Source organism: Xenopus laevis, chromosome 4L (assembly GCF_017654675.1).
Source record: "Xenopus laevis strain J_2021 chromosome 4L, Xenopus_laevis_v10.1, whole genome shotgun sequence".
Classification (NCBI taxonomy): domain Eukaryota; kingdom Metazoa; phylum Chordata; class Amphibia; order Anura; family Pipidae; genus Xenopus; species Xenopus laevis.
Window position 1 is genome coordinate 140,302,346 of NC_054377.1, and position 144,179 is coordinate 140,446,524.

The 144,179-nt window shown below is 40.0% G+C and overlaps 2 protein-coding genes across 2 annotated transcripts; both read right to left on the reverse strand.

Moving 5' to 3' along the window:
• Positions 1-410: 410 nt before the first annotated feature.
• On the reverse strand, positions 411-58,632 carry LOC108714709 (interleukin-17 receptor C). Its single transcript, XM_018259163.2, has 19 exons — positions 57,679-58,632; positions 41,786-41,807; positions 39,166-39,321; positions 38,741-38,869; positions 37,683-37,810; positions 35,653-35,764; positions 35,466-35,510; positions 34,320-34,444; positions 32,534-32,593; positions 29,260-29,317; positions 26,785-26,975; positions 25,488-25,544; positions 23,962-24,013; positions 20,353-20,477; positions 16,456-16,524; positions 11,846-11,897; positions 8,712-8,807; positions 2,861-2,896; positions 411-1,641 (listed from the first exon to the last, which is right to left on the reverse strand). Exons 1-19 carry the CDS (start codon positions 57,754-57,756, stop codon positions 938-940), a joined length of 2,295 nt encoding a protein of 764 aa, XP_018114652.1. The 5' UTR covers positions 57,757-58,632; the 3' UTR covers positions 411-937.
• An 18,847-nt stretch (positions 58,633-77,479) lies between these two features.
• LOC108714710 (interleukin-17 receptor E) lies at positions 77,480-110,512 on the reverse strand. The gene is made up of 16 exons (XM_018259164.2): positions 110,051-110,512; positions 96,031-96,046; positions 93,329-93,490; positions 90,357-90,466; positions 89,678-89,801; positions 89,091-89,227; positions 88,023-88,085; positions 87,068-87,134; positions 86,522-86,709; positions 85,188-85,235; positions 84,164-84,215; positions 81,142-81,284; positions 80,539-80,601; positions 80,115-80,166; positions 79,765-79,872; positions 77,480-79,005 (listed from the first exon to the last, which is right to left on the reverse strand). The coding sequence occupies exons 1-16, from the start codon at positions 110,177-110,179 to the stop codon at positions 78,371-78,373; spliced, it is 2,097 nt and encodes a 698-aa protein (XP_018114653.1). The 5' UTR covers positions 110,180-110,512; the 3' UTR covers positions 77,480-78,370.
• Between the last annotated feature and the right edge of the window lie 33,667 nt (positions 110,513-144,179).

Consider the following 144,179-nt stretch of genomic DNA (forward strand, 5'->3'; position numbering starts at 1 on the left):
ATAAAAAGATAAATAACTCAAAAAAAAATAAATAATAAAACATGAAAACCAATTGCAAATTGTCTCAGAATATCCCTCTCTACATCATACTAAGGGGCAGATTTATCAAGGGTCGAAGTGAAAATTCAAAGTAAAAATTTTTTAATTTTGAGCTATTTTTGTGTACTTCGACTATCAAATAGGCAAAAACTCGATTTGAATTTGAAAAAAATGTGACTATTCTAATATCTCTTTAAAACTTCGACTTCGACCATTCGCCATCTAAAACCTGCCAAAAAGCTTTGAAAAGTCAAAGTTTTTTGGGTCAAATCCTTCAATTCGAATTCTAATGCGCTAAAACTTTGATTCAGACTATTCGAATACAGCCTATTCACCGAACTTCGAATTTGTTTTCAAAAAATTTTCACTGGTCTTTTTTTATTTGAATTTCGAAGTTACCGGAGTTTAAAAAAACTCCCATTACTTCAAAATTCGACCCTTGATAAATCAGCCCCTAAATATTTATTTAAAGGTGAAGAACCCTTTTAAAGAGGGCTGTGTTGGTCCTGTGATGCAGTTCTTTCCTTACAGGCTTGCATGAGTCCATACTATGATCTGTTTATGGCCCCAATGGGTGGCAATATATATAAATCTGTGCAGAACATCACTGAATTGTCATAAATGATACTACAGTTCTGTTGCTGAACCTGCCTGACCCGAGGAACTCAGTACAGGGGTTTCTATGGGCATATACAAAAATACGGTGTCATTTAATAGGAAAACTACACAGTATTTTCCCTAAATACACGAAAATTAAATTGTACTTTAAAATGAGTTTCCTCTTTAAAGAAACAAGCCTTCATAGTACCTATATACATGTAATCCAAACACCCCCAGGTGTCTTTTTAAAACCCAAAGTCCCACACCATCCCTTGTTTCTGGTGGAACAGTCCAGGGATTAGTAGACATGCTGTCCCAGTCGGCACTCTGGAAGCCTTTCAAGGTTAAGCGGATGCATCTCCACCGATAAACTTCCATTGGGAGTAAATGGCATGGACATCTCACTGGCAGAATGTTCTGATATGAAAGGTGAATGGCTATTATGTTGCCACTCATTTAGGGGTCCCTTCAGGTTCCTACTGAGCTGGTGAAGCTGTTTTTTGCTAAGTTTCTTTTTGTTATTCCCCGCAAGCTCCTTCAGCAAATTCATCAGCTGTGAAGGCAAACTTAAAACAGGGACTGAGTGGAAGATCTGAGGGACGTCACTAGGCAGGAGATCAAAGCTTGCCACCACGTAGTGTCCACGGGCAATCCCTTCTTTGAAATCCGGATACACACAGTTTAATATGGAGCCAAATGTGCCGTAGGGGTCCTGGCCCAATCTATGATGGCCATTCGCATCCCTCCAATCATGAAATATCCGTTTGCCTCCTTCAGAGAACAGCAGAATAATGATGCCGTTTTCCTTATAGATAAGGGATTTCTTCTGGTGGAACCATGAAATGGCACCCACTTCACACATGTGGACCCGGTCCCATTGATCCAGTGTGACTGTCAGACTCAGGTTTTGTAAGGACGTTGCTAGAGTGTGGATCAGACTTCCATAGGCAGGGTGATCCGGTGAGTAAAGGATAAGTACATTCCTCTTCTGGAACACAGCATCTGAATTTGAGAGAGAGAAATTATACTAATCAGTAAGGTGTTGGGTGGTAGACAAGCTGCTGCTTTTGGATTTCAGCAAGTCATCTATTGCATGTTGGGGATTTTGGGAGCTGTAGTTTTGCAATAGTAGGGGTGCCAAAGGTTGCCAATTTCATCATCTTAACATCATCTTAACCCAGAACCTAGTTTATTGGTCATCCTAACAGTTTCTTTCCTTCTCTATCTCTCTTTATTTATCCGTTATGCAGAAATCAGTTATCCGGAAAGCTCCAAATTAGGTCCCATCATTAGACACCATTATCTCGTCTGTGATGAAAATTGCTGGAACAGGAGCCACAATATTTCACAACTTTCATGCCCTTCTGGCAGCTAAAAACCACTGGGGGTGTTTGTCAGTGACCCTTGCAAATGGCAGTGGGTCCTATGAAGACGGAGACCAATGACAGAACCAGAGAAAGTTGGTGCAGCTGCTTAACACCAATTGAAGCTGCGCCCTTTGAGGTTTATTTATCAAAGAGTGAAGTTAGAGATCACCACAGTCCTCTGGAGTGAAATTCCGCCTCTCTCCGTTCATTTCTATGGGATTTTGAAAGGCGTATTTATCAAAGGATGAACTTTCACTTTCACCCATTTTAAAAATCCCATAGAAATGGATGGAAAGAGACAGTATTTCACTGTAGCGGACTGGGCGATCTCTAACTTCACTCTTTGATAAATATACCCCTCTAATGACTTCATTACTTGCTGTTCTCCAATGTTTGTGTCAAATGGATTAAATTGGTTCAAAACCTCTGATTTGGCCAATTCTCTATATAATTATTTGCACCTATGCACTTTTTGTCCTATTTTGGCAAAGTCTGGTTGATAATAATGCATTTGTGGATGTATCTGTACAGAAAAACTACAGTCATTGTAATTCTTGGTCTACTCTGGCTGATAAGTTGTAATATTGGTTGAATCTTGGTGCAATGGAGTAAGGTGACATTGTCGGACCCCTATGCAAGATCATTTTAGGACTGGCATTTCAACTACACAGAGCCCCAAACAGACCCACCAGCCCACTTAATAGTCACTGTCTATGGCATCTTACAGCAGCCCCTCTGGCATTTGCCAGAACCCACAGACCTATCCGGGTCTGCATTCCCCCCTTTTTCACGTACAGTAGGTATAACATTGAATTGCTTTATACAACTGCATTTGGAATCTCACATTTACTCACCAAGAGGCTTCTCAGTCACCATCTTCTTCAACCACTCTGTTTAGAAAAAAATATTTAAAAAATTAAATTTCAGTGATAAAAAAAGCTGGATTTGGCATAAAGGACTGCAACAGCATTCATTTTTTTACTTGTCCACTAGAAATATTACCAGGTGACTTTTTTTAACTTTTGTTTTATTTCTCCAAGTCACATGATATAAGGGGTCCCCAACCTTTTTTACTCATGAGCCACATTCAAAAGTAAAGGGAGTTGGGAAACAACACTAGCATGAGAAATGTTCCTGGGGTGCCAAATAAGGACTGTGATTGGCCATTTGTAGGCCTTAAGTGGACCGCCAGCCTACAGGAGACTCTTTTTGGCAGTACATCTGGTTTTCATACAACCAAAACTTGTCTCCAAGCCTGTCATTTAAAATTAAAGGGGATCTGTCACCCATTATTATTTAAAATCCTATTGTATCACATTAGTCAAGCAAAATGAACTTTAATTACCCTTTATAAATTATTTGAATCTTGTTTCCTTCAGTCTGGGAATTCAAAATGATGGCAAACAGGCAGCAGCTATTTTGTGGACACTGTTTTTAAGGAAAGCCTTGCATCATCTCAGAATCTTGTTTGTGCACCAGAATGTGGGACCTGATAATACAGAATGGGGGCCCTGTCTACACAATTAAATGGTAAAGAGAATGGGGGAATGTGGAGAGAGCGTTAACATCTAGGAAGTGCTGAATGGAAAGTTAAAGTTATTGTCTGCCCAGGGCATAGAGGAGGGGCAGACAATATTTGATTGACAGCTGAGATTTTGAAATGAGCTTACAATCGCTATGAATGCTTTAATAAAAAATAAAAATTGGATTTCTTGTTTAATTTGAAAAGGACTTTAATTATACAGATTTTTGTGTCTGGGTGACAGGTCCACTTTAAGCACCTGCTTTGAGGCCACTGGGAGCAACATCCAAGGAGTTGGCGAGTAACTTGTTGCTCACAAGCCACTGTTTGGGGATCATTGATATACAGGGTCCATTCTTGCAATAATAAGATAGAGACCTAATATAGGAATGGCATATGTCTACAGAGAAAATAAAAAGGGACTTGTGGGAATTGACCTAGTCTGGGCCCACTAGGGAATCTGGTGCTCTAGGAATGCAGCCTTGAGCAGACCATGATCTTCCTTGTACTTCCTACATGGGATCCTTTGTGTTATAATTCTATAACAAAAAGCCAGAACAGTGGTGTGGCCTATCAATTCAGGGGTTTCATATTACCCCACTGGTAACAAACAAACCAGGGCCTTCAGTTGAACCCAATGGACATGTTGTTTTGTTTTAAGACAATGACCACTGAAATGAATTTTGCTTCTTAGCCAGTATAAGGATCCATATCTCACCATAACCAAAATCTGAAATGCAACATGGGTTCAGGCAGCTATGTCTGGAATCATTCATGCACCAACCCATTAAGGACTGGGACAATTAGCAAATATTTGCTCCCATGAGTATATAGTGATGAGATCTCCCTTACAGAGAAGCTGAACATGATACAGGTATGTAGAACGTAACCTTCCCAAACAAGAGAGAAGAGAAGGGTCTAAAGCAGTGATCCCCAACCAGCAGCTTGTGAGCAACATCTTTTTCTCCTTATTTATTAATACACTTTCCTGAAAATATTGTTTGCGGGAAAAAAAAAAAAAAGAAAAAATGGTGAAAAAAACAAATCATACTAATTTTTCTGATGTTTTTTCAGATTTTTGGCCAAAGATCACACAATCTACGGATTATTGCATGAAACCCAGCGCAGATCAAAAATGTTCTGTTTTCCATCCTTGGGGTATAATAAATACCGAAAAATTCTCGTTTCTCTTTTCCCGCTAAAAATTTGGATTTCATACTAAGAAAACACAAATTTTTCGGGTTTTTGGCATTCGGAGTTTAGTAAATAACCTCCCAAGAATGCACCCCTGTCACTGGGTTAATCAAAGTTAATTTGCTGCTTTATCCTATTCCTGCATTTTGCTGCTTACGGTGCTTTGTGATGATACTATATCAGTGTTTCTATGTTGACTTGGGCAATTGCAACTGCCAAGTGGTACCTTTATCTGCAAACTGGAGCAATGCATGAATAGGCCCCACTGAGTCTTTCGTCATGTTCCCATATGGATGCCCGCAAACAGCAATGTATTAAAAATAGCCTGTGTTTTATCCCTGTGGGCCTACAGCCATATTGATAACCAGCGCCTAGTTTATCATTCAGTGACGTCTATTTGATCACACCGATGGGGGAACTCCAAAGTCTATTTATTCAAAGATTACCTTAAAGTCAGGCTGTTTGCCACCCATATGCTTCTTTAGCCAGACCGGTGAACTGCATTTTTTTTTGCATGAGCCCCTGAAGAAGGTTTATAGGGACTGAAATGCGTTGGTTTTTTTTATGTGTTGCTATTATTAAAGGAAAACTATACCCCCCAAACAATGTAGGTCTCTATAAAAAGATATTGCATAAAACAGCTCATATGTAAAATCCTGCTTCATGTAAATAAACCATTTTCATAATAATATACTTTTCTAGTAGTAGGTGCCATTGGGTAATCATAAATAGAAAATTGCCATTTTAAAAAATAAGGGCCGCCCCCTGGGATCGTAGGATTCACTGTACTCACAAATATACCAACAAACCATACATGTTAGGTCACATGAGCCAATTAACAGACAGAGTTGTGTCTTTTGCTTCCACACTTCTTCCTGTTACAGTTAGAGTTGAAGTATTTCTGGTCAGGTGATCTCTGAGGCAGCACAGACACCATCACGAAATGGTGGCTCAAGGCAAGAGATGTAAAAGGCCAATATTTACTTAAATATATATTCCAGTTTGGTAAGATTCTTTAATATGCCACTTAATATGATATGAACTATCTGTTGCTTAAGTGTTCATTTTGGGGGTATAGTTTTCCTTTAATAAATTGTGATTTTCCAAGAAGTGCCCTGATTTTTGTATATGTTGCATATGTCGATTTGATCACACAGGCATTCCGAAGTGTATGTATTCTAATATTAGGGGCATATTTATCACGGGTCGAATTTCGAAGTAATGGGAGTTTTTTTGAACTCCCATAACTTCGAAATTCGAATTAAAAAAGACCAATCGAAATTCATCAAAAAATATACTTTTTTTGGCGAATAGGTCCGTTTTTGATCAAATTCCAATCATAGGAATCGAAGTAACAGCACATTCAATCGTATTCGATTGAAAATTTTTCAATTTTTCAAAGTCCACCAATTGACTCGAAATAGGTTCTAGGAGGTCCCCCATAGACTAAAACAGCAATTCGGCAGGTTTTAGATGGTGAATGGTCGAAGTTGAATTTTTAAAGAGAGAGAGTACATGATAAATTTTGAATTTTCTAATCTTTTTCAAATTCTAATCGAATTTGGACTATTCCCTAGTCGATGTACACCAAAATTAGCTTGAAATTCAAATTTTTTTAATTCGATTTTTCACTTCGACCTTTGGTAAATCTGCCCCTTACATTAGAGTCAGATTGTTTGCTGCCCACGTGATTCTATAGCCAGGTCGGTATTGTTGTAGGTGAAAGCATGTTTTGTTTTTTTTGTAACTGCCATATACCGGTACACAGATCGTGTCGGACTGGCCCACTGGGACACCAGGAAAACTCCCGGTGGGCCCAGGTGTCAGTGGCCTGCTTCTAAAAATTTGGCTTATTTCATGGCCATTCCTTATTTCTATGATAATAAAGAGGCTAAATAGATGGAATAATAGGTTATAGTATGTAAAGAAAAGAGAATAGGAGAATAGAGGTTGATTGAGGAGAAGAAGAAAATAATACTTAAAATGGGCCCCTAGTCTAAAGGTTTTTGGGTGGGCCCCTGGTCTAAGGGATTTGGTGAGCCCCTGGTATCCCAGTCCAACACTGTACAGAGACACAGTCTGTCTAGGACTGACACCAGGCACAGCCAGGCTTTATTTAAACCAAGGCAGGGACACACTGGGAGGCACATTTATCAAAGGTCGAATTTTGAATTCATGCGAGTTTTTTTTTAAACTCGAAAATTCGACTAGTCGAAATTTATTAGTAAAATCGAATTAATAAAACTCTAACTAATTTAAACGAACAGAAAACTCAAATCGAATCTGAATTGAATTTGATCAAACTTGATTCGGGTTTTTCTCCAAAAAAAAACTAGAATGTTGGGATCCAAACTGATCCCTGGACCTCCCCCATTAACTTAAACAGCAATTCGGCAGTTTTTAGGTGGTGAATAATCAAATTCGAATTCTTAAAGGGCCAGAGTATGATAAATATCGAAAATCAAATTCGAATTTTATAAAAAAACTCGAATCGAATTTAGATAACCTTGAGAGTTTTGACCATAAAAAAATTGGAAAATTCTAATTTTCAATTTAATGCTTGATAAATCTGCCCCTTAAGATGGCCATAGACGCACAGATAATATCGTACGAATGAATTTTCGGACGATATGTTCGTGTATGGTGGGAAACGAGCTGAACAATATCGGCAGAAGACTTGGATATCGGTCGATCGCTCTGGACGGAAACTTTTGATCGGGAGCCTTTGAAGGAACCCAAACATTGGCCATTGTTAGTGCTGAATTGTCAGATACAGGTAGAATTCTATTGTTTCTATATGTATGTCTGATGAGTCAGTTCTACACGTGTGTATTGAAACCAACGATCTTTCTTGGAGAGATCTTTTCCAAGAAAGATCGTAATTGTTACGTCTATCGCCACCTTTACTGTGGAATTGTCACCAGATCTGAACGGAGATTCAAAATAGACCCTGACATTTCTAGTTCAGAGAGTCGCAAACAGCCCTCCCACCAGCCCAATAAACAGAGACTGGTATCTTACAGCAGCCCCTCTGGCATTTGCCAGAACTCACAGATTGCCGGACATGGCTGTGACATTATTATGTGACATCATATACACTCACAAGCTTATGGGGCAGATCTTACATGAGTTTAGTCCTATTTACAATACCCACTAGTCCAGGGGTCAGCAACCTTGACTATCAAAAGATCCATTTTGCCCCCTCTTCCACTAAAGAAAAATAGTCTGGAGCCACAAAACATAAAACAGCTTATAAACTTTTAAAAGTTTAACCTTTTTTAAATTTTAACTGTAACAACAATAGAATACAACAAACAGAAGTGCAGTGTATATGTGTAGGCCTACTTTGAAATAAATTAAACACTGAATAGCCCTATTAAATGCTAGTGTTCATCTGTTTAATGTAAATTCTGTTTCTGAAGCTCGATGCTGATCTTCCCTCTCTTGTCTTGAGTGTGTGACTGCTATATAGCCCTGAAATGTTGCATTTCTGCAAATAAACACGCAAGGGGATCTCCCTGCTTGAACCTGCTGTGAATGCCAGTGTATTCTTGTAATTGATTGCTTGGAAGGGTGCGATCCCTCCAACACCGGGCACCAGACATCTAACTTTGAAGGCCAGGGTGTGCAAGTGGGCCATATTATTCAATGACTGCGGTAAGTCTTACTGCGACACGGTCTTGCCTGTCACTCCTGGGACATCTACACAGCCCTGGCACCTGAAGTGGCTTCCTGAGTGTGTGACCGAAGTAAGCTAACCGTTAGCACACTCAAGAAGCCGCCAGCAGGTGCGAGGGCTGTATAGAAGACGTAACAGGCAAAGCCAAAAGACCGAGCCACAGCAATCAGGATAAGAGCCACATGAGGCTCCGGAGCCGTGGGTTGCCTACCCCTGCACTAGACTCATTTTCCACAGGAAGATCTGCTACATGTTGGGAAATTCCTGACACTACTATAAAGGCAAAGGTGCAGGAGGGTCAATAACTTACTTTTCGCTCTCTCTCTTTTCAGTAACAGGACAAAGAGGACACAGCACAGTAGCGTGAGGCACAGAATCCAGGCCAGGTTCCATCTCTTTCTCATATCTGCAGAGAAAGGAGAGAATTGTCAAATGCTGTCATTTTAGATATTAGAATGTCATTATTCAATAGGGAACTCCGTGTTCCATAATTGCTCCCAATATGTTTGTTAAGGTATGGGATCCGTTACGGAAACCCTTCTCCCCTAGTCTCCATTTTATCCAAATGATCAAAATTTTTAAAAATGATTTCCTTTTTCTCTGTAATAATAAAACAGTAGCTTGTACTTGATCCCAACTAAGATATAATTATCCCTTATTGGGTTTATTTAATGTTTAAATGATTTTATAGTAGCTGTAAGGTATGAAGATCCAAATTACGGAAAGATCTGTTATACGGAAAAAAACAGGTCCCGAGCATTCTGGATAACAGGTCCCATACCTGTATCTGGCATTTGGATGGCTACACCCTGTTGGGCACAAAACGCCACATTCTGTGGGTTCCGCAACAGCAGCACGATAAGGAAACTAAGCTGGAATGTCTAATTATTTCTTTAATTACAGCTGAACCGCTGGATGGTTATTCTAAAAGAGGGTTGTTCCCAAAGATATAATGAAGTATAACTGGAGTAAGGACGGTGAACCCAGAAGTTCACCTAATTGATAAAAGATTCTAATAAATAGGAATGCACCAAATCCAGGATTCTGCCTTTTTCAGCAGGATTCGGAATCGGCCGAATCCTTCTGTCTGGCCGAACTGAATCCTAATTTGGGACGGGAGGGAAATCGCATGACTTTTTGTCACAAAACCAGGAAGTAAAAATGTTTCCCCCTTCCAACCCCCTATTTACATATGCAAATTAGGATTTGGATTCAGTTTGGTATTCGGACAAATCTTTTGCAAAGGATTAGGGGGTTTGGCTGAATCCAAAATAGTGGATTCGGTGCATCCCTACTAATAAGTCACTCATTATATAAAATGATCTTAGTGAAGTATTCATTCTGCAAGAGGCCATACAAACTAAATCAGAAGAACCACATCTAATACTCAGATTTTCTGATCATTGGTCTCTTTATTTGGCACAAAAACTAGGCACAAATCAAAAATTTTGGAGCTGTTACAAATGTAATTATTATTGGGCAGCTTTAGTGGCTCTGTATCATCATGTGAGGTTTGGTTTTATGTTGATCTGGTTATTTAAAGGAACAGTAAAACCAAAAATGTAAAAGTGTTTTAAAGCAATGACAATATAATGTAGTGTTGCTCTGCACTGGTTAAACTGGTGTGTTTGCTTCAGAAACTGTACTATAGTTTATATAACAAGCTGCTGTGTAGCCATGGGGACAGCCATTCAAGCACAGGATACACAGTAGATAACAGATAAGTACTACTATAGTTTATATAAACAAGCTGCTGTGTAGCCATGGGGGCAGCCATTCAAGCACAGGATACACAGTAGATAACAGATAAGTACTACTATAGTTTATATAAACAAGCTGCTGTGTAGCCATGGGGACAGCCATTCAAGCACAGGATACACAGTAGATAACGGATAAGTACTACTATAGTTTATATAAACAAGCTGCTGTGTAGCCATGGGGGCAGCCATTCAAGCACAGGATACACAGTAGATAACGGATAAGTACTACTATAGTTTATATATACAAGCTGCTGTGTAGCCATGGGGGAAGCCATTCAAGCACAGGATACACAGTAGATAACAGATAAGTACTACTATAGTTTATATAAACAAGCTGCTGTGTAGCCATGGGGGCAGCCATTCAAGCGCAGGATATACAGAAGATAACAGATACGTTCTGGAGAATCCCATTGTATACTACAGAGCTTATCTGCTATCTGCTGTGTATCCTGTGCTTTTTCTCCTTTTTCAGCTTTGAATGGTTGCCCCCATGCCTACATAGCAACTTGTTTATATAGACTATAGTAGTGTTTCTGAAGCAACACACCAGTTTTACTTGTGCAGGGCAACAGTACATTATATATTCATAACTGGAAAACACTTTCATTATTTGGTGTTACTGTTCCTTTAATATTACTTTATTGGTTTATTGGCTCATTATCCTTATATATGTAGTTATCGTGCTTATCTTTAAATAATTGTTATACACTTTGTTATGAATGTGGAATTAAATCAACATCCTGTGCTGTTTGTGAATCTTTTGGCAAAAATTCTACCCATGTGACTTGTGTTGTTACTTCTGCCCTGATAAGTGAATTCCTAAGAAGTATGACTAAAACATAAATAAATATTTTAAACTATCAGGAAATCAGAATCTTGTGACCCTCAATGGCAGCTGTAGTTTTTGGGGGGGGGGGGTGCAGGGAGTTGAAGTCTGTACATATTGAGGCTGGCTTATGTTAGAACATGTCATACTTTTTTCTTATTAACATTCAGCATCTTTTTCTTGGCACAAATCTTCAATGTGTTTCTAAAAAAAGTCCTGAATTTCCCAGCACAGAAGGGACAGGCATTTCCCATAAGAACTGATGTCAGGAAGGAGGGAGAAAAATGAAAGGGAAAGTAATGAGTGCAAAAGTCACTGTGACATGTAATGAAAGCACTTATTCCAATCACCTTTGTGTCCCACCTTTCTAAGTCAACAATGGGGGCCAAAAATAATTCACACCTACTGACTTGGTTTGTAAGAGATTGTACTTCAATAACATTCATCAAATTGAAGTTCATTAAAAGAGTGGATAGAAATGAATGTAGAGAGTTGCGGTATTTCACTCTGCGGACTGTGGTGATCTCTAACTTCACTCTTTCATAAATATACCCCTTTAATATTATATAAACTATCTGTTGCTTAAGTATTCGTTTTGGGGGTATAGTTTTCCTTTAAGTCTATAACACCTGCCTATTCAGGTCCTCTACTACTCACCTTCAAGACTTTCAATCACACAAAGCCTGGTTGTTAGGGTAATTTGGACCCTATCAACTAGATGAATACTAAAATTTCGAACTGAAGAGCTGCTGAGCAAAATGATACATGACTCAAAACCCACAAATATAAAAATAAGACCAATTGCATATAGATTCAGAATTAGCTGAAAGCCAATGTTTACAGTAACAATATTCTTACATTTATCCAATGAGCAGACATAGGCCGCCTCTTTGCTGTCCCTTCTCCAGACCTGGAAACAAGAAGAGCATCTCTATGAGTAATGTTACTGTTAAAGCACTGTGTATCTTGTCGGCGCTATACTCAACAGGTTCATTGCTCAGAGTTATTTTAGATGTGTTTTAGGGTCATGGCACACGCTCAGATTCAGGGAGATTAGTCGCCCAGCGACAAATCTCCTCTTCTTCTGGGCGACTAATCTCCCTGAACTGCCTTCCCGTTGGCTCGAATGTAAATCGCTGGTGGGATGGCACTCGGAGTGCTACGTTTTCCGAAGTTGCCTTAAGAGAAAACGTCAGGCGACTTCGGAAAACAAAGTGCTCTGAGTGCCATCCTGCCGGCGATTTACATAGCTGGCGGGAAGGCAGTTCGGGGAGATTAGTCGCCCCAAAGAAGAGGAGATTTGTCGCCGGGCGACTAATCTCCCCGAATCTGAGTGTGTGCCCTAACCCTAACAGTAAGATACAGGTTATAGTGTGTATTCAAACATAAATGTAGTCCTTTAATATAACTAGTATTATTCTGGGTTCTTACTACTTCCTATACCATTTGGCACTGTTGTGAGGGTGGGTCCTAGAGGTCAAGTTCTCTGGTGGACCTGAAATAAATTGTGCAAATGAATTAGACCCATGTTTAGTGTCTAGAGCATCACCCAAATCTCACACTGTTGCCCTACAAGAAGGAGCAGCACAGGACAGAAAGAACTTGCATGGCAGTGGTCATTTTTTAATGGACTTTTTTGCTTTAAATGAACAGTTCAGTGTGAAAATAAAAACTGGGTAAACAGACAGGGTGTGCAAAATAAAAAATGTATCTAATATAGTTAGTTAGCCAAAATGTAATGTATAAAGACTGGAGTGACTGGATGTCTAACAGAACACTACTTTTCAGCTCTCTAACTCTGAGTTAGTCAGTGACTTGGAGGGAGGCCAATTGATCCTCCGCATTCAGCTCAGATTCAAAAGCAACAGATATGACCCATGTGGCCCCCCCTCAAGTCTCTGATTGGTTACTGTCTGGTAACCAATCAGTGGAAACCAAGAGAGCTGAAAAGCAGGAAGTAGTGTTCTGGCTATTATGTTACACATCCAGTCACTCCAGCCTTTATACATTACATTTTTGGCTAACTAACTATATTAGAAATATTTTCTATTTTGCATAGCCTATCTATTTGCCCCATTTTTATTTTCACACTGAACAATTCCTTTAAGACCCCTTTTGAGATGCAACATTTGGTCTGACCCCCCCACCATGACTCATAAACAGGTTACAGAATGTGATCTTACAGTGCTAAGTAACACTGTAGTGAATTATTTAAATTCTGACCAACATCATAGTATTAACAATGAATAAACTTTCACAGATTGGATTACCCCACTGACCCTGCTCTAAAGCTGACCATATACTTTTACTTACATATACATATACATATAAATTCGATTCAAATTTGCAAAAAATTTGAAAATTCTAATATCGAAATTTATCATGTACTGTCTCTTTAAAAATTTGACTTCGGCCATTCACCATCTAAAACCTGATGAATTGCTGTTTTAGCCTATGGGGGACCTCCTAGGACCTATTTGGAGGACTTTTAAAAATCTAAGCTTTTTGGGGGAAAAACTTCGAATCGAATTCGATCCTTCGATTCGAACAATTAAATTCGGCCAAATACGGACCTATTCAACCCAAATAAAACCTTCAACTTAATTTCGGTTGGTCTTTTTGAATTCGAATTTCGACCCTTGATAAATATGCCCCGTATTCTCTATAGAACTAGCAAGTATGTCCAAAAGCCAGTGCTATAGATTGGCCATCACAGGGGTAAATATCATATGCAGTGAATCATTTTGATTTGACTTTGATTTCCCTAAAATATCAGCATCATAGGCAGATTTTTATATAAGGTTTTGGGAGGCTAAGCCTCTGGATCAGCTAACAGATCTGTACTTTCACTAATGGTGGCCATATCGCCAAACGAGCGGATCTCTCCCCGATATGCTCACCTCGAGGTGGGCAATATCGGGCTGATCCGATCGTGGGCCCTAGGGCCCAATGATCGAACCCTAAATATTTGTAACGGGCGGTCGGATTGCGGGACCGCATCACCGAAAAGATGTCCCATCCGATCGAGATCTTCGATCAGGGAAGCCCGTCGGGGGGCCCAATACACAGGCCAATAAGATGCCAACTCGGTCTGTCGGCAGCTTTTATTGGCCCGTGTATGGCACACATTTTGAGTTGATGGCTGAATGCAAGCCTTTTTTTTTCAACCTGATCTACTATTGTTACTGTATTAGTCTGACACTACAGTAAAAAGGCTGCTACTGGTTTTTGCATGGGGACCAAAATGTATCTGCATTATACTTTCTGTAAGTAAGATCTCCCATAAATTACACATTTAGCATATCCCTTGTGTTTTATGCAAAAGTAGACCAAAAACACAATTTATTGGCACTGGGATTCATCCATGTCAAGTGAAAAATGACTTAGTACATAACTACGCAGCCTGTGTGACGGTCAGTTAGTAGCATCAGTTAGGGTAGGGACACACTGGGCGATTTGGGGAGATTTAGTCGCCTGGCGACTAATCGCCGCGACTTTCCACGACCAATCTTCCCGGAATGCCTCCCCTCGCTCTGCGCCTGGCTAAAATGAAAAATCGCCGGCGCTAATCACACGCGGCGATTCGTTTTCCGAAGTCGCCCGAAGTTTCCTCGTGAGGCAACTTCGGGCGATTTCGGAAAACGAATCGCCGTGTGTGATTAGCGCCGGCGACTTTTCATTTTATCCAGGCGCAGAGTGAGGGGAGGCATTCGGGGAAGATTGGTCGTGGAAAGTCGCTGCGATTAGTCGCCAGGCGACTAAATCTCCCCAAATCGCCCAGTGTGTCCCTACCCTTATGGGACAGATTTCAGATTGTTGTGCCTTTTTTTAATCTTCCCATTGTGCTCAAACAGATTATGTCAGTGGATATTACAATATGGGGCTGAATCAGAAAATCACTGGTTTTGTAACATTGTTTTATACTACCCAAACCAAAAAATCACCCTCCGGCTATGATTCAGCATTCTGTTCCTGGGAAAATCCTCTCTAGTGCAGCTTTAAAATATTAGAAAATGACTAATGTTACTCAGCACATTACTGTAAATCCACTGAGCAACACTGTAAAACATCTGGCAGGAAACAGAACTCACTGTTGCACCGATTGTTTTCATTTGGGCTGCACTAAATACTATTTTTCCCATTGGAATCCAAAATTAACTAACGTATTCCTAATATACCCAACAAATAATTAGCAGATCCCTGAGCTTGATTCCTGGATTCATATAAATGAAACACTGCTTTGTACACTTGGGTTCCCAGGTGATCCAAGGCTACAACACCTAGACGACCATTTATCAAAGTCTAAATTTATCTCATTATTTTCTGAAAATACTCCGACAAAATCCACTCGGGTTTTTTCCCCCTTATTTTGCAATCATTTTACCAAATACTTCATGTGCAGGAAAAAACGCAAAAAAAAAAGTGAATCGCACAAACTTTTCAGATTTTCCACCTGAAAACTCAGATTTTTTCCAGAAAACCATGAAATCTTTGGATTATTGCACAAAACTCAGCGCAGTTTGAGATATGTTCGGGCAAATTCACTAACCTCCGAAAATTCGCCAGCGACGGCTTCGCTCACATTGCCACTCTTCGCCAGGCATAGATTCGCCAGGACAACGCTAATTCACTAAAATCCGAAATTGCGTCCAGGGTGCCGCTGGCGAAAGTTAAGCTAGCGTTACTGTGGCAAGCAAAGCGAAGTTGCACTAGCGTTGCCTAATTTGCATACACGGGAAGTTAAAGTTGAATGGACGTATTTGTTGCAGCCAATACATTACACTACACAAGCCCAGGGAAACCTTAATAAAATAGAGGTGTTATAATGCCCTACACATGAGCCCACTGTATAGTTTATGTGCCATAGGTTAGGTTAAATGTAGGGGGGAAGCCGGGTACCCCAGAAAAATTTTTACGATCTTTTGTAGCCTATCACCCTGAAAAATGAAAAGTCGCCAGCGCTTTTTTGGGACTTTTGGGAAAAATTTTGGAACAATTTTTTGAGGAAGTCCTATCTACTCTATTGCACTTCGCCTGGTCTGAGGTAGCGAAGGCAAGTCTGGCGCAAGAGGTAACGTTCAGTAAAATCCACATCTTAGTGAATTTGCGTAGATACGTCCATTCGCCAGAGCGCAACTTCGCCAGAAGTAAGGGAGCGAAGTACCGCTGGAGTCTATCTCCTTACTCCTGCACCCGTTAGTAAATCGTAACGAAATGACGTCACGCTGGCGAATTTTCACTAACGTTAGTTGCTTCGCCCTTTAGTAAATCTGCCCCATTGACTTATATGCAAACTCGCCAGGTCTGAGATGCCAGATTTTCATATTCATACTTTTCCCAAAAAAATCTAGGTTTTCTTTCCACTAAAAATTTTGAACTCGTAGTAAAAAACACAAACTTTTCGGGTTTTTGGCATTCGGACTTTGATAAGTTTCTTATTCCCCTTAAGATTCAGCTCTGCGACTCACCAGCTCACACTCTCCAGACTTGAACTCCTGCAGTATTTTCATCTCAAAGGACGTCACCCCATGCAGCTCCTGGAAAGAGTTAAACACAGGCTTGGCATACGGCAGGGACATTAATGAATAACTGTATTATAGAAAGCTTAATGCAATATCTGTTTTAATACATTAATCTAATCTTCCATTTGGGCAAATGTTTAACATATACTCTTTTTTTTGTTTTATTGAGGTTTTTATTTGCGTCACAGCAAACGTATGATAAAAGACATGTCATAACAATAACAGATAAGGGTTTATAAGGTAGTAGTATCTGCGTCTCCACTCCCAGAAAATATAATAAATGCCCTTGATCCGATAGGTAGACCAGTGCCAGATTAATCAAGGTGCTCTAATTAATGGACTGCGTCCTGTCCTCAGACATGTACCAGGTATTAAATGTAAATACATTGCCCATAGTGGTGTAGCCCGTCTATTAACTCATAGCTTCATTTTACAGCACAAAGTTACGTCCTCCCAGAAGTTTTTGATCAGGGGCAAGCACTTCAGGCAGGCATCAGAATCTGATCTTCTGTCGTTGCTCCTCATCGCTGGGGAAAAATAACCCCTATGTAGTATTTTAAAATAATGGAACTGGCTGGAAGTGAGTAGTGATAGGTTTATTAAGGGGTGGTTTACCTTTAAGTTAACTTTTAATATGTTATAGAATGGCTAATTCTAAGCAACTTTTCAATTGCCCTTCATTTTTTCTTTTTTATGGTTTTTTAATTATTTGCTTTTTTCACTGGCCCCATGTAAAAAACAAATGCTCTGTAAGGCTACACATGTATTGTTGTTGCTACTTTTTATAACTCGTCTTTCTATTCAGACTCTCTCCTATTACTATTCCAGTCTCTTAGTCAAATCAGTGCATAGTTGCTATGGTAATCTGGACCCTAGCAACCAGGCTGCTGACATTGCAAACTGGAGAGCTGCTGGATAAAAAGCTTAATAACTCAAAAACCACAAATAATAAAAAAAAACTAGCAAATTGTCTCTCTACAGAATACTAAGGGGTATATTTATCAATGAGTGAAGTTAGAGATCCCCGCAGTCCTCTAAAGTGAAATTCCACCACTCTCCATTCATTTCTATAGGATTTAAAAAAAAATATTTATCAATGGGTGAAAGTGAAAGTGAAAGTTCACCCTTTGAAAAATACGCCTTTCAAAATCCCATATAAATGAATGGAGAGTGGCATAAATTTCACTCTAGCAGACCGTGGCGATCTTAAGGGTAGAGATACACGGTCAGATTTTGGGAGATTAGTCGCCCAGCGACAAATCTCCTCTTCTTCGGGGCGACTAATCTCCCCGAACTGCCTTCCCGCCGGCTAGAATGTAAATCGCCAGCGGGATGGCACTCGGATCGCTTCATCTTCCGAAGTCGCCGAAGTTCGGGGAGATTAGTTGCTCCGAAGAAAAGGAGATTTGTCGCCGGGCGACTAACCTCCCCAAATCTAACCATGTGTCTCTGCCCTTAACTTTACTCTTTGATAAATGTACCCCTATAAGTTAACTAAAAGGTGAAAAGTCATTTTTCTTTTGTAAGTTCCGGAATTCAGCTAAGCCATTTTCCCATACTCCTCTCGAATTCTTTGTCGGTTAGAAGGGGTTTTACTGCGTCCAATAAGATTATTGGATTAGTAGCATCTTGTGGGAGAGTGGTTTGCATCACCGTATGGGTGTAATGTCTAACCAACAAACATAAAAAAGTTCCCATGATATGCTGCAATATTTCCCCCTCAATCAGAGCAAGTATAAAGAGTGTTTGGGATATATCAAATGCCTCACTTGTGTTACGCCCCTGTCTGCGCAAACAAAGAAAGTTCTTCCTGTATAATTATATACAAGTGTGGGATCCGTTATCCAGAAACCCATTATCCAGAAAGTTCAGAATTACGGAAAGAACATCTCCCATAGACTCCATAATAATCAAAATTCCAATTTTTTTTTAAATGATTCCCCTTTTCTCTGTAATAATAAAACAGTACCTTGTAATTGATCCAAATATATAATATATCTAAAATATCTATCTATCTATCTATCTATCTATCTATCTATCTATCTATCTATATATATATATATATATATATAGATTGATATATATATAAAGATTATCGGCACTCACCATTCACATGATCATTTGCTGGGTGCTAACCAAAAGTAATTGTAGCAGTCCATGAAAGCACTCACAGCAGTCGGCATCAAGCGTGTATCATATACCATGCACTAATAAATGACTTTTTGATACACGCTTGATGGCGACTGCTGTGAGTGCTTTCATGGACTGCTATATATATATATATATATATATATATATATATATATATATATATATATATATATATATATATATATAATCCTTATTGGAGGCAAAACCAGCCTATTGGGTTAATTTGATGTTTAAATGATTTCCTAGTAGACTTAAGGTATTAAGATCTAAACTACGGAAAGATCCATTACCCAGAAAACCCCAGGTCCCGACATAACAGGTCCCATACCTGTACATTACTTTTTTCCTTTTACAGTAGAATAAATCCTCGAGTTTTGATAAATCTGCCCTTTAACGTCACCTACATTAAGGTAAATCTGCTGTTGTACTCATTTTGCCTTTGGCACTAGAAGGGCACGTCCTTTGCTTATCTCTTTTGTTCTGTATTTCTTAAAATAGTTTCTTCCTCGCAAAGTGCATTAAAGTGCATTAAAGTGCATTAAAGCATGAAGTCGATATTCTTTATGATTCACTAGTACATCAGGGAAATAAATTGACCTTATTTTCCCTCCCAGTTCAAAGTGGAATAATGAGCTTTGTATAAGTATTTTCTTCCTATATGTACTGCTCAGCTTATTAAGGTGACCATACACAGCCAGTTCTGCTCAGATTTGGTCCCAATTTGGACACCCATGTGGGGCCTATGGAGACCCATTGGACGAGAACGAAATAAATGCACTGATGTGCTTCTTGTCCTACAGGATTTTTAAACCTATTCAGTTGATTTATGGCTGATTTTCAACCAGATTTCAGTTAGGACGATATCTAGAACAATAGTCAGCAGCTTCTATTGACCTGTTTATGGCCACATAAATCATCCCAAATTATGGTATAAGAATAAAAGAAACAGTGTATAGGTATGGGACCTGTTATCCATAATTTAAGTTCCATACTTAAAGTCTACTAGAAAATCATATAAACATTAAATAAACCCAATAGGCTGGTTTTGCTTCCAATAAGGACTAATTACATTGGGGGTTATTTATAAACACTGGGCAAATTTGCACCTGGGCAGTAACCAGTGGCAACCAATCAGATGATTGCTTTGATTGCTCACCCTGCATCACTGATTGGTTGCTATGGGTTACTGCCCAGGTGCAAATTTGCCAAGTATTTATAAATGACCCCCATCTTACAAGGTACTGTTTTATTATTACAGAGAAAAATAATTTTTAAAAATGTGGTTTATTTGGATGACATGGAGTCTATGGGAGATGGCCTTTCTGTAATTCAGAGCTTTCTGGATAAAGGTTTTCCAGATAACCGGAAAACCATTGCAGAGTACCTGTAAGGTTTCCCTTTTATTATTGTTCTCTCTTTTTAGGCCCTCTGCTGTGTATCTTCATTTTTGACTTTGACATTGCTGTCTGGTTTCTAGGGTAATTTCATCCTAGCCATCAGATAGCAGTTGAAATGTCAAGCCTGATAGGGAACATGGGTTAGTAATAACTGGTAAGGGTGGAGAAAGAGACCAAATGCTGTGCTATAAATGTTATATGATTAAAACATAAAGTGCATTCTCCCACTGACAAATACCACTGATGATTTCATGTAACTCAGAGCCTGACGCAGTTGTGCAATATAATGACATACCTCGTGTTTTGTGTTGTTCAAAGCAAGACACGTATTCCTCCACGCAAGGCAGAGAGGTGACTCTGTGTATGAGCTGTTTGAGGCCACTATAAGGAAATTGTTGTTGCCTATGGAGCGATGAGAATCTGACAAAATATAAGAAATAAAATAGCAATTTAATTTCTTTCGCACTGAAGGAAGTGCTTTATTTTAGCTCTAATCAAGTTTATCAGTTACACAATAGTGGGGAAATAAAGGCTTTATAAATATGAAGAAGGAAAGCCGTTTCACACTTGGGGGTGCCAAATGTTAGGCATCCCCAAGTGAATGTATTTACAGGCCCAGATTTGTGGAAAGGCCACCTAGGCCCGGGCTTAGGGTGGTAGGACTTTAGGGGGCCGGCATGCTGTCCAACCACACCCACATTGGTTCAAAAACACTGGGGATGCGCTGGATATAGAATTATTTTTTTAATTTCCCATGCGCCAATCCCCCATTGCTCCAGTCCAGATGATGCAAAATTTGCATGAATAAAGGGGATAGGACAGGGGCGACAAACGCCAGTGGGCCTAGGGGCACCCACTACGTGAATCCACCCCTGTGTATTGACTTACCTGAAACCCCGGGCTGGTGCTCCTATCAGCAACTGCACCGGCCTGGGGTTATACCAGCGAGCACCATGGAGCGATCCTCTTCTGTCTTCTTCATTCTTCTCACGGCTGCGCATGTGCAGTAGAGCGGAAAGCTGAACTTTAACTAAAAAGTCGGCTATTTTGTTCAGTTGCGCATGCGTCTGCCCTGGAAAATTTGAAGAAAGAAGAAGCTGGAAGTGGATCGCTCCGTGGTGCTCACTGGTATAACCCCGGGCCGGTGCAGTTTTCTGCCGATAGGAGAACCAGCCCGGGGTTTCAGGTAAGTCAATACAATCACTTGGGGGTGCCTAACATTTGGCACCCCAAGTGCTGCAAGTTGGGTTGCCAACTGGCTGGTATTTTACTGGCCTAGCCAGTAAAACACCCGCTGGGGCCGGTATTACAAATTTGTAATACTAGCAATGTAGCTGCCGGTAATTTGTAATACCATTTACAAAAGCCTTTGCCCGCCGGTGAAAACGTACATTTTATTCGGCTTTGGGTGATGTGGCCCAGCCCCTTTTGTGGCACTACCGCCGTGGCTCCGCCCCTTGATTCCGCCCATTTTTGCAGCACGATCCGCCCCTTAATTCCCGCCCCCACCACTGGCCGGTAATTTTTTTTTTAAAGGGTCTCAACCCTAGCTGCAAGTCTTTCCTTCTCCTTTAATAAGGGCCTTGATTGCCTCTACACCCTCCCCCTGAAAACTGCAATGTCTGTTTATGTCTTTTATGGGAGTAAAATGGCCTAGAATGTGCCCTGATCTAGAACGTTATGTCCTGTAAGATGATCCATTAAGAGTTGCTAGTTACCCATTCTACACTGTGAAGAGCTATGAAGCAGAAATGTATCCTCATCCCCCCTGTCTAGTAGAGAATAATCAGGATTCACATACACAATTAAATCATCTCTATGTGAAGTCACTTCAGTATATTTGTGTGTCCTGTTGTGTCCCTCGCCCATCAAAAGATACACAGTCCAACAAACATTCTGACTGTGGATCTTTGGAACATTCCTCAGGCATTATGTCAAATTTTAAACAACATTCACCTATTAATGGCTTTGTGACCAGAGTTACATTTACTTCAGCATTGAATTCAGCCCAGTGGCACTTTCATTTTTTAACGCAAATGTATAGTTTATATATACACATATATATAAACCTGGTGACCTGTATCCCGTCTTATTTTTGACACACCTTTAGTAATCAACAGCCACCAATCAGGTCTTTGATTTCAAACAGCAGACAAGTTCTACTTGGTGATTGGTTGCTATGGGATAGTAGAACTGGTGTTAAACTTTAACAGGGTAATATAGTAAATAGTTAATATAGTAACCCATAACAACCAATAAAATGGCTTACTTTTTAAAGGGGCTGTTCACCTTTAAAGGAGAAGGAAAGGTTAAAACTAAGTAAGCCTTATCAGAAAGAACCATCTAAATATACCAGTAATGCTGCTCTGAGTCCTCTGTCAAAAAAAACACTGCATTTCTTTCCTTCTATTGTGTACACATGCTGGGCCCGGGGGGGGGTTCACAAAACTAAAATAATTAACCCAGAAGTGGCGGTTGACAAATTTGTAAAATGTCGTACGAACGGCAAATTCACAAAGCCAGAGGTCACTGTCTCTGAATGTCTCGTAAGGGCGACAATTTTCTAAAATGTCGTATATTTTTTCGTCGGACAGACAACATTTTACCGAGCGTTTTTAAAAGACAATTTGACTGACATTTTCATTTTGGAGAGTCTAATGTGTCTGAGAAATTGTCGGTAAAACAAATGAGTTCATGAGCAATAAAAATATAAGGAAAAGTGGCTCTGAAAAAACCACACTCACTTTTAATAACACTATTTAAAAAGTGTTTTACGCGTTGGAAAATTGGCGGGTAAATGCTCTGTGAATTTGTCGGCTGTTACTGCGACACTTTCTTCGACATTTTTTCATTCCTGACACTTTTGTGAATTGCCCCCATGGACTTCTGTATCAGACTTCCTGCCTTCAGCTTAAACCTCCTTGTCCTGGGCGTGAGCATGCTCAGTTTGCTCCTCTCCCCCCTATGCTGTAATCTGAGCCCAGAGCTATAAGTGCGCAGGGAGAGACTCAGGCAGGAAGTGATGTCACAGCAAGCTAATACTGCAGCTGCTATCCTAAACAAAAAGAGAGCTTCTAGAACTTTTTACTCAGGTATGTTAAATCATTCTACAGAATAAATGAAATTCTAGCTTGAAATATTACAGCTAATCTATTGGCAATAAAATGCCTCTGTAACTTTCCTTCTCCTTTGAACTAAGTTTTAGTATGATATAGAGAGTGATATTCTGAGATAATTTGCAATTGGTTTTCATTTATTGCTATGTGTACTTTAGTTATTTATATTTTTATTCAGCAGCTCTCCAGTTTTCAATTGCAGCAATCTGGTTTCTAGGGTCCATATTACCCTAGCAATCATGCACTGATTTGAATAAGAGACTGGAATATACATAGGAGAGGGCCTGTATGGAAAGATGAGCGATAAAAAGTACCAATAATACATTTGTAGCCTTAAGGGCAATTGAAAAGGTGCTTAGAATTAGCCATTCTATAACATACTAAAAATTAACTGAGGTGAACCACCCCTTTAAAATGAATTTTAGTGCAGTGAAGTCTGGAGTAATAGGAGTTGTTAAAATTTAGAACAACGAAAAGCCGCTGGTTATCCTCCCTTCTGATGTTAAAATGCATAGGTTTTGATACATACATAATGAATTTCAAGACCAGTGTTTTAATGTTGTAAACAGCGACAGATCTCTCTCCAGGGCGCCCCAAGGCCTCTGGGTCCTAGCACCCGATATAGGCGCGCACCATACCCCCTCCCCGTGCAAGTGCGCGTCATAGCGCTGGAAAATGATGCGTTCCCCATACACTTTAGGATGCAGCTGGGTGGCACAAATCCGGGCCTGGTTGTAAAGCAAAAATGTCAGTCTTTTCCCTCTGGATCAAATAACTTAATAACTTACCCTTAACATTCTCTGTGCAGTTTGTGAGCCAGATTTTATCCTTATATTTAACCTGTAGGAAAAAAAGTTTCAGTTTAGAATTTTAAGGTCTACATTTCAGGATGGGACAATGGAGATGATAAAGGGGTTGTCCCCGAAACGTTGCATGCCGCACTAAATAAATTTAAAGCAAGGGTTTCACCCTGCTAGCATTACTTGAGTGCCAGTGATTTTTTTTCCGATGACCAAATAGAAACCAGACAAAAAAAAATCCTATAAGCCAAGCACTTAAAACAACATACGGGTATGGGATCCGTTATCTGGAAACCCAGAACAGAAAGGCTGTCTCCCATAGACATTAACATTCATAAACAGTAGCTTGTACTTGATCCCAACTAAGATATAATTAATCCTTATTGGAAGCAAAACCAACCTATTGGGGTTATTTAATATTTACATGATTTTCCAGTAGACTTAGATAAATATCCAAATTCCGGAAACCCCAGGTCCTGAGCATTTTGGATAAGGGGTCCTAGACCTGTATTATTTAATTGGCAGCTGGTAACATATTAAAAGTTATAACTATTCAATTTAAAGGAGAACAAACACCATTTTACAATTGGGTTTCCAAAACTTAGGTAGCCCCAAGTGACTACTTTTACTTACCTGACACCCTGGGCCGGTGCTCCTATCAGCAGAAAACCGCACTGGTTCTTATAGTGAGCACCACAAAGAAAAAAACTCTTCCTGCTTCTTTGGGTTTTTTTCCCAGGGCAGATGCATGTGCAGTAGAGCAAAATAACCGTATTTTTCGTTAAAGTTCAGCTTTTCGCTCTACTGCACATGCACAGCTGCGAGAAGACCAGAAGAAGCAGGAAGAGGATTGCTCTATGGTGCTCGCTGGAAGAACTCCAGGCCGGTGAAGCTTTCTGCTGATAGGAGAGGGGGTGTCAGGTAAGTAAAAGTAGTCACTTGGGGGTGTGTAACTTTTGGCACCCCAAGGGTAAAATGGTATTCGTTCTCCTTTAAAGAAGAAGGAAAAACCTAATTAATAGGGGGTGCCAAAAATGTTAGCACTGAAAACTGCACCGGCACTGGGAAGTATTGCAGTAGTGCACGTCGCTATCTTCTTCTTGGTTCCTCTATACAACCTGTTCTGTCATGTGCACGTGCGTATCAGAAAGAAAAGCCAAACTTAGAATGAAAAAGCCAGCTTTTCACTCTATAGTGCATGTGCACCCAGCCCAGGGCTACAAGGAGGTTTCAAGAACAGGAGGAAGATTAGGAGATGGTGCCCAGACATACCCCTGACCTTGCAGTTTTCTTAGGTACAGGTATAGGACCTGTTATCCAAAATGCTTGGGACCTGGGGTTTTTCTGGATAATGGATCTTTCCATAATTTGGATCTTCATACCTTAAGTCTACTAGAAAATCATGTAAACATTAAATAAACCTAATAGGCTGGTTTTGTTCCAATAAGGATTAATTATATGTTATTTTGGATCAAGTACAAGCTACAGTGTGCAAATTCAATGAATATTCATACCTGGACACAAATGGAATGCTGAACAGAATGTAGACCTTTGGCTTCTTCAGTGGTGGGCTGAAATGGAAATGATATAAGGAAGGTGTATCAATTGTTTATATATTGAATAAAGTACCCCCTCTTGTAAAATATAAGGATATTATAAGTTACCGAGGAGTTTCATGACCATATAAAAATACGAGGCCGAATGGGTGTTTAAGCCTATGGGGGACCTCCTACAACTAATTTGGAGTCATTTGGTGGACTCCTGAAAATCAAACTTTTTTTTTTTAAAACTTGAATTTGATTGAATTCGACCAAATTTGATTCGAGTTTACAGGTTGATTTTATTCACCCCAGTATAAAAAAAAAAAACGTTTTTTTTTTAAAGAAATTTTGATTGGTCATTTATTTCCGAATTTTTTAGAAACTCCCATCCTTTGATAAATATGCCCCATAGTAACCAATCTGTAGAATAATGAATACAAATAAGTGATTCGTTTTTATATATGAGTGACATATGGTTTTTTTATAGTCATTAAAAACTTTTGTTATGTAAATGCTATACGAGGGCTTGTTCACCTTTCAGTACATTTTTAGTATGATGTAGAGAGTGATATTCTCAGACAATTTGCAATTAGTTTTCATTTTTTATTATATGTGGTTTTTGAGTTATTTAGCTTTTTATTCAGCAGCTCTCCAGTTTGCAATTTCAGCAATCCAGTTGCTATGGTACAAACTACCCTAGTAATCATGCACTGATATGAATATGAGACTATAATATTAATATTAATCTTTGGCCTTGAATTCAGGCCACATTCCCTCCAGAATTCACACTAGGGGGCATATTTATCAAGGGTCGAATTTCAAAATTGAAAAAACCAAAAGACCAACCGAAATTAAGGTTTTTTTGGTCGAATAGGTCAGTTTTTGATCGAATAAGTCCGTATTCGGCCGAATTCGAATTGTTCAAATCCTAGGAATAGTGCATTCGCTCAAATTCGATGTGATTTTTCAAAGTCCACCAATTGACTCCAAATTGGTTGCAGAAGTTCCCCATAGGCTAAAACAGCAATTCGGCAGGTTTTAGATGGCGAATGGTCGAAGACGAATTTTTAAAGAGACAGTGCATGATAAATTTTATGCAAATTCAAAATTTAATTTGGACTATTCTCTAGTCGAAGTACACAAAAATAGCTTGAAATTCTAATTTTTTCAATTTGAAAATTCACCTCAACCTTTGATAAATCTGCCCCCAGGAGTACACAAATGCAATGAATTGGTTTGTCCCCCCCCCCCTCCCTGATGCATCTAGTACCTGTGCCCTAATATTTGTCTGAGTTTCAGAGCCTGGAATTTCATGGCAGTCATCTTGGTGTCCATTCCTCCAGCACAGTGAAATCTCAACCATCACGGGGCACCACACCTCCAGTGTATACAACAATTTGGAATTTACTAGGTTTAAGGTGAGGTTACTGTTCTTCCATATATTATCTTCATATTGAGATGCTAGGGGAGAAACAAGGGAAATATGTGATTATTGAAAAGGTGGCGCAGACAGAAAGTGGATCCTAAAACTCAAGAATCAGCCCCAAGCTCGGAGGACTAAAACTTAACTAAGAAGTAGGGTATATACAGTAAATGTTGTACATTATGTTTTGGGGTTTAATAACAACCCCAGCGACTGCAGCCCTTTAGCAGTTGTCGCTCTGTATCTCCAAAGATGCCCCAGTAGCTCCCCATCTTTTTTTCTGCTGATTCACTGCACGTGATCTGTGCTGCTGTCACTTACTGAGCTTAGGGACCCACTCACATTATACTGTAAGTATATATATATATATATATATATCTATATATATATATATATATATATATATATATATATATATATATATATATATATATATATATAACAAGAAGGATTGGTGCACTCAGAATACCTGGTTAAAGCCTCGGTGCAGGAACATGAAGTCATGAATACAAATAAACAAAAGGAGTCCACACTCAAAGGTCTTGTGAAGAAAAAAAAGTGAATTTAATCAACGTTTCGGCTCTTAAACGTGAGCCGTCTTCCTGAAGACGGCTCACGTTTAAGTGCCGAAACGTTGATATATATAACATAATATATATATATATATATATATATATATATATATATATATATATATATATATATATATATATATATATATATATATATATATATATAACATAATATTCAAGAGAACCAGTTCTCTTTTATTTCCGTTGCATCAGTATCCAACGTTTCGGTCCCCGCTGGGACCTTTCTCAAGGAGAAATACACTTCTGGTTTCTATGGTAATTAATGGGATCCCTGTTTTTGGCACCATTTTCTGCACAGGGGGAGTGTTTTTAAGGATTTGCACTGCTTATACTCTTGTTTGTTTTTTTTCCTTGAGGAAGATCACAAAGATCAAAACGTTGGAATTTGTTTTGCTATTAAAATCTATTAAAATCAATTATTAAGCTTGTTGAGTATGGTATGTTTTTGTCTCTCTCTCTCTCTCTCTCTCTCTCTCTCTCTCTCTCTCCTGTGTATATATATATATATATATATATATATATATATATATATATCTTTCTCTCTCTCTGCCTATCTCTCCGTCAGTCTATCATCTATCTATCTCTCTCTGTCTCTGTCTCTTTCTATTTATCTATCCATCCAAGGGCGTAACAACAGCGCATTGGCCCCCCCGCCAGAAAAATATTTGAGGGGCCCGGTACATATAGTGTCTGCAGTCTGTGCATCCGCCTCAAACCCCCCCCCACCACAGTTTGTGTGGTCACGGAGACATGAGCATGCCTATTTTTAAGAGAAGAAAGCGGTAGGGAGGTAGATTTCAAGACTATAGAGGAAACAGACCCTGAGGTTCAGGCCCCCCTTTTCTCCGGGCCCCCTGCGGGGTCTGCTTCCTCTATATCTATCTATCATCTATCTGTCTGTCTATCTATCATTGATCTATTATCTATCTATCATCTATCTATCTATCTATCTATCTACTTATCATCTATCTATCTATCTATCTATCTATCTACTTATCATCTATCTATCTATCTATCTATCTATCTATCATCAATCTATATCTATCTACAGTATCTATCTATCTATCTATCTATCTACTTATCATCTATCTATCTATCTATCTACTTATCATCTATCTATCTATCTATCTATCTATCTATCTATCATCAATCTATATCTATCTACAGTATCTATCTATCTATCTATCTATCTATCTATCTATCTATCTACTTATCATCTATCTATCTATCTATCTATCTATCTATCTATCTATCTATCTATCTATCTATCTATCTATCTATCTATAGGAAGGCCACCAACCCCACAGAGATTATTAAGGGGAAGGGGAACCTGTGACAAGAAAATGGAGACTGAAACCTCTGCCAATAAGCTAGAGAGGGAACTACACAAAATATCCAAATCATCCTCTCTGGTTAAAAGCAGGCAATTATTTTAGTTGAGAGTCAACCACCAGATCCAGCTGAAAATCAGGGGTAAAGGTAAGAAAGGTGAGTAAAAGATAGACATTATGTTAACCTTTAAAAATTTGTAGCAAATGTAATAGTTGAATATATTTTCTGTTACTCAGTGATCATGGATCCTAAATAGTCTTTACAACCCTACGTTTACAGAAATGGCACAAGAGGATTTTGATAATCACAATGCTCATACAATACATCACCCCTGCAACCAAACTGGACAAATGCACTGCACTGATTTACATACACACACACATATACATGTATGTACCGTTTTCAAATGGACATATTTTTTTTTGTAATGCATCACTGCTATCGTCCCACGACACCTAGGAGAAAGAAACTGAAAATTACGTTTCCATTTACTTGTGTTGGTTCCAGCTTGTTGTCCCACATACCAAATACAATAATAATAATAATAATCAGAATGCAGACAGGAATGTTGCCCTTCAAGTCATGAACCAGCCATGGATAATTCACTTCCTGGGCCTTTCCCAGACAAGAGTAATGCTAGCCAAACCACAATCGACAACTGAATGCAAAGTAATGGGTTCTCTTGTGATTTTGGTTAAACTGTCATTTACAGTAGCTGCATTAAATTTGTGCCTATTAAAGGGATTGTTCACCTTCCAACACTTTTTTCAGTTGGTTTCAGATAGTTCATCAGAAATAAAGACTTTTTCCAATTACTTTCTATTTTCTATGTGTGACTGTTTTTCTAATATTGAAGTGTCATTTTTCACCTTCTAAAGCACTTCTGGGAGAAGGGTCGCCGACCCTGTATACTGTTCTAAATTGATACATTTAGTTGATACATTTCTTATTTTTGTTCCTGCTGAGCAGAATCCCTGAGTTTCATTAAAGGCAGCTGTTAGAATTGATACAATAGTTGCTCATATCCCACAGATGCTGCTGAGAAATGTATCAACTAATGGAGCAAATTGTAACAGTTTAAAATCTGCACCTGAATTACTGAGCTGCCAGACTGAAACACCAGAGACACGAACATTCAACTTTAAACTTAGAGTTGGGAAAAACAGTAAAAAATAAAAAATGGGAAGTAATTGAAAAAAGTCTGTATTTTTGGAGAAAAATCTGAAAACAACTCAACTGAATAAGTGTTCGAAAGGTGAACAACCCTTTAAAGGAACAGTTCAGTATAAAAACAACAACTGGGTAAATAGATAGGCTGTGCAAAATAAAAAATGTTTCTAATATAGTTAGTTAGCCAAAAATGTAATGTATAAAGGCTGGAGTGATTTGATGTATAACAAATCAGTCAGAACACTACTTCCTGCTTTTCAGCTCTCTTGGTTTACACTGACTGGTTACCCTAGCTACCAGGCAGTAACCAATCAGAGACTTGAGGGGGGGCCACATGGGTCATATCTGTTGCCTTTGAATCTGAGCTGAATGCTGAGGATCAATTACAAACTCACTGAACAGAAATGTACCATGTGGCCCCCCTTCAAGTCGCTGACTAACTCAGAGTTATAGAGCTGAAAAGCAGGAAGTTGGATTCTGGCTGTTTTATTAGATATCTGTTCACTCCAGCCTTAATATATTACATTTTTGGCTAACTAACTATATTAGAAACATTTTTTATTTTGCACAGACTATCTATTTACACAGTTTTTATTTTCACACTGAACTGTTCCTTTAATGGAGTTCTTCACCTTTGAGTTAATTTAATATGCAGTAGAGAGTGATATTCTGAGACAATTTGCAATTGGTTTTCTTTTTTTATTATTTGTGTTTTTGAGTTATTTAGCTTTTTATTCAGCAGCTCTCCAGTTTGCAATTTCACCTTTAAGGTAACTGTTAGTATGTTATAGAATGGCCAATTCTAAGCAACTTCTCAATTGGTTTTCATTATTAACTTTTCATAGTTTTATAGTTATGTGCCTTTTTCTTCTGACTCTTGGCAGCTTCCAAATGGGCGTCACTGACCCAATCTAAAAAACAAATGCTCTGTAAGGCTACACATTAATTGTTATTGCTACTTTTTATTACTCATCTTTCTGTTCAGGCCTCTCCTATTCATATTCTAGTCTCTTATTCAAATCAATGCATGGTTGCTAGGGTATTTGGGACCAGATTGCTTAAAATGCAAATTGAAGAGCTGCTGTTTAAAAAGCCAATAACTAAAAAACCACAAATGATAAAAAATGAAAACCAATTGCAAATTGTCTCATAATATAATGTATAAAGGCTGGAGTGACTGGATGTGTAACATAATAGCCAGAACACTACTTCCTGCTTTGCAGCTTTCGTGGTTTCTACTGATTGGTTACCAGGCAGTAACCAATCAGTGACTTGAAGGGGGGGGGGCTTTTGAATCTGAGCTGAATGCTGAGGATCAATTGCAAACTCACTGAACAGTTATGCCCCTGTGGCCCCCCTTAAAGTCACTGACTAACTCAGAGTTAGAGAGCTGAAAAGCAGGAAGCAGTGTTCTGTTCTGTTATGTTACACATCCAGTCACTCCAGCCTTTATACATTACATTTTTGTCTAACTAACTATATTAGAAACATTTTTTATTTTGCACAGTTTTTTTTTTTTTACACTGAACTGTTCCTTTACGGCCAACGGCATACAAAGTGACAGGGCAGTTCATTTTCTGCAAGAGGTGCAAGACAAATTATGGCCTCGGCCACACAGCAGTTTTAGCACTGCATGGATGTACTGTATATACATATATATATGTATGTATTTATGTACAGTTATGGGATCCATTATCCGGAAACCCATTATCCAGAAAGCTCCGAATTACTGGAGGGCCATCTCCCATAGACTCCATTTATCCAAATAATCCAAATTTTTTTTAAATGATTTCCCTTTTCTCTGTAATAATAAAACAGTAGCTTGTACTTGATCCCAAATAAGTTATAATTTATCCTTATTGGAAGCAAAAACAGTCTATTGGGGTTATTTAATGTTTATAAGATTTTCTAGTAGACTTAAAGGAAAACTATACCCCCAAAATGAACACTTAAGCAACAGATAGTTTATATCAAATTAAGTGGCATATTAAAGAATCTTATCAAACTGGAATATATATTTAAGTAAATATTGCCCTTTTACATCTCTTGCCTTGAGCCACCATTTTTTGATGGTCTGTGTGTTGCCTCAGAGATCACCTGACCAGAAATACTTCAACTCTAACTGTAACAGGAAGAAGTGTGGAAGCAAAAGACACAACTCTGTCTGTTAATTGGCTCATGTGACCTAAGAAGTCGTACCATCCCAAGGGGCGGCCCTTATTTTTTAAAATGGCAATTTTCTATTTATGATTACCCAATGGCACATACTACTGAAAAAATACATTATTATTAAACTGGTTTATTTACTGTTTTATGCAATATATTTTTATAGAGACCTACATTGTTTGGGGGGTATAGCTTTCCTTTAAAGTATAAATAATCCAAATTATGGAAAGATCTATATTACAGAAAAATCCAGGTCCAGAGCATTCTGGATAACAGGTCCCATACCTGCATATGCATTCATCTAATTCACATGAAGCATTATTAAGGCTACATACTTTAAAACACATGCAGGGCACAACATCTTCATGTCGAACAACGAAACGCTCGTCTCCATTCTGGAATACAAAAGGGGAAACAGTAGATTTCTCATGTGAGTGCACTGTTTCTGTTGGAATTAATAGTTGCGGTTAATACTGTGGATATGAGATATGCTGACCTCTGGGAGATGATATATAAAGACAAGCAATAACAGAATTGCACCATAAAAACTAGCTATTTGGCAAAGATTTACCACAATTAGTTTAATAATCAGTGCTAGTCCTGGTTGAAGGTATTGTGACTAGAGATGGCCAAACATGGGATGATCTGTTCAGTTGGTAAGATCAGGGCCTGATTTGTGGGAAGGCCATATGGACCTGGGCCTGGGGCAGCAAAGATTTAGAGGCAGCATGTCGCCCACTTTCCGTAGTGCACCAGGGAACGGTGCCATGTTTAAAATCTCTGTTTCTGGTGCAGCTCCTGTGTCTTCATGTAGAGTGATTATTGGCTCTTTCTTTCATACGAGCGTGCACCTGCTTCTGGCAGAGGAGAGGGGCGTCAGGCTGGGTATGTGATCGCAAAAAAGGAGGATTGTGAGAGCACTCCAAGGCAGGGCCGGAACTAGGGGTAGGCAGAGTAAGCACGTGCCTAGGGCCCAAAGCTGAGGGGGCGCCAGGCACGTACCTGCTCTGTCGCCTACCCCGTGTCCGGTCCCGTCTGCCGCTGGTGGCTTGCGCATAAATGCTCTTCTGCGCATGCGCACAAATTTCGTGCATGCGCAGTCAAGCGCGCACAGAGCCGGCACCGTGGCCTGCCAGGTTGCCTAGGGCGCCTGGCCGGGTTGGCCCGGCTCTGATCCAAGGCTTAGTAAAGACATATTTAAATACAATGGAAGTGCTACTGATCTGGCCAAATTAAATCAAACAGTGAAAAAGAAGGGGGATTGATCAATGCACATTATCTGGTCCCCTGTCTCATAAGTAATTCAGTATAAATGCAAGTGCATGTGTTTACAAAAACAGGGCATTTTAGTTACAAAGTTACGATCATCAAATTGGTAAGCCATCATACCATGTCAAGGTAAACCCCATATTGTGGTCCTTAATTATTTTCCTCCAGTCATAGTATTCAAAGTCTGGTCATAGTATTCAAAGGTTGGGTATGTGATCGCTCATCTGGGGGCCTATAACTTAGAAATCCGGCCCTGGGTAAAGTGGCACAACCAATATACTGTATATATGCCTTATGTTGCCATTCAATTGTTTAGTTGAATTAGGCTGATCCCAGGCTAACTTTTGAATTACAAGGGAAGCCCCCACTGATCCACCAGGAGAGGACCACATCCACGTGATGATGTAATCCTCACCCAATGAGATTTTCCAGCTTTCCAAATTGATACCAGACCAACCCCCATCAAATGTCAGTTAGGAATGCAGTTGTTTTGACCTCAAGTACAGGATAATAAGCAGTGGTGTTACTAGATGTTACTGGGCCCCACAGCAAAATCAATTTAGGGCCCCAAAACATGGGTACGTTGACCTATTCTAATAGTTATATTACTGGACACTCTACATTGTCTGCGTCCTTTGTAGTTACTCCCCTGCCAATGAGATGCCAACTCCGACAAGAGCAGTAATTTTCGGGGTGTGTATGGCCAGCTCTATTCACAGTGTCTCAGTACACTTTTCTGAAAGCTTTGGAAATGTCCAGTCTAGTCAGGTTATAAACAAAATGCATGGACCTTCTAAAACGTTTTAGGGTGACCCTATAGGTAGGCTATTATATCATGGAAGCAAAACTGACCAAAATGTGTTGATTCCTCAAATGATGTTTATAAATGGTATCCAACTTGAAGATGTCGTTTCTAGAGCCATTAATTATCCCTACAGATGTATTTGTCTCTCCATGGACGATATTCAAAAGTGGCACTAGAAACATGAAGAAAATACCAAAGTTCAGTGCAGGCAAACATTAACTGAAAAAGTACTGGTGTGATTGTTAAGCAAAGGGAAAATCATGTAATAATATGCCATCTACAATTTAATTAAAAGGGTTGTTCATATTTGACATAACTTTTTTATGATGTAGACAATTTGCAATTGGTGCTCATTCTTCATAATTTGTGATTTTTGAGTTTTATTCTGCAGTTCTCCAGAGAGGTAAGGGAAGGGAGTTACCTTAGTGCACTGCCGTGACATGCTTTGCTGAACCCTTAGGGGCAAATTCACTAAGCGCCGAAGCGCCTAACGCTAGCGTCAATTCGCTAGTGTTACTTCGCACCCTTACGCCTGGCGAATTATCGCTACGGACGTAACTACGCAAATTCACTAACGCGCGCAGTGTACTGAACGCTACCTTTTACGCTAGACTTCCTTCGACACCTCACACCAGGCGAAGCGCAATAGAGTAGATAGGGATTGCTTCAAAAAAAGTTCAAATTTTTTCTAAGTCCCAAAAAACGCTGGCGTTTTTTCTATATTATGGGTGATAGGCTGAAAAAGATCGAATTTTTTTTTGGGGCTCCCCTCCTTCCCCCCTACATTTCCTAACTCATGGCAACTTAACTATACAGTGGGCACATGTGTAGGGCAAAAAAAAAATTTTATTTGATGTTTTGAAGGTTTCCCAGGCATTTTTAGTGATTCTACGTATTCCTCCATTGAAATTTGAATTTGGCGCCATATGCAAATTAACCATCGCTAGCACAACTTCGCTTCGCTTAGCGAATCAACGCTAGCGCAACTTCGCAACCTTACGCTACCCCTGTGCGCAACTTCGGATTTTAGTGAATTTGCGGAGCGCTGGCAAAACTACGCCTGGCGAAGTGTGGCGAAGTGCGGCGAAGTTACGCCTGGCTCAACTACGGATCTTAGTGAATTTGCCCCTTAGAATCTTGTTTTTAATGGCACAGACACACACACATTACTATTGGAAGGGACACAAACCTACCTTTGCAGATCGGCACTTTATTTGGATCTTCCAGATCTAAGCACCCTGTAGAGGAAATACAATGAAATTAATGAAAATATTCACAACTACCCCACCATGTCCAGGGGAAAGTCACTAGTCACATGCTGACCCCACGTGAATATGAACATACTTCATTCGTTACATACTAATAGAACAGATCTCATACCTGGAACAGAATGGTTGATTTTCAGTATATCATGGTACCTGGGCACAGAGCATGCCAATATATTCAAGTCTTCACTTAGGTCTCCTTTTAAGCAGCTGTACTTGAGTTTTCCCTGGGGAGAGGTAAGAAGAAGTTAGCTGGTAGATTGTGTTTCTGCAAGAAAGCAATACCAGATGTTTCATTCATTAGGATGGGGCTCGTTTATGAAATGATTATTATCATTAGCACATATTTATAAAGCACCAACATATTTTGCAGTGCTGTCCAATGTATAAAAAAACATATCGACGAGAGAGAGAATAAAATTCTTTATATGCAGATTCCCCCAGAAGCCCCCTGACTTGGATGGATTCGGTTCTCAAACTAGCCTTGGTCACTAGTACCCTGGCCCTGAGGCAGAGCCACCTAATTTGCTCTAAGAGCAGTTCTTTGTATTTCTGTGCTAAAATGGCACAAATATGCAAAGCCTCTCCTTAGATCACCATTGTGGATAAGTTATCACTTGTTGCTTCTGATTGGGCACAACCAGGTCCGGACTGAGAATTAAAATAGGCCCTGGCATTTCAGGTACACAGAGGCCCAAACAACCCCCACCAGCCCACTAAATACTGTCTTTCTATTGCACCTTATTGCAGCCCCTCTGGCATTTGCCAGAACCCACAGATTGCCAGTCCGAGCCTGGGCACAACCTTTGGTTATAATTAAAGGGTCCTGTCTACTTCATGTAGCAGCTCCAAGCTGGCCTTGTCCCTTACAGGATTTACTATTTAGCTGATTACTTGCAGCAGGCTAAAAAATACTGTCTTTTTTATCTATGGGGCAAGCCACATGAGCGACTCACTCCAGCAGGACACTTCCAATAGGAAAAAACAGACACAAGTCACTTGTGAAGCATGATCATTAAACATAAAAAGCTAGAGCAGAGGAGTAGGTGTTCCCTTTCCCTGGTGCTCTACTTGTATATGGGAAGGTTATAAGGTACAATATAGAGGGAATTTGCCTGTGGCCTTAGGCAGGAAAATGCTAATACAATTACAAAAATTATATAAACACTGTTTTACTTTGTATACAGTATGTAAGCAATATTCAACCTGGGGGCCTATGTCTGTTTTTAATCCAACCAGGCTTCTTCCCTTATTCCTGTATTTCTATAATTCTTGTTCTGTTTCACTTTTGCACCTTTCCCTAATTCTCTTTTTATTCTGTTCTCTCCTATTGAAATGTGGTTCCGTATTCTGCCGCTGATTAACTGAAGAGAACAAGAAGGGATTTGTGTTTCTATCTCATGCCTGCAGCTGTCAAACAACCGTGATTTTAGATTAGAGCTGATATTTCTTAAAATCATTTACAGTTCAAGCAAAACAACTATCCCGTACAGATTCTTAGTAACATAATAAGTTAGGTTGAAAAAAAGGCACACGTCCATCAAGTTCAACCTTTTAAGTCTGTATATAACCTGCTTAACTGCCAGTTGATCCATAGGAAGGCAAAAAAAACCAAAAAAATTTGAAGCCTCTCCAGTTTGCCTCAAAGGGGGACAAAATTCCTTCCTGACTCCAAGATGGCAATTGACCCAGTCCCCGGATCAACTTGTAGAAATAAACTAGGGTTGCTGCCTGTTTGGTTTTGACCCTAACAGTTTGGTTTTTTTTAGGGCTGTTTGGGTCACAACCACCTATCATGTCTGATGTCAAAACCCCACCCACTTGAGGAGCAGACATGCCACCAAATGTCATATTCCCGCCCCCATATTTCACTGCTCCTCCCTTGAGTCCATAATCTCACCCCCTTTGTCCGGTTTTTGCAGAAGTCAAACATGGTAACCCTAACATAAACATATGAAGGAAAAATTTGCTCTGGTCTGGTAACATATGCACCTGCATCCAATTGGCTGTCAGCTTTGACTGGTCTAGAACATATTTGATTGGCTGCTCTAGGCTACTTGACTGATGCAAATTTTCCCTTTGTACCTATATAAATAGCCATAATGTCCTTCTAGTTTAGTGATATGGCAGAGACTGGATACCTACCACTTGCACAGTGCCTGTACGCGGACTGGGAGGTATAGAAGATATGGGCATGCGTACAGCCACCATGATGCAGGAACGGCTATGGGGTCCGTTCTGGGATATGTAGAAGATGGCACAGATGGATGAATCTGTTTCCAAAAAAATAAAAAATATTCATGAAGATACATTTAAAGGGCTTTTAATTAACAATTAAATTTTTTAAAAGAATCTTTTTCACTGGCCATGTACATAAAAAATAGCTAATTTTCTCAAGGCCCAATATGGACAAACATTTAACCCCTCAGGGCAATGATCAGAACCCATAAAGGTTCCCCTGATCTGTGGTTTGATTTAAGGCTTTGTTGTCAGGATTTTCAGCCCTGTCTAATCAATATCTGAAGAAGGCCTTATAGCTTAACAGTTGGAAAGGAGATTGTTTTGGGCCTTGGTCTGGCAAGTTTGGGCACCTGTCCTCACCAAACATTAGTGCATATACAAACAAAATAGAGAAATGATCTACAACTGCCTCCAACTCCTGTTGATTCTCCTGAAGATTCTACGCAATATATTGGTAATATTAATAATGTTAAAGGGGTGGTTCACCTTTACATTAACTTTCGTATGTTATAGAATGATTAATTCTAAGCAACATTTCAATTGGCCTTTATTTTTTTTTATAGTTTTTGAACTATTTGCCTTCTTCTTCTGACTCTTTCCAGTTTTCAAATGGGGGTCATTGACCCCATCTAAAAACAAATGCTCTTTAAAGCTACAAATGTATTGTCATTGCTACTTTTTATTATTCGTCTTTTTATTCAGGCCTCTCCTATTCATTGTTTTGCCTTCTAACGGGTGTCATTCTGCACACGTCCAACGATTAGAAGCAAGGAATACTTCCAATTGTTGGACATGTGCAGCATGAAAACCAGTTAGCATACAATCATACTTGCCAACTGTCAGCTTCCACAGGTAGTCTAATGCCTTTGGTTGCCATGCATTTATCACTCTCTACATCATACTAAAAGTCAATTTATAGGTGAACAACCCCTTTTACACTCAGCACTTCCACCAGCACATACCATTATTATGAAATCTGTGGTCTGAATAGTCACTTGAAGCTTCTTCTTCTTCTTCATCGTCATCTTCCATCTCCGCCTCTTCATCATAATAGTCATTACAGTCTTCAATTTCCAGTTTTCCCATTCCCTCTAGAGTTGATTAGGGGTAAAGTGAATTGAAAGAGCTAGAAATTCATCATATCAGTTCTACAAACATTTACTTTTATATTTATTACAAATGACTCTTCTTGGTCACTCTGCTGCACACTGTTGTAAGGATTCAGGAGTAGAGATGTTTATTTATGTACTACAAGGGGCATACTTATTCAAACCAGTGCCTGGCAGGTGCTGTAGCTGTGCCGTATAGTGAAATTCTTACTTGGTGCTAGTGGCAATCACTAGAATAGTCTATAGTTGAGTCAATTAATCATAATTGTGTAAATTACCTGTTAAATAGGTAAGTGATATCTCCAGTTCCACCACCACACAAAGAACACAGTTGTTCTCAGACATGCATTTAAGCTCTGTCTTGGAAGTCATGCGTGTAGGAATCAAGACAGGAGAATGGGCTTCATACAAATCGCCGGGGAGGCAAAACATATCTGTGCCGAGAAAAATGAGTGGATGAGGGGAGAACAGGAATTGTTTCAGTAAACAGCTCTGTAAATGAAATACTTATATTGAATGTGAAATCCTGTCTTCCTTTTTACGGAAATCTGATGAATTTGACTATTAACAAGCAAAATTTAGACTCAAAATGTTGACTTTAAAAAGTCACACTTTTGTGTTTTAACAGTCCAAAAAAACTGACTTTTTTCTTCTGTAAATACTCAAAATTATGAGATTAAAAATCAGACTTGAAATTTTAAAGTCATAATTATGAGATTAAAAGTCAGAATTTCAACTTTTTAAAGTCATAATTATGAGATAAAAAGTTAGAATTTTGAATTTAAAAGTCACATTTTTAAACTCATAATTATGAGATTTGGGGGGTTCAAAGTCGAAGGATTTTACTTCGACCATAAGTAAATGTGCCCCTAAAAGTCAGAATTACACTTTTATTTTTTGACGTTACTGTTCCTTTAAGAAAAATCTCAAATGTGAAAGGCCTGATTCTGTGAGTTCGAGTTCCACAACCCAAAACTCGAATTGCCCGACAACTCAAATGATCAGAGTGATTCGAAATTATTATTTTTTGGCGAAAACTCGATCAATTAGATTTTTTGAGTTGCGGGACTATTTTTTTCTTAAGTAAGATGCCATTCTAGTTTCTAGAGTTCATTTGAGGTAAAAATAACTCTAACACTTAGGGGCCCATTTACTTAGCTCGAGTGAAGGAATAGAATAAAAAAAAAACTTTTTTTTGGCTACTTCGACCATTGAATTGGCTACTTCGACCTTTGACTACGGCTCCGACTTCGAATCGATAATCGAAGTACTGTCTCTTTAAAAAAAACTTCGACCCCCTACCGAGGTGCAATGTTAGCCTATGGGGAAGGTCCTCTTAGGCTTCCTAGCAATTTTTTGGTCGAAGAAAAATCGTTCGATCGATGGATTAAAATTCTTTGAATCGAACGATTTGAAGGATTTAATCTTTCGGTAACTATTTGCGGTAAATCGATATTCGACTGCCAAATGTAAATCCTTCGACTTTGAATATCGAAGTCGAAGGATTTACATTCGGCAGTCGAATATCGAGGGTTAATTAACCCTCGATATTCGACCATATGTAAATCTGCCCCTTAATGTTTGATAAATAACCCCCTTAAAGTCAGATTTTTTACTGTTTAAAGTCATAATTATTAGATTAAAAATTAGAATTTTGTGTCTAAAAGTCAGAATTTAATTATTTTTATTATTATTTTTATTTTGTACTTTTAAAACTCATGATTATGAGATTCAAAGTCAGAATTCTGAATTTAAAAATCAGATTGTTGATTTTTCAAAGTCATAATTATGAGATTTAAAATCATAATTTTGAATTTAAAAGTAAAATTTTTGACTTTTTAAAGTCATATTTATGAGATTAAAAATCATAATTTTGATTTAAAAGTAGGATTTTTTACTTTTTAAAGTTGAAATTATGTGATTAAAAATCACAATTTTGAATTTAAAAGTCAGATTTTTGACTTTTTTTAAAAAAAAACTGATGAGATTTTTAATTAGGAGATTAAAAGTCAGAATTTTGAGTGTAAAAGTCACAATTTCAACTTTTTAAAGTCATAATTATGAGAATAAAAATCTGAATTTTGAGTTTTAGGGGCCCATTTAGGAATAGAATAAAAAAACCTTCGAATTTCGAATGATTTTTTTGGCTATTTCGACCATCGAATTGGCTACTTCGACACGAACGATTCAAACTAAAAATCGTTCAACTATTCGACCATTCGATAGTCAAAGTACTGTCTCTTTAAAAAAAACTTTGACCAAGTACTTTGCCACCTAAAACCTACCGAACATCAATGTTAGCCTATGGGGAAGGCTTTTTTTCCTTCGATCATTCGATCGGCGTAATTTCGGTAAATCCTTCGACTTCGATATTCGAAGTCGAAGGATTTTACTTAGACGGTCGAATATCGAGGGTTAATTAACCCTCAATATTCGACCCTAAGTAAATGTGCCCCTAAAAGTCAGAATTACATTTTTAAAGTCATAATTATGAGATTAAAAATTAGAATGTTGAGTGTAGAAGTCAGCTTTTTTTTTTTACTTTCTAACGCCATAATTATGTGATTAAAAGTCCGAATTTTGAGCTTTAAAAGTCAAAATTCATCATATTTTATTATTTTTATAACATTTTTTGTATTCTCCAGTAGGGACTCCAACCATCCAAGATTTTCTGCTCCCGCCCATTATTACAACTCAATGTTTGGTATGAAATGCATTTAACAGTTCCCATCATCCGCACCCACCCACTGCCCAAGGACAAATTGCTATAAAACCTCTTGTTATGTAGAACACTCCCTACTATCAGCAATGTACTCAAATATGCAGTGATATCCGCTTTTCTACATATTTCTTCTCTCTACGGAATGCAGAAAAACCAGAATCAAACACAATACTTACCAGACAATTTGCAACTCAGGTCCTGAAATAAAAAGAGAATAGTGAATAATAGGAAAATTACACGTTACATAGGCAACCTGCAGCACTGTACTTGTTGCTGAATTACAACTTCCAGAAAATTTTTTGAATTTTAGATAAATATTTAGGATTAAGATTGGGCACAAGATTAACCACCTTGATGGCTGCAGGTTGGATGTACCAGGGGTCACTGTTGATGCTTAAGATTACATAAACGTTAAAAAAAAAATTGGAGACCTAGGTCAGGGAGTTCAGAGTATCACTCATGTATTATAAGGGATATTGTAAATGATAAGGATATTAGAAGTCACTGAGTTATACAGGGAACTCTGAGTATCACTCATGTATTATAAGGGATAATGTACCCCCTACTGTAAATGATAAGGATATTAGAAGTCACTGAGGGTTCTGTGACCATATAAAGGCACAAGGCTGCAGGCTGAGTTATACAGGGAACTCTGAGTATCACTCATGTATTATAAGGGATAATGTACCCCCTACTGTAAATGATAAGGATATTAGAAGTCACTGAGGGTTCTGTGACCATATAAAGGCACAAGGCTGCAGGCTGAGTTATACAGGGAACTCTGAGTATCACTCATGTATTATAAGGGATAATGTACCCCCTACTGTAAATGATAAGGATATTAGAAGTCACTGAGGGTTCTGTGACCATATAAAGGCACAAGGCTGCAGGCTGAGTTATACAGGGAACTCTGAGTATCACTCATGTATTATAAGGGATAATGTACCCCCTACTGTAAATGATAAGGATATTAGAAGTCACTGAGGGTTCTGTGACCATATAAAGGCACAAGGCTGCAGGCTGAGTTATACAGAGAACTCTGAGTATCACTCATGTATTATAAGGGATAATGTACCCCCTACTGTAAATGATAAGGATATTAGAAGTCACTGAGGGTTCTGTGACCATATAAAGGCACAAGGCTGCAGGCTGAGTTATACAGAGAACTCTGAGTATCACTCATGTATTATAAGGGATAATGTACCCCCTACTGTAAATGATAAGGATATTAGAAGTTACTGAGGGTTCTGTGACCATTTAAAGGCACAAGGCTGCAGGCTGAGTTATACAGAGAACTATACAGGGAGTATCACTCATGTATTATAAGGGATAAAGGTTTGGGACCCCCTTTGTATAACATATAAGAGTGCTCTGTAAATCAGGTTGAACATTAATCCAGGATTCATTTCCTTTAATCCTATGTGCTACCTGTTTATTTAATTATAGATCAACTTGCTGACCACAGAAAATGACATAATTACTGCTTTTACTTTAAAAAAAAAATGTTTTTGAATATAATAAAACTTTGCACCAGGTCTCATAACACACATCAACCCATCAGCAGTTAGCATTTGCTGGTCACCAATTTGAAAGCAAATAAATGATTGGCTGATACATTTTACAAGACCTTGTGCCTCTTTTCTAAATGTTTGACCCAAATTATAAACTTTCCCATAAATACAGAATCCAGTCCAGCCCCCTGACAGCTGCTCAGCTGTGGGATGTTCCCAGTGTCGGACTGAGATGCCAGGGGCCCACCAGAAAACCTTAGACCGTGGGCCCACTTTCCAAACTATTATTCCCCCTCACTCAACCTCTTTATTCTTCTAGTCTTTTATATTTACTTCCATTTCTAAGCATTTTTTTCCATAAAGAAATAAGGAATGACCATGAACTTGGCCACATAGTTAGAAGCAAAAGGGCCCACTGACACCCGGGCCCACCGGGAGTTTTCCTCGTATCCCAGTGGGCCAGTCCGACACTAAGAGGCAGATTTACTAAGGGTCGAATTTCGAAATTAAAAAACTTCGAAATTCGACCCTCGAATTGAAATCAAAGTTGAAGGATTTTAGCGTATTCAATCGATCGTACGATGGAACAATTAAATCGTTCGAATTGAACGATTCGAGCAATTTTTATCTAAGGATTTCTATTAGATAAAAAAAAAAACGTAAAAAGCTTAATTTGGCGAAGTATGAAGTCGAAGTTTTTTTTAAAGAGACAGTACTTCGATTATCGAATGGTCAAATATTGGAACTATATTTACTTCGAATCGAAGTCGAAGTTAATTCGAAGTCGTAGTATCCTATTCGATAGTCGAAGTATTAAAAAAATTACTTTGAAATTCGAACTTTTTTAAAGGGATACTGTCATGGGAAAAATTTTTTTTTTCAAAATGAATCAGTTAATAGTGCTACTCCAGCAGAATTCTGCACTGAAATCCATTTCTCAAAAGAGCAAACAGATTTTTTTATATTCAATTTTGAAATCTGACATGGGGCTAGACATATTGTCAATTTCCCAGCTGCCCCTGGTCATGTGACTTGTGCCTGCACTTTAGGAGAGAAATGCTTTCTGGCAGGCTGCTGTTTTTCCTTCTCAATGTAACTGAATGTGTCTCAGTGGGACATGGGTTTTTACTATTGAGTGTTGTTCTTAGATTTACCAGGCAGCTGTTATCTTGTGTAAGGGAGCTGCTATCTGGTTACCTTCCCATTGTTCTTTTGTTTAACTGCTGGGGGTAAAAAGGGAGGGGGGTGATATCACTCGAACTTGCAGTACAGCAGTAAAGAGTGATTGAAGTTTATCAGAGCACAAGTCACATGACTTGGGGCAGCTGGGAAATTGACAAAATGTCTAGCCCCATGTCAGATTTCAAAATTGAATATAAAAATAAATCTGTTTTCTCTTTTGGGAAATGGATTTCAGTGCAGAATTCTGCTGGAGCAGCACTATTCACTGATTCATTTTGAAATTTTTTTTTCTTCCCATGACAGTATCCCTTTAACTTCGAAAATTCACTCGAGCTTAGTAAATCTGCCCCTGGATGTTCCACACAATTTCAGACAGGTAGAAGTATCTGCAGATGCCGATCAATAACAGTGCCATAAACTCTTTGTGTCGTGAGCTTTAATATACAACAAAGGTCAATGCGTCACTGGGACTGTTCCCTCCTGTGTCCAATTCACCAGAAACATAATTTCACTGAAATAGATTGCCAGTAAAACAATTCTTCATGGAGATAAGAAATATTTTAATGCATCAATATAGCAAAGATATCATAAATACCACTACATAAATACCCTTTGGCCTCTGTTCAGTTTTTACTAAGCATGTCACATGACCACTGGAACAAGTCAGGGGTTTAACCAAAAAAACAAAAAAAAACAAAAGCACCTAATAAATTGAAACAAAGAATGTAATCCCACATTTTAAAGATGACCTCCATATGTATTAAAAGTTTGCCCCAGGGTCAGTAACCCTTAGCAGGACAGGACTGTTGTTTTCTTAAAGGGGTTGTTGGAGCAATAGACGGAAATTAGCGAAGCGCAGGAAGAAGATTACCGAAGAGGAGAAGATGGCGCCTTTGAGCTCTTTTGCACCCCCATTTGAAAGCTGAAAAGAGTCAGAAGTAAAAGGCAAATAACTAGAAAAATATAAAAATTTATTAAAAATTAAGACCAATTGAAAAGTTGCTTAGAATTGGCCATTCTAAAACATACTAAAACTTAACTTAAAGGTGAACCACCCCTTTAAAGGGATACTGTCATGGGGGAAAAAATTTTTTTTCAAAATGGATCAGTTAATAGTGCTGCTCCAGCAGAATTCTTCACTGAGATCCATTTCTCAAAAGAGCAAACAGATTTTTTTATATTCAATTTTGAAATCTGACATGGGGCTAGACATATTGTCAATTTCCCAGCTGCCCCAAGTCATGTGACTTGTGCTCTGATAAACTTCAATCACTCTTTACTGCTGTACTGCAAGTTGGAGTGATATCACCCCCTCCCTTTTCCCCCCCAGCAGCCAAACAAAAGAACAATGGGAAGGTAACCAGATAACATCTCCCTAACACAAGATAACAGCTGCCTGGTAGATATAAGAACAACACTCAATACTAAAAACCCATGTCCCACTGAGACACATTCAGTTACATTGAGAAGGAAAAACAGCAGCCTGCCAGAAAGCATTTCTCTCCTAAAGTGCAGGCACAAGTCACATGACCAGGGGCAGCTGGGAAATTGACAAAATGTCTAGCCCCATGTCAGATTTTAAAATTGAATATAAAAAAAATCTGTTTGCTCTTTTGAGAAATGGATTTCAGTGCAGAATTCTGCTGGAGTAGCCCTATTAACTCATCAATCATTTCGAAAAAAATTTTTTCCCATGACAGTATCCCTTTAAAGAAAAGGAAGAATGAGAAAAGAATTTCTCATAAGAACCAAGTCAGGATTAAGAACCCTATGCTTAACACCGTTTTTAAAAGTGCAATGGCTCTGTCATTCTGTACTGAGAAGCGAAAACCCTGAAAGACATGCCAACAGGCGGGGAATGTAGGTTGTTTGCTTTCAGAGGGGCCTATGGTGTATAAATGTAATGTCTATTGAAAGAAGCATCTACAGTATCTGTCCCTTTTTGTTCTCTGGTTCTGACTCTTATAACAATGTACAATTAAACCCAATTATACGCATTGCAAGGGCATACCTCCCAACATTTTGGAAACAGAAGGAGGGACAAAGAAATTTGCGGTGAAATTTGTTTAACCACGCCTATTTTTGTGACCACACCCCCTAATAACCATGTTCATTTTACCAAATTTGTCAGGTTATGAAAGTTTGAACACATTTCTGTGTTTTTTATGTGTTATTACAGTTTTGCTAATGAAGATAAATTGCCCTTTAAGCTGCAAGCCACAGTTTCCCCCAGAGACCTGCTTATCTTAAATAGTTACAATTGTTTTTGTGCTTATCTTAAATTGTAACAAATGTATCTAAGTGCAGCTGCCACGTATTCTGGGCTCTACCAAAAGGCAATTACGTTTCAGAAACTTTGTATCTATTTCTGTCTGTTCAGTGCAGGAGATCAAGGAGAACTTTGGGACATTTCAGTAAAGGCCCACATACACGGGCCGATAAAAGCTGCCGACAGACCGAGTCGGCAGCTTTTTGGCCCGTGTGTGGGGCCAACCGACGAGCTTTCCCGATTGATATTTCGACTTTCGCCAGATCTCAATATGGCGGTGTTATGAAGGGAGACTTACATCAAGGAGGTACACACATCATATTGCTACAGGCGGGTTAAAAGTTCCCTTCGGATCATGGCCGCATCTCTGCGTGTATGCGGCCCCGCAATCCAGTCGCCCGTTCTCCTGCGTTATGATCTGATCGTTGGGCCCTAGGGCCCACGATTGGATCAACCCCATATCGTCCACTTCAATGTGGGCATATCGGGCAGAGATCTGCTCATTTGGCGACATCGCCAAATTAGCAGATCTCTACGTCTATGGCCACCTTAACAATCCAGGACCAGTGGCGGAACTGCCGGGGGAGCAGGGGGTGCGAGCGGGCCAGGGCCCGCACCCCCTCAGGACCCCCCCGGCAGCCCATGCGCCACTCAAAATGCGGGCCGTACGGAAGGGGCGGGACGGGCTGCGCGTCACGCACCAGGGCCCGCCCCCCTCTAGTTACGCTACTGTCCAGGACTTCAGGTTGAGCTGTCAAAATCTGGACTGTCCCACGAAAAACGGGACAGTTGGGAGGTATGAAGGGGACCCCCAAAAATAATAAAAACATGTAGGAAAATTTAAAATGGGAAGGGGAGGTAGTCAGGGTTTCTCTTTAAAACCGGTGTAAAGTGCAAAAAAATGACTTAAAATGCAGGAAAATTCAAAGTGTTTCATGAACAATCCCAGGGGATAAAGAGGTGTTTTTAAGCAAAATGGGACACAATTATAAAGTAAAACCTGACTTAAAGGGGTGGTTTGCCTTTAAATTAACTTTTGGTATGTTATAGAATGGCTAATTCTAAGCAACTTTGGCCTTAATTTTTTTCGTTTTTTTAATTATTTGCCTTCTTCTTCTGACTCTTTCCAGCTTTCAAATGAATATCACTGCCTCCATCTAAAAAAACAAATGCTCGGTAAGGCTACAAATGTACTGTATAATTATTGCTGCTTTTTATTACTCATCTTTCTATTCAGGCTCTCTCCTATTTATATTCCCGTCCCTTATTCAAATCAACTAGATTGCTGACATTGCAAACTGGAGACCCGAAGAATAAAAATCTAAATAACTCAAAAACAATAATTAAAAAATGAAACCCAATTGCAAATTGTCTCAGAATATCACTCTCTACATCATACTTCAAGTTCACTCAAAGGTGAACAACCCCTTTTAATGTGCTTCCATTAAAATGGATTGGAACAGGAAGGGACTGCAAAATAAAAACACATGCAAGACAAATAATTGGGGTTACTTTGAGTGTAACAGGAATCATTTCACCTCCAGGTCTGTGACTCAACCAGTTCTGCTACATTCTGCTACATCAGGGCAGAGAAAATTGACAGCCAGACAGAAACTGCTTTCAGTGGCAATAACTATAGAACTATAAAACTACTGGACTTTGAACTTCTCTTTAAGGCTTAATCAGATCCGATGCGATGAAAGGAAACAAATGCGTCAAGACGGATGCGACGAAAAAAAGGCAAGTAATAAAAACGTCAGACCTAGTTTCTGCATGCATCTGACACAACACAACACGGCTGTCGGATGCAATTGCTGCACGTTACTTCTTCATCTGACAGTTGTGTCGTGTCGGATGCACGCAGCGACAAGGTCCGACATTTCTATTACTTACCTTATTCGATCCATCTCGTCGCATCCGTTTCCTCTCATCGCGTCAGATCTGATGTAGACGCATCGTGTAGTTCCAGCCTAAAGGTAGTTCACCTGCAAGTGAACTTGTAACATGATGCAAAATAGCAGAATTGATGCAAATTGCCATTTCGTGTCTAATCAAAGGGGCAGTGAAAGTAGGGGGAGAAGTATATACTCACAGTTCACCCCAGTCCACGGGTGCAACAAAAATTGTGAGTTTTTTCTCCAAAAAATAACAAAAAATATAATTAAAAGTTCAAGCCATACAGGTGAAGGCCTAACGCGTTTCATGCCTGTTGGGGGCACTTACGCATAGGCTGGCATAGGCATAACTTGTAACATGATGCAGACAGCGATAGTCTCAGTCTGAGATAATCTGCAGTCAGTTTTGTGTAATTTTTGCTGTGTTTAATCTGTGTGGTCTGCCTCTTTCCTGCCTGATATGAAAAAAATACAATTGTTGAGGGGGTCTCTGAACCCAGTGACCACAAAGCAAATGAATCCCAGATTGTATTTTTTTTTAAAAATGACTTATTATATAGGCCCTCCTCCAATTATCTCCTCCAGTTTACCATTTAAGTCACTGCCTGGCTGCTAGGGTAACTGGGAGCCTAGCAACAGTTTCAATTCCAAACTACGAGTTGTACAATATAAAGTTAAATAATTCACATAATCATAAAAAATTTGTCTTTGTGTCTACAGGCAGAGGGGTGGGGGCCCCTAAAGCAGCAGCCGTGGTGGGCCCTGGCCCCCAGTCCAATCCTGGCCACCAGTCCAATCCTGGCCCCCAGTCCAATCCTGGCCAAAGAAGGCTAAATTGAGTGTAGATTGAAACTATTCACAAAGGTTTGGGCATTAGCCCAATTACTGACATTGCATGCACCAGAACTGGTCCAGTCCTTACACAGTGTCGGACTGGCACCGGGATACCAGGAAAACTCCCGGTGAGCCCAGGTGTTGCTTCTAAACATTTGGCGAATTTCATAGCCAGTTCCTATTTCTTTATGGGGAAAAATGCGTAATAATAAAAGAATCTAATAAGTAGATATTAAAGACTAGTAGAATAAAGAGGTTGCTCGAGGAGAGAAGGAATAATAGTTTGGAAAGTGGGCCCATGGTCTAAGGCTTTCTGGTGGGCCCCTGGCATCCCAGTCCGACACTGTCCCTACACCAAAAAATATTTACCGCAACTACAGCCTGATTTCTAAAAATGGATGTTATTTATAGTGATAAGTGAAATGTTCACCAAATTTCACTACAAAAACATCGCCCATACACTCCAATGGGTGAAAAAATTTGTAAAAAACATTGTCACCCATTGATTTCAATGCATTTTGGCAAATTTCTACTGTTTGGTGGATTTTTGGCGAAGCAAAATGGGTCAGATTTGCCCATCGCTAGTTATTTACACCTCTATTAGCACATCTAGCCAAGGCACTATCTGCAGAGAGATTTTATGTTCTCAACTTTGAGTCCCAATAGAAATACCATAGATTGTAGGGATTCACCAAATCCACTATTTTAGATTCGGCCAAACCCCCGAATCCTTCGTGAAAGGTTCGGCAGAATACCAAATCCTAATTTGCATATGCAAATTATGGGTGGGAAAGGGAAAACCTTTTTTGCTTCCTTGTTTCGTGACAAAAAGTCACGCAATTTCCCTCCCGTCCCTAATTTGCATACGCAAATTCGGTTCGGCCGGGCAGAAGGATTCGGCCGAATCCGAATCCTGCTAGAAGAGGCCAAATCCCGAACAGAATCCTGGATTCGGTGCATCCCTAATTGTAAGCTCCCTGTGCGTAGGAACAGTGAATGATGTATAATCTATGTGGAACAATTTCACATACCTCCCAACATTTTGGAAGTAAAAAGAGGGACAAAAAAATTTTTCCCGCACGTAGCGCAGCAATTTTTTGACCACACCCCTTTCTGTGGCCACACCCCCTAATTGCCATGTTTGTTTTACAAAATTTGGCAGGTTATGAAAGTTTGAAAATATTTCTCCTTATCTAAACTGTGTTTTTGTGTCTCAAAATTGTTACAAAGTATCTTATTTGCACCTGTTAGCTGTTCTGTGCTCTCTGCTAAAAGCCAATTGAGTGAGAAACTTTGTTTCTTTTTCTGGCTGTTCAGTGCATAGAAAAGAGGGACTTTCCAGTACAAATGAGGGACTGTGGGTTGAGCTGTCAAAAGAGGGACTGTCCCTCCGAAAAAGGGACAGTTGGGAGGTATGATTTCATAGTGAGCTGGCCCTTTAAGTTGGGTCACTGTACAAATTTGCCTGATATGTATAAACACAAAACAAGTGACTGCTAAATCCACAAGCAACACAAACTAGTAACAACGGCTTATATGTACCAAGCCTCGGAAACCCAGGTCCCTTTGTACCCGAGCACCCGTGGCACCTTTGTTTGCTTTTTAATCAACATGGGGCTGATTATTTGTGCTGCCAAAGAATGTGGACGCTTCACTTCTGAGCGATAATACGGAATGAGGAAGGTCAAGTTTTAGAGCAAATGGGCGTGGGCTAAAAAGGCAATTACTGTTCTCTTTATAGACATACACATGGCACGAATACAAATAGTATCACTCACCCATGACCAAGACATCACTACAGTTGTGTTATTATCTATTCACTTATCTGTAACAAGAATGGAGACTACAGGCTTCTAGCATGTTCCTGACACCAATTCTCATGAACCCACAGAAAGAAACTTAGAATGTATTTATAGGAGAAACAGGTTGAACTGCTGCATGCCCCACCAACAAATTGTAGCACGCTAATTACTCTTGGGGGCAGATTTACTAAGTTTTGAATGATAAATTCGAATTTGAATTTGTGAGGTTCTTTTTTGGTCAAAACTCACAATTTTGAGTTTAAAACCACCAACTCGAATTCGAAAATTAAATTCGAAACCAAGATTTATCATCCCCCTACCCTGGATGTAACTGGAATTCGATAGGTCGCCACCTAGAACCTGCTGAGTTGATGTAGAAGTCAATGGCAGAGATCCGCTGACCTATTGAAGTTAATAGCCTTCCTGACATTCGAGGAGAAAAACTCAATTCCAATTGCGTTTCGAATTCAATCAGAGTTTTGGGTCTCTAACATTTGTTTAGACGTTCAAGATTTTACTTAAACGAGATACAATCGAGTTTCGAGATCGAGTTAAAGATGGAAAGTAATTGAAAAAAGTCTTTAGGGTCCGTCTACTAAAACGCCGTAAATTTGACAATATGTTTCCGCTGCAAATATTTTTCCGCTAAAATATTTGCAGCGACTAAGTTTACTAAAAGAAGTCATTGTGATCACTTGCGGTAACTACGTTGACGAACCAGCTTACGTTAGCGTTCATTTTAGCGAGTTGCAAATATTCTCAAAAAAACAAAACAATTTTGGCACCGGTCCCCAGTCCAAAAATGGTTGAGGACCCCTGCTATATAGTACTTGCCTAACTGCCAGCTAATCCAGAGGAAGGCAAAAAGAAAACCCCATCTGAAGCCTCTCCAATTTGCCTCAGAGGGGAAAAAGATGCAATTGGACTAGACCCTGGATCAACTTGTACTATGAGCTATCTTTCATAATGCTTATAATTTGGTTGCTATGGTCCAAATTACCCTAGCAACCATGCATTGATTTGAATAAGAGACTGGAATATGAATAGGAGAAGCTTGAAAAGAAAGATGAGTAATAAAAAGTAGCAGTAATAATACATTTGTAGCCTTACAGAGCATTTGTTTTTTAGATGGGGTCAGTGACCCGCATCTGAAAGCTGGAAAGAGTCAGAAGCAAAGGCAGAAGGCAAATGATTTCTAAAAAAAAACTATTAAAAAAATCAATAATGACAACCAATTGAAAACTTGCTTAGAGTTGGCCAATCTATAACATACTAAAAGTTAACTCAAAGGTAAAACCCCTTTGATTCACTAACTATTCGAGCATCTTCTCTTTCACGGATTTAGAGTAATTTATAGTACAGCTATGAACTCGTTTAGATCTGTTTTGGGTTCATTCACAATGAATCATAAGGAAATAGTCACTGAATCATGGGAAAAAGAGTCATGCAGCCCTATAAGTGTACAAAGCCCTTGCGAATGAGCTCCTACCGGTGTTACACCCTTATAATTCCCATCTTGGCAAAGCATTTGGCCAGGAATTAAGAAAGATTCTGTAATCTTTTATAGTCTATGGACACATGAAAACAGTAGACCTTCCCGATCAACCACGTTCCTAGGGAATGACTGCAATGGTACAAGCTTAACCCCCGCATTGCTAAGGTGCATCACTACATTAATATTTATGTCTCTGGGTTGCACAGTATAGAATTAACCAGTTGGAACACTTACAGTCAGTGAGTCATGCCCAAGCACCGCCACTCACATCTGTTACAACATACCTACCATATATGTGGCTTGTTTTATGTTACAGAAACGCCTCTAATGTTGCTTAAAGGAGAACTAAAACTTAACTAAAGAAGTAGCTTTTAATATGTTGAACATTATGTTTTGAGCTTTTGTACTAGCCTAAGGCAACCACAGCCCTTTAGCAGTAAAGATCTGTGTCTCCAAAGATGCCCCAGTAGCTCCCCATCTTCTTTTCTGCTGATTCACTGCACATGCTCTGTGCTGCTGTCACTTACTGAGCTTAGGGACCCACTCACAATATACAGTACACATAGAATAGAAATGTCACAATATAAGGCTGATTAGTAATTAATAAACATAATTACTACATGGCAGCACAGAAACCAGTGCAATTAGCATCAGAATTTAATAATCAGCCCAGTAGTATCAGCTTATATTACAGACCAACCTCACAACCTATCTTTTTAGTGAACAGGCTTTTGCCTGAAGATTTTGTAATCTTTTTTTAGATACACTGTTTTGTAACACTTGGAATGATCAAATCTACTTTGCACAGTTTGACCTTGCATCATTACAGCTTGCTTACGGATGTTACACATGGACATTTTTTGTTGCTTTTTTAACACTATGTTTTATGGGACTATATATACAATTGCAAGCTGAAGGGCATGGTTTTCAATTTTGTATGCTAATTTATTGTAATAAGTCGCTCATTAAATTGTCTGCACAATGATCATTGTAGTATGCTTGATAAAGGGGCTCGCCCCGAAACGTTGCACATTCGCACCTAATAAACCAGCAAGGGGTAACCCTGCATGAAGTTTCCTTGAGTGCCAGTGTTTTACTATTTGAGGATTTAGTGGAGGATGCCGTACTCCTAACACTGTGCACCAGGTGTTCTCATTTCATAAGCTTTAGGAGTGTGCTCTGCCTCACCTTTCTTTACTTTTCATTAGTAGCCATTTAAAAGCTGGAAAGATTCAGAAGAAGGCAAATAATTCAAAAACTATTAAAAAATATATAATGAAGACCAACTGAAACGTTGCTTAGAACTAGCTATTATATAACATACCAAAAGTTAACTTAAAGGTGAACTAATCTTTTAAGGGGATGATATTATGTCGCTCCGACTTTTTTTAAAAAAAAATTGGAGTAGGGTGACAGTTAAAAAATATTGTTGAGGCAATTGAGAATTTGGTGTACTCTGGTGGAAAAAAATTACACTCCAATAGCTAGCATGACATTTATAAAAGTGGTATTTAGACAAACGGTACATATAGCAAAAGCAACTATTACGGATAATTACAAGGAAAACACTCTGTCTGATATCAGCAGCCAGAACTGGCAATAGATGGGCAGTGTGGAAAGAGATGGAGTTCAAGTTTGCCTTGAATAATGCAATGTTATGAAATTTGTTGGCCTGCAATGCCCTGGCATATTAATATGTAAATGATACTTTACACCGGGTGTTTTTGAAATGTTTTGGTTCCTTTAGCTGTGGACAAAAAGAAAAGTCCCTATCAGCGTGACAGGCTTGTACTAACTGCCGGCTGAATTGAGACTGCTCTGCATTGTTCTGAAACCTGTTTGTAAATAAATATTGTGGGTCAATGTCATACCTTGAAATATTGTATCTACTATAGTAGTAGTAGATGTCAGTCTTGCACTATGGAGAAGTGAAAACGAGAGCCCCACCCAAAAAGCACACAAAATAAGAGCAGCCTGCAAATTGTCATTGATAAAAAAGAAATCAATGCTTTCAAACATTGTAAATGTTAGCGTTTTTGTTTATATTCCTAGCACTGCTGGTTCTGACTCTTCAAAAGCTGTAGCAGAAGCTAGCTGAGCACCCCTCCTCTGGAATGCTCTCCCCGGTCTGTCTGACTTGATCCCAACCTTTCTGCTTTCAAAGGATCTCTTAAAACGCACTAAAGGTGGCCATAGACGTAGAGATCTCTCCCCGATATGCCCACATTGAAGTGAGCGATATCGGGCTGATCTGATCGTGGGCCCTAGGGCTAGGATTGCCACCTGGCTGGTATTTTACCGGCCGGTAAAACTGATGCTTGATGCCAATGTTATTAATAGTAAAAAAACAGCAAGAATTTAGGAAGGCCAGTATTTTTTTCCAGAAAAGGTGGCAACCCTACCTAGGGCCCAACAATCGGATCATAATTCATTCAATACGGGTGGTTAGATGGCTGGACCGCATACATGCACAGATCCGACCGCGATCAGACGGGATTTTTTAACCTGCCCCATCAAGATCTGGACAACTTTCAGCCAGATATCGATTGGGGAAGCCCGTCGGAATGGCCCCACACACAGGCCAATAAGCTGCCGACTCGTTCTTTTATCGGCCCGTGTATGGGTGCCTTTATTTAGAGAAGCCTACCCTAACTCTGCTTAACTACCTAATTCAATACCACATACAGTACTACATCTCTCACCCACTTCATTATGATCTGCCCACACCTTGTGTCTTATTCCCCATCCTTTAGATTGTAAGCTCTTTTGCACAGGGCCTTTCTCACCTTTTGCACCGGTATTGGTTGTGATGTATGTAATTCCATATGTTCTATGCATGTAATCCATGTGATTTAGTTGTATAAACACATTTACTTTACAGTGCGGCGATATATGTTGGTGCTATATAAATACATGTTAATAATAATAATAATAATAATAATAATAATAATAATAATAATAATAACAGAGCTGGAGAAGAACTGACTTCTGCTACTTGGTTTCAGAAGCAGAGAACTGAAAGGAATAAACTAATACAACTTTCAGTACCAATTTCATTTACAAAAAACTGTAGAAGTTGGAATTTTGCTTAGAATAATATTTTCTTTCCTTATGTAAAAAGAAAATTTTGGGTGGAGTTCCCCTTTAAATGTTGGCAGCTATAAAGGGTCTGAATGTTACTTTATCTGAGAAGTTGGCAGTTCGGTGGCCAAAGAACACTGATTTGTTTGTTTTGGTCGATAACTTTAAAGGGATACTGTCATGGGGAAAAAATTTTTTTTCAAAATGAATCAGTTAATAGTGCTGCTCCAGCAGAATTCTGCACTGAAATCCATTTCTCAAAAGAGCAAACAGTTTTTTTTATATTACATTTTGAAATCTGACATGGGGCTAGACATTTTGTCAATTTCCCAGCTGCCCCAAGTCATGTTAACACTTGGGGCCTATATAATGCCATGACTGCCCAGAAAAGGGGCCAATATTACTGATTTAATATATTATATATATTATATTATCGATCCAATTGCCGCCCATCACACAGTATCTTAAAGGGTTGTTAACCTTTTTTGAGAAAATTTGAAATTGGTTTTAATTTTTTATTTAAGTTATTTACCTTTCAATTCAGCAGCTCTTTGGTTTGCAGTTTCATCAGTCTGGTTGCTAGGGTCTAAATTACCCTAGCAACCATGCATTAATTAGAAATGGAGACTGTGATATGAATAGAGAGGCCTGAATAGAAAGATGACTAATAAAAAGTACCAATAAAAGTAAATCTGTAGCCTTACAGAGCATTTGTTTTTTTAGATGGGGTCAGTGACCCCCATTTGAAAACTAGAAAGAGTTAGAAGAAGATAGCAAATAATCCAAACTATAAAAAATAAACAATGAAGACCAATTGAAAAGTTGCTTAGGATGAGCCATTCTATAACAAACTTAAAGGTGAACCAACCCTTTAAGGAACAGTAATACCAACAAAGTTAGTGTTTTAAAGAATTAAAATAAGGTGTACTGTCACCCTGCACTAGTAACTCATGTGTTTGCTTCAGAAACTCGACTATAGTTAATATAAACAAGCTGCTGTGTAGCCGTAGGGGCAGCCATTCAGCCAGCAAAAAGGAGAAAAGACACAGGTTAAATAATAGATGACTGAAAAGTTCCCATTGTATTTTACAGAGCTTATCTGTTAACTGCTATGTAAACCAAAGCCTTTTCTCCATTGAATGGCTGCCCCCATGGCTACACAGCAGCTTATTAATATAAACTATAATAAACCAACAAAACATTTTTACCAGTGCAGAACTCTTGGTGTTACTGTTACTTTAAGTTAATGTTTACTATATTATAGAATGGCTAATTCTAAGCAACATTTCAATCAGCTTTCTTTTTTATAGTTTTTGAAGTATTCTTTTTCTTCTGATTCTTTTCAGCTTTCAAATGAGGGTCACTGGCCCCATCTAAAAACAAATGATCTATAAGGATACAACTTTATTCCAACTTTTTTATTACTCATATTTATATTCAGGCCCTGGTTGCTAAGGTAATTTGGACCCTAGCAACCACGTGGCTGACATTGCAAGCTGGAGAGCTGCTGAATAAAAAGCTAAATAACTCAAAAACCACAAATGATAAAAAATGAAAACCAATTGCAAATTGTCTCAGAATGTCACTCTCTGCATCATATTAAAAGTTGATTTAAAGGTGAACAACCCCTTTAACTTGGTAGCCACATTCATGCTAGAGCAGCCAGGCCCTGGTGGCTAGGGTAATTTGGACCCTAACAACTAGATAGCTGAAATAGCAAGCTGGAGAGCTACTAAATAAAAAGCTAAATAACACAAAACCCACAAATTACCAATTGCAAATTGTCTCATCTCTACATTGTACTAAAAGTTAATTTAAAGGTGATCAACCCCTTTAACATTGGCGACTTGTGGCCCTCCAGATGCCTTTAAGTAGGTGAAGCAGTGCTGGGAATTGTCAGCTTTAAACATGTGTTGGACCATTGATTTGCCATTACTGACCGATATTTTCACAGGTTGACTGGCCACCCCCTCCCATAGCACCCAGTAAATGTAACCTACCCCAGTGCAAGTGATTGTGCAGAATCCATAGTGCAGGGTAAGAGCCAACAGGAATACGATGACAGTCGGGTGCTTCATGGCTGTGGGTGGCTTTCCCAGTACGGTACAAAGTATCACTAATAAAAGAGGTTCCGTTGTTGGTCTGTCACGCAGCTCTTTGAATTATTGCTCTCAGGGGAGCGGTACTCATGTACGTGAGAGTAGGCAGTGGGGATTTAAAGGGAAAATACTGTATATAGGGAACTGTAAGAGTGATAAGCCCTTTAGAGGCAGCTACAGAGAGAATGAATTGGGGTTCCTTGGCACACAGTAGCAAGTCTTATAACCTGACTCTTCCTTCAACCTGGAGACGGAATGACAGGTCTTAAAGCCTTAATGGCACATCCCAGACTGCTATAGGGCCCAGGATGGTACGTCCCACAGTGTGGATACACAGGGTATCAGGCAATTCAGGTATCTGGGGTGGCACAATGCTTGTCCTTCATCCTGGGCACGGGGCAGTGTGTCCTACATCCTGGGCACAACTTGATACTGTCATCAGCATAGGGTTGCCACCTGGCCGGTGTTTTACGGCCTGACCGGTAAAAATGATGCTTGACCCCAATGTTGTTAATAGGGAAAAAAAATCTAAATATATAGGAAGGCCGGTATTTCTTTCCAGAAAAGGTGTCAACCCTACATCAGCACGGTACAGCTACTGATTGGGGCAAAAGATGGCACCGCAGTTATAGGATGTACAGCAGCTCCCGTATCCCACTTTATCCTGTGTGCCACTTGATCTCTCAATACACAGCTTCTTCCGAGCTTCACACAATCCAAATTCCTGGGCGACTCCTGGCACTGCAGCACCATACAACTGTATCCAAACTGGCTCCTCACAACTTCCTTCTCTCTCCGCTTCCTTTCCCACTACTGAAACTGCGTGTCCCTAAGAACTAGGACTTTGCCTCCCTGTCCCCTCCCCTTAGCTCTATGCCCCGCCCCTGCTCACCTGTCAGGGAAACCGGTCAACACAGACACTTAGTTATTTATGTTGTTGCTTGGCTGAGGAGCATGTGCTTATCACTATATAAATAAAAATATACAAAAATCTGCCCTCAGCTGCTGCCAGTTACAGGCCACCGGTTACCCGCTCACTGTTCCGTGTCTGCTTCAAACCCTCCCCACAGCAGCAGCCCTCAGTGAATCTGTGACTAGAAGGGGGCGTGATCACAATGTCTCCCTACAGGCTGTGTGTAACTTATTCACTTCCTCATCCCTTACTCATATCCCAGTTAGGGACTGAGGAAAATATATCACAGCACAAAAATGATACTTTATCTAATAAAGGGAAAAAAGTCTATAAATTGTATGTGTTTGTACATGTATTGTTTATGTGTGTGTGGACATATACTGTACATCTGTATGTCTATGTTTTAGTGTGTCTGTCAGTCTCTATGTTTGTGCTTTGAAGTTGGTTCCTTTTTCCATCAGTGAATAGTAACGAGTGAAATTTTTCCCCAAGTTTCGCCGCAAAAATTACGCCCATTGACGCCGATGGCTGATAATATTTGTCATGCATCAATTGAATTTATGCTGTCTCGCAAATTTTTCGCAAAGCGAAATGGGTCAGATTCTTCCATCCCTATCAGTCAGCGACGGGCCAAGCCGCCTGGGTGCCCTAGGTGACCCGGCCGACCACCACGCTCCCCCTCGACTAACACTGCACGCACATGCACAGAGCACGAGAGGGACTACAGGAGGGGAGAGAGTGTCGGAAGGGAGGGGAGAACAGCAAACATGGACTAGGGGAAGGCCGACTCAATAACCACGTGGCCCACAGGTACGGCAAGTTTGGGCCGATCTTGCACTCCTCTTCGCGGGTGGGGTGCGGGTTGGGCTCTTCTCCTGCTCTCCCTGCCTCGCCACCTTCAAATGCTGGCTTCCGACTTCCGGGTTCTTCTTTTATAGACGTTGCGCCTGCTCTCCCCACCCCTTTTATTACATCCACGGTGGGGCGGGTCCACCCGGGTCTATAAAAGGAACCCGGAAGTCTGCCTCGGGCAGTGCGGGTAGAGGGAGGAAAAGTGCCCTCCTTTCATTGCCCCCTAGGCAGGTGCCTCTATTGCCTACCCTTAGTTTCGCCCTGTGAATAAAGGTGTCCATACACGGGCAGATTTAAGTTGCCAATTTGGGTCCTTTAGAGAGATTTGGTAGTTTATATGCTCGGCTATGGGACCCAGATCTGGTTGCTTTGATTTCCTTTCAAGGACCACATTGGCTTTATGATGTCTACTCTCCACTGGCTCCTATTCCCACTGTTCCCAAGACCCCGAAGTGACGTCACTCATATGCGCAAATTACTCCGCGCCCTGAGTGCTTACTGTGCACACCCGGAGTTTAAAGGGAACATGCATAAAAAATCAGGAGAATGCTTAAAATTTGGAAGGATGCGATAGGAGACCAGGGGGAGAAAGCCAAAATTGGGTAACTCCCAAAAAAATAGGGGGGAGTTGACAGCTCTAGTGTAACTGGTGTTTTAAATAGTTTAATGGCCTTGGGCCACAAATGTAATAATAATCATAATATTAAACATTTATAGACTGGGGCAATTGAACCCTAAGCTGCCCTGAGGTGGCTCCTGTGATGCCCCCCCCCATACTGCTCTTACCTTACCTCGTGTCACAGCGGGTCCATGGGGGGAGCATCACTAGTGCACTAGAAGAGACGGTTTAAAACCAGAAATGTGTCTCTTAAAGTTACAATGATCTGCTTTTTGCCGCCCCAGGCAACTTGCGGGGCAATGCCTCGTGAGACAAGATTGCTGTACAAAAGCTACAGCTCCTTCCACTGTGGCCCGAAAAGGTTCAGATTTCAGTTGTCAAAAAATATGCAAGATGTATTTTGGCTATGACTGATAAGGAGCTATTTAGAGATGATGTTTGGCCACATTCTGTTCATTTCTATAATACTTAGAAGTGTATTCATCAAATGTTGGACTGTAACTTTCAGCTATTGATAAATAGGCCTCTAAAAATACTATAGTAATGAATAGAATGTGGGTAGGGGTGCCACCTTTTTGCCAATACTTTACTAGTAGAGGTGGGGGCCAGTCCACAAAAGGGAAGGTATGCCACCCCTAAGATTCTGCCACCCGAGGCCCAGGCCTTTGTGACCTCGCCACAAATCCGGGCCTGGAAATGAGGTGCTACTTGTGTTCACACCCAACAGGATTATTTTTTTAGTGTTTTGTTTGGTGTTACGCTGGAAGCATAGCCATGTACACAAACAGTACGGCTGCTCCAAAGCTCTGATATTAAAAACGAGATAAGCACATTCAACAGTATCTTGTATTGTTCTAAAAGTAAGGATATGTTAAAGGAGAAATACACTTCAACATAAAGTTATACTTAGCCTTCTGCACTAGTCCAAAGCCTCTGCAGCACTAGCAGTGCAGTGTGTTTTTTCTCCACAATGCAGTGTTTTTCCCAAACTTCCAGCATCATTGCAGCTGCATCCTGACCTCTGCATTTTTGTAATTTGGGTGTTTGTAGCTAACATTTGCAGAGCAAATTGCAACAATGTACCAACACATGCACCAGTGCCTACTGATGCGCACTTGTGGGCATATTGATGATAGTCCTGCCCCTTCTGCTGAATGATGCACAAGTGTGCCCATTAAAACTAGCGACCCCTGAAGCTACTGCCATCCAGGGTCCCCACAGTAGGTTGTGTCCATAGCTACTACAGACTTTCACTAAACCTAGGGAAGCAAACATTTTGCTGGCTGCATCACCACTTGGGACTGGATGGGAGATTTTGACATCTCCTGCCACCAAGTCCCCAGTGCAAGAGATTCAATGGGCCTAGTGTTGCCACCTTTTCTGGAAAAAAAATACCAGCCTTCCTATATCTTTATGGTTTTTCCCTATAAATAACATAGGGATCAAGCAGCATTTCTAACGGCCAGGTTGGTAAAATACCAACCAGGTGGCAACCCTAAATGGGAGATCTTGGGGGGAAGCAGGTTAGTGTGAGGATTGTGAGCAGCTGCGAGGGAGGTGTGAGCAGGGCAGCCATCAGGGGGGGACAGGAGGGAGAGTTGTAGGGGCCCGAGGGTAAGGGGGGCCCTGCCACGCCACACTTACTTGATTAGCCAGGCCCCCCAACTTTCTGAGAGCTGCTGACTTCGGCAAGGCATGGGCGTTTAAGGGCCCCTGGCCACCAATTTTCTCATAATGTGGGGGGGGGGGCTGGCCACCAATATTTCTTTTCTCATGTGGGGTCCTAGCCACCAATATTTTTTAATGGGGGGGCCCTGGCCACAAATGTTTTTTATGGGGGGCCATGACCACCAATATGTTTTTATTTTTTATTAACATGTGGGAACCCTAGTGACCACTATTTTTTGTTTTTTACTGTGTGGTGGGGGGCGACCTGTGGGGGTGGGGAGGGCAGACCTGTAGGTGGGGCTTGCGGTGGGTGCAGCCCAGGGGGCCCAGGAAATTTTGTTGTATGGGGCCCTGTAATTTCTGATGGCGGTCCTGGGTGTGAGTAGGGTTGCCACCTTTCTAGAAGTTATTTTCAGCCAGTTGGGGAGGAAAGGGGAAGAGAAAAAAGAAGAGAAAGTGTATTTTCCATTAGATTCTAGGCCAATCAGGGACGAGCCAGGGGCTGAACTTTCGCGTAGTACAAATTTATCGGCTACTTCATTGCCAGTAAATTTCTAATATACTGGGTGGCAACCCTAGGTTCAAGGGGGGGGGGGGCAGTGTGAGCAGTAGAGGGGCAGTAGAGTGGCACAGCATCTTGAAATCCAGCTATGGCACTAAAACAATTGCAAATTTATTCTAGTATTTAAAAAACACTATAAGTTTGGGGCACGGAACTTTACACCCATTTCAACAAAATGCACTTGCACTTGTGCTCCTCAAATGATTCCCCCACTAACCCCCCATCATCTGTTCTGTTGATTCACAGCACATCAGTATGACTTTAAGAACACTGCACTATTTATATATAATATACACGCCTCCAACTACTAAACCAAAATATTCCAGATTAATGGCGCCAAAGTCCAACACAAGCTCGTCAGCTGCCGCCCTTTTAGCAGTGTTTAGGTTCATAACCCTGTTTACTTATTAAACATATACTTATATGTTTACTTATGAAACATATAGCTTGTGAGTAAACCAATCAATCTGAGCTGCAAGTGACAAGTGCACTCCACAAAGCAAAAACGTCTTAGCTGCAGAAATCCTGAGCTCTTATATATATATATATATATATATATATATATATATATATATATATATATATATATATATATATATATATATATATAACAAACAAGGGAAAGTTGTGCTCACCACTAGTTTTTAAAATCATTAGGCGGGGGTGCAATGAGGGTTTGACCACAAAAAACATATAGACAAATACAAGAGTCCTCTGCACTCAACCCATTATCAATATATTTAAGACAGCGACATTTGTGCATACAGCTACTGAAAAATGCCTTACCCTTTAAACAAAACAGGGATTGTTTGTCCATATATTGCAATATATTTAAGCTGGCCAACTACGTCAAAGTCATCCCATATCTGGCCAGTCCTATGCTCAATTTTCATCTGATTCATTAAGAATTCTATGGTTTAATTATACATTTTATAAAAGGGACGAATACGTTTTACCTGCAACTTACTAGCTGCTTTCAAAGTAAAACTCCCAAACTTGGCTGCCCTTTTATTAGACACCAGTGGGATCACCTGACTATTTTATCAAGACCCAGATTCATGGTTAAAATCACATTAATAGTTAAAAACAAAATAATTAACCAATCAGTAAACAGCCTCACTTTGGTTCATGACATCACAAAACTCAAGAATAGGCTAATTGTGCTGACAGATTCAGCTGACTATGCAACAAAGTATCGAGGAAGCACAAATAATATCATTTAATTACAATGTTGTCAAAATGTTGCAACCAAAGATTTTATCTTTGACTGAGGAAACAGGATAAGGAACAATGTTCATTTAACCCATGTGGTGAAAGAGTATTTAATTTCTTTATCCAAAAGACTTCCCTCTGTAATAATGCCTTTGATCTATCTCCTCCCCTTTGTAAGGGGTGGACATGGTCGATCGCAATATATTTAAATGTGGGGAGTCTGTGGCCCTTTTGCAAAAAATGTTTTGCTACAGGCTTGTTTGTCTTACCATCTCTGAGTGAAAGCTACACTTATTGCAGATCTATGTCCATCCATTCTCAAACTGAGCGTTAAATCAGTTTTCCCCATATAAGATAGACCACAGGGACAAGTAACCAAATATATCACGTGAGATGTTAAACACATAATATGATGTCTTATAGAATATCCCTCTTTAAGGGTAAGGCCACACAAGGAGATTCGGGGAGATTTTGTCGCCTGGCGACTAATCGTCTCGTCTTTTGAGCGACTATCTCCCCGAACTGCCTCTGCGTTTTCCCTCATAGGCTACAACGAAAATTCGCCTGCGCTAATGCATTTTCAATAGTCACCCAAAGTTGCTTCAGTGAGTTATAAGTTACCGAGGAGGCCGAGTGCTTTTATACAGGCCATGGAACTCTGAGATAACTTCTAATATCCTTATATTTTGACATCAGAACTCACCGTTTATAAGGATATAATTTACAAGATATTCATGGCTTTTGTGTATTATATAGTGAATAAAGTACCCTCTCTTGTAAAATATATAGTGAATAAAGTACCCCTCTTGTAAAATATAAGGATATAATACTTTTCCTGCCATGAATATCTTGTAAATTATATCCTTATAAACGGTGAGTTCTGATGTCATCAGTTATAAACGGTGAGTTCTGATGTCATTTCTGTCACATGACTCTCTGAAATTTGTGTATTATAATAAATAAAGTAGCCCCAGTTGCAAAATATAATGATATTAGAAGTCACCTCGGAGTTCCATGACCTGTATAAAAACACTCGGCCTTCGGCCTCGTACTTTTATATGGTCATGAAACTCCTCGGTAACTTATAATATCCTTATATTTTACAAGAGGGGGTACTTAATTCACTATATTATAAGTTACTGAGGAATTTCATGACCATATAAAAACACAAGGCCGAAGGGAGTTTCTCTGTCTTCTTTTGAGGCATGTCATGGAGGTGACCCTTTTAGGTAGCCTGTGACATTTGCAGTCCTTTATTATCATTAGCTTCTAGATTCCTAGTACTTGGGGAACAAGGGATTTTCTGGGACTCTCCATCCTCTCCCCTTTCTTTTCCAAATCCTGCTGGAGGGATTTTTGCAGTTCAGCTTCTACTTTTCCTGCCTTAACTAATGAGAATGTGATGGAAAATAAAGGGTTAACTTCAAGAGCTCGTACTGCTGGTACTACAGTGGAAGATTCCTCTGTGGATGAATTCCTATTACCCGAAAATCTTTCAGATTCCTTGGTGGACTCTGAGGATGAAACAAAGGATACTTTTGACCAGGGCCGGACTGGGAGAAAAAACCAGCCCTGGCAAAAAAAATTAAAGCAGCCCACTTCAGGTATTGGATTAGTTATCTGGAAACCCATTTTTCAGAAAGCTCCAAATAAGGAAAGGCCATCTCCCATAGACTCCATTATATGCAAACAATCCAAATGTTTAAAATTGATTTCATTTTCTCTGTAATAATAAAACAGTAGTTTTAGCCAAACTAAGATATAATTAGTCTTTATTGGGAGCAAATCTTTTTTTAATCCGTTCCTTGGAGACAATTATACAGGGGAACATTAGATAAAAACCTGTCAACAGATGCCGAAAGCCTGCCATGTCCTGCATAGAAAACTGGCCCGATATGGGGTGAGTGTGACGTAGTTGGCAGCTTAAATATATTGCAATATATGGACAAACAATCCCTGTTTTGTTTGAAGGGTAAGGCATTTTTCAGTAGCAGTATGCACAAAATGTTTCAATGTCCTTAATATATTGATAATGAGTGCAGAGGACTCTTGTATAGAAAACTGCACTAGAATCTCAGCTGCCATAAAGCAGGGCAAGACTGCTGTGAATAATTAAACTGTGCAGTGATAGTATAAATATGATGACATAACACAGTTATGACAAGTGTCCCAAATGGGATAAATAAATCTGCATTAAAATGTATCCAAACAGGATTTTCATAAAGATCTATTTACCATTATTACTATTATTAATCTGCTGAACTATAACTATTTACAGCAGCATGAGCTTGGGCTATTCTATGTGGGATCGTGCTGAGAAGCTAGATTTATGCTGGCAGATTAGAACAGATTGCAAAATTGAACTCCGAATTTTTTTAGTACGGAAATGGGGGCTTCCAGAGGATTATGGTAAGTATGATAGGAATTCTCCACTTTTGTGTCACCCCTAGATAGAAGGGCAATTCTATATATATTTGCATTGAATCTAAAGTTACTGAAACTATACCTGGACATTAGAGCCTTGAGACTCTTTTCTGACTCAGGGTGGGGCAGCTTTCTAATTTTGATTTGGAAAAGGCCTAGGGCATACCTCCCAACATTTTGGAAGTAAAAAGAGGGACAAAAAATGTTTTCGCACGTAGAACAGCAAATTTCTTTTCACCACGCCCCTTTCTGTGGTCACACCCCCTAATTACCATGTTCATTTTACAAAATTTGGCAGGTTATGAAAGTTTGAAAATATTTTTCTATATTATCTAAACTGTTTTTGTGTCTCAAAATTGTTACAAAGTATCTTTTTTGCACCTGAACATACCTCCCAACATTTTGGAAGTAAAAAGAGGGACAAAATTTTTTTTCACACGTAGCGCGGCAAAAAATTTTCACCACACCCCTTTCTGTGCCCACACCCCCTAATTACCAGATTCATTTTACTAAATTTGGCAGGTTATGAAAGTTTGAAAATATTTCTCCTTATCTAAACAGTTTTTTTGTCTCAAAATTGTTACAAAGTATCTTATTTGCACCTGTTAGCTGTTCTGTACTCTCTGCTAAATGTCAATTAAGTTAGAAACTTTGTTTCTTTTTTCTGGCTGTTCAGTGCAGAGAAAATAGGGACTTTCCAGTACAAATGAGGGACTGCGGGTTGAGCTGTCAAAAGAGGGACTGTCCCTCCGAAAAAGGGACAGTTGGGAGGTATGCTAGGGTGCCAGGTTGAATTACCACACTATCTAAATTACACTCTTAGTTTCACCTAGTGGGTGGATAAATATACTATAATTGTAGTTAATAGTTCCATCTAATGCATGGCATTGTCTGTACAGAATGCCCCCACTTGTCATCAAAAACACCAAAGAAGGTGACACCTCTGCAGGAAGCACCATGGGAGGCAATGAAAGAGGAACCGTCCCATGGAGGCAATTAAAGCAGGTAATTAAGACTGCTGGCATTGGCTTTTTAGCTTTTTGCCCTTTAGCGACAGTAATCCTAGCATATCTAATGTCAAATATAATGAGCGAATATTTCCCTAGTGATTTGTTTTCATGCACCTGCTTGTTTATTTCAACATCAAACCTTAGGTCCACTTCTACTTTCACTTATTGTAAGATATTCCTTATTGTTCAGAGCTGGAGGTGGCTCCTTGTGGGCACAGGGCCTCATTGGCCTAAATAGGTTTAGCCGGCCTAAGTTCTGGCCTGACTATACGCACTATCCCACAATTACAGCCCTTTAACTCTACATACTGTACAAGTTCACAATGCAATCATGGCTAATTACTCACCCCTTGAACACCTCTAATGCAAGAATATCATTTTGTGTGACTATAAGATGTCTCCTGATACCTTCAATCAAAGCCCAGAAAGCCACAAGTTTGAGACTTTAGGTGCTATGAAACACTTGTTCCAGCATACACCTTCCAATATTCATTAATAGTGTTTGACCAAACTCCCAATGAAATAACTCGAAAAAGTCAGGTCGGGAAAAAAAGTGATAGAATCAAGCAAAAACCAAAATCGTACATATTTTTCAGATTCGACACCCATATCCCTCAAATTTTTGAGGTTATCAGATGAAACCCAGTGCAGATCACAATACCTTTAAATTGTAAAAGGGACATCTTTCATTGACTTATACAGGTATGGGACCAGTTATCCAGAATGCTCGGGACCTGGGGTCTTTACTTAATTTGGATCTTCATACCTTAAGTCTACTATAAAATCATGTAAACATAAAATAAACCCAATAGGCTGGTTTTGCTTCCAATAAGGGTTAATTATATTTTAGTTTGGATCAAGTACACTGCACTCATTTATTATTACAGAGAAAAGGGAAATCATTTTTAAAAATTTAGATTATTTGGATAAAAATGGAGTCTATGGGAGAGAGCCTTTCCATAATTCAGAGCTTTCTGGATAATGAGATTTTGGATGATGGATCTCATACCTGTACATAATCTGGACAGGTTTGAGATGACGGATTTTCGGATTCTGACTTTTTGAAGCTCCAGGGTATAATAAATTTCAAAAATTAAAGCATTTGTCAAAAAAACTACAACCAGAAAAAAACAGTTTTTATGAATACCCCCCAAAGTATGTTATAGAATGGCCAATTATAAGGAACTTTTCAATTGGTGTGTTTTTCATCCCAACTTATCCATGTAACTATGTAACTTACTCCATATAATTGATGGGGCAACCGAATGACCCAAAAATAAAACTCCCAGGATGTACATTCAACATGGTATCACATCACTCCTTTTAAGACTAGTTAATGATGTGCTGCAGAATACAATGGTTTTTATGCAGCCATTTATGCAGCATGTATATATATATATATATATATATATATATATATATATATATATATATATATAGAGTATGTAAAGAAGAAGCAGCACTCGTCAATTGCAAAAAAGTGTATTAAAGATCAGAGCATCACTCAAGGCAACGTTTCGGACAACATATGTGCCCTTTGTCAAGCCCAAAAAGAGTTCTCTCAGCTTATCACAGGTATCACATTATATAGGCAAAAAACAGGAAATGACCTCAAAATTTGCATATACATAGGTACAGAGCATTATCATATACATGTATCTATAGAAACAAAAACAGGTCATAATCACGATTTAAACCCCGAGGATATAAAGATTTGAGCATATTAATCCACCATACCTCTCTTCTTTAAGTTTCAATTCTCGATCCCCCCCTCTTTTCATGGGCGGTACTACTTCCAAAACCATAAATTTAAGCTGATCTGCCGTGTGTCCCAAATCAACAAAATGCTTTGAGACAGGTAATGTGGTATTGCCCAAATTAATGCTAGACCGATGTTGCGATACACGTGATTTGACCATCTGGGTGGTCTCACCCACATAGATGAGACCACACGGACATGTCAACACGTAAATCGCAAATTTTGAAATACACGTGAAGTGTCCTCTTAGCTGTATCCGTTGGCCAGTCTGGGGGTGAATAAACTCTCTACCTTTCAATACGAAGGGACATTGTACGCAGCTAAGGCAAGGATACATACCCTTAGATCTACCTCCCCAAAATGTATGAGTCTCCTTAGGTTTAGTTCTCACTAAAGTGGAAGTGACATGTGCCCCAATAGTTTTGCCTCTCCTATAGGAGATAAGCGGAGGTGCTCTAAATTCTGGTATGGTAGGATAGGCATTTCGTAAAATATACCAATGCTTGCGTAGTAATTTACCAATAGCTTCGCTATTGTTATGAAACTGGGTGACAAATGGCACACGTTGCGTCTGTTTAATTTTCCCCTTAGGATGTCTGACCCTTTGCTGGGCTTGTTGAATCACCTTTTCTGGGTATCCCCTCTCTCTAAACTTGTGGCACATAATTTGTTCCTGCTTCTCTTTTTCCTTCCCTTCACTCACTAACCTCTGTACCCTTGAGAGTTGGCTAATGGGGATTGATTTCTTCGTATGTGGGGGGTGCTGACTGGTAAAATGAAGAATTTGATTCCTATCAGTAGGCTTTGTGAATAAAGAAGTACATATAGAACCTTCTAAATCTTTGTATACTAGAACATCAAGAAAGTGGATTTTTTGGAGATCATAAACCAGCGTAAATGAGATTGAGGGATGTACCCCATTAATCCTACCATGGAACCGCTGTAGGGAGTCAACGTCACCCCGCCATAACACAAATACATCATCGATGTACCTCCACCAGGCCAAACAATGTCTGGAGAAGTCTACATCAAGGTAAATGTGTAGCTGTTCAAGCCTTGCCATGAAGGCATTGGCATATGACGGGGCGACGTTGTATCCCATCGCGGTTCCACGTAGTTGGAGGTAGTACTGTTCCCGAAAAGTGAAATAGTTACAACATAATATGATCTCCAAAGCCTGTAGGAAGAAATCAATCTGATGTACAGAGTACTGCGCTCCTTCCCTCAGTATCCACTGACTTGCTTCTAACCCATCACTATGTGGTATAGACGTGTAAAGACTGGCCACATCCAATGTGGCCAGAATTACACCCTCCCCCACATTTCCTAGTGATTGTAATTTATGAAGAAAATGTCCAGTATCCCTTATATAGGAAGGTACCTCTTGAATCAAGGGACTTAGTACTTTATCGAGCATTATCGCTAATGGGCAAAAAACCGAGTCAATGCCGGCCACTATAGGTCTCCCTGGTGGACACACTGGGTCCTTATGAATTTTAGGGAGAACATATATGGTCGGCGTGACTGGGTTCCTGACCATCAAATAATTCCTCAATTTGTCAGTGATCACTCCCCTATCAACCATATAATCCAGTAAAGTTTTAATCTTTCGTATAATGCCCAACAGGGGATCACTGGATAATGGTTTATAAACCTCCCCATCTGCCAATTGCCTCTCAATTTCTGCAATGTACTGTGTAGTGTCCATTACCACAATTGCGCCCCCCTTATCAGAGGGCTTAATCGTAATATCGGTTCTCAATGAAAGATCTCTCAAAGCGTCACGCTGTTGCTTGGACAAATTATGTGTCACAAATGAAGGATCACCCTCCACTTGACAAACATTTTTAACTTCTGCCATGATGTTATTAATATATGTTTCTACAGCAGCGTATGTAGTAGGAGGAACATACACACTTTTGCTGTATAAACCAAAAGTCTCTATGTCCAATGACTGGCTATCGCCATTAGAAGTCAGTTGTTCCTGTGGTTTCTGAAAAAAGTGAACCTTCAGCCTCAAAGTACGAAAAAAGCGGTATAGGTCAACATCTAATTGAAACAAGTCCGTAGGTCTATCCGGACAAAAATTAAGACCCAGTGACAATACTGACTCCTCAACTGGTGTGAGCCGTTTAGAAGAAATATTGTAAATTACTTGCTTATTGTCCTCTTGCTGCAACTGCGTAGCGGTCGTCTTGTCATGTCTCCTGTGTTTAACACCTCCTCGTTTCCATGGTCTCCTTGGCCTTTCTTTGGGGATTTTGCCAAAAAATCCGCTCCATGAGCCCTTTCTTGATTAGAGTAGTGGGAGTCTTCACCTCTAGGCCCCTGTACATGACGTTTTCCTTCAAAACGATAAAAAGCATGTTTATCTCTCACATCAGTTAACCAGGCATACACATAACCTTTTTGGTAATCAAGTGCATCTCTATCAAACTTCGATCGCTTCTGACGCTCTCCCTCTTTGCGATAGCGATCCAACTTTGCAATTAGTTGTTCATGCACCTGTTCCAGTTCCTCAAGTGGGCAGCATTGTTTTAATTCAGCTTCAACCTGGCTGATCTCTTGTTGGACCACTGTAAGTTCCTTATTAATATATTCAAGTGTCAATAGCATGATATCAGTGGAACATCTATCGACAATATGCTTAAATTGATTACAATAGCCAGTATTATTGGCAAAAAGAGTAGGACGTAGACTTACTCGTAATCCACGTGGTATCCATGCCTTTTTGTGATACTCAGCTAAAGTCAGCCCGTGTAGTTCCAAATCCACCGTCCTCTTGCGCAGCGTTTCTAGTTGCCGCCGTGTATTAGTGACTGTCGGCACTTGCAGAAACTCCGCATGACCGGAAAAGTGTGACAGGATACGCGTCACTTCAGCTTCCGTGTAGACTGAGGTTCCGTGATGCGTTCCAGCGCCATGTTGCGTTCCACTTTGATTCTCCATCGCGTCTAATCAACCCAATAAAGGTGCACGTGGGCTACGGAAATATAGAAAATTATACAATGGGTGCCCCAGCACTCTTAGAAGTATACTTGCTGTGTTGGTCGGTGCTCGCTCCAATAGGAGACGCCGTCACATCCCCACATCAAATAGAGTATGTAAAGAAGAAGCAGCACTCGTCAATAGCAAAAAAGTGTATTAAAGATCAGAGCATCACTCAAGGCAACGTTTCGGACAACATATGTGCCCTTTGTCAAGCCCAAAAAGAGTTCTCTCAGCTTATCACAGGTATCACATTATATAGGCAAAAAACAGGAAATGACCTCAAAATTTGCATATACATAGGTACAGAGCATTATCATATACATGTATCTATAGAAACAAAAACAGGTCATAATCACGATTTAAACCCCGAGGATATAAAGATTTGAGCATATTAATCCACCATACCTCTCTTCTTTTAAGTTTCAATTCTCGATACCCCCCTCTTTTCATGGGCGGTACTACTTCCAAAACCATAAATTTAAGCTGATCTGCCGTGTGTCCCAAATCAACAAAATGCTTTGAGACAGGTAATGTGGTATTGCCCAAATTAATGCTAGACCGATGTTGCGATACACGTGATATATATATATATTATATATTACATGTATGAAACCTGTTATCCAGGATTAATTATATCTTAGTTAGTTTGGATCAAGTCCAATGTACTGTTAAGTATAGTAGATTAGACACAATATGTTACTCAGACAATCCTTCACCCCACGTATACAAGAACCGTGCAGGTGGCATTTATGTTTAGTTCATGGAGCATTTTGATAATTATCTGTTATTATAACTGTCACGCAGTGTATATTTATACTTGACTGTTTTGACGCCCTGCCAATAAATAGATGGATAATATCTATAGATAACACTGGAGGAGTCATTGTACCGTAATGCAAACACTACCTTAAATACAGTTTATGTTTTAACCATTTTCTTGCTGAGGTTCAGTCCCAACCTCCTGGGCATAGTCCAACCTGACTCACCTACAAGGCCCAGACTAACAATCTGTGGATTCTAGCAAATGCCAAAGGGGCTGCTGTCAGATGTCATAGATATTCAGTGTCGGACTGGCCCGGCGGGACACCGGTAAAAAACCTGGTGGGCTCCGACCCTTAATGGGCCCCCACCGGGCCAGTTCCCTTTCCTGATCAGAAAAAAAAGGCCATCTGCGCATTCGCGCGGCACCTATTCATTCAGCAGCCTTTACACAGGCGCATGTGCACTCAGAGTGTCATAGTAGGGGGGCGGGGGGTCAGAGGGGGCCCTGTACATTAGTCCCGGTGGGCCCCAGGCCCCCCAGTCTGACCCAGTAGATATTCACTAATTATTGGGCTGGTGGAGGGGCTGTTTGGGCCTCTGTGTGCTTGAAATGCCAGGGCCTATTTTAAATCCCAGTCTGGGAATCTGTTTGCCTCAGCTACCAAAACCTTATAGGGTTAACTTTAATCCTGACCAACTGTGTGACCTGTGTGATGTCACTCAAGGAGGCAGATCGATTTTGGGAGGCAGTGGAGGGCAAATCCCCTTAGATTAGAGAATGTACTTTAGCCACACACTCAGGAAGGGAACCCGTCTGCCCAGTCAGAGAATCAGGGATTTTCTGCCCAAAACCTGACCATTTGTGGGTATTCTGGTACCTGACCCAATGCAAAACTCCAAGAGTGAATGTGCTAAAAAGCACTTAAAAGTGCTAACAATTGGGTTAGGGCTCTGGCCTAGTCATTTGCCTCCTCCACTAGATGAGAGTTGCAGCAGGTATTTGTCTAGTCTAGTCTAGTTATTTGGCACATTAGCCCTGCAACCTGGGGAAATGTAAATGTCCCCTAATCTGTTTTTTAGATGCCATTGGTCAAACGCCAGACAGTATTGACAGTTGCAGCAGAACCTGCTGGGGGGGGGGGGCCACAGGAGATATATAGTTTCAGTACATGCTCATGAAATATGTCTGCTCTGGGAGCATCATAAGTCACAGGTAAAACATGGGCCTGGCATTATTATGCGTGTTTGGGTTTGAGCTGGATTGTGCAGGTTAGTGATACAGGTATGTACCTCCGGGCAGGGTCTGACTATTTTTTAAATGGGAAGCCCTTTGTACCAGGGAAAAGGCGTTGTCCTTTCAGGTCCTGTGTTTGTTGGGCTTGAAGTTGTGGTTCAGCTTCAAGTTAACTTTTAGTATGTTATAGAATTGCCCATTCAAAGCAACTTTTTATCATTTCTTTTTTTTTTTATAGTTTTTTTTAATTATTTGACTTCTTCTTCTAACGCTTTCCAGCTGACACCATCTAAAAACAAATGCTCTGTAAGGCTACAGATGTATTGTTATTGCTACTTTTTATTACTCGTCTTTCTATTCAGGCCTCTCCTATTCATATTCCAGTCTCTTGTACAAAGCAATAAACGGTTACTAGGGTCATTTGGGCCCTAGAAACCAGATTGCTGAAACTGCAAACTGGAGAGCTGCTGAATAAAGAGCTAACTCAAAAACCACAAATAATAAAAAAATTAAAACCGATTGCAAATTGTCTCATAATACCACACTCTCTCAATCATATTAAAAGTTAAACTCAGACGTGAACAACCTCTTTAATCTTCCTTGATAAAATGCTCAGGAATCAAGAGAAGTTGAAGTTCCCCAGACACAAAAATGCCACTGTAAACGCTGTTTGGATGGCCACCTTGAGTCCTCACTTGACCTCACGGCTGGATTTTGGTTGTAGAGGGCATTTGCTCAAGGCTGTCATCATCCAAGGGGGAAGATGATATAAGCACAAAGGTTACATTATATTGAATATGGAGTCTGTTATGTATTTTAATATAGGCAGCAAGATGGGGCTGCTGTAAGATGCCATAGACAGTCACTATGTCGTGGGGTGGTGGGGGTTGTTTGGGCCTCTTTGTTCTTGAAATGACATAGCTTATTTTGAATCCCAAGTGTCCAACACCGAACTACAGCTCCCAGCATCCTACAACTGCCTTTAACAGCTGGAGAGCTGCAGGTTGGACATCCGTCATTTATACAAGAAAATGATTCAAATGTTGCACAATATGGCCTTCATAATTTCATCAATTCTTTATCTCCACAAAAGGAGCCCTTGTGATCCACCTTCCCTGACCTTATTTATAATAAATGCTGCCTTCCCTTGCTGCGCCGGTTTCCCCTATGTCGCGCTTCCTGGTTTTTGCGCCGGCGTGATGACGTCACGCGCAAGGGCTCCAAATTCAAATTGTATAGAAGGGGAATTCAGTGTTCTGCAAATGGCCCATTGTTAGGTTCTATTTAGGAAAGTTCCTGGCTGTTAATTCTTAGTGAATGCTATCTGATCTACTGTGTTTGCCTTCTTGACTATTCTGATCCTCTCCAATCCTGACCCTTGCCTGCCTGTTAACTCCGAACTCTCCAAACCTGACCATTTGCTTGTCCACTGACTATTCTACACTCTCTAATCTGGCCTGACGATTCTCTGCTTGTGCTGGCCCGGCCTGCCTGTTCCTGGTGGTGTTCTTCCTTCCGGTATCCTGGTGAGATGATCGTGCCCCTCTGCTCGTCCAGAACCATTAGCTTAGCTCCTCTCTCAAATAAGAACTGGCGCCATCCGATTAGCCGAGGGCTCCTCCCGAGGTGAAAGGTGGCAGTTAAAGGCAGAAGTGTGAGCCGACTCAGCCGAGACCAGGGAGCTTAGCTTGGGTTCTGCATATAGGGTGCCGAACGTGACACCATCAAGACAGCTCACCTTGGGCGGGGCACCTCCTTTTATAGCCCTCCTGTGTCTGGAAAAGGAATTACAACTAAACTAACTCTGCTGCCATCTAGTGGCGATTCACACACATTACATTCAACAATTTTAAACACAAACATTTCACAATCAAACACATTTTCACATATCACACTTTTCATCTGGTTCACCCCCTTACATGCTGTCTCCTCCTGGATGTCACAGCGCCACCTAAAACTGAACCTTTTAAATCAGAACTCATTATATTTCCTCTAAGATCTTCCCCTGTCCCTCAGATAACACTCACAATAAACAACACCATCTTTTACTCCACCACATAGACATGCTACCTTGGAATTAGCCTAGACTCACATCTGTCTTTTTCACCACACATTGAAACACTTGTTGTATTCAACTGCGCAACATTGCCTGAATACGACCATATCTCAGTTCAGCATCACATTGACCTTCAGGCTGGACTTTTAAGTATATCTAAAAGGCAGAATTCAGGCTGAGCTTTACACTCCTTAGGGAAGGCCAGCACCACAATTTGGGAGCCAATGCTCTAAATGCCCCTATACAAGGTCAGATATAAGATGCTGACAGATTAAGTCTGAAAGTTGAATTGAGGATCGAATTGGTTGGTTGATGTGCTCCTCAATCCAACTGCCCGTTTCCTCCTCGTTGTGAACTAATTGTTGGGCCCTAGGACCCACGATCAGATCAGCCCGATATCTCCCACCTGAAGGTGGGCATATCGGAGAGGGATCCGCTTGTTTGGCAAGGTCTGTATGCATGGACAGCTTAAGATGAAATGGTTACAATAAAGGTGGCCATAGACGTAGAGATCCATCTCTCCCCGATATGCCCACATTAAAGTGGGCGATACTGGGCTGATCCGATCGTGGGTAGTGATGGGCGAATTTATTTGCCAGATGCATATTCGAGGTGAATTTCCGACGCCAATTAAATGGACGCTCATTGACTTTAATGCATGTCAATTGTTATCGGCGTCAAAATTTCATGCCGAAGCAAAACGGGATAAATTCGCCCATCACTAATCGTGGGCCCTAGGGCCCAACGATCGGATCATAATGGATCTGATACGGGCAGTCGGATCACGGAATTGCATAAACGCACAGATTCGCCCGCGATCCGACTCGATTTTTTAACCTGCCCGATCGAGATCTGGCTGACTTTTGGCCAGATATTGATCGGGGAAGCCCGTCGGATGGCGGTCCCTCTGTTATAGCTCCATTAGTTGGTGTTATCACACAACCCTCTTGACCCTTCAGTGCTATTACAAGGGTTCCTGGTATTCAGCAGTGCCATTATTACAGTAAATAATTCATTCTTTTGTTTGCTTAATGATCTGAAACAATGATTCTAGCTCTAAAGAAAACTTTTGATAAAAACATTCCTTTATTCTCTTAGGACCAGTTATATAGTCATACATTAAGATAAGACTATAGTAGAATCTCTTTGGCACTTGCTCAGCCACAAAACAATCCACAGTATGTGTACAGATAAAAATCAAAAGTCATTTTGTACACTGATTTATATTTATACCTATATACAGCCATGTATATTTAAAGGGACATATACCCCCATTAGAAGTGATCTTACATTGATTTATCTCAAGAAGAAATACAAGTTTGAGGTGGTAACTTTTTGTGCGTATGTTAAATCCCTGCTCTTCATCTGTAAATGGGAGCTGCCTTGGGAAAGCCATGCTATGTAGCCCAGTCATACTGTGGACAAGCATTATGGAAGTTCCCATTTGTTATTACAATTACAGGTATGGGACCTGTTATCCAGAACAGGGTTTTCCACATCTTTCCATACTAGAAATCATGTAGACATTAAATATACCCAATAGGTTGGTTTTGGATCAAGTACAACGTACTGTTTTATTAATACAAAGAAAAAGGAAATAATTTTTAAAAAATTTGGATTTGAATAAAATGAAGTCTATGGGAGATGGTCTTTCTACAATTCAGAGCTTTCTGTATAATGGTTTTATGGATAACGGATCCCATACCTGTACAAGTGCAAAATAGCTGTATCTACAACCGATCTACATGTAAAGGAGTCCGTGGGCATCTTTTCTGTTATGTATGTATGTAATATGTACCGTTTAATACAGATTTTTCACCTTATAATATCTATCCAGTTTCCTTCATACTTATGTACACAGTAAAACTTTACCCACATAAGGATCCATCATTCAAGCTCCATGACACTTACAAACTGGCCAGTGCAAGACAACTCAAAGAACCCCCCCCCCGCAGCAAAACGTTGCTTGTATTCCGAATAGAAATACAGGCAACCCTGAACCCTTCAGCTATCGCTGAACTACAGATCCCTATTGGTCTCCTAATGGAAAACGATTTTCCCATTGCCATGGAACCAATGCCATTTGCCAAGGTGCACCCATTGCACCAATTTCCCCTAGCGCTGTTGATATCACTTTAACTGTATCAAACAATTCTTTTTGGCATTTAGTATTACCGCTGTATATATTTGGCTTGCAAAGACAGTGCAGTAATCAAATCCACCTGCTGAAGTGGCTATCATACGTTTACCACCATATTCAGTCAGAATCTGCTCCATCTTGAACTTCTTACAGTCAGAATATAATCGTTTGATGGACCCATATCATGCCAACTGAGCTGTAATTGACCTAATTGCCTAATAATAACACCATGAGGCCAACCATGGGGCTGGGAAATACCAATGCCAGTAGTAGGTCTATCTGTATCCTCTATGCAAAAAACATTGGGCTACCTGAAAACCATGGCATCCTACTTGATAGGACCCTAAAAGGAGCTTAAGATAAAGTCCATTTTTGACCACCAGCTCCAAGGCTAACTGCCCTGTTCATGAAGTCTCTGCCTATAAAGTTCCACGTGCTGCTGGAGGCCTCTGCTCTTTTCTGATCTCTCCAGTCTTCTCATGAGATACTTGGCAGCTCCCTTTATAAGGCAGGGAGGGGATAAGCAAGTTCTACCCTGCAGTATACTGACCAGCCTGTAGAGATCCTTAAAGAGGCGGAACCTACTGATTTTTCTCATTCTGTGGGGAATATCATGTTTATCACAAAGACCTTCAAAGTAGACAACTGTATAGTCCTTCAGGTTGCCCTTTTCCTCCTCAACGTCAAAGTCCTTCATCAAACAGGACATGGCTGCTCCAAACAGGTTGACTGGGTCTGTCCAATCATAACGACTTAGTTTTCTGCTTGTCCACTGATCATACATGCGCCTGCTCTTCTTTGTCCACATGATAATGACGCTGCCTTCTCTCTGTGCCACCAGCTCTCGTTTTTGATAGAACCAAGGTAATGTTCCGAGCTGGCTCACTGTGTTCATATCCCACATGTCTAGAATGACCTCACAGCCCAAAATGTTTTGCAAGAAGTCAGCAAATGCACAAATGAGGGTCTTGTACTCGGCAGAATCAGGGGAGTATACCAGCAGCACTGTGCGACTCCAAAGGGGGGCTGTAATGGAAGAACGTTAAGAATGAATGGAAAATCAATAGCACATAGTGATCATATATAGTCTGCGTTACCTTAGGAATTCTGGAACCCCATAACCCTCCTGGTGACGCTCCTGTTTCCACCACAAATTTCACCTTACTCCACTTTTTTTAATGGGAAGGACCGAACAGAATAATGATGAGTGATTTTTTTCGCCAGCCATGGATTTGTGGCGAAATTCCGCATTTTGACATCTAACTTTTTCGCGAAATTGTGGCAAAAATCCCCGCAACCAAAAGTTCACAGAGACAAAAAAGTCGCCATAAGAAAAAATTCCCATTGACTAATGCATTTGGACAAAAAAGTCGCCATAAGAAAAAATGCCCATTGACTTAAATGCATTTGAACAAAAAAGTCGCATAAGAAAAATGCCCATTGACTTTAATGCATTTGGAGCGAGAAAAATTGCTGCGCAAAAAAATGTTGATACCCATTGCATTTTGTGAAGAATTGATGCGCAAAAAAATGTAATGTGAATTTTTCGATGTTTCGCAATTTTTTTGCCGTTTTGCCAATTATTTCGCAGTTTAGCAATTTTTTTTGCAGTTTCGTACATTTTTCAGCTTCGCTTTGCACTATAGCAGATTTTGCTTGCCCACCCAAATTGCATAGGAAAAGAGAGGTTATAAATCGTGGAAAATGCTAAAACAGAGTTGTAGGTTCATGGTAGGTAAGTGGCTGGGGTCGCTCACTAGGTTGGTCTCCACCCAAAATACCTACCTGTGAATATTTTCTTAATCTGTCGGTAGATCAGGTACAGGAGAATAACCAACGCCAACACCAATAGGAATGAAGCCAAGAAAATCAGCCCCAGGTGCTTATGGGAATCTGCAGGAAATGGAAGACAATACTCATACTTAGCCTTGATGGGAAAGAAAGACAAACCAATCATTTTGGTGTCATTCCTACCTTTATATTGAGATTTCTGGGTTACTCTAGTAAACTAAACTACTAGTCATGAGCACAAATCTGTCAGTGGCTCACGGCATAAGTAAATTGTTTGCAGCAGGAAAAAAAAATGAAAAACTGATAAAGAACAATGATCAAAAAAGAAAAGGCAGACTACTCACAATCTGGGCAGATGAGGTATTTATGTGCGTAAAGAACATCAGAGCGCCACACCTGGTAGGGAAAAAAAGATAATTAGCAAAAAAATAAATAAAACAGAATTTACAAACAGCAGCAGAGAAATGATAGTGCTTAGCCCCTATGTTTTATTGTGTCAGGCAGGTTCCCAGGGGTTGTGCCAAGTGAAGAAAAGCCATGCAAGGTCATGTTGTCCATCCCCTGTTGTTGCTGGTACCCAGTTAAAAAGTCAGCCCTTAACTGGTTCTTGAACAAATAGTGGGTGCAAGCTAAGTGAGTAGATGATGGCATGGTTACCAACATACTGGACTTCCACCAGCTGCAAGGTTCTGCCACACTGGATGAGACACAAGTTGCCTGGTGTAAAATAAAAACAAGAAATGAAGGTGGTTTATTCTATGCTAATACCTTATAGCAGGTGCCCCTGGCTGGTAGGGTAGAGAAAACTTGTACTTCATTGTCTTCATTGAACTGTTAAAAAAAAAAAAATATGCAGGTTATATCCCCTGACTCAATGGGGATGTGAGACAAGAAAGAGGGGATGTATAAGGGTCAGACAAACGGTACCCCACTCAACCTGTTACTTATCACCTCTAGCTCCATGCTGATACTGAACTAGTAGGTTCTCTATTCCTACCTACAAATAGCAGATCCCAATTTCTACTAAGCAGTCACCCAAAGCCAGCAAAATGGAGCTACCTTTGTTTTTAAATTACTGCATGTGCTGTCCAATGAATCATGCGAAAAAAATCACCCATAACTGAATATGGTTCTTTGCAATCAAAGCAGGTGCATATTTTTGAATTCCAGGCAAGTCTTGGTTGGCTGCCAGTAGCCAGGGGCGTTGCTCCCCAAATCTTTCAACATTTGAATGTGGCTCAAGGGTGAAAAGGGTTGGGGACCCCTGCTAAATAGAGAAAGCAACCCATCACTGAGAGATGACCTTATATCTGTCACTTCCTTCCTCTTCTATATAAACAAATGAATCAAAGGAGGGATCTCCTGCCTCACCTGGATGGTGGTTTGAGGATCACACTTGATCCTGCTGTTGTTACCCTTGCACACAGCAACACTGACGTTTGCAGGAACACGAGATAAAATGGTCAGATGGACCTGAAAAAGCCCCATATCCACCTCCACATTCCAGTCACGGTCTGTAAGTAAACAGACAATTCATGATTCTGAACATAAATCTGTGGAACTCACTTGTTAATAAAGCATGCAGAGAAACATGTAGTAAATGAATAGATTATAACTGTGTTTGTGTCTCTGGGTTGGAAAAACTATTTTTTACTGTAATTTCACCATGGTCCTCAGCGTGAATTAATTACATCAAAAAAACCATCCTCAAAACAAATCACTAGTCATTTTAATATTTAAAAAAATTATAGCCACTTTTTACTTCCGTATTTCCTGCCCTGTATACTTTCTTCCAGTCGTGTGATTGGCTTACCCCAAAAGAGTCAGGGTCTAAAATCCATTTGTTCTTTGGTATCGGAACCGGTAATAGTTTCTAGAGTATTTTTTAATTAAAAGGGTCATAACCGCCTACTTGTCAGGGCTTTTGGGTTGGAAATCAGGATTAAGGAGGAAGCTGAAACTTGAAAAAGTGAAAAAGAGACACTTCAAAGAGTTAAACAGTTTATTGCAGTTTCTATACAGGCAAAGGTCGTGATCGTGAGAGCCAGTGAACAGAATAGTCTCAGGCTGGAGGGACAGGAACCAGATAGAACAACCTACTAAGTAAGACCTACAATCAGGCAGTGGACCCAAGTCCTTGGCATTTTCTTATATATAAAGATTTTGCGCTGCAACCGTGTGAAGTCTCATGACATCACTTGCCTTGAGTGCTGCCATATTGGGAGTGGAAGCACAACCAGATTGTACGCCAACCTGGGCTGCAGGATCACTGATTTAGCCTATTTTGCTGCTATAGACAGCTTGCATCACATGACTGAAAGAAAGTGTATAAGGAGGTGAAATATATTTTATATTTCAGTGTAACTAGCTAGCCAGCAGGTGTCACCGACCCCTAAGGTTGGCCTGTAGGAGCTTATAAAAGGAAGTGCACAAGTAGACACTTCCTCTAAGAAGGACAGATGTCAGTACACATGACCTAAGGGTCTGAACTTGACTAGGATTAGGGTGAGTAAGAGTGTCAGGCTGACCTTAGTGCTGGTGAGATAGCCGTCCGGTAGCAATGGAAGCCTGTGGCCCTGACAAAGAGGCAGTGATTGGGGTTAGGACTGAGCGTTCATGGAGTAGGTTTGTAATTACCTACAGGTTGTAGTGAGACAGCTAGGGGAAGCTTGTACACTTTATGTGAACACAATAGACAAAGAGAAGTCTGGAGAGTAAAGGAGAAGGGTCCCTGTGTTATAATATTGATACATTTGTACTTTGCCATTCCCTGTGTTGGAGCTGCTAAATAAAAGTCTGCCTGGTTCATGGCATTGAAGTGAGAGATGTCCATGTTATGCAGTAAAGGTTCCCTTGTACCTTTTCCTTCAGTGAAGACCTACCAGCCACAAGTAGCCACTTTACAGGCAGAATAAGTATCTGTACAACTAGACAAAGGCACTTTCACAAGTCACTTCCTTATTTTATAAAAATAATAAAGAAACACTAATCATCATTTCCGTGTGTCATGTCTTTCAGACTGTTTTATCATTTTGAGCTTGAGAAATTATGGCCAAATCCAATTTGGTTCATTCCACCTATCTACATAATTTTGAGACTTTTATTTGCTTTCAAATGGGGGGGGGGGGCAGGGACTTTAATTAATAGGTAAAAGCTGAATTCAACCAGGGCCCACCAGGACAGGGGGCCACCATCAGCCCTTTCATCTACACAAGCTTTGAATTCAGCCTCCCCAAACCAACATTAGTGAGTTTCCCATAACAAACAGGATGGAGGTATTATACATGAAGTTGGCACTGAATTTATCCTGACGTATTCTGGGGCTATTATACGTGTGTTCTGGGATGTATGAAGATGGCAATGTAATTATCTTATTATGAGATCTGGGATATTAAAGGGAAAGTAAAATAGAAGAAGGCTAGAAATGCTGTATTTTGTATACTAAACAGAAACATGAACTTACTGCACCACACGCCTAATCAAACAAATGATTTATGCTTTCAAAGTTGGCCACAGGGGGTCACCATCTTGTAACTTTGTTATACATCTTTGCAAGACCAAGACTGTGCACATGCTCAGTGTGGTCTGGGCTTAGGGATCGTCATAAATTATCAAAACAGCACAAGTCAAATAATATCTGCCAGAAGCCGATACAACAAGACTGATTAATAATCAGAATATACAGACTGCACTGGGTCCTGTGTTGTCATGTAATCTAATGTGGAGTTTATAGTTTTTGTATTGTTTAATACAAACTTTCTCCAACTCTGCAGAACCAGTGGCTGCAGCAAAATAATCCTCCAAATAGAATCCCAGTTTATCTGTTTAAATCTGGCTCCATGATCTTTGTCCCTGCAGCTGGAGTTGGAAACAGTTAAGGGGATGTAAAGGCAAAAATAAAATCCAATACAAATCTCTACACAGTCGCCGACTGCTCTACAGGGAAACAAACAAAGCTGCTTGAGTTCTGCATGGCTGGGAAGTAAGGTGGGGCTCCCCCTGCTGTTCATAAGTATGATTATTTCCCTGCAGAGCAGTTAGGGACCGTTTGACAATTTCTATCCACAGCAGTAAATGAAGGTAGAATTTCACTGCATTCAGCCAGGTTTCTTATAAAAACTGTACACATTTTTTAATTTGTATATTGTAAGTGTATTGTATTGTAAAGTATATTGGTATATAAATTATATTGGAGATAGGTTTCTTTTTAATTAAAGAAAGCAAAAATGGTATTTTATTTTTTATTCCTTTACATGCCCTTTAACATAAAACATGCACTCAAGGCTCCCTCTAGTGTTTGAGGTTATGGACATAAAAAATAGTGATGTATCTGTCATTCAGCTATGTCCTCGAGCTGGTCCTAAGAATCCATCCTAAATCTCACCCAACTAACCTTCAAGCTCAACTTCAGGACATCTTACGTGGCTCCTGCTATTCACGGTAAACTGCGCAAAAAAAACAAGAAAACGATGTTAATCATGTGACATGTGGTGAATTCTGTGCCAATGTATTAAATGATTAGTAAACCTTTGATAAATTAATGGAATGTTCCTTGAGGTGCCTTTTAAAGCACTTTTGCAAATTACATTAGTCATTTTTCAGTTGAAAAGCTATTGAACAGTTTTTTATTCGGCTCATGTAATAACCTTTGGAACAACAGTGCCACCTGCTGGTTCTGGTTCTCTGACTGTAAGTCAAATATATATACATTCAGAAGGAAAACAGTGACCTGTTCTGATGTTGCTCTACTCAGGGAAGAGATCAGAAGCCTCAGATGACCTTTCCCAACTAAGGAATGAAATAAAGTGTCCCATGGCTATTGTGTCATATACAGGTATGGGACAGGTTATCCAGAATGCTCAGGACCTGGGGGGTTTTCTGGATAACAGATCTAGCTATTAGGGATGCACCGAATCCACTATTGGATTTGGCCGAACCCCTGAATCCTTTGTGAAAGATTCGGCCGAATACCGAACCGAATCAGAACCCTAATTTGCATATGCAAAATAGGAGTGGAAAGGGGAAAACATTTTTACTTCCTTGTTTTGTGATGAAAAGTCACGCGATTTCCCTCCCCACCATAATTTGCATATGCAAATTTGGATTAGGATTCGGTTCGGCTGGCAGAAGAATTTGGCCAAATCTGAATCCTGCTGAAAAAGCCCGAATCCTGGATTCGGTGCATCCCTACTAGTTATAATTTGGATCTTCATACCTTAAGACTAGAAAATCATTAAATAAACCCAATAGGCGGGTTTTGCTTCCAATAAGGATTAATTATATCTTAGTTGGGATCAAGTACAAGCTACTGTTTTATTATTACAGAGAAAAAGCCAGCCTTCCCATAATTCAGAGCTTTCTGGATAACAAGTTTCTGTATAACAGAACCCAAACAGTAGTAGGAAAGGATTCCATACCTTAAAGCACAAATTGGGGTCTTTGTCCACATTGTCAACTTCATAAGCCTGTGAAGACATACGCAACAATTATAGTTAATTTTTCATAAAAACTAAATTTTGGGGGTATACCATATGTTAATTTCACAAAACATCCCTCCAACTTAAAGGCTCATTGATGAATGGTGGTATCCCCCAGTTATTTAAAGCACAGAAGCTGCTCCTGTAAAAAGGATAAAACCATATGGGCCTTGGGGAAAGAACAAACAGAGGGCCACACCAATATGTGACTCTAGTCCGAGGCACCCCCTAGCTTTGACTTCATAAGAGTAACATTTCTCTGGTTCTACTGTACTGCACATGTGCAAGTGATGACTAGGGACACCTGGGAAAGGTGAGTATGTAATGCACTGGGAGGTGGCACTTGGGTGTCTATATAGATATAAACATTCTGCATTTTTGAAAATCTCCCTAATATGAATTCAGTGGAGGAGGAGGGGGTACCCCAATGCTACCTGATTGTTGCATGCACACAACCTGTACTGCACATGTGACAATTGGGTAGGATATAGGGGTACACCATGGGGACTACCAGCTTTATGGGAGCAATTATAACTCTCTTAGTAACAGAGATTTCAGAGCACGTTGTTGTGGGATCCTATGTAAAAGCCACGGCATCACTGCAGGATTTAGAGCCCATATTAGGATTAAAGGAACCGTAACGTCAAAAAATAAAAGTGTTTTAAAGTAATGAAAATATAATGCAGAGTTGCCCTGCACTGATAAAACTGGTGTGTTTGCTTCAGAAACACTACTATTGTTTATATAAATAAGCTGCTGTGTAGCAATGGGGGCAGCCATTCAAAGGAGAAAAAGCTCAGGTTACACAGCAGATAAGCTCTGTAGAACATAATGGTGTTATCTGTTATCCATTAGTTAACCTGTGCCATATAGCCGTTTTTCAATTTCCGCCATTGCTACACAGAAGCTTCTTTATATAAACTATAGTAGTGTTTCTGAAGCAAACAGATCAGTTTTTCCAGTGCAGGGCAACAGTACATGATATTTACTTACTTATTTACTTTAAAACACTTAAATTTTTTGGTGTTACTGTTCCTTTAATTATCACAGGAACTGCAACAAGAAAGCTTAGCAAACAGAAGAACCAACCCACCAGCAGTTTTACAATTTGTTGTGTAATAAACACTGGATATTGTTAGTAGCTTGAAGGCCAGTGCTAATTAGTCAAAGTTACTGAAAGGGCAAAAGGAGCTTCTGGCTTGCAGAGCTTACAATCAAATTCAGCATGTTCTGTTTTACCTGTCTTTCATTAAAAATATTTTTTTTCCGCTTACCCAGACATAAAATTGGTTATTCTCAAACAGTTCCGTTGTAGAGATTTTAACACCGGGGATAACGTTGCAGGAGACGTTTTGTTTCTGGCAGAGGGAGACGGAAGGTTCCAGCATGCAAAGGGATTTGAACTTCATCAGCAGCCGATCATTTGAGTGTGACCACGTTATGTTCCAGAAATCAGGCCCATCTGCAAGGATGGCAGGAGAGATCTTCTGTTAAAGGGAAACTAACATCCAAAAAAATAAAGACTGTATTTGTAGTCGCTTTTGTTCTTTCCTTCCTGCCTCTCTCAATGCAGCATTTCTGTCCTGCATCAATGCTGAGATTCTTTATGTTCAGCCAGTTTTGATTTCTGCACTTGTCCTAACTCTTGCAAATTTAAATTGTAGCACAACGCAATTCTTCTTCTCCAGGTCTGATTATCAGCTGGCTTCTGCTACAATGTATCAGGAGTCAGACTCAGCAGTGCGCAGAATGGAAACAGGCATTTACAGTCAAGACGGTAACCGATAAGTATCATATCAACATTACATAAAACCACTTACAGGCGTCGTCACGGCTTTCAAAAGGGCAAATCTGATTCCTGGGGCTGTCCTGGTAATCATAATAGGCCTGAAAAGAAAAAAAGACCAACAGAAATTTAAAGGGGCGGTTCACCTTTAAGTTAACTTCTAGTATGTTATGGGTAATTTCAAGCAACTTTTCAATTGGCCTTCATTTTCCTTTTTTATAGTTTTTGAATAATTTGCCTTTTTCTTTTCAGCTTTCAAACAGGGGGTCACTGACCCCATTTAAAAAAATAAATGCTCTTTAAGGCTACAAATGTATTGTTATTGCTACTTTTTATTACTCATCTTTGTATTCAGGCCTCTCTTATTCATATTCTAGTCTCTTATTCAAATTAATGCATGGTTGCTAGAGAAATCACTATGGGCACAATGGACCTTGGTATTTAATTGGATTTAATTTATTTAAAACAGCTTTTTTGTATAATGTAGTGTATAAATGGGGGCCTGTAAGAGAACACCCATGCTGTGGCCACACAGGGCCTCAATGACGCTGGAATTTAGAGAGAAAAATAAACTACATTGTGGGTTAAAAAAAAATCAAATTGTTCCACTTTCTGCACTTTAGAGAGTAAACAAGGCCCTCAAGTCTGGAGTGAACCCTAAAATCAGCAGCAAAAAATTACAATCCCAGTCTGTGCCACTGATTGTTCTGCTGGGCAGGCAGATAATTAAAATTCTCCATTGTGCCATAATTTGCAAGTAATACACAGCAGATATAGGAATTACATGGGAAATAACAGTAAGGCATGCACTAGGCTCTACTTGTAGTACTTCATAGTGACCACTAGATGGTGTCATACATTTGTGCTGCACATTACTGTATCAAGACATGTTACAATTGTGTATAGAACAACTGCATTGTGCAGCATATTGATTAATACTAATTGCTGATTGGTGGTTAGGGGTTATGCACAGAAAGGCCAGTACTCACCTCAATGCACAGGCAGGGCAGTAAATGATGATACTTCAGGATGGCTTTCTTGGTAACATTAAACTGGAAGGGAGAGAGAGAGAGAGAGAGGAGCACAGTGAGCCCGATGCCTTAATAAAGATACCAAGGGGGTGTGATCAAGTTACTCTGGGGGTGTGGTCTGAAAATTCTTCGCCTTGTTCAGTTGCATGAGGTTGATAACAGACTTTTAAAGGGCATAAAAAAAACAAAAAAATAAAAACCCATTTTTACTTTCTTTAATGAAAAAGAAACATATCTCCAATACACTACATATCTCCATATAAGAAACCTGACTGTATGCAGTGAAATTCTTCCTTCATTTACTGCTGTGGATAGGAATTGTCAGATGGTCCTTAACTGCTCTGCAGGGAAACAATCATACTTATGAACAGCAGGGGGAGCCCCCGCCTTATTTCCCAGCCATGCAGAACTCAAGCAGCTTTGTTTGTTTCCCTGTAGAGCAGTTGGCGACAGTGTAGAGATTTGCATTGGATTTTATTTTTGCTTTTACATCCCCTTTACTGTTTCCAACTCCAACTGCAGGGACAAAGATCATAAAGCCAGATTTAAACAGATAAACTGGGATTCTATTTGGAGGATTATTTTGCTACAGCCACTGGTTCTGCAGAGTTGGAGAAAGTTTGTATTAAACAATACAAAAACTATAAAATCCACATTAGATTACATGACAACACAGGACCCAGTGCAGTCTGTATATTCTGATTATTAATCAGTCTGGCTGTAACGGCTTTTGGCAGATATTATTTGACTGTTTTGATCATTTATGACGATCCCTAAGCAGCCCAGACCACACTGAGCATGTGCACAGTCTTAGTCTTGCAAAGATGTTTAACAAATTTACAAGATGGTGACCCCCCTGTGGACAACTTTGAAAGCATAAATCATTTGTTTGATTAGTTCATGTTTAGTATACAAAATACAGCATTTATAGCCTTATTCTAATTTCGACTTTACTTCCCCTTTAAGGCATTATCAGAAACAAATAGCAGTAGTGCCCCTTTAAGAGAGCAGAGCCATGGTGCTCACCTTGGGGGTTTCATTTTCTGGCAGGGAGTTGCAGATAAATCTTCTGTAGCAAAGACGCGCAACTGACGTGGGTCCCTTAGATAAGGAGACTGCAATTTGCTGTTGTTCTGGTGAGTGTGTATAGTTGAAGTCAGGTTCTATATGGAGACAAAGAAGAATCAGATTGGCGCCTCTCCCATTAACTTATACAGGACCTCGACAGGTCTGAGATGGCGGATTTTCTAATTCGGGCTTATAATAATCAGGGTATAATATATTTCAAAAATTCGATTTTTTTCCTGTAAAATTTGAGTTTTCTAGTAAAAAAAACCTACAATTTTTCAAAACTGTAATATTTGGATTTTAATAAATAACCTCCTCAGTGTAGCTTTAACCATCCCATTTCCAGCACCTATACACTATATACTATAGATATATTAATGACGGAATAGGCAAGCCATTGTGAGAGCTGGAGATTTGGCTGGAGGAGTTCTGGCTTCTGCTACATTGTTTCAAGAGTCAGAACCACCAGAATAGAAACAGGTAGACAGACTGCTTTTCAATAGCAGTGACATTTATAAATGGAGACACAGAAGCGAGGAGCTTACTAGCATTATTGTCGTGCAGGTAGTGCGTCTTGCTGATCCTCACTCCACAATCGGGAACGGTCGACAGCCACACGGACACATACTGGCTGGGAGTTGCTGTCAGACAGTCGTACTCGATCGACCACTGAGGAGAGGAAACACCAAATGTGTGAACATAAATATATCACACTCCTTCCAACAGTGAATGGTAGTGATGGGTGAATAAATGCGCCGAATTACTGCGGTTCGACATGGGCGAAGAAATTCACAAAACTCCTGCAAAAATTCACCGGTGGCCAAAAAAATTGGACGTGCGTCGGAAAAGTCGCACACGGCAAAACCGTCGCGCGTCTTGATTTTAACTCGGCATCAAAATTGACGCAAATTGACGCGGTCATCATGCTGATTTTTCCCCGTTTCGCTGGAAATTCACAATGATGAAGCAAAACGGGAGAAATTTGCCCATCACTAGTGAATGGCCTAAAATGGATGGAAACCCAGAAAAATAAATTTATTCCCGATGAAAGAAAATGTAGCCATTGAAGTCAGTGGAAGGGTGACTCCCAGCATGCCTTGGTTCTACAGAAAGGAAGTAAATATAATCACGAGTACCAGAATATACACTCCCCCAATGCAGGCACATAAATACTGTAACACAAGCTAATGCTCCCATGGAACATCTTAAAACATTTGCACTCACCAGGTTTCCATCAGGGGCCCCTCTGCTTCTTCTGAGTATCTGGAAAGACTTGTACTTGTTAGTGCTGATCTCCAGAGCCTCTATATAAAACCCTTGAAGTCGGGGGAACCCTGCAAGGGAAGCAGAAATCAAGTTACTCACAGCATTTTCTTCTGTACTGTAAAGAATAGAGTGAATAAAGTACCCCCTCCTGTAAAATATAAGGATATTATAAGTTACAGAGGAGTTCCATGACCATATATTATGGACCATATTTATTCAGGTCATGGAACTCCGAGGTGACCTCTCATATCCTTATATTTTGCAAAAGGGGTTTCAATATCAGTTTCAATGAGTCATGTGACAGAAATGACATCACTAAGCTCTGATTATAACCGATGACATCACTAAGCAACATTTATATAGTGAATAAAGTACCCCCTCTTGTAAAATATAAGGATATTATAAGTTAACGAGGAGTTTCATGACCATATAAAAACACGAGGCCGTTTATAAGGATATAATTTACAGGATATTCATGGCTTTTGTGTATTATATAGTGAATAAAGTACCCCCTATTGTAAAATATAAGGATATTATAAGTTACCGAGGAGTTTCATGACCATATAAAAACACGAGGCCGAAGGTCGAGTGTTTTTATACAGGTCATGGAACTCCAAGGTTACTTCTAATATCCTCATATTTTGCAACTGGGGGTACTTTATTTATTATACACAAGTTCAGTGAGTCTTGTGACAGAAATGACATCACAACTCACCGTTTATAACTGATGACATCAGAACTCACCATTTATAAGGATATAATTTACAAGATATTCATGGCTTTTGTGTATTATAAGTGAATAAACACATTGATCTGTTGATGCAGTGTTCTCCCTATGGGTCTGCAGTAAGATCAGATCAGAAGGATTTAGAGTCAGACGGGATAACAGTCGTCAAGCAGAAGAGACGGAAAATTAAGTTAGTGATCAGAGGAAAGACTTGTTCTGCTTAGAACTCACAGAAACAACAGAGACTCCTCTCTGCTCACCAACTTTATTTTCTGGTCAGAGCAACATCACAAGACTTTTCCTCTGTTCCCTAAACTTGTTTTTTTGCTGACTGTTCTGCTGACGGTGACTGGCCAGCAGAACTGAACAGCAGGAGGCGCCATTGTTTCAAATTCATTGTATTAGATGTGCAATATCTGGAAAATAGAAAAATGTGTATAAATTGCAGAATAGGGCTCTGAGCATTCATTTTGGTCTACATTTCCTTTAAAGGGGTTGTTCACCTTTAAATGAACTTTTAGAACGATGCAGAGAGTGATATTCTGAGGGGCAGTTAGCAGAGGAATGCAATGAGACGTGAGGACGATCCGGACATTAATGATGACACCAAGTACAGAATGTAACCTCCCTGCTACTGATGCGCAGAATATCTAATCTAGAACAAATAATTTTGCTGTAATTCACAATTAACTTTTAATTATTAGATGAAATGTGTTTATATGCAAGGCCTCCATATGTTACAGTATAATGTGGGTGGGTAGTAAGGGGTGTATAATAGTGGCATATATTGGAATGGTGAGGAAATATGTGAGTAGGACCAAGTGCTCGTTGCAGTGCAGTTCACCAACAAGGTCGTTGCCCATCATCTCCCCCCCCCCCCAGACAGGGGTGCTTCGCCAATGAGGCAAGTTGAGGCTGTCGCCTCAGGCGGCACCACCCCACTAGGTACCAGGGGCGGCAAAAATGCTGCTCCTGGTACTTTAAGAGCGAATTTCTGGGGGAGGGGGGGGGCAGCAGCAACTGCTGATGCCTCAGGCGGCGGAGGGGCCAGGATCGCCCCTGCCCCCAGAAACACTTCATGTTCTGCATGGAGCACATCTTTCTCTTTCTCCTTTTTTGACGACTAGGGATGTTGGTAATGTGTAAACTGTAACAATCTCTTAAGTCAGAGTCAGAGTTCCCTGTATAACTCAGCCTGCAGCCTTGTGCCTTTATATGGTCACAGAACCCCTCAGTGACTTCTAATATCCTTATCATTTACAGTAGGGGGTACATTATCCCTTATAATACATGAGTGATACTCAGAGTTCCCTGTATAACTCAGTCTGCAGCCTTGTGCCTTTATATGGTCACAGAACCCGTCAGTGACTTATAATATCCTTATCATTTACAGTAGGGGGTACATTATCACTTATAATACACGAGTGATACTCAAAGTTCCCTGTATAACTCAGCCTGCAGCCTTATGCCTTTATATGGTCACAGAACCCATCAGTGACTTCTAATATCCTTATCATTTACAGTAGGGGGTACATTATCCCTTATAATACATGAGTGATACTCAGAGTTCCCTGTATAACTCAGCCTGCAGCCTTATGCCTTTATATGGTCACAGAACCCCTCGGTGACTTCTAATATCCTTATCATTTACAGTAGGGGGTACATTATCCCTTATAATACATGAGTGATACTCAGAGTTCCCTGTATAACTCAGTCTGCAGCCTTGTGCCTTTATATGGTCACAGAACCCGTCAGTGACTTCTAATATCCTTATCATTTACAGTAGGGGGTACATTATCACTTATAATACACGAGTGATACTCAAAGTTTCCTGTATAACTCAGCCTGCAGCCTTGTGTCTTTATATGGGTACATATCCTTATAATTTACAACTAGAGTTCCCACCTTTTCTGAAAAAAATACCGGCCTTCCTATATATATTTATCTTTTTTCCCTATTAATAACATTGGGATCGACCATCATTTTTAGCGGCCAGGCTGGTAAAATACTTGCCAGGTGGCAACACTATTTACAACAGGAATACATGATCTATATAAATAATTTTAGTTTCACTTCTGAGGTTTTCCTCATTTCATCATTACAGACTTTCCTAAAAACAGAACATTGCCATCATTACTATATTTGCATCCATGTGGATATGTTTCCCAGATATCTGTGCCAATAAAGAGGCAGAACTGGTTACCTGTAGAGTTGAGAGAGATGACGACACGGATACAGTTCTTGCAGGCTTGATTTGTCTTGAGGGGGTGGCACAGTTCCACAGTGGAAAGGGAGAGGGCATCTGAGGGCAGATTTATTGGGCAGGTCTGATTTGGGTCTGAGGTCTGCGGGAAGGCAATTTTGCCTGCAGGAGAGAAGTAAAATGTAACATGGATCATGACAAATGAACCTCAAATAAAATATGGAAGCTGGAAATGTAGAAGAGTAATTTAAATGGCCACTAACACTAAGGGGCCGATTCACTAACTTCGAGTGAAGGATTCGAAGGATTTAATCGTTCGATCGAAGGAATAATCCTTCGATCGTTCGATTGTACTATCTGCCCTAAATCCTTCGACTTCGATATTTGAAGTCGAAGGATTTTAGTTCCTAGTCGAATATCGAGGGTTAATTAACCCTCGATATTCGACCCTTAGTGAATCAGCCCCTAAATGTAAGTGTGCCATTTACATTTATAATAAGTATAATATTAGCCCATATTACATTAGGGGAAGGGGACGCAAGTAACAAGAAGGGCAAAGCTTTCAAAGTTTAGTAAGTCTTAGCAACCAATAAGAACTAAGCATGCAAACAATTGCCTAAACCAAAGTATTAGTTATTATTGTCCTGAGCCAAGAGAGACTGGTCTGACTGAGAGGACTCCTGCCATGAGGCAAGGTGAGAACATTTATAATCGAACTCTCAGGACTCAAAATGTGTAACGCCCCAATTGTAGGAAGAGGTCCTGGTGCACCGCCCTGAACCTTCAGCTAAGGGAGCAGACAACCATGAAGTAGTGGAGCAGGCACTTCAAAGACCAATCTTCTAGACAGACTTGTAAAATATTCAGAAGTTTATTTGGTACATAATGACACAGCCTAATGCGTTTCGTATCATATATAGTGAATAAAGTACCCCCTCTTGTAAAATATAAGGATATTATAAGTTACCGAGGAGTTTCATGACCATATAAAAACACGAGGCCGAAGGCCGAGTGTTTTTATACAGGTCATGGAACTCCGAGGTAACTTATAATATCCTCATATTTTACAACTGGGGGTACTTTATTAATTATAATACACAAATTTTAGTGAGTCATGTGACAGAAATTACATCACTACTCACCGTTTATAACTGATGACATCACTACTCACCGTTTATAAGGATATAATTTACAAGATATTCATGGCTTTTGTGTATTATAGACAATTATACTGTCATAGGAAAATCATTTTTTTTCAAAACGCACCAGTTAATAGTGCTGTTCCAGCAGAATTCTGCACTGAAATCCATTTCTCAAATAATCAGCTGCCCGGTAGATCTATGAACAGCACTCAATAGTAAAATCCAAGTCCCACTGAGACACATTCAGTTACATTGAGTAGGAGAAACAACAGCCTGCCAGAAAGCAGTTCCATCCTAAAGTGCTGGCTCTTTCTGAAAGCCAGTGTTGGACTCGCCCACAGGGATACCAGGAAAACTCCCGGTGGGCCAAGGTGTCAGTGGCCCCTCATGCTGCTAAACATTTGGCATATTTCATGGCCATTACCTATTTATTTTACAACAAAGTGGCTAAATAGATGGAATAGTAGATTATAGTATGGAAAGAAAAGGAGAATAGATGAGTGAGGGAAGGAAGGAAGAATAATAGTACTAAGAGTGGGCCCCTGGTCTACGATTTATTAGTGGGCCCCTAGTCAAAGGTTTTTGGGTGGGCCCCTGGTGTCCCAGTCTGACACTGCTGAAAGCACATGACCAGGCAAAATGACCTGAGATGCCGCCTACACACCCATATTACAACTAAATACACTTGCTGGTTCAGGAAGGAAATTTTATATTGTAGAGTGAATTATTTGCAGTGTAAATTAGAAATAGAAACGACATCATAAAAATCATGACAGGATCTCTTCTGTTTGATATGAAACGCGTAAGGCTGTGTCCTTATGTACCAAATAAACTTCTGGATATTTTACAAGTCTGTCTGGACTGGGGAAGTGCCTGCTCCACTACTACAAAGGTGAGAACATTTCCTCAGGCGACATGGATCGACCAGTTCCCGTTTTTTAACACTGAAATTCGGCTCTGCTAGTGCAATACTGCTCACTGCACTATTGATGCTGCCCCCCTGGACCCGCTCCAACGCAATAAGTTGAAAGCGTGGAGTGGGAGAGGCGGCAGCAGCCCCTGAAACATCGCTGCACATTAAACCCTATTCATTAAAGGCTTCTTGCACTTCTTGCACCACTGCTGCACCTACTGACACAGGGGAACCCTGGAGCTACTGACACCATTGATCCAGGTTTGCTCAGCACCCTGCATCAAAATCCACAGCAGTGGTGCACAAAAAGAATAGGGAGCACACATCACTCTCAGGGTCAACGCCAGAAATTTGTGACAATGTCCAAGCTCAATTGTGTTAATTTTGCTAACTTTGCATGCAAGTCCCCCAGCCTCCTTAACAATGCTGGATTTCTGGGGGGAACCCTGCATTCTGGGTAAAAAAACATGGAGACTGTGTTGGAAAATTGCACTTTGCCCACTGTGGGTATGGAGGTTAATGAGTCCTTAAGTCTGCTGTCTGCAGGAGGAAGTATGGCAGCTCTATGTCTTAATATAAACATCATGGATGGTAGTTGGGGTTGGCCTTTAATTGCAGAGAATAGGTGGATAAAAATTCATACTTACGGCTGATTGTGTAATCCTGTGAAAACAAAGAAAAATGAGCGAGGTCAGTATCCAGTAACCCGTTCTCCCCTTTAACAATTTGATAGAAGTAATTGATTATTTTTAGAGATTACACACATACATTTTATATAAAAGCTGTATTTTCTGTGTTTAACTCTTATATCTACAGGAAAGCACAAGGGCAGCCAGACACACAGAGTTTGGTATCCGTTTTCCTTCTACAAGAATTCTTTCAACAGTGGATGTAGTATAATAACGCTGGGAGTTGTAATTCCAAGGCAGATGAAGTGCTACTTCTTGGCACATCAATAAATAAGGGGAATCGCTGCAACTTATATACAAGAATGCCAAATGTCTACAGTGTTTTGTTATGAGGACACAACATTCATTAGAAATAGGGTTGCCAACTGTTTCAGTTTGTGATATTCGGGCAGCTAGCGGGGCTATGATGCAGCAGGGGTGAGGCGGCATGGGCAGGGCCGTGATGTCAGGGGCGGGGCTATGAGATGGAGATCACTGATTGGCTGGTCGCTGCATCAATTATAGGGAACCTTGCCCAGTTTTCCTAATTTGGAAAACCGGCAGGCATTTTTGGCCTGGGCAGCCTTCAAAAAAACAGGCTGTCCGGGTCAAAACCGGGCTGTCCGGGTTTAAAAACTGGGCAGGCGGCAACACTAATTACAAACTATATATTAAAGGAAAACTATACCTCCAAAATGAATACTTGAGCAACAGAGTGGCATATTAAAGAATACTTGAGCAAATTAAGTGGCATATTAAAGAATCTTACCAAACTGCAATATATATTTAAGTAAATATTGCCCTTTTATATCTATTACCTTGAACCACCATTTTGTGATGGTCTGTGTGCTGCCTCAGAGATCACCTGACCAGAAATACTACAACTCTTAGGGGCAGATTTACTAAGCTCAAGTGAATAGTTGGAAACCAAAAATATTCGAATTTCGAAGTAATTTTTTGGGTACTTCGACCATCCAATTGGTCTAATTCGATCGAATCGATTGATTGGAACGATTCAAAGTAAAAAATCGTTCGACCATTCGATAACCGAAGTACTGTCTCTTTAAAAAAATCCTTCGACTCAATACTTCGCCAAATAAAAGCTACCAAATTGAATGTTAGCCTATGGGGACATTGTAGATAGTTTTTGGGTACTTTTTATGATCGAATAAAAATCGTTCGATCGATCACTTAAAATCGCTCTAATTGTTCGATTCAAAGGATTTTATCGTTCATTCGATCAAACATTTTGCACTAAAATCTATCTAATTCGATATTCGAATTTGAAAGATTTTACTTCGAGGGTTTTTTAACCCTCGAAATTCGACCCTTGATAAATCTGCCCCTAACTGTAACAGGAAGAAGTGAGGAAGCAAAAGACACAACTCTGTCTGTTAATTGGCTCATGTGACAGAACAAGTATAGTTTGCTAGTGAACAGTGAGCGCAGTGAATCATACGATCCCAGGGGACGGCCCTTATTTTTTAAAATGGCAGTTTTCTATTTATGATTACCCCATTATGAAAACGGTTTATTTACAAGAAGCAGGGTTTTACATATGAGCTGTTTTATGCAATATCTTTCTATAGAGACCTACATTGTTTGAGGGGGTATAGTTTTCCTTTAATAAAGGTGGCCATAGATGCACTGATAATAATATCATAAAAAAAGAGACGACTGATATCTGCAGAAGACTTGGATATCGGACGGCTCGTCGAACGGGCTGACTGGAAAATTTTGATCGGGCTCCTTTGAAGGCACCTGAACATCAGCCATTGCTGAATCGACGATTCAGCTCTACACGTGTGTATTGAAACAAACAATCTTTCCTGGAAACATCTTTTCCAAGAAAGATCCTAACTGTAACATCTATGGCCACCTTTAGAGCTGCCACATTGCCGGAGTCAAGAGGACATACCCCTGAAACATCTGTATCAGATCTAGTGATCTTGTGGAGACATAACCATCGAGCAGCCACAGACCATCAGTGGGATGCTAAGAGTTATAGTTGAACAAATTTGCATAATGAGATTCAGGGTTGGATTGGAGCCTTGGGGGCCCACCGGGGCTACAAAATGAGGGCCTTCCTGGCAGTCCCCAGGGGCCCTCTCCCAACCTTAAAACTGTCGGCACCAGCTTGTGCATGCGCAAATGATGCGCCACGTGAACAATGCAGTGGAAAGTTCTTTATGGGGCAGGTCTGGGCCCACCTGTTTTGTTCCCGGTCTCCCGCTGGCCCAGTCCGACCCTGAAGTTACTTAATTTAATGACGTTAGCAATTACTATATTTCGCCTTTTGTACTCATAGATATAACGGCTCGCACGCCTGTGCAAAGGAACACTAAGGAATGAGACCGGCCGTGCCTGATCACTAGAAACCACTGCGTGTGAAAAAACAGAGATACCAGAGAGGTTGTGTACACAAAGAGACACACTGGTGTAGCGAGGGATTATCATATTATTATTATCATACATGTATAAGTGACACATTTATGCAAATGATTCCATTGCAAGATATTGGTACATACAGCAAGTTACTTCCTTGTGCCCCGAGCTTAATCTCCTACTACTGGTATTATGAACATTAGCTCTTTCCTTAAAGGGCTAGTTCACCTTTAAGTTAATTTTTAGTAAGTCGTAAAAAAAGGCCTATTCTTAGCAACTTCTCAATTGGTCTTCACTTTTTATAGTTTTTGAATTACTTGCCCCCCACTTTTGCCCCTTTTAAGCTTTCACGGGGTGGGCTACCCTGACTCATACAGCAAAAACAAATTGCTTTGTGAAGCTACAATTATTATTATTGCGACTTTTTCGGAGGGTCTAATTGGGCTGGTGGGACACTGGGAAAAGTCCTGTGGGCCCCAGGCCTTCTGGGCACTGCCGACCCCCCCCTCAAAGAATCTGTGCCCTCCTCTCTCATTCCCGATCGCAGTCATACAGAGAGATCAAAAAGTACAGGACGCATATAACAACATGTGGGGGGTGGCGCTTGGGTTTCTCTGCTGAGGAGCTCACAACTGGGATAAGGGGCCCCAAAACTTCAGCCCCAGTGGGCCCCACATCCTAGTCCAACACTGCTTTTTTCCCACATCTTTTAACTCAGACCCTCTCTTATTCATCCTTTAGTCTTATTAACACCACTGCCTGGTTGCTAGGGATCATTAGACCCTAGTAACCAGATGCTGAAATTCCAAACTGAAGAGCTGGAAACCTTACCAGAAGGTGCACTTATCTCAGGATCCATGGATGACAGGTAAAGCTGATGAGCTGACTTGTTTTCATTGGTTAAAAGATAATGGTTAAAAACGAACTGGTTTAATGAGTTTTGTAGGTCACCATAATACACGCGCCTGTAATAATCATACGACCGCCTTTGTTTCTAATTGCTTCATGTATTCTGTCTGACTTTCTGGATAAGGCAGAGCTGTTCATGTGGCCCACTGAGGGATTTGATGGTTCCCGTCATTCCCAGGGGCTCCATGAAAATCTTTATATGACATCATTATATAGTAAATAAGGTATCTCCTATTGTGAAATATAAGGATATTATAAGTTACCGAGGAGTTCCATGGCCATTTATTATGAACCATATTTATTCAGATCATCGAACTCCGAGGTGACTCAGAGGCAACAGGGGGTAATTTATTTATTATAATACCCAAGAGTCATGAGACAGAAATGACATCACTAAGCTCCGATTATAACCAATGACATCACTAAGCACCGTTTATAAGGATTTAATTTATAGGATAGACATGACTCTTGTATATTATATAACTATAAAGCAGCCTATGAACATGTTTCATGTAATATTATCAACCCACTACTAACATGCTGGAAACAAAACACTCCTGCGTCCCAAACTAAGCTACTAAACTTACATTCTAAGGACCCAATCCCATTCACACACACACTAGAGACATTTTTATAAGGAGCCCTTTAACCTCACTTAAACCTTAAAGTGGACCTGTCACCCAGACAAAAAAATCTGTATAATAAAAGTCCTTTTTAAATTAAACATGAAATCAAATTTCTATTTTGTATTAAAGCATTCCTAGCTGCTGTAAGCTCATTTAAAAACCTCAGCTGTCAATCAAATATTGTCTGCCCCTCCTCTATGCAATGGGCATAGAGGCGGGGCAGACAATTACTTTCATTTTCCATTCAGCCCTTACTAGATGTCACTGCTCTTCCCACATTCCCCCGTTCTCTTCACCATTTAATTGTGTAGCCAGTACATGGGGATGGACATCAGGTCCCCCATTCTGGTGCACAAACAAGATTCTGAGATGATACAAGGCTTGTCTTAATAACAGTGTCAACAAAATGGCACCTACCTGCTTGTTATAATTATGAATTCCCAGACTGATGGAAACAAGATTCAAATAATTTATACAGTGTAATTAAAGTTCTTTTTATGTGATAAAATAGGATTTTGAATCATTTTTTTGGGTGACGGGTCCCCTTTAAACCTCACTTCCTGAGGGAAACACTTGCACCTGTGGGAAAAACACACAAACTCCTTGGAGACAAGCTCTGCCTGGAATTGAACATAGAACCCGGGCACTGATTTAAAGGGCATGTAAAGGCAAAAAAATAAAATCCCATTTTTACTTTCTTTAATGAAAAATAAACCTATCTCCAATATACTTTAATTAAAAAATGTGCACCATTTTTATAAAAAAAAAAACCCTGACTGTATGCAGTGAAATTCTTCCTTCATTTACTGCTGTGGATAGAAATTGTCAGACGGTCCCTAACTGCTCTGCAGGGAAACAATCATACTTATGAACAGCAGGGGGAGCCCCCGCCTTACCTCCCAGCCATGCAGAACTCAAGCAGCTTTGTTTGTTTCCCTGTTTTGATCATTTATGATGATCACTAAGCAGCCCAGACCACACTGAGCATGTGCACAGTCTTAGTCTTGCAAAGATGTATAACAAAGTTACAAGATGGTGACCCCCTGTGGCCAATTTTAAAAGCATAAATCATTTGTTTGATTAGGCTTGTGGTGCAGTAAGTTCATGTTTATATTTAGTATACAAAATACAGCATTTCTAGCCTTATTCGATTTTAGACTTTACTTTCCCTTTAATATCCCAGATCTCATAATAAGATAAATACATTGCCATCTTCATACATCCCAGAACACACGTATAATAGCCCCAGAATACGTCAGGATAAATTCAGTGCCAACTTCATGTATAATACCTCCATCCTGTTTGTTATGGGAAACTCACTAATGTTGGTTTGGGGAGGCTGAATTAAAAGCTTTTGTAGATGAAATGGCTGATGGTGGCCCCCTGTCCTGGTGGGCCCTGGTTGAATTCAGCTTTTACCTATTAATTATAGGTAAATTAATTAATTAATTTAATTATAGGATTAATTATAGGATTTTGTTTTGATTGGCTGAAATCCTGCTAAAAGCTACTGAATTTTACTTAAACATGTAGCACACTTTTTAGTTAACTTGTTCTATGTTATAAAACTGATAATTTCAAGCAACTTTTCATTGGCCTTCATTTTTTTTTATTTTTATTTTTAGCCTCGTGTGCGGCTAAAATTTTTTTTAACTTACTTGTTTTGTGACGAAAAGTCACATGTTTTTAAGGATTTGGATTCGGTTTGACCAGGCACAAGGATTCGGCAGAATCGTACTGAAAATGGCCAATACTGGCCGAATACCAAACACAATCCTGGATTCGGTGCATCCCTATTATTGCTCATCTTTCAATTGAATCCCTCTCCTATTTATATTCTAGTCTCTTATGCAAATCAATGCTTGGTTGCTAGAGTAATCTGAACCCTAGCAACCAGATGCTGAAATTGCAAACTGTAGAGCTGCTGAATAAAAATCTAAATAACCCACACATAATAAAAAATAAAAACCAATTGCAAATTGTCTCAGAATATCAGTCTCTACATCATACTAAGAGTTAAGTTAAAGGTGAACAACCCCTTTAAAGTAGTTTTACAGATAATATCTTTAGTGAACAAGACAGCTCTATTGTATACTTATTCTCTAATATTAAAGAACAACATGAAACACCTGCATTCATTTAATCTGTCAACAGGGAAACGATAGCAGGAACATAGTTTGGGATTGCTGGGATCAAACATAATTATCTGCTCAAATAATTCCTCCAGCCAAAGCAATCACTCTCTCCCTGTAACCCGCGGATCATTCCGGACTCTATACAAACACCACAATAATAAAGCAAACAATAGACAAACACAAGTGCAGGAAGTAAATGGGGTTTTTATGTTTTTATGTTTTTTATTGAAAAGTTTACAATAGAATATGAACATAATTTAGGCTGACATGAGGGAGGGGGAAGGTTCCAGCTGTCAGACGTCAAACCACAAACAGATAAAGTTCTATTATTAAAAAGCAAGTGGAGATATTAAAGATAAAAAGGGCAAATTAAAAACTGTTGTGCGTGTGACTTTGGTCTCGGCAGTTTGGCATACACCTACAAGAGTGTTTAACATGAGCCGCAAAATAGGGTTTAGAATGACTATTTATTCAACCTGTTCTATAAATTAAAATATCTATGTTTTCGTCATTTCTTTCTATTATCATCATCATTTATTTCATCATCATTTATTTATATAGCGCTGTCAAGATACGCAGTGCTTTTATGAAAAGAAGCAGTAAGGAATTGCCTTTTTGTTTTTACCCCCTACTGCCTTTATCTTCCTCTGGGATGAGCTCTGAATAAACAACCCCTCCCTTCCTCCAGTTTCTGCCTGGGTCTCCTGGTTACAGGTAAGGAAGAATAATGGTAGTTTCACTAATCGTCTTCTCCTCCTCCCATTATAGATCTGATGAACTAAACTGCCTTATGGGAAGTATCTATATATAGAATGGGAAAGTATATATCCATTTTTTTTACATAGGTGCTCTTTATATTCCAAGTGATATAAAAAGAATATAAAAAGCACCCATGGAAGAGTAATGGTAAGTAAGAAGATGTAACTGAGACACCAGAACAAAGGCACCAGTAGCTGCAGGATCAGGACGGTGCTTGTAAACGTGCTGCTCTTTATATTACTCTTCTTTTGTTTAGGAGATTTCAGGGCAAGTACTCGGTGCTAACATGATGCAGCATAGGGCGTGGGATGAAATGTGTCATGATGAAGAGTATAATTTAATGAAAACTTGGCTATAGTGCCCAATTAAACTCAATAACCCAGTAAACATGCCTGGTAACTCATCTTGTGCAAAATAGACTCATAGTGCTTATAATACATAGAACCATCAATGGCAAGAGGCTCACATAGCAATACATTTTTATACGATAGTTTTGTAATGCACCACATATTAGCTTCTTGATTTTATGGGAACACCATATGTAACAGTGGAATAATAGTCTCTGGAAAGGGAGTGTGACTGTGGGATAGCAGGTATAGTAGGGAGAGATGGTGCCTATAGTAACAGTGGGATAATAGTCTCTGGGAAGGGAGTGTGACTGTGGGATAGCAGGTATAGTAGGGAGAGATGGTGCCTATAGTAACAGTGGGATAATAGTCTCTGGGAAGGGAGTGTGACTGTGGGATAGCAGGTATAGTAGGGAGAGATGGTGTCTATAGTAACAGTGGGATAATAGTCTCTGGGAAGGGAGTGTGACTGTGGGATAGCAGGTATAGTAGGGAGAGATGGTGTCTATAGTAACAGTGGATAATAGTCTCTGGGAAGGGAGTGTGACTGTGGGATAGCAGGTATAGTAGGGAGAGATGGTGTCTATAGTAACAGTGGGATAATAGTCTCTGGGAAGGGAGTGTGACTGTGGGATAGCAGGTATAGTAGGGAGAGATGGTGTCTATAGTAACAGTGGATAATAGTCTCTGGGAAGGGAGTGTGACTGTGGGATAGCAGGTATAGTAGGGAGAGATGGTGTCTATAGTAACAGTGGATAATAGTCTCTGGGAAGGGAGTGTGACTGTGGGATAGCAGGTATAGTAGGGAGAGATGGTGCCTATAGTAACAGTGGATAATAGTCTCTGGGAAGGGAGTGTGACTGTGGGATAGCAGGTATAGTAGGGAGAGATGGTGCCTATAGTAACAGTGGATAATAGTCTCTGGGAAGGGAGTGTGACTGTGGGATAGCAGGTATAGTAGGGAGAGATGGTGCCTATAGTAACAGTGGATAATAGTCTCTGGGAAGGGAATGTGGCTGTGTTTACCCTAGGACCCAATGATGGGATCATAACAGCAGGTCGGATCATGGGACCACTTCAGCGAACAGATGCAGTTCGCGATCCGACGGGTTTTTACCCCTCGGCCAGATATTGATTAGGGAAGCCTATCAGAGGGCCCTACACATGGGCCAATAAGATGACTCGGTCTGTCAGCATCTTTTATTGGCCCGTGTATGGCCACCTTTACTGTGCTCCATCAATCCTTTATGAACATAACATGGTTTGAACCCACATATTACCCTATAACTCAGGGCCCCCTTCCCCTGCTCTCTATACTTATAAAACTCCCAGCAAAAATCTGCCTAATCCTGAGTCTTTAATGTGCAATTGCAGCATCTTACATTGATTTCATACACCAGTCCCTCACACTAACAGAAAGCAACTGGATTACAATCCCAATTATACAGTCGGTATGATATCATAATATCATCATATAATATCAACCCCCCATTCTCCTTCATCTCCCAATACCCTTCTTTCCCAGACAGTACAGTTAAATGGTATATGTTGGCGCTATACAAATACATGTTGATAATAATAATAATAATACTAGGAGTAATCACTCTCCTACCCATAACAGGCGTCATTTATAATACAAGTGCTAGAGCACTAAGGGCACAAAACACAGTATAGTGATTGTTAGGAGACTAATGTATGGCAAATGCACCCAGCTTTAGTATAGGATCCATTATCTGGAAATCTGTTATCCAGAAAGCTCCAAATTACAGAAAGGCCTCTGCCATAGACTAAATTTTATCCAAATAATCAACATTTTTAACAATAAACAGTACCTTGTGCTTGATCCCAACTAAGATATAATTAATCCTCATTGGAAGAAAAAGCAGCCTATTGGGTTTATTTAATGTTTACATGATTTTCTAATTAACTTAAGATATGAAGGTCCAAATTATGAAAAGATCTGATCCAGAAAATCCCAGGTCCTCAGCATTCTGGACAACAGGCCCAATATCTGTAGAAGACATACCTGGAAGCAGTCAAAAGATGGTGGACACATTTTGTTCTAACCATTTTGGAATGTTATTGCTGAAACAGAACCAGCAGATCTGAGCGCAAGGGTAACCACAGCCAATTACAATCTTTCCTGGAAAAGATTCTTCCAGGAAAGATCGTTGGTTTCAGTACACACGTGTAGAGCTGAATCGTCAGATATACAGAGAGAAACGATAAAATTCAACCTGTATCTGACGATTCAGCACTAACAATGGCCGATGTTCTGGTGCCTTCAAATGTGGACTATCAAAATTTTCCGGCCAGCCCGATCGACTAATCTCCCCGAATCTGCCCGTGTGGCCAGACCCTTAGAAATAACTTATTTTGCTAGAGATGCTATCTGAACTGAGAAGGTGAATGAATTCTGTAATAAAAAATATTACAAAATTGTGTAAAAATATATTTGTGGTGTAAAATGTGTGTAAAATATAATGTGGTGCTCAATCTGGAAACTCTGCAAAACTCTTTTGGTAGTTTTTTCAACACCCAAATGTCCCCCCATTACATGACCATGGGCAAGATCCAACACCATTTTTCTGTAAGGTTTAGGTACCACTAATTGTTCAATCACCTAATTAGATTTTTTGACACTTGGTACAGTAGATCCCATTTTAAAGGAGAACTAAACCCAAAAAATGAATATGGCTAAAATTGCCATTTTTTATATACTGAACTTATTGCACGAGGCTAAAGTTTCAGTTTGTCAATAGCAGCAATGATCCAGGACTTCAAACTTGTCACAGGGGGTCACCATCTTGGAAAGTGTCTGTGACACTCACATGCTCAGTGGGCTCTGATTGGCTGTTGAGAAGCTAAGCTTAGGGCTCGTCACTAATTATCCAGCAGAAAATGAGGTTGGTCTGTAATATAAGATGATGCTACAGGTTTGCTGATTATTAAATTCTGATGCTAATTGCACTGGTTTCTGTGCTGCCATGTAGTAATTATCTGTATTAATTACTAATCAGCCTTATATTGTGACATTTCTATTCTATATGTACTGTATATTGTGAGTGGGTCCCTAAGCTCAGTAAGTGACAGCAGCACAGAGCATGTGCAGTGAATCAGCAGAAAAGAAGATGGGGAGCTACTGGGGCATCTTTGGAGACACAGATCTTTACTGCTAAATGGCTGTGGTTGCCTTGGGCTGGTACAGAAGCACAAAACATAATGTACAACATTTCTAGCTACTTCTTTAGTTTAACTTTCCTTGTCCTTTAAACCCATATGAGGATAGGTCAACCTGAACCCTGGCTCAATGGGTTCCCCATCAATTACTTTAACATTTTATCTAGCTTTTATAAGGATAGGTTATTTTAACTGTTCTGTACTGAACAAGGTAATGAAAGTCTGGAAGCCGTTTCTGCACTTTTTCTGCCAATCCTCTATGATGATTGGGGGAAGAGGTGCAAAAGATGCCCCTTAGAGCTCATTCAGCACTTCCACCACTTGTGGTCTGCTCCTCTCTTCTGATGAAAAAACTGCTGAAAGGTGCAGATCACACTGCCAAGGGGAACAGGTCTCTCCTAAGGCAGGTAATTAGACTGCTCAGCGGGTCCGGATTTCCCATTTAGGCACTAGAGGGCCGCCCCTAAAGCTGCCCTAGACAATAGAAAATATAGCCCTGCCTGCAGCCTTGCAAGTGTTTGACTCACAGGATAGAATGGTTTGTACATGTGGAAAGCTGGAGAACCCTTTTTTTGTTGGATAGTGGGGAACGCTTTGATAACTGAACCCAATAGGTAAAATTTACATGAACTTGCTGAAAAGGCAGGAAAAGTTTTCAAAAATTCAACGCCTGTTGGGGAAAAAGAAAACAATTTGCCCTTTGATACACATGCCCCTATCTGTGACATTTATGTGCTTATTCACGCTGTAACCCTTATCAGTGCTGCGCAATATGTTGTCTCTCTATAAATACATGTTAATAATAATAATACTGTTATTAAATTACTCCCGTCTGCTTTCGGCTGTGGTTTGAAGTGTTACCAGCACTGTACACACAGTGCCAACATGTGCCTCCATTCCCCATTATTCCTTTGCTCCTGCAAACAATGAGGGGCCAAAAGACGTTCAAATAGCGGAAATCCCTGAAACAATTGGCACAAGTAAAAATGCTTCATGGAATGTAACTGATCTGGTTTCTTAGTTCCGCTCTGCGCAGAGAATGGTTCCGGGACGCTTCATTTCCATACGAGAGTGAGCCCTGTCCAGAACCAGAGCTTGTCAGACTCACAACCCCATAGAGCTGGGGAAACACAGTCTATTTACAAACTCTTTACACGCTCAAACAAAGGATAATGCAGACACACACACACACACACACACACACACATATTCACTTTCGTTACTATTATCTCAAAATATCAATTTTCCAGCTCCCAGTGGTAAAACTAGAATTTCAGGTCACCATAAAGGGTCAGCAGTTTCACCCCCTCAGGGACAAGCAGCGCTTATACCTTCTAATAACTGTGCATATTACGTATGTCGTACACTCTTAGGCCTTACAGTTGGGGTTTATGGATTTATGGGGTTAATACAAAGCAATATAAGGTCTAAGGATTTTATTGCACCCAACCAGCAGATAGCATTTACTAGTCTTCTGTAAACTTCAGGTTGGTTGTTAAGGTTTACAAGACTTGGAGCAAATAGTTGTTCTCCTTTAAGTTGACGGTGTGACAGATACTCTGTTATACAGATAGCTAGATTCTCAGCCATAAAGCAGGACAGGACTGCTGCTTACAATGGGGATCAGACAGAATCTGTGCAGCCACTGAGACAGAATGCTTTGTTATACAGATAGCTAGAATCTCAGCCATAAAGCAGGGCAGGACTGCTGTTTGGGGATCAGATAGGATCTGTGCAGCCACTGGGACAGAATGTTCTGTCATACAGATAGCTAGAATCTCAGCTGCCATAAAGCAAGGCAGAACTGCTGCTTACAATGGAGATCACATAGAATCTGTACCAATGGGACAAAACATTCTGTATAGAGATAAAGTACAAATAATTACTATTTACTACAAAGTAAATGACAAGCATGCTAGGAACCATCAAACTGACAGGGTGGGAACCACATCACAATAGCCAATACTTATCTCACACCGGTAAATCTCTTGCCGCAACCTTTCCAAAGGTTGTAAAAGTCACAAGTTCATCAAGTTCCAAAACATTACACAAGCTGACCCGGGAACAGCAAACAAAACAACTCCCAGCAGCCTGAGTTTATATCTAAAGCCCTTGATCACTTTGAAACAGTACAAGATAACCCCTTGGCCAATTCAAAGTAACAAATGTTATGGATCAGTCATTACCATGAATCTCATTGTGTGCTTCTTGTGATTCGGCTGGCTTCTGCTACATTGTTTCAAAAGTCAGAATCAAATAGTAGAATGTAACTGAATTTCAACATTTAAAATGAAATTATAAAGCCACTGACACTATATAACGAATATGAATTGGGAAATTGCTAAGAATTCTGTTTTCTGCCACCAGGAAACATTTTTATTCTTAGGTTTATATCCCCTTTAAGCGCTGTAAGGCAAAGAATTTCTAGGAGTGATAAAAAATAGGACATCTTTATTTTGGGATCAAGTTGCCCTTTAATCTGTATCACTAGCAGGTAATTATTATTTTAGTTGCCAGGAAACTCAGAATGCTCTATGAGTCACCCCCATTAGCGCAAGCACAGACGTTTCATGACCCAAATAATTGGGGAAAATGAATCAGCGTTCAGATGTGTGTTTGATGCACCAGGATAACACCTTGCAAACATTCTGTCCGTGCTTGGCTCTATAACTCTATAACATGTATATAGAACTCGATCCTCTCCTGACCTTACTGGGAGAACAAGGAACTCGTATTGCCGTGAAATGTCAGATTGAAGCTGTATATTGTAACCTGTTCTTGAAATACAACTCCCAAGATAAGGCTCAGAGGGGTGCTGGGAGTTGTAGTTCAAGGTAGCAGCACTCCAGAAAAATATAAATTTATAGATAGATAGATAGATAGATAGATAGATTAGATAGATAGATAGATAGATAGATAGATAGATAGATAGATAGTTAGATAGAAAGAAAGAAAGATAGATAGATAGATAGATAGATAGATAGATAGATAGATAGATAGATAGATAGATAGATAGATAGATAGATAGATAGATAGAAAGAAAGATAGATAGATAGATAGATAGATAGATAATGATAGATAGATAGATAGATAGATAGATAGATAGATAGATAGATAGATAGATAGATAGATAGATAGATAGGGATGCAACTACAGAGGAGGAAAACACAAAGGCTGCAGGGGGACCCATTTGGGTAGGGGGTAACTGCAGCACACATAACATTGTGAATGACAAGTGATTTTGTGCATGCCACAGATTGTCTGCAATTTTAATGGGGTGGGCTATGCCCCAAAGTTATGTCACTAGATGAAAGATGACAGATTGACATATATGTTGTAGATTATAGGTCGATAGACAGATAACAGACAGATAGATAGACAGATAGATAGATAGATAGATAGACGGACGGACGGACGGACGGACGGACGGACGGACAGACAGACAGACAGACAGATAGATAGACTGATAGATAGCTGATGATACATAGATATATGCAGGGCATTATACACAACAATAAATTCTATCCACCTACTGCTGAACTACAACTCCCAGTCCCCCATGAAAATCTTACATGCTGGAAGTTGTAGTCTGACATTATTATTATTATTATTATTATTATACAGCCGACCCAATACAGAAAATAATGAGAGTTCTTACAAAGTTAGCCTCGATCTGGCGCTTGGTGATCTGTTTTCCATTATTGTTGTAGCTGAGGCTGGGCAGAGGTAGTAGAGACAGGGCAATGACGAACAGAAGGCAAAGGGTGGCAGATCCTGTACTCCCCATGGGTTCAGAGTGGAGGCTGCTTCATGGTAGCTCCACTGGTTTATCCCCACTTATCCATGGCTCTTACACACACGCTGCCTGTCCATTCCATGCGCTGCAAAAGTCTATCTGTAACCTGCATAGGCACAGAATAAGGACGCTCTAGGGAGACTTAGCCTCCCCATAAAGAGACCAACTGCAATATATTTATATATTATTATAAGTTCTCCAGTGAAATTCCGCCTGTTGGTTGGCTCCCAAAACAAAAACTTCAGCTTTCTCGCCTGGGAACCTGCGCTCCTTCATGTGCTGCTGCTGCGTCTCCCAGCTTGCTTGCTGTGTGTCAGCTCCTCCTCCCACTCGCTCTACTGTCAGCTTCCTGGCAGCCTCTCCTAGCTGTGACTCTTACCTGTTTGTCACTGGCCAACGCCCCACCTCAGGGGCTGGCAGGGAGAGGGTATAGCGCTGCTACATTGTATCAACTACAACCTCAAGGGCTGGCAGGGAGAGGGTATAGCGCTGCTACATTGTATCAACTACAACTTCAGGGGCTGGCACGGAGAGGGTATATAGCACTGCTACATTGTATCAACTACAACCTCAGGGGCTGGCACGGAGAGGGTATAGCGCTGCTACATTGTATCAACTACAACCTCAGGGGCTGGCAGGGAGAGGGTATAGCGCTGCTACATTGTATTAACTACAACCTCAGGAGTTGGCACGGAGAGGGTATAGCGATGCTACATTGTATCAACTACAACCTCAGGGATTGGCATGGAGAGGGTATATCTCTGCTTCATTGTATCAACTACAACCTCAGGGGCTGGCACGGAGAGGGTATAGCGCTGCTACATTGTATCAACTACAACCTCAGGGGCTGGCACGGAGAGGGTATAGCGCTGCTACATTGTATCAACTTCAACCTCAGGGGCTGGCAGGGAGAGGGTATAGCGCTGCTACATTGTATCAACTACAACCTCAGGGGTTGGCACGGAGAGGGTATAGCGATGCTACATTGTATCAACTACAACCTCAGGGATTGGCATGGAGAGGGTATATCGCTGCTACATTGTATCAACTACTACCTCAGGGGCTGGCATGGAGAGGGTATAGGGCTCTGGAATCCCTGGGGGGGGGGAGAATGGATTGCTACAGAAGGGAAATATGTTTGTCACTCATACTAAACTGCTTGGTGTAGAACCAGTATTCTGTGTTAAAGGGATGCATTATACACCCACATGAAGGGAATGTTCACCTTTTTATGAAAGGGGATCGCCACCCAAATTCTGTTCATTTGGAAAATGAAATAAATCTAATCCATTGTGTATTAATTCTGCAAATCCAATGGAACATTGCTTAGAATTCCATTTTCCTTCATTATGCAAAAAAAAAAGTCTTTCTGGGTGGAGTTCACCTTTAACTTTAAGTAGGTTGTAAATGAACCCATTCTAATCAGCTTTTCAACTGGTTTTCATCATTCATTTTGCATTGTTTTTTTAATTATTACCTGTCATATTCTGCATCTGCCTAGCCTGCAACCAATAACAGTTTATGAGGGTCACTGACCCTAATAATCAAGAAACTCATTAACTGGGTTTGTTTTTCCTTCCCAATAACTGCCTGGTTGCTAGGGTAATTAAATAGTGCAAATAGTCTCAGGAGTGATGAATCCTGTGACACCATTTGGCTGACCCAGAAGAACTCTACCTACCTGATGCCTCAATGTGTAATGTTCGGTGAAAGAGAAATAATGGTTTGGGCTGGGGGGTCTGGTACCAGGGTAAACAAAACATAAGGCTACATCTTACAATGACGTTATTGACAATACTGTGTTTGCTTATTTGTGGCAACAGTTTGGGGAAAGCCCTTTCCCAACCAATCTGAACCCTTCTGGGGTAAACTGGAAGGCAATTGTGAACCAGGCCTGATCCTCAACATCAGTGCCCAAATTTATTAATGCTCTTGTGGCTGAATGGAAGCAAATCCCACCAACAATGTTCCAACACATGTTCCCCAACCAGTGGCTCATGAACAACATGTTCCTCCCCAACCCCTTGGATGTTGCTCCCAGTGGCCTCAAAGCAGTTGCTTATTTTTGAATTTCAGGCTTGGAAGAAAGTCTTGGTTGCATAAAAACCAGGAGTACTGCCAAACAGAACCTCCTTTAGGCTTCGAGTCCACAAAGAGGCTACCAAATAGTCAATCACAGCCCTTATTTGGCACTCATGTTTGTGTTGCTCCATAACTCTTTATACATTTGAATGTGGCTCACATTTAAAAAGATTGGGGGCCTCTGATTAGTGATGGGCGAATTTGCGCCGTTTCTCTTCGCCGAAAAACTTGCGAATTTCGCGCGAAAAATTTGCGAAACAGCGCTGGCATCTCGTTTTTGTCGCCGGCGCCCGTTTTTGACGCTGGCGTCCATTTTTTCAACGCCGGCGCCCGTTTTTGACACCGGCGAATTTTTGCAGCAAATTTTCGCGGGCGTTTCGCGAATTTATTCGCTGGCGGTGAATCGTGCAAATTCTCCGCAAATTCGCGCCTGGCGAATAAATTCGCCCATCACTACCTCTGATCTAGTGGAACTTTCCCAGAAGAGTAGAGATTGTTATAGCAGCTAAAAAGGGAACAACGTGATATGAATCCCCTTGGTTTGGGAATGAAATGTTAGACAGGCAGGTGTCTCAATACTTGTAGTTTGTTTCCTCTAAATGAAGTGTAAAGCCTTCTGAAAACAGAAAGTATTAACATGCCTCATCCTATACACATATAATTCCCTTATAATTTAGTCACTTTGTCTTTACTGTTTAGGCACATGGATAAAAAAAAAAAAGAAACAAACAATCCCTGAAAACTCAAAGCTGGACAGACAGTTTCTTGTCATCATTGAAGGGGATAAACAACCTTCAGAAATAAGCATAAAGAGATCCCTTGTGCAATGGTCCATGGTTTTGTACTGGGTCTGAATACCAAATACCCCCAGAAAAGATTTGCCTGAAAAAAACCTCCCCAAAAACATCACCTTCTGTTGTCCATTGCATATGACATTATGGGTTTGGTTAGACATTAGGGGGCTTAAGAACTAAAACTCAAATTTAACTAACTAATGAAAACAAAGCCGATCAAACTCCCATCCACGAACTGAACTTATTTATAGTGATGGGCGAATTTGCGCCGCTTCGCCGAAAAATTCGAGAAACAGCGCCGGCGTCTAGTTTTTGACGCCGGCGCCCGTTTTTGACGCAGGCGTCCGTTTTTTCAGAAAAGTTTTTTTGACGCCGGCGAATTTTTGCCGCGAATTTTCGCGGGCGTTTTGCAAATTCGCGCCTGCCGGATAAATTCTCCCATCACTACTTATTTATCAATAATCTTATTTAAAAAAACCAGAGTGATGAACTTCGCTACAAAATCGAGCGTCAATTCGTATCATACGACTGACATTCCGAAAATTCGATTTTATTGAATTTTCTCTGTGAAAACTCAACTTTATCGGATTATCCAGCGCAGATCATGGCGTCAAGAAACAAATTCAGGGACATTGACTTCTACAGGACATCCACATGTTTGAGATGTCGTATTTCCAGATTCTGATTTTTAGCAGCTTTGTGGTATAATAAATCTCTAAAAATTCTAAACAATAGTATTTTCTCAAATACCCCAGCTTGGTCAATATGCTCATGCAAGTCACCTGATCCCAGGTTATGCAGATATTAGGGCTCATTTATGACACAGTGAGTCAATTGCAGTGAGCTGTCCATACAAATAACTTTCATTGAAGGTTCTTGCATCAAAAAGTGCTCTTCGAGCTTCCATATACAGTAATTAAGCTTGGCTTTGCTCAGTCTTTTCTGCCTTCTGTTCTGAATCAGGCCCTGCTGCACCTATTGATACAGGAGCACCACCACCAACTCCTGACCAGGCAATAGCTCCAGGGTTCCCACAGTGTTCGACAATTGCCCCAGCAAAGTTGTGCCAAAAGTTTATAAGTTTATGTCCAAATTTTTTTATATTTCCTATGGTGGTGGAGCAATTGGAGGGATTGACACATTTGTGGTGGTGTTAACCAAATCCTTTGAGCAGAACATGTGGTGCTATGTTCAAAGCAATATTACCCTCTATATATATCTGTTTGTCTGCTCCTGTGCCTTTGGTGCCGGCTCTTGTCTTAGATATCAAGAAAATAAGGCACATTTGTTGCTCACACACCAAACACAGGAAATCACGCCAACATAAATATTCAGCACAACTGTGCCTGATTTGCGACAAAAAAAATGGTGTCAATTATGGCAAATTGGGTGTGATGCAGTTCCATCAGATAAAAAAAACATTTGTTCCCACAATGAGCTGGAATACTGGGATAAACACCGCACTCTGGGGAAAAAACACAGCAATAGCATTAAATATTGCACTTTGCTCACTGCACTCTAGAATGACCTTGGACACTTGCTCAATGTGCTCATGAGTGTGTTCCAGTGGGTTTATCCGGGGCTAGCAGGGTGGGGGGGCTATTATTGATAAAATACAATTGTTTCCAGGGTGCAGGCTCTGTTAGGATGCAGTTTCTGTGGGGGAAACAAAATTCTAGAGACAGGTGCCATTTATGGAAGCCCCTTGCAACGTGTGCTCTCTGCCCCAATGCTGTCATGTGACTAATTGGCTTGGGAGATGAGGAGAATCCCCAGTGCCATTATCAATGAACAGACAGGGGCAGGAACACTGTCACCCCCCCCCCACACATATTTATTAATAGAATATTTATACAAATTAAATCTTTAATTACAAGGGCTGGCTGCAGCCACGTCACCACCTGTACCAACTTGTAATTCTGCACTGGCAGCAGGGTTGTTGCCTTTTCCAAAACAAATGAAGTCTCTGACATCCTTATCGTTATAATCACATCATATGTAATTACTTCAAGTCAAGTGAGGTAAATCCAAATTTAGTTGTAGTCACTTCTCTTAGAGAAGATCATAGTGGAGAAGGGGGCACGTGATATTTGAAGGGATTCTGATACCATTTTTATGGTATAGTTTTATTACTAAATTACATGGTGTACATTACAAATAATTCATTCTACCATTTAAGATGTTATTCTTGAACCAACAAATGCATTTGTTTTAGCTGTAATATCGGTGTGTAGGTCATTGTGCCTGATCCTGTGCTTTCAGAAAGAGCCAGCACTTCACAATGGAAATGCTTTCAGATAAGCTATTGTTTCCCCCACTCAATGAGTTGGGGAGCAACACAATTGCAGTGGGACTTGGATTTTACTATTGAGTGCTATTCTCATATATACCAAGGAGCTGCTATCTGGTTAGCTTCTCATTGTTCTGCTGATGGGCTGCTGGGGGAAGGGAGGGGTGATATCACCCAACTTGCAGTAGAGCAGTAAAGAGTGACTGAAGTGACTGAAATCTGTTTGCTCTTTTGAAAAACAGATTCCAATGCAGGATTTTGCTGGAGGAGCAATATTAACTGATGCGTTTTGTAAAAAACATGTTCTCCCATCAGGGTCGGATTGGGCTGGCGGGACACCGGGAAAAAAACCTGGTGGGCCCTTGCCGGCCCAGACCCCGTCTCCCAATCTGCCTTCCCCACAAAAAAAACTATTTACCGAGCCACGTTCCCACATGCACGCGGGGGGCCCCGGAGGTACCCTCAATGTCCAGTCTGACCCTGTTTCCCATGACAGTATCACTTTAAGCAACCTTTGTCTAATGTATGCGCGTGTTTCTGGTGGGAGATGGTTAGCTATGTGATACTGTCAGCCATATATATATATATATATATATATATATATATATATATATATACAGTATATATATATATATATAGCTTCATGGGCAATTCTTGGTTCGGGTAACACTCCTTTAATTAGCCTTTTATCTGAATGAGCCATAGACGGGGAGTTTTCATGTTTCCATTCCAATGACCCCTGAGCCAGACAGATATTGTGAGCTCTGGGTATTAGTCGAATAACACCAATCTTGGCTGCTATGTCTAGTGAGCAGGTCTGAGCAGGACACTGGGAGGCAGTTGCAGCTGCAGTTGTTTTCTTGGTTTGCCAGTGATTATCTGTATAGATCAGTAATGCCCAACCAGTAACTCGTGAGCTACAAGTTGCTCCCCAACCCTTTAGATGTTGCTCTCAGTGGCCTCAAAGCAGGTGCTTATATTTGAATTCCTGTCTTAAAGACAAGTTTTGGTTGCATAAAAACCAGCTGTACTGCCAAACAGAGTCTCCTGTAGACTGCCAGTCCACATAGGGACTACCAATAGTCAGTGATAGCTCTTATTTGGCACCTCCCAGGAATTTTTTGTGTGCTTGTGTTCAGTGCGGACTGGGATACCAGGGGCCCACCCAAAAACCTTAGACCAGGGGCCCACCAAAGAACCATAGACCAGGGGCCCATTTTTAGTACTATTATTCTTCTTCTCCTTACTCAACCTCTATTCTCCTAGTCTCTATTCTTTACATTCTATAATCTATGATTCCATCTCTTTGTTCTCAAAGAAATAGGGAATGGCCATGAAATAGGCCAAATATTTAGCATCACAAGGGCCCACAGACACCTGGGCCCACCGGGGGTTTTCCTCGTATCCCGGTGGGCCAGTCCGACACTGCTTGTGTTGCTCCCCAACTCTTTCTACAATTGAATGTGGCTCACGGGGGAAAAAGGTTGGGGAACCCCGGTATAGATGGGCCGATGTTCATGGCATGGAAGGATGGTTTATCAAAACGGATACCCAGTGGGCTCAAAAATGCATCAGTGTTTGGGTAGTAAGGACAAATCAGTCAGAAACCATAGGAATGGGACTTCAAGCCGTAAGATAAGAAACACATTGATCCTTACAGACTTAATCTTGTTCTGAAACTGATACTGTAACATTAAAACCAGGGGCATAACTACAGAGGAAACAGACCTTGGGATTGCAGGGGGCACAGGAGTGTAAGGGGTCCAGAAAGGCCAAAATTAATGAGAAATTTTCATATATCTTGGTACAATAGGTGCAATTACCAATGTTTTGGTGCCCCAAATTGAATTTGCTATGGGGCCCAGTAACATCTCGTTATGCTGCTGATAATAACCCTGCCTCTATCACTACCTGCAGCACATGTCCTGTCCATATGCCACTGAGAGAGTACCAGGTGCATGCTGGGAGGAGACAGTATGGTAGCACAGCAGTATGGTAGCCACCAACTGTCATCCCATGATTTGTGGCTTTTTATAGAAAAATGAATGTTGGTGACACATCCAGGCTAAATCTAAACTCCCCTGAGTCATTTTAATAATTGAGCAGCATTCCATCCTACATAGCTGTCACCTGTAACGCATGTGATTGGGTTCCGCACAGGGGCGGGTATATAGCCTGTTTAGCTGGATCAGCTGCCCAGGGGCCCTCAGCAACAAACAAAAAATAAATATTTTAAAAAAAGCGATAATGTTATATTATTTCAGTTTTTCAGCCCCCATGGTTTGTGGTGGATGTTAATATTATTATTATTAATACCAGTGATCCCCAACCAGTAGCTCATGAGTAACATGTTACTCACCAACCCCTTGGATGTTGCTCCCAGTGACCTCAAAGCAGGGGCTTATTTTTCAATCCCAGGCTTGGAGACAAGTTTTGGTTGTATAAAAACCAGGTGTACTCCTGTAGGCTGCCAGTCCACATAGGGGCTACCAAATAGCCAATCACAGTCCTTATTTAGCACCTCCAGGAACGTTTTTCATGCTTGTGTTTCTCCCTAACTCTTTGTACACCTGAATGTTGCTCATGAATGAAAAAGGTTGGGGACCCCTAAGCTATATTGTGCCATTGCCTTCCATGGTCCTTACACCAATTCTACATAGGGGGCCCTCAGCTGACTCTGCATGGGGGGAGGCAGAAGTCCCTTTAAGTTTCTCCACCAGCCGCATCCAATAAGTGTTCTCCCTGTATTCTGTAGTTGGACTGCCCATAGTGCTGCCCTGAAGCTGTAATGTGGCTTTACTGGGTTCAGAATGAGGTGTCCAAATCCCTGGGCTACATTTATGCAATGACCCACAGCCCCAAATCCTGCTGCATCCTATATATACCCTCCATATGCTCAAGTAGCATGTTCAGCAACTTCTCAGCAGCAGCCCAGAGTACACTGAGCATGTGCAGAGTCACCGACACCCAAAAGATGGCCTAACAAGATCAATGATGGGGAGCTGCTTCTAAAAGATACATAATTTTACTCTAAAAGGGTTGGTACAATATTTTCAGTATATAAAATACAACATTGCCATATTCTTTTTTTTTACACTTGAGTTCTCCTCCATGATAACAATGCAAAGGTTAAATAAACAACGATTGTCTGGGACTTTTAATAATCAGCATAAAGTTCTACTTACATTTCTGGAAAGGTTACACGTCTTAGAAGCAAGTATTCACAAAGCAAATATTTTTAAAGAAACAAGGTGAGTGCGTCTCATGATTACACATTTCTGGATAGGTGCTAATGGTCTCCCTGGCTGGGTGCCAGCATCCCATGCTCCTATCTACAGCTTGTTTGTTTTATGAATATATATATATAGTCAAACACAAGAGTCCTCTGCACTCAACCCATTATCAATATATTTAAGACAGCGACATTTTGTGCTACTGCTACTGAAAAATGCCTTACCCTTTAAACAAAACAGGGATTGTTTGTCCATATATTGCAATATATTTAAGCTGCCAACTACGTCACAGTCATCCCATATCTGGCCAGTCCTATGCTCAATTTTCATCTGTTTCATTAAGAATTCTATTGCTTTATTATACATTTTACAAAGGGACTAGGTTTTACCTGCAACTTACTAGCTGCTTTCAAAGTAAACCTCCCAAACTTGGCTGCCCTTTTATTAGACACCAGTGGGATCACCTGACTATAGCTGGGAAGGGTGGGAGCTACAACATAGAGCTGGTCACTGCTCCTGTATAAACTATGACAAACAAGGGAAAGTTGTGCTCACCACTATTTTTTAAAACCATTAGGCCGGGGTGCAATGAGGCTGTGACCACAAAATACATATAGACAAATACAAGATTCCTCTGCACTCAACCCATTATCAATATATTTAAGACAGCGACATTTTGTGCATACTGCTACTAAAAAATGCCTTACCCTTTAAACAAAACAGGGATTGTTTGTCCATATATTGCAATATATTTAAGCTGGCCAACTACGTCAAAGTCATCCCATATCTGGCCAGTCCTACGCTTAATTTTCATCTGTTTCATTAAGAATTCTATAGTGGTGAGCACAACTTTCCTTTGTTTGTTATAGTTTATACAGGAGCAGTGACCAGCTCCATGTTGTAGCTCCCACCCCTCCCAGCTATAGTCAGGTGATCCCACTGGTGTCTAATAAAAGGGCAGCCAAGTATGGAGGTTTACTTTGAAAGCAGCAAGTTAAGTTGCAGGTAAAACCTAGTCCCTTTGTAAAATGTATAATGAAGCAATAGAATTCTTAATGAAACAGATGAAAATTAAGTGTAGGATTGGCCAGATATGGGATGACTTTGACGTAGTTGGCCAGCTTAAATATATTGCAATATATGGACAAACAATCCCTGTTTTGTTTAAAGGGTAAGGCATTTTTCAGTAGCAGTATGCACAAAATGTCGCTGTCTTAAATATATTGATAATGGGTTGAGTGCAGAGGACTCTTGTATTTGTCTATATGTATTTTGTGGTCACAGCCTCATTGCACCCCCGCCTAATGGTTTTAAAAAATAGTGGTGAGCACAACTTTCCTTTGTTATATATATATATATATATATATATATATATATATATATATATATATATATATATATATATATATATTTAGCATTAGTGCAGAACGTAGGGAATCATGATATCTCCTGTGTAGAGATATATCTATATGGACTGGGTGCAACTTAACATGGGCCAACAATTTGCTTGGCTCCAGTGTGAATTTTAGGCAAAAACATATCGATTTGCCTCTAGAATTTTGTACAGGTATGGGACTGGTTATCTAAAATGTCGTGACCTGGGGGTTTCTTGATAACGGATCTTTCTGTAATTTGGATCTTCAGACCTTTAGTCTACTAGAAAATCCATGTAAACATTAAATAAACCCAATAGGTCGGGGTTTGCTTCCAATAAGGATTAATTATATCTTAGTTGGGATCAAGTACAAGTTTTATTATTACAGAGAAAAAGGAAATCACCTTTGGATTATTTGGAGAAAATGAAGTCTGTGGGAGAAAACCTTTCAGTAAGTCTGAACTTTCTGGATAACGGGTTTCTGAATAACGGACCCTATACCTGTACTGTGCTTATTGCACAGCATTTGTAAGTAAGCCTTCCCATTCCCTTTTTCTATACTACTTACCTGTGACTGGGGACTGTATGTTATGCCAACCTTACCCAGGGGCACTTGAGGGAATGGCAGTGTTACAGAGAGATGAAACGGACCCATTACCCATTACAATACATTAAACTGTAGTAAATGGGATGTAACACACCTGTATGTAAAAGAATTAGATCAGGAACTGATTAATGTGAAAGTAAAGTTGATGTTTTCTCTAGATTCCTTGCATTCTAGGGCACTGCATCATTACAATAGCCGCAGGCCTTCACTTCCCCTTTGAAATGCGCCTCCTGTAACACAATATTCTCTAACATAGGAATGAAGCAGAACTGCAGCAGAATAATACCGTAGATAATGTGCCCCTTTCTGATATTTGTTGATGATCTGAGTTACATGTGGATTTAAAGGCACAAGGCTGCGGACTGTGTTATACAGGGATCTCTGAGCATCACTCATGTATTATAAGGTATAATGTACCCCCTACTGTAAACGATAAGGATATTTGAAGTCACTGAGGGGTTCTGTGACCATATAAAGGCACAAGGCTGCGGACTGAGTTATACAGGGAACTCTGAGTATCACTCATGTATTATAAGGGATAATGTACCCCCTACTGTAAATCATAAGGATATTAGAAGTCACTGAGGGGTTCTGTGACCATATAAAGGCACAAGGCTGCAGGCTGAGTTATACAGGGAACTCTGAGTATCACTCATGTATTATAAGGGATAATGTACCCCCTACTGTAAATCATAAGGATATTAGAAGTCACTGAGGGGTTCTGTGACCATATAAAGGCACAAGGCTGCAGGCTGACTTATACAGGGATCTCTGAGTATCACTCATGTATTATAAGGTATAATGTACCCCGTACTGTAAATAAGGATATTAGAAGTCACTGAGGGGGTTCTGTGACCATATAAAGGCACAAGGCTGCAGGCTGAGTTATACAGGGAACTCTGAGTATCACTCATGTATTATAAGGGATAATGTACCCCCTACTGTAAATGATAAGGATATTAGAAGTCACTGAGGGGTTCTGTGACCATATAAAGGCACAAGGCTGCAGGCTGAGTTATACAGGGAACTCTGAGTATCACTCATGTATTATAAGGGATAATGTAACCCCTACTGTAAATGATAAGGATATTAGAAGTCACTGAGGGTTCTGTGACCATATAAAGGCACAAGGCTGCAGGCTGAGTTATACAGGGAACTCTGAGTATCACTCATGTATTATAAGGGATAATGTACCCCCTACTGTAAATGATAAGGATATTATAAGCTACTGAGGGTTTTGTGTTGATATTCTCATATTTTAAGGCAGAGTTTACATAACTTTTATAACACAAGTTTCAATGGGGCAGGTGATTTTAAGGGATTCTGTCATGATTTTTACGATGCATTACTCTACAATATAAAATTTAATTCATGAACAAACAAGTGTATATTTTTTAGTTGTAATATTGGTGTGTAGGTGCATCTCAGGTTATTTTGCCTGGTCATGTGCTTTCAGAAAGAGCCAGCGCTTTAGGATGGAACTACTTTCTGGCAGGTTGTTGTTTTTCCTACTCAATGTAACTGAATGTGCTGCAGTGGGACCTGGATTTTACTATTGAGTGTTGTTCTTAGATCTACCAGGCAGCTTTTATATTGTGTTAGGGAGCTGCTATCTGGTTATCTTCCCATTGTTCTGTTAGGCTGTTGGAGGGGGGAGGGGTGGAAGGGGAGGGGGTGATATCATTGCAACTTGCAGTACAGTAGTAGAGTCACTGAAGTTATTCAGAGCACAAGTCACATGACTGGGGGCAGCTGAGAAACTGACAATATGTCTAGCCCCATGTCAGATTTCAAAATTAAATATAAAAAGATCAGTTTTGAGAAACGGATTTCAATGCAGAAGTCTGCTGAAGCCCCACTATTAACTCATGCATTTTGAAAAAAAAAAAATTCTATACAAAATACATGGCGAGAAGGAGTATTATTCTTAAAACAATGAAAATGTGTTAATTTTGCTTTAATTAGTTAATAATTGATAATGAAGTGCCTGTGTGTGTGTATATATTTATTTAATGCATGCACAGTAAATATGGTTTGTCTTACACTATGCTCCTCCAGTTTAGGCCCTACTATTCACACAGCATTCTTTACAAGAAGTTAAAAATGCTATTTACGAGACCACAGACCATGTACTCTACCGTGGTTTAACCACTCATAATTTAGGCAGCCGAGCAAGGAACAGCTAATGCTATGACTCCATACTTCTGAGAAAATATGTCAAAGATGCACATCACTTGCTGGGGTTATCGAGTTGCAGTTATGCACAAGCACTTCTTCTGCTCTGTGGGTCTAGTACAGTATAGAGGGTCCTATGTTGTTGTTGTGGGGCTGAAGGTATATATATATAAATATATAGTTAGTGATGGGCGAATTTGGGCCGTTTCGCTTCGCCGTAAAATTCGCGAATTTCGCGAAACGGCGAAAAATTCGCAAAACGGCATTTTGCGAATTTATTCGCTGGCGGCGAAACGTGCAAATTCGCCGCAAAATTTGCACCTGGCGAATAAATTTGCCCATCACTATATATAGTGAATAAAGTACCCCCTCTTGTAAATTATAAGGAAAATATAAGTTACCGAGGAGTCATGACCATATAAAAACATGAGGCCGAAGTCCGTGTTTTTATACAGGTCATGGAACTCCGAGTTAACTTCTAATATCCTCATATTTTGCAACTGGGGGTACTTTATTTATTATAATACACAAGTTTCAGTGCGTTATGTGACAGAAATGACATCAGAACTCACTGTTTATAAGCGATGACATCAGAACTCACCGTTTATAACTGATGACATCAGAACTAACTGTTTATAAGGATATAATTTACAGGATATTCATGGCTTTTGTGTATTATATATATATCTACACGTCCAACATATGTATTGCACACTCGTTTAGAGGCAGTGGTTAACCTGTACTGGGTGCATTATCTCAAAATGTGGTGAGTCACTCCACTCAAAATATACATGGTCCAACGAGGTCGCACACATTGTATAAAAGTTTAAAACATAGCGTTTATTTTGTAAGCATAAAAACAGCCAGTGTAAGCAATATAAGCTTAAATATAATATAATATACTATATATGAAACGGCACAGGCCTTAAGCGAGCTTCTGGGAATTGTACTCTCAGCATTACATGGAGATCAGCGTGAGAAAGGGAGTAGTAAGCAACCGAAACGTTGCATAGATCTCCACATGGATGAGTATATTTAAGCTTATATTGCTTACACTGGCTGCTTTTATGCTTACAAAATAACCAATATGTTTTAAACTTTCATACAATGGTGTGCGACCTCGTTGGACCATGATATATATGTGTGTGTGTGTGGCAGTTCGTGTGCGTTTTTGTCAGTGCCACATCTACCACATACACGATGAGGGTGCTATAGTTGGCAGTTTACATGGGTCAGCAAGAAAATGCCCCCGGTTGTTATTTGACACCCCAGTTTTGTGTGCATTAAGTATAAAGCCCTGGTCCAAGAGCTGGAGGGATTAAAGAGGTTGTTCACCTTTGAGTTAACATTTAGTATGATGTAGAGACTGATATTCTGAGACAATTTGCTATTGGTTTTCATTTTTTATTATTTGTGTTTATTTAGCTTTTTATTCAGCACCTCTTCAGCTCGCAATTTCAGCCGTCTGGTTGCTAGGGTCCAAATTATCCTAACAACTATGCCATGATTTCAATACGAGACTGGAATATAAATAGGAGAGGCCTGAATAGAAAGATGAGTAATAAAAAGTAGTGATGACAATACAGTTGTAGCCTTACAGAGGATTTGTTTTTTTTAGATGGGGTCTAAGATGGAAAAGAGTCAGAAGGAGGCTAACAATTCAAAAACTATAAAAAAAAGAAACCGACTAATTCAAAAGTTGCTTAGAATTGGCCATTTATAACATACTAAAATGTAACTTTTTAGGTGAACCTCCCCTTTAAGACAGGGGGTGGCAAGGGGTATAGTGCCTCAGGCAGCAGATGAGAGAGTTGCACCACTTATATAATATTACTGTCACCATCTTGCTCAGCAGTACCTGACAGCCCCAGGGTAGTCACCTCTTTAGCATCCCCTAGCACTTCCCTGTGTTATATTCTTCTCTCAAGCACAGGATACACAGTAGATAACAGATATGTACTACTATAGTTTATATAAACAAGCTGCTGTGTAGCTATGGGGGCAGCCATTCAAGCACAGGATACACAGTAGATAACAGATAAGTACTACTATAGTTTATATAAACAAGCTGCTGTGTAGCCATGGGGACAGCCATTCAAGCACCGGATACACAGTAGATAACAGATAAGTACTACTATAGTTTATATAAACAAGCTGCTGTGTAGCCATGGGGGCAGCCATTCAAGCACAGGATACACAGTAGATAACAGATAAGTACTACTATAGTCTATATAAACAAGCTGCTGTGTAGCCATGGGGGCAGCCATTCAAGCACAGGATACACAGTAGATAACAGATAAGTACTACTATAGTCTATATAAACAAGCTGCTGTGTAGCCATGGGGGCAGCCATTCAAGCACAGGATACACAGTAGATAACAGATAAGTACTACTATAGTTTATATATACAAGCTGCTGTGTAGCCATGGGGACAGCCATTCAAGCACAGGATACACAGTAGATAACAGATAAGTACTACTATAGTTTATATAAACAAGCTGCTGTGTAGCCATGGGGGCAGACATTCAAGCACAGGATACACAGTAGATAACAGATAAGTACTACTATAGTTTATATAAACAAGCTGCTGTGTAGCCATAGGGGCAGCCATTCAAGCACAGGATACACAGTAGATAACAGATAAGTACTACTACTACTACTATCTACTGTGTATCCTGTGCTTGAATGGCTGCCCCCATGGCTACACAGCAGCTTGTTTATATAAACTATAGTATTACTTATCTGTTATCTACTGTGTATCCTGTGCTTGAATGGCTGACCCCATGGCTACACAGCAGCTTATTTATATAAACTATAGTAGAGTTTCTGAAACAAACACCCCAGTTGTACCAGGGCAGGGCAACACTACATTATATTTCCATTACTTTAATACAATTAAATTTTTTGTTGTTCCTGTTCCTTTAAGCCCAATTTAGCGAAACCTGAATAGTGCCAAATCCTTGCCTATATGTCCATCTAAAAAATAAAGGGCCCAGATCTGCCAATGACTCATATCAGGTCCCCCATTTGCCTCTCAGTCCCTCAGGGGTGGCCGTCAGCATATGGTACTTTGGGTGCAGATCTTTCTGTTTCACACTGGAAACTGATGCAGGCTGAATATCTCAAATTACTATACTCAGGGCTGTATTTAGGTCCGATGCCGCCCTAGACACCAGACCTAAACACACCCTTTACATTGCGCATGGGACGTCACTTCCGCATCATTCCTCAGCCTCTAACTGGGTGGGGAGATTTAAAAAAAAAAAAAAAAAACGAAAACATAAAAATTAAAAAATAGGCACCTGAAGGCCGACCAATAAAACTGTACCACACTAGACACAGGCCCTCAGGTGCCTTAATATAGATACACCCCTGACTATAATGTTATTATCTGACAGTTGTTATACAGTATTTTATGTACTTTCATCTACACCCTTCTGTAGCTGGGAACCCAGTCTAAATGCCTTTCCCGTCCTCATCTAACCCTATATAAAAAAAGATCATAATGTGGAAAATTAAATTATTTGATAAATAAAATGACTTTTCCACCCACCTGCGCCTCCCACACATCCCCATTCAGTTGCAGAAATCATCGTTTCTCAGCAGCTGAAATCAAACAGCAGATTGTTGGTGTGTAGTACAAGCCAGTCCCACCGTACAGTAAAGATGGCACCACTGCATTGCTGGATCTTCATCTCAATTGCACTCATACACAATCTTTTAGAGACTATAGTAATACTCCAGTCTGCACTTTACAGTCCCTGCAGCTGTAGGGCATACCTCCCAACATTTTGGAAATAAAAAGAGGGACAATAAATTGTGGTGACATTTTTTGACCACACCCATTTTTGTCCACACTCCCTAATTACCATATTCATTTTCCAAAATTTGGCAGGTTATGAAAGTTTGAACATATTTCTGTGTTTTTTTTCAGTTATTACAGTTTTTCTAATGAAAGTGAATTGCCCTTTACGCTTTGAGTCTAACTTTTCCCAAGGGACCTGTTATCTAAATTGTTACAATTACTTTTTTTGCTTATCTCAAAATTGTTACAAAGTATCTTATCTGCAGCTGTGGTTGTTCTGGGCTCTCTGCCAAAAGCCAATTAAGTTAGAAACATTGTATCTTTTTTCAGCTGTTCAGTGCAGAGAAAATCGGGACTTTCCAGTACAAACCAGTCGAGCTTTCAAAAGCGGGACTGTCCCACTGAAAGCGGGACAGTTGGGAGGTATGGTAGGGGCCCAGACGTGTATAGAGCCAGTGGTACCCAGACCAATAAATGATTACAAAATATGAAAATGTTTACTTTCCCTTAAAGTTGCCATAGACGCACGATAATATTGTACAAAACAAATTTTCGTACAATATTCGTTGTGTGTATGGTTGGAGACAAGCCGACCTATATCGACAGAAGACATTGGTCGGCTCGTCGATCAAGCTGGACAAAAAATTTTGATTGGGCACCTTTGAAGGAACCCAAACATTGGCCATTGTTAGCGCTGAATTGTCAGATAAAGGTAGGATTCTATTAATTCTAAATGTATATCTGATGATTCAGCACTACATGTGTGTATTCATACAAACGATAAGTGATGGGCTAATTTGTCCCAGCGAAAAATTAGCGAAACGCTAATTTTGACGCTCATGTCAATTTTGACGCCGGCATTAAAGTCAATGGGCATCCGAATAATATTGACGCGCAATGGTTTTGACGCGAGCAACTCTTTGGACGCGTGTCCAAACATTTTTGCGAATTTGCGCCTGCTGAATTTATTCGCGCCTGCTGGATTTATTTGCCCATCACTACAAACATCTTTCCTGGAAAAATCTTTTCCAGGAAAGATCGTAATTGTAACGTCTATGGCCCCCTTAATGGGGTTATTTATCAAATGTTGAGTTTTAGAGTTTTGTGAGCTTTTTTAGACCTTAAATGAACTCATGGTTTCTAATTTAAGAAAACACTTGAATGCAAAAATCTCGAATCAGTGAGAAACCCCAAAACTAGAATTAGGGTTACTGTTCCTTTAATGTATCGTTTTGGGGTAACACAGCAGGAGATCTCCCATTTAGCATGAGCATGAGCCGATCAGCCGCTTGAGTCATGTTTCGCGTGTCTGTGAAGTCGTTTTATCCAGTGCTTTGGAGACTTCAACCTAGAGAAGCCATGAGGTTTTTAAGCAGAAGAGCAGAGAATTAGGCCATGGTTTAGCTTTCAACCATTTCCTGTCTACATTTGACTGAGTAATAAATGCTGACAAAGGTGGTTTATATGAAAAAACAAATCACGTATATTGTGTATGTATTTATATATATCTCTTAAGGGAAGTAAAAATGACATGTATTACATAAGCCAGTATGGTGAAAGCGCAGGCTACATGTGTAGATTAGGGATGTCGCGGACTGTTCGCCCGCAAACTAATTCGCGCGAACATCGGCCGTTCGCGTCCGCCGAATGTTCGCGAACGTCACGCGACGTTCGCCAATTTGGGTTCGCCTTAGATGGCGCTTATTTTTGACCTCTCACCCCAGACCAGCAGATACATGGCAGCCAATCAGGAAGCTCTCCCTCCTGGACCACCCCCACACCCCCTGGACCACTCCCCTTCCATATATAAACTGAAGCCCTGCAGCGTTTTTTCATTCTGCCTGTGTGTGCTTGGAAGAGCTAGTGTAGGGAGAGAGCTGTTAGTGATTTCACTGATTTGAGGGACAGTTGATAGTAACTTTGCTGGCTAGTAATCTACTTGATACTGCTCTGTATTGTAGGGTCAGAACTCTGCAGGGATTTGAGGGACAGTGAGTTTAGGTTAGTTAGCTTTGCTGACTAGTAATCTACCTTCTACTGCAGTGCTCTGTATGTAGCTGCTGTGGGCACTGATCTCTTCTGATCTCTCATCTGCTGACTGCTGTAATAACCCAATAGTCCTTGTAAGGACTGCTTTTATTTTCTTTTTTGTTTTTTTTACTTTGCTTCTGTAAGAGCCCAGTGCTATTAGTCTAGCTGTGTTGGGGAGTGGGACTGGTGTGCTGCTCCTCCTAGTAGTTCACCACTACCAGCACCAACCAGAGTCAAAATTGTTACAAAGTATCTTATTTGCACCTGTTAGCTGTTCTGAGCTCTCTGCCAAAAGCTAATTAAGTTAGAAACTGTTTTTTTTCTGGCTGTTCAGTGCAGAGAAAAGTGGGACTGGTGTGCTGCTCCTCCTAGTAGTTCACCACTACCAGCACCAACCAGAGTCAAAATTGTTACAAAGTATCTTATTTGCACCTGTTAGCTGTTCTGAGCTCTCTGCCAAAAGCCAATTAAGTTAGAAACTGGTTTTTTTCTGGCTGTTAAGTGCAGAGAAAAGAGGGACTTTCCAGTACAAAAGAGGGACAGGGGGTTGAGTGGTCAAAAGAGGGACAGTTGGGAGGTATGCAAGTGCCACCTAGCTGTGTGAGCTTTTTCACATTCTGTCTAAATAACAATAATAATTCCGTGTCCGTAAACATCACCTGAGTGATGTTTTTACAGCAGCAATAATATATTCCGTATCCACTACTGTATACGTTGCCCTTGCAGGCATTGTTTGCCCAGTCTTTAACCAAGTGCCACCTAGCTGTGTGAGCTTTTTCACATTCCGTGTCCAGAAACATCACCTGAGTGACGTAGTGTGATTTCTGCCCTTTATAGCACAAAACGCAGCGCTGTGTCAACAATGTATTTTTCAGATACATTTTTGCCCTTGATCCCCCTCTGGCATGCCACTGTCCAGGTCGTTGCACCCTTTAAACAACTTTAAAATAATTTTTCTGGCCAGAAATGTCTTTTCTAGCTTTTAAAATTTGCCTTCCCATTGAAGTCTATGGGGTTCGCTACGTTCGCGAACCGTTCGCATTTTTGGAAGCACGTTCGCGAATATGTTCGCAAACATTTTTTCCGCCGTTCGTTACATCCCTAGTGTAGATACAGGATGGCACTCACATTTGCAAACATGCTTGAATTAAAGTGCTTTTATTGTGATCTCAAACACAACGTTTCGGAGGCACAACCTACTTTATCAAGTGTTCTCAAACGTGTAAATCAATCCACAGCTATTTAAGGGTGAGGTGCTCCGCCCTTCTAATTAAGTGACATCATAAAGTGCATTTGCATAATTACTATATTAAGTGTAATACAATATATAGTTGCTTTAAATCATCTCAATATATAAATATATTAATAATACCTAAAAATCATCTAATATATAAATATAATGGTAATACCTGAATAGTGACAAACAGTGCCTCACGTCTCTCAATGTGATATATCATAAAAAACAGTCCAGATCTGTTTCCATGTATTTCGTAGATTTTCTTTATAGCTGTGGAATAATAAAAGTGATAAAATAAATCTGATATCTCGACTTAAAATCATTATGGGGCCGATTCATCAAGGATCGAATATCGAGGGTTAATTAACCCTCGATATTCGACTAGGAACTAAAATCCTTCGACTTCGAATATCGAAGTCGAAGGATTTAGCGCAAATTCTGCGATCGTACGATCGAAGGATTATTCCTTCGATCGAACGATTAAATCCTTCGAATCGAACGATTCGAAGGATTTTAATCCAACGATCGAAGGAATATCCTTCGAACAAAAAAACTTAGGAAAGCCTATGGGGACCTTCCCCATAGGCTAACATTTACTTCGATAGCTTTTAGCTGCCGAACTAGGGGGTCGAATTTTTTTTTTAAAGAGACAGTACTTCGACTATCGAATGGTCGAATAGTCGAACGATTTTTACTTCGAATCCTTTGATAGTCGTAGTCGAAGGTTGAAGTAGCCCATTCGATGGTCGAAGTAGCCCAAAAAAACTTCGAAATCCGAAGCTTTTTACCTTCGAATCCTTCACTCGAAGTTAATGAATCGGCCCCGATATGTCACTATTGATTCAATTTACTCAGAAATGGGCCACACTCCTATCTAAAACATGCCAAAAGCATTAGAAGAAACAAGAATAACTCAAATCCTCGTTCAATCCCACAGGGGCCATAGAATTTAACTTATCAGTCCACATGACCTCTTTCTGCAATAGCATCCGACCAAAGTCCCCACCTCTAGTAGGTTCACTAACAACCTGCAGCACCATCCATCCTAATTGGTTGCTATTATGTCCATGCAGTAAAAAATGTCTGCTCACCGGGGTGACGTACTTCTCTTTTTCCAAATTACAATTACTGAGGGCTCTTTTAGGTTCTCCAATTCTGGTTCTGACTTCCCGTTTAGTTTTACCTACATATACTTTACCACAAGGACATTTTAGGAGATAAATGACACCCTTCGTAGTACCCAGTTGAGCAGCAAGGTTTCGGGATAGAGCACCGCAGCGATACAGCCGCAGTCTTTTGGACTATTGTATGTTACATGTGTAGATGCGTATTGAAGCATTGGCCCTTAGTAGCCAGTGATGAGAATGTGTCCAAAAAATTACCCTCCAGACCTACCGTAAGTTTAGTTACAAGAGAGGTAGCACATTGAAAGACATACTGAGCCCTTCAGACCCGACTGATAAATACTAAAACCCAATAGGGCATCATTTCTTAACACAACGACCAGGGGTCTATAAATGTAGTGGGTGTAATATGTGCAGCAGCTTAAAGGAACAGTAACACTAAAAAATTTTAAGTGACAAATCCACTCTAAAGTGCTTCAATAACAGCTCTATTGTGCATAAAGTTTATTATATTCAATGCTTTGTCCAAAAAACATATTAAATCTCTGCTTCCGGATGTACACTGTAGGATGGCGAAAGGGCGATTCTGCAAAATCCGAGGTGCGGCGCTCCACATCTCTGCCTAGACTGCTGAACCGGAAGCAAGTTCTTGCTGCTGTACTGAGGATTTTATAGACCTCTGCAGGTCTATAAAAAAAAGTCCTACCCTAAGGGCTAGTCCACACGGGGAGATAGCCCTGCGTTTGCGGTCGCGGCGACAAAGCGCCGCGCCAGTCGCCGCGACCGGCGCAGGCGACAGTTTTGTATGGGCGCCTATGTAAAAACGCCTGTGCTAACCACACGAGGCGATGCGCTTTTCAACAGTCGCCTGAAAAAGCCTGGCGAGGCATTTTCAGGCGACTGTTGAAAAGCGCATCGCCTCGTGTGGTTAGCACAGGCGTTTTTACATAGGCGCCCATACAAAACTGTCGCCTGCGCCGGTCGCGGCGACTGGCGCGGCGCTTTGTCGCCGCGACCGCAAACGCAAGGCTATCTCCCCGTGTGGAATAGCCCTAAGACTGGAAACATAAATAGACTCACATTGTATATAATCCTGGTAATTCATGATACATGAGGTGCAGAATGACCATGAGTCAACTGTCAATTGAAAGTGCCACTAATGCTATTTGTTGGGATAATGTGATCATTAAAACAAGGAGATTGGGTTTTTCTGACACATTATAAGGACTTGCGGGAAGGGTTTACTCTTTTATTTTCAGATGTTTGACGTATAAGTAATGTAATTTTTTCTTTGTTTAATTCTGATCTGTTGTTTTTCTTATTTTAATAACTTAAAATAAAACTCCCTGGATCAACTTTGTACTAAGGATTAATTCAGTAACCCTGTCTCACCTGCTACAAAAGGTATTCAGGCCTTTCTTGAAGCTGTCTAATGTATCTGCCAGTGCTACTTCAGGAAGACTTGCTTGACATAGTCTGACCTTCATGAATCCAAGCTGATTACTGTTTCTAATGCCATTCTCCCTAACTTCAAATAACTTGCCCATCACAGATGTCCAATTTACTGGTCTACTGAGCTGTCAGCTCTCCCGATATTATAGGGAGGGTCAGAGACCCTCCTCCCAGCCTCCTGTCTACCTATGGCAATCCCCTGTTTCTTAAAAAATGGGCCCATTTTTTTACTGGTATACTGGTCACAAAGGTGGTTCCAAACAGGTAGAGGATCCGTTATCCAGAAACCCGTTATCCAGAAAGCTCAGAATTACAGAAAGCCTGTCTCCATAGACTCCATTTTAATCAAATAATTCACATTTGTAAAAATGATTTCCCTTTTCTCTGTAATAATGAAACAGTAGCTTGTACTTAATCTCTACTAAAATATAATTAATCCCAAACTTCCAAACTTGGTTGCCCTTTTATTAGCCACCAGTTGCAGGTAAAACTTAAACTGCGATGAAAAAAGCCCATTGACTTTCATACATGTGAACAAATTAGGCAAGCATATAATTCTTTGCAGGCGTCAGAACTGATGTTTCACACCCAGGAACTATGAAAATAGACCTTATGTTGGGCAGTGAGTATTTGCCCGTGGCCCCTTTAAATATTTGAATTTTGCTCCAAAGCACCATGACGTCAGCCACATCGGCGCGGTAAACCCAGAAGCGACAGAGCGCGCACGGCGTTTACATTTAAACTCATGACGGAACAGCAGCGCACATTAATGCACAGAAGATCAAGGCTGCGGCCAAAAAAACTTAGCCAAGCCTATGGGGACCTTCCCCAGTTTTTTCTTAAAGAGACAGTAATTCGACTATCGAATGGTCGAATAGTCGAACGATTTTTAGTTCGAATCGTTCGATTCGAAGTCGTAGTCGAACGTCGAAGTAGCCCATTCGATGGTCGAAGTAGCCCAAAAAACACTTCGAAATTCAAAGTTTTTTTACTTCTAATCCTTCACTTGAGCTTGGTGAATTGGCCCCTAAATAAACCCAATAGGCTGGCTTTTCTTCCTATAAGGATTCATTATATCTTAGTCAGGATCAAGTACAAGCTAGAAATTGTTTGAAAAAATTTGGATTATTTGGATAAAATGGAGTCTATGGGAGAAGGCATTTCTGTAATTCAGAGCTTTCCTGATAACAGGTTTTTGGACAATGGATTCCATACCTGTACATAGAACAGGAAGCAATGTGTCAGGAGGGGAAACACATAAGTCTTCCTCATTGGTTACTTGGTATGCAATTTATTAGGCAGGATTTTGTGGATTCATTGTTTTTCATCTTTCCTAGGAAAATATTAAAAATACATAAAGATACACTAAAAAAACAATTTGCGTTCCAGCCCTGCCTGGTTGCTAGGGAAAGCAAACGCTTAAAGGACAAGGAAAGTTAAACTAAAGAAGTAGCTAGAAATGTTGTACATGATGTTTTGTGCTTCTGTACCAGCCCAAGGCAACCACAACCCTTAAGCAGTAAAGATCTGTGTCTCCAAAGATGCCCCAGTAGCTCCCCATCTTCTTTTCTGCTGATTCACTGCACATGCTCTGTGCTGCTGTCACTTACTGAGCTTAGGGGTCTACTCAAAATATACAGTACACATAGGGGCATATTTATCAAGGGTCAAATTTCGAATTGAAAAAACTTCGAAATTCGAATTCAAAAAGACCAACCGAAATTAAGTCAAAGTTTTTTTTGGGTCGAATAGGTCCATTTTCGATCGAATAGGTCTGTATTCGGCCGAATTCGAATTGTTCGAATCGAATAGTGCATTCAATCAAATTCGATTCAAGGTTTTTCCCAAAAAAACTTAGATTTTTAGAGTCCACCAATTGACTCCAAATGAGTTCTAGGAGGTCCCCCAAAGGCTAAAACAGCAATTCGCCAGGTTTTAGATGGCGACTGGTCGAAGTTGAATTTTTAAAGAGACAGTACATAATAAATTTCGATATTCTAATTTTTGAATTTCTTTCAAATTCGATTCGAATATGGACTATTCCCTAGTCGAAATACACAAAAAATAACTCGAAATTCTTTTCATTCGGAAATTCACCTCGACGTTTGATAAATCTGTCCCATAGAATAGAAATGTCACAATATAAGGCTGATTAGTAATTAATACAGATAATTACTACATGGCAGCACAGAAACCAGTGCAATTAGCATCAGAATTTAATAATCAGCCCTGTAGCCAGTGTCGGACTGGCCCACTGGGATACCAGGAAAACTCCCGATGGGCCCAAGTGTCAGTCGGCCCTCTTGCTTCTAATAATTTGGCCTCTTTCATGGTCATTCCTTATTCCTTTATGGTAAAAAAGAGGCTTAATAATGGAAGTATAGTATAGTAATAATAATAATAATAAAGTATAGTAAGTAGATATAAAAGACTAGGAGAATAAAGAGGTTTGGAAAGTTTGGCAAGTGGGCCATGGTTTACTGGTGGGCCCACCATCTAAAGTTACCTGGTGGGCACCTGGCATTCCAGTCCTACACTGCCTGTAGCATCAGCTTATATTACAGGGGAAGCTCATTTTCTGCTGGATAATTAGTGACGAGCCCTAAGCTTAGCTTCTCAACAGCCAATCAGAGCCCACTGAGCATGTGAGTGTCACAGACACTTTCCAAGATGGTGACCCCCTGTGACAAGTTTGAAGTCCTGGATCATTGCTGCTATTGACAAGCTGAAACTTTAGGCTGGTGCAATAAGTTCAGTTTATAAAACATGGCATTTTTAGCCCAATTCATTTTTAGGGTTTAGTTCTCCTTTAACAACTACATAGGCTTTTCATTTCAAAATTGGGGCCCTAACAAGCAAAGGGTTGATTAACTAAAAATCCATAAAGAATAAAGAAATAATTATACATTATATAAAATATATTATATATATATAAAATATATATAATCTATTCTTAGCGCTGTATGATTACAGTCACTTGAGAGAGGATTTGTTATATTAATTCATAATTATGTCCGGACATTGATGAATGTCTTTCATAATCTGCATAGGACTAATACATTTACCCTAGTATGACTGTCTACATGTATGGGGCCTGTTATCGAGAATGCTCAGGACCTGGGGTTTTCAGGATAACGGATCTTTCTGTAATTTGGATCTCTATACCTAAATTCTACTGTCAATTACACATTAAATAAACCCAATAGGCTGGTTTAGCTTCCAGTAAGTATTAATTATTATTATTATTATTATTATTATTACAGAGAAAAGGGAAATAATTTTTAAAAATATCGATTATTTGGAAACTTCTATGGGAAGTTCTGGAAAATTCTGGATAACAGGTTTCCAGATAACAGATTCCATACTTTTATTATGAAAATACTCCAATAAAGATTCCTTTATTTAGCAGTTTGGGCACCAATCATTTATCCTCAGGGGTATTTCCACATGACAGCACTCCAGCGAATAAAGATGCCCTTATTTAGCTGTTTAATGCACAGAGTAGCTACACGGCTCTTTATGAAGATATACTCACACAGCTAGCACTTTCTTTAAATATACATGCGTCAAGTGCCATCTAGTGGTCACCAATACTAATCTCAGTCTCAGTATAAAATATATACAGTATATTGTAATTCTATGCATTGAAACGATTTCTATCATACATCAGTAAACATATGGCTTGATTACAACTGTAAAATAAAAAGAGACTGTATTCAACTCCAACCTATATACTGTGCTCAAATAATTTCCATTGGTTAAACCTAATAGAGCCATTCTATCTATCTTGTGAATCCACTGTGCCTCTTTACTTGCAATGGTATCTTGATACTCATTATAATTTTATTGTATACAACATCATACTGGCCTTGAGTAAATCTCAACCATAAAAACCAAAAAAAAAACCCTAAAAATTGCTATTATAGTGCTCAAGATTACTGATGGGCGAAAAAATTCGCCAGGCACCAATTTGCTGCAAATTCGCACGTTTCACCGCGGGGGAATATATTTGCAAATCTTTCACAAAAATTTGCCGGTGAAAATTTGCCTGCGGCAATTTCCAATTTTCACGACTTTTTCGTAAAAACGCTCGAAATGCTCGATTTTTTTCGTGAAAATGTTCGAATTGCTAAATTTTGCGTGAAAACAACCGAATTTCACTGATTTTGCAGGAAAACGGCCGAATTTCACAATTCACAAATTCGAGAAACAGGAGAGATTCACCCATCACTACTCAAGATTTTATATATATATATATATATATATATATTTATATATATATATATATATATATATATATATATATATATATATATATATATATATATATATATATATATATATATATTATAGAGACATTATTATATATTATAGAGAAACTGGTGCATTAATTACCTTGAATTTGTTACACCTACAAACAACATCCCCTACTAAGTTTTCGATGGAACTGTTCAGGATGAAACTTGAACCCAATTAGTTCCGATACTTAAAACATTTTATTTACAATGCTCTGAGACAGCTCTGGAATCATCCTTGGCTCCTTCTTTATAGAAGCTTGTATAGAGGGAAAATGAATCAAAGAAAGGTTGCTTTTTAGAAGTGTTTCACAAATGACATATTTTTGATCTGGGAAGGGACACATGATTAGTTAATTTGATTTATTCAGTATACCTAACCCTGAGTATTAGCCTCAGTCGTGTGAACTTTTTGGACATAGCAATATTCACTGAGAAAGGCAAAGTGGGTGCAAACTTGTTCAGAATGAGAGTGCAAGGCACCGCAGCTCCATAGCCCCTTGCTTGCGGTTGCCTTTTTAGGGGCCGGCAAACAGGGGACACACACTGAAATCTTTTACTACCCTCCCTCAGGCAGAACACTCACCAGGGATTCACACAGATGGGTGAGGCATCCACAATGACTCAATCCTCAGGCTGGGCTCCAAAGCTATCCGAGCTGAGCATGACATCCTGCTCTTTTCTCCAATGCACCAGCTTCCAGCACTATCCAAAGTGCAAGCACATCACAAGCTCCATCCACAAGCAGCTGCTGTCACAGTCTCTTTGCTGCCTCCAAGCTCTAAACTCTCCCACATTGAGTTCACCAGGCTTGGAGCCTGCAGCCCAATCCTCAATTGGCCTCTCAATTCTTCAGGCCTCTACATATTTGCTACAGTCCCTGCACTTCCAACTGGAGGGAAATCAGGAAGTAGACTTAGCACATGGCAACTCAGCTATTAAAATGGCTCAATGGTGACACCTTCTGGACAAATCCAGAATCCACCAGGGCACACTGCACAGGGACAAAAGACTCACTCCCCTTCCCTTATTCAATTTAGGTCCAACACTTAGCTGGCCACAGCAGGGGATTTCCAACCATGTGGGATTTTTCAGACCATAGGGGAACTTAACCCTATGGATCCCTACAATACTCCTATTGTGTCTTTTTGGTACATGTCTATTTGCTACACTGTATAACATCATATTTAAAACTTTCCTCTCTAGTTTATTAAACTGCACTTTTGTCCTAGTTTGTTTAACAGCTATATAGTGTGGAGAGCAAGGACTAAATTGTATCTTGATAAAGTCTATCCATGGACAAAAACAGTGTTGGACTGGGGGGGTCTAGTTTAGTTGTGGTTTCAAAAACTTTGACCTTTGATAAGTAGGCCCTTTTAGCAATGTTGTATAGAAATCCTCAAATGCGCAACATTTCAGATAAATATCAATCATTAGTGATACCTAGTGATGGGCGAATTTGAGCCGGTTCGCTTCGCCGAAAAATTTGCGAATATCGGGCGAAATTCGTGAAATGGCGCCGGCGTCTCGTTTTTGATGCCGGCGCCCGTTTTTGACACCGGCGTCCGTTTTTTCGGAAAAATTTTTTTTGACGCTGGCGAATTTTTGCCGCGAATTTTCACAGGCGTTTCGCAAATATATTCGCTGGCGGCAAATTCGCGCCTGGCGAATAAATTCGCCCATCACTAGTGATACCATCACCCTTGAACATGATTTTGCACAGACTTACCGAAGTTAACAGACATTTTCTCTATCCATCCTCTTCTCTCAAGTCTTTCCTGGATGGTCCGTTCAGTATGTTCCATCCAGAAGATTTTCTTTTCTTGGCAGGGTTTAAAGGAAAGACGATTATAAACAGAGGTAAAACAACATCTCTGATCACAACTTCATTACTTTTTATAGATTTTAGGTAGGGTCAAGTAGTCTCCAATAATACAACCTAATTCAGAGTTGGAGGCAAGGCCAGGGTTAAAGGAGAATTCAACTCTTTACCAAAAAAAAACCCTCCTCCCCCCAGCCTAACTGTCCTCCCCCGGGGAAATACCCGTAACTTTTTATTTACCCCTTGGCGCAGATTCAGTAATCAGAGTTCACTGCAGCCATCTTCCTTTGTGTCTTCTACCAGTGCTTCGAAATTTCCATCCATTTCGGGGCATGCGCAGTTTTTTAAAAAAATTATCCCTAATATAAAAAATCCTGGGGCACCAATGGCACAAAAATAAACTGATCATAGGGTCATGGATTTGTTTCTTGTGTGAATATTTACACCAGCTGCTTGTGGCCTTGAGTAAGTCACGATATCAGCTCCTGTTGGATGTCCTGTGTTCAGTATTAGGGATCAGCCATCTATCGTTATACTTGCAGTCTTGTGTATTGTGATCTTTTTTTTTTTTTTTTTAAATAACCTTTAACTCTTATACATGATCTTGACAAAAGTCCTGCAGAATATGTCAGTGCTTTAAATTGGACTTTTAGAGGTTTTCAGATTTTCCGAATCTGGAAATTGTCCGAAAAACTAAAATTCTTAGAGGTTTTCTAAGTATTTGCATTTTTAACTCATGGTTCAGCGTAAATTTCCATTCATAATATTTTTATTCAAAACTTTTAATTAATGTCATTCGTGGTTTAAGAGGGTTATTTACGAAAACTCCAATTTATCTCATATTTTTATTAAACCAAGCTCGACCAAACTCCCCTGTTATTTATCAATAAAATAACTTGAAGAAGTCGGGTTGGAAAAAAGCTCGATGAAATAGAACAAAAACCTAAATTTTGCGGACTTTATCGCTCAATTTTTTTTAGGTTATTGCCCTAAAACCCCGAATTTTTTGGATTATCAGGCTAAACTCTGTGCAGACCACGATATCTTCAAATTGGGATAGGGACATCTGCTTTTGACTTATATATCACCTTGATGGGTTTGAAATGCCGAGTTTCAGTTTGTGCCGCATCGGGGTAAAAAATTTTTTATTTTTTCCCCACAAAAAAATAGTTTTTGCCCCAAAAAGCCCAACCAGAAAAAAATGGAGGTTTAGTAAAAAACCCCCGTAGACTTTGTGAGTTTAGTTGTGGTTTCAAAAACCTCTAAAACCACTAAAATCTGTTGTATATAGTATTTCCGATAAATTTAAAGGCCATGACAAGAAACATTCAAATATGGGAATGGAGAGGTAATTGTGCTTTCAGTCTTTTGTTGGTTGGACAATTTAAAAAAAAAATCTGTGATGATTGGAAGCACTGACCCACACAAATTCATGAGACAAAAACTTAAAGTAATAACATTTAGAAATAACTGAATGATATATCAATTTCTGCCCAGGTTGAGAAAACCCAAATACATTTTGGATTTACCTCATTTTCATTGTCGTTGTCTAAATCGCTAAACAAGCTTTCCTCTTCATCTGCATCTGTGATGGGAATAATTGCATCATAATGAATAAATGAATTAATTACATTGTACATTCATGACCTTCACTCTTGAAGAATTTTTCTCCACAGACTTACAAAGATCAGGCGTTTCTTTCTTTTCCGGGGCTTCCTGAATGACAGGTTTAGGATATTCTTGTTGTTGTCCTGGCAGGTTTTAAAGGAGAGACACAAATAAATTAACTTTTAGACAAAGAGTTTGCAAAGTACTACTAATTTTGATTTTCTGTTGAGGTTATGTAACTCAACAGAACCCAGAATCAAGGCCAAATCAGTGGTCAACTATTTGAGAAGGTTCCTTCGTTCCTACCACTATCAGGTCTCACAGTGCGGGGCTGTGTAGGGATTTTCAATTCAATCTGCTGGATAGCTTTAAATCATTGGTTTTACAGTACATATTTTTCTCTGCGTACCTGGCAGATGTTTTCAGTGGGGACTTTTAGAGGTTCCTGTTAAAAAAAACCCGAAAAGTGGCGTTAGCATGTTAAAGCATTAAAACAAAAACATGTCAAGCTGGCTGTCAATGTAATGGTGAGGTCAACATAGAGCTCTGTCTGACTTGATCAGTAAGGTGGTGGTTATTTTGGAAATCATAGAGGAGGACATCAATATAATCCTCAATGAAGGACTTTTTAAAAATGCATGATAGACCCCCTAACTAGATATTTGTCAGGGAGGTAATTTTGTTCACAAACACCCAAGGGTTAAGTTACAAACAAGGTCTTGAGTGGCTGAGCCTGATTGTTGTTCTTGTGAGGACAGTTTTAGGACCATAAGTTCCTTGTTTTTTTTTATTTCTGCTTACCTAGATTTTCTCAACAGGTTTCTCTGGTGCCTCCTGAAAAAGAGAAAAAAAATTAGTTGTAAGTTTCTGGATACCCCTAAAGGGGACTGCTTTTAACAACTCTATAAAGGATCATTATTATAGAATAAACTCAACTAGGTTGGAAAGCTACTTAAATTTCAATATTAAAATGTAAAGAAATGCCCTAACAGGTCTGTGTGTGTCAAAGACCAATGCTCTGTCAAGACCCATGAATAATTATAAAGCAGGGGATAACAATCCACATATTGGTAACTGGGTGCAAACCAAAGCATTTCCCTCAGGTGCAGAGTGCAGCTTTCTTTCTGCTTACCTGACTGTCTATTTAGTATGAGTAATTGTAAAACAACTGGACTTGCTGAGTACTCATTGAAGTTGTTTCACTACTTATCCAAGCAGCTGCTTTGGTTTAGTTCACTTGAACTCAAGAAGCTGCTCGGATGAGTAGTGAAACGTCTTCAATGATTACTCAGCAAGTCCAGTTGTTTTACAATTACTTATGCTAGATAGACATAGTCATACCTGACTGTCTAGTTCTAAAGTCTTCTGTGGTTGATTCTGTTGAGTAAGTTGCATAGTCTAAGTCTGTTGTCATTTTAATGGTAAAACAATGCAGTATTCAAAAATAATTTTTCTGCTTACTTGGCAGATATTTTCAGTAGGTTCTGCAATATGTTCTTCAATAGGTTCTTCAATAGGCTCTTCAGTAGGTTCTTTGGTAGGTTCTTCAATATGTTCTTCAGTAGGTTTTTCAATAGGTTCTTCAGTAGGTTCTTCGGTAGGTTCTTCAATATGTTCTTCAGTAGGTTTTTCAATAGGTTCTTTGGTAGGTTCTTCAATATGTTCTTCAGTAGGTTTTTCAATAGGTTCTTCAGTAGGTTCTTCGGTAGGTTCTTCAATATGTTCTTCAGTAGGTTTTTCAATAGGTTCTTCAATAGGTTCTTCAATAAGTTCTTCTGTAGGTTCTTTGATGGGTTCTTCAGTAGGAGACTGCTTTAAAAAAGAAAACTGGTATTAGCATGTTATGGCATTAAAACAAAAACATGTTAAGCTGGTCGTAAATGCAATGATGTGGTCAACGTAGGCCAGAGCTCTGTCTGACTTGATCGGCAAGGTGGTGGCCAAACTTTGGTTATTTTATTTTTCAAAATGATAAGATCATTGTAGGAGCCTATGCAGATGAGATGGGAGAGGAGAACAATATGATCCTCAATATGATCCTCACCCAATAAAAGAATTTTTAAAAATGCATGATAGACCCCCTAACCAGATATTTAGGGAGGCTATTGTTTTGAACAAATACATAGAGGTTAAGCTACAAACAAGATCTTGAGTGGCTGAGCCTGAAGCTATTGTTTGCCTTGTGTGGACAGCTTTGGGACCGTGAGCTCCTTGTTATGTTATTTACTGCCATAGACATCTTTTCTGCTTACCTGAATTTTTTCAACATGTTCCTCTGGTGCCTCCTGATAAAGAGGAAAAACAAATTAGTGGTACGTTTCTTGACACCCCTACGGGGAACTGCCTTTAATGACTCTCTAAAGTATCATTATTTTAGTATAAATATAACTAGTTTGGAAAACCATATAATTTTTTATTTTACAATATAAAGACGTGCCCTAACTGGACTGTGTATTAAACGTCATTGTTTTGTTAACCCCTACATATAGTTATAAAGTAGGGGATAAGAATCCATATATTGGTAGGTAGTTGCAAACAAAAGCATTTCCCTCAGGTGCAGAGCCCGAGAACATCATCTCAGCTCAATTTTAAATTATTGCTTACCTGGCAGATATTTTTCAAAGGTTCTTCAATAGGAAACTACTGTATAATAAAAAAAAATACTGGTGTTAGCATATAATAGCATTGTAACCAACAAGGTCATGTACATAAAGGAGAGTTTATTAATAGGGCATATCTTTACCTGACTTGTCAAACCAGCTGAAATGGCCTGATTGGTTCATCTCTGACTCTTAGGCCAAAGTCAGATTATAATAGGGTGCTATGTAGACTTGTCAGCAGTAGACTCCATAAATGGCCTGACATGATCCTCTGGATTTTTTTTAATGGTAGTTATCTGGGTAATTTATAAAGATTTTAATGTAAGCCCATGTATGATCAGCTTTAGGATTAATGCATTATCTATCAGTATTTTTCTCCTATTATATACATTTTTCTGCTTACCTGGATTTCTGCTTTCTTTTTGTATCTCCTTATTAAGAGAGGGAAAACCATAAACATTTTTTTATAGCAAAATACAATTTAACCACCAGTAGAAAAAACGCAAATCACTCACCCCCTGCTGATAGCAGTTGGTTCCAGGTATAGGATCCACTGTCCAGATTGCTTTGGACCAGGGTGTTGGGCCAGGCCGGCCGGGCGCCCTAGGCAACTTGGCTGGGCACCCCGTGCTCGCGTGCTCTACCTCAATGGAGGGGAGGGACAGAGCGGAGGGGTGAGCAACGGAGGGGAGGGAGGGGAGAACGATGGAGGGGTGGGTGACAGGAGGGAGGGGAGAACAAATGAGGGGTGGGTGACAAGAGGGAGGGGAGGAGTGGCTGACAGAGGGAAGGAATGGGAGTAAGACTGAGGGGTGCAAACACGGACAAGGGGTAGGATGAAGACAATTTTAGAGTTAGCTGCCCAGCTCCCCATATCATTGCACCCTAGGCAGCTGCCTACCCCTAGTTCTGGCCCTGCTTGGGAACTGGGTTTTTCTGGATCCTTCTGAAATTTGGATTGCCATAGCTAAGGAGCAGATTTATCAAAATGTGAGACCAGAGCTCATCACAAAAAAAAAAATCATTTACTTTCTATTCATTCCTATCGGGTTTTTAGAAATGCATTTTTGAAATAGTGAATTCTAACTTTCACACATTCACACATTCATAAATATGATTCTAAAAATCCCATAGGAATGAATAGAGAGGGAGTGAATTATTTTGGGATGAGCTCTGATCTCACATTTTGATAAATCAGCCCCTATGTCTGATAAAAATAATCTGCTCATGAAATAAACCCAACAGGATTATTTTGCCACCTATATGGATCCCTGCAGGTCAGTTACCATCAAGTAAAAGGTACTGTTATATTACTACCGAGGTTTCTAAAGAAATAAAAGAGTATTATGTCTGTTAGTACAATTGAAAAAATTCGATTCGAGTTTTTTCACCAAAGAATTTTTTTTAAAAGATCCAAAAGTCCACCAAATGACAAATTGATTGTAGGAGGTCCCCCATAGG

Excerpts from the sequence above, each read along its gene's own strand:
- LOC108714709 (XM_018259163.2), bottom strand. The coding sequence starts at position 57,756 with ATGAAGCACCCGACTGTCATCGTATTCCTGTTGGCTCTTACCCTGCAC. Across the intron at positions 38,870-39,165 it reads ATCACTTACCTATTTAACAG|AGGGAATGGGAAAACTGGAA; the intron begins GTAATTTACACA and ends AATCAACTCTAG. Across the intron at positions 29,318-32,533 it reads TGCCCTGCATGTGTTTTAAA|GTGTCGTGGGACGATAGCAG; the intron begins GTATGTAGCCTT and ends TCTTTCTCCTAG.
- LOC108714710 (XM_018259164.2), bottom strand. The coding sequence starts at position 110,179 with ATGGGGAGTACAGGATCTGCCACCCTTTGCCTTCTGTTCGTCATTGCC. Across the intron at positions 80,602-81,141 it reads ATCCTCAAACCACCATCCAG|TTCAATGAAGACAATGAAGT; the intron begins GTGAGGCAGGAG and ends TTTTTTTAACAG. Across the intron at positions 79,006-79,764 it reads GATTAAGAAAATATTCACAG|CCCCCCTTTGGAGTCGCACA; the intron begins GTAGGTATTTTG and ends CTTCCATTACAG.